At 40.9% G+C, this 144,179-nt stretch overlaps 3 protein-coding genes and 2 non-coding genes across 6 annotated transcripts; all 5 read left to right on the top strand.

Moving 5' to 3' along the window:
- Positions 1-30,050: 30,050 nt before the first annotated feature.
- Positions 30,051-83,542, top strand: LOC149279019 (adenylate cyclase type 6-like). Of its 2 annotated transcripts, XM_089501520.1 has the most exons (21): positions 30,051-30,908; positions 64,103-64,252; positions 65,110-65,231; positions 65,596-65,707; positions 65,924-66,051; positions 67,945-68,103; positions 68,364-68,505; positions 68,978-69,106; positions 71,851-71,876; positions 73,496-73,643; positions 73,722-73,819; positions 73,911-73,998; positions 74,086-74,202; positions 76,409-76,567; positions 76,731-76,906; positions 79,717-79,749; positions 80,317-80,446; positions 80,982-81,245; positions 81,803-82,007; positions 82,981-83,105; positions 83,414-83,542. In XM_089501520.1, exons 1-21 carry the CDS (start codon positions 30,051-30,053, stop codon positions 83,540-83,542), a joined length of 3,498 nt encoding a protein of 1,165 aa, XP_089357646.1. The 2 variants fall into 2 exon arrangements, with proteins under 2 accessions (XP_089357646.1, XP_089357647.1); XM_089501521.1 differs by lacking the exon at positions 76,409-76,567.
- Positions 83,543-99,611: 16,069 nt separating this feature from the next.
- Positions 99,612-112,981, top strand: LOC149279018 (cyclin-T1-like). Its single transcript, XM_089501488.1, has 10 exons — positions 99,612-99,647; positions 105,442-105,572; positions 107,325-107,406; positions 107,750-107,878; positions 108,674-108,734; positions 109,303-109,365; positions 110,032-110,077; positions 110,157-110,320; positions 111,184-111,254; positions 111,863-112,981. Exons 2-10 carry the CDS (start codon positions 105,553-105,555, stop codon positions 112,979-112,981), a joined length of 1,755 nt encoding a protein of 584 aa, XP_089357614.1. The 5' UTR covers positions 99,612-99,647; positions 105,442-105,552.
- A 9,530-nt stretch (positions 112,982-122,511) lies between these two features.
- Positions 122,512-130,662, top strand: LOC149279015 (KAT8 regulatory NSL complex subunit 2-like). Its single transcript, XM_089501505.1, has 9 exons — positions 122,512-122,762; positions 123,832-124,010; positions 125,317-125,431; positions 126,926-127,089; positions 128,726-128,892; positions 129,062-129,158; positions 129,791-130,044; positions 130,143-130,328; positions 130,543-130,662. Exons 1-9 carry the CDS (start codon positions 122,512-122,514, stop codon positions 130,660-130,662), a joined length of 1,533 nt encoding a protein of 510 aa, XP_089357631.1.
- On the top strand, positions 129,400-129,534 carry LOC149279017 (small nucleolar RNA SNORA2/SNORA34 family). The gene has a single exon (XR_016278602.1). It is a non-coding gene; the product is annotated as a small nucleolar RNA SNORA2/SNORA34 family (small nucleolar RNA).
- On the top strand, positions 130,351-130,485 carry LOC149279016 (small nucleolar RNA SNORA2/SNORA34 family). Its single transcript, XR_016278605.1, has one exon. It is a non-coding gene; the product is annotated as a small nucleolar RNA SNORA2/SNORA34 family (small nucleolar RNA).
- Positions 130,663-144,179: the final 13,517 nt, after the last annotated feature.

Below are 144,179 nucleotides of genomic sequence, written 5' to 3'. Positions count from 1 at the left end.
TATGAACTATAATTTCTATGAAGGCATTCCACGGATACAAGTGTTTGTTTACACCGGCGTGTATGTGTTTACAAATAAGATAAAATGTTTGTTCTTGATCACAATCATATTGTCCAATGCCTTTATTATGAAGGATGGTATACCATTACTTTCAAGTATTTCAAGGATTGTATGGCTTTAGTCCGCTGTGGTACACTCAAGCCAAACAAATGTTTTGAGCTCCTAGTGAAGTGGGACAATAGGAGAGGAAAGAGATATTTGACTGAGTTTTTTCTGTGCAAATAGTTCTACATGTAAAAATAATTTTATGGTATGATTTTTATGTTATCGTTTGCAAATTAAAATTTTGCTGTGACAGTTGCCCCCCCCCCCAAAAAAAATTGCATCATTTTTCCAACTCCTCCATCATTTTTGCTCATGTGACATCTTTACAAAGATGAAAGATAGAGGACAATTGCTAAGCAAACAGAAAGACACGTAAGGTATCTGTCTATGCCACTATATGGTTTAAGGATAAGGCAGCATACCATGGGTTCTATAGTCATATAAGCTAATTAAGAAAGTTGGCTCCAGGAATCAAAGGACACTCTCATTAGTGTGAACAGTCGGCAGGCCTGACCTTGTCGTAAATATTTTATCTCCAAGCTATGTTAGTGAGCTAATTTGTCCCCAGCCTACACACTCTTTTTTTCAATGAACTTTCACCCCAATTGGTTGCCATGGAAATTCTGTTTATACAGTAACCTGGATCAATCTTATAGATAGGCGCTTCCAAAAGGGAGAGATATACACACATATAACTGTTGCTAGGCAACTGTTAGAATGAAGAACTTATGTTGCTAAAAAATCAGCTTTACAAAAATAAATATAATTAAATATAAATGTGTCTACATTATATGCATCTTTCAACAATCTATCGTTTTCTAACTTTTTCACTTTTTTACTGGTACCAGTAAGATCCCTTGTTAGAAACCGTGATTGAGAAGCTGCTAATTCTATTTGGTGGGCAATAGGTGAACATGATACATAGAACAACGGCACTTTCAAAGTTATCTACTTGTTTATCAGCAGCTTCCAAAATGCAGGCACAACTGGGGCTCACATCAAGCCATTCCTGGTGACCAAGAGCAGTTGTACAGCAGGGTTCTTATTTATAGAGAAGTATTTGACACATCGTATCACCTATAAATATTTATTTTGTTTCATACAGATACTTCATTTGAGTAACTTTTTAATCTAAATCATTGTGGTCCCCAGTGTTTATTGATGTGTGTGGGTTTGCAGGTGAGGAGCAGATTCAGTTCACTGACCTCCATTTACCTATGTGTTGCCCTTATGCCAAAGCCAGAGCAACGCCACCAGACCCCATCTCTGCTCTGACAGTATATGATATATGGTATACTCACTGTCAGTTGGCACCAGCTATGGCTCAGTGGAGATTCTGGGGTAGGCATCTAACAAGAACCAGGTTAGGCATCAACATTGCCCATGGTGGACATTTACTGGGGTCTGTGGTGGACAATTTAATGTTGTTCACAAACCTTAAAACGGACACTTTGTCTATCCCTGATCAAGACCCCACAGTACGCATGCAGATTACGTGCTGACCTTTATTTCAAAGCAGTTTCCTGCCACTGATTGGCTGTTTCAAGCAGCCAACCAGAAATATAACAGGAACATGGAGGGGTGTTGAGCTGCAGCTCTTGTGTTTGAAGATTGCATATTAAAGTACTTACAAAAGCTGTATGTGATCCTGGAGTCATTTTAAAGGGGATAACAAAAAGTCACTGGTTTTATATCTGGCTGCTTGTTGTGAATTGGGTGACTCCTTCCTTACCAGGATGTTTTCCTTTTTTGAAACATCCCATATTTCATGAAGAAGTGGCATTAAACAAAATAAAACACTCCAAAAGAAGCCAAAAGGAATACCCAGATCTCAAGTCTTTCTCTTCAATGGATAAACCTCCCAAAGGCATATGCAAACCATTCGTTCCATCCCCGACCTAAAGGCCTACAAGAGGTCCAGATTTTGCCCATCTTTAGAAAAAAAAGCAGAACACTTAAGTCTTCAACTGGAAGTGTGAGTCCAAAGGGACTTACAGTGACATTCCTGCAAAGCCATGAGGACGACATTTCTGCAGGGAGAAACAGTTAAGGAGGCAAGTACCTTGTTTATGAAGCTAATTTATGACCCCTTGATGAAAAAAAACTTGTTTTGTTTTAAATAGGAATCTTTTGGAGAAATTTAAAAATCAAGCACAGATGCTATTTGTAGGAACCGATTGACCAACAAACCTTCAAGGCAATCTGATCATGCCAAACCAAGCGAATGCATTTTTTCTTCCAGAGAAGAGATGGTTTGATAACATAGTCCATATAAACAACCAAATGTTTTACATTGTAACACAGGATTGACCCTTTCATGTGGTTGATATTTTTGGCATGATTTTTGTTTCAGTTTTACAAATGAACCATAGGGTCACACTCACCAAGTGGAACAATCTCACCTTTTTTCTCTGTTTCACTTGCCATTTTATTTTAATTCACTGTTTACGTCACTACATTTAATATTTCAATCCTTCAATCACATGTCATGGACCACTCTGCTCTGCAACACTGCAATTTCCATTTAATTTCCCCTATTCCACTCCATTAATTTCTGTTATTCCTTGACACATTCAGTTTTCCTTATTATTAAGCCCCATCTGTCACATTCTTGCTCCATCTCTCCCCTTTACCCTACCTGACGTACCTTTACACTATCCAGATAATTTCAGGGTACGCTCTTCCATCTGACAGTTCTCCACTGGTCAAAAATCCTTGTAGAAAAAGCATCACTGAATCAATCATATACATGTTGTTACTGACTGTACAATAAAATAAAATAAAAATTCAATACTTTAATAGTAGAAATTGTTCTCTACACACAATGGATTATAATGGCTAAAGTGTTACTACAATAATTAATGCTATAGTGTTCTATAGTATATCTACTGCACCACAATGGTTTCATATATGTGAGAAAAGCTCAGCAGTACTGTTTGAACTACTGATTAATCACTCATTCAATAGTTGTCCTTTCTGGAAGTTCTTGCCAACTACTACAAATATTGCATTATAACACTATAAGGTCATTCCCATTGAATGGCACTATGGTAGTTTCTTCTGTCCTGACACTACTGCCCACCTTGAGCAGCAACCTCCACACACCAAGGTGAGAGCTTGTCAGGAAACCTAAAGTAAAACTGTCAAACCTTGTTGAGTATATGGACCCCCACTATTACATATGCTTTTCCCATAGGCCCCTTTCATAACCCACACACAACTAACATACTCACACAAACACAAGATCTTGAGTACAGAATCTTCTGTACCTTATACTTTTCCTGACCTAGAATAGAGGATTAAGGTATAAGGGAGGGTTCAAGGTCTATATCATTTCTAGATGTTGAAACGTGAAAAGTGTAAGGCTCATCTGGCCTGACAAGAGTGCAAGGAGCAAGGATGGATCTAGTTTGTCTTATTGTCCCTATGACAAAAGAGGAACACCTGCTCCAAGTTCAGAAGCGTCTACCTCGATACACCAAGAGAGGAATAGGAGAAGAAATATACTTTTTAGTGAATTAAATGAAGCTTAAGGTGGACAATTATATTTCAGAGCCATGATCATGGACAAGTTCTTAGCCCAGAATTAAAACTGGCTTTTAGATCCAGAGGCTGAAGCGAGCCTACTACTTCAGATACTTTCTTAGGGTCCGTGCAGAGACCAAGGACAAGCAAAATATATCTCAAGAAAGCAATACAATGGTGTTTGAATTCACACTTCTCTACTTTGGCATACAAATTATGTTCAGATTCATTTAAGTACGGCCCTTACATTTAAAGTGTGTGTATACAAATTGCTGGGGAGGAGCCAGTAAACAACAATTATCTGAATTTAATCTGGTTTTAGAAGTAGAATCACTGAATCTCTGTGATAAAGTAATAATTAAGTTTGTTTATGAAACACCATATAAAATAGATGTTATTTTTAAAATGAGATGGTTTGCATAGCAATTAATCTGGATCTTGTACTGGATTTTCTTATTTGTTATGTTTAGGTTTCACAAGTAGATTATCATGTATTTACTATGTCTGCTGTCTTTTCTATCTGCTGCCAAAAACACAGCATGCTGCCTTCAAAAATTGGAGTGAAGGAAATGTACTCACCTGGCTAACCTTTTGTCCACTTTTAGCTTACCCTCCAAGATTTAAGATATGCCATTTAATGACTGTGGCATTTGTGTTAACACCAAACATCTAAAAAACAGGAATCCATGGTATGCAAACACCCTTCGTTTGGACTCAATGTCAACAGATAGCCAGCTAAGAAGAGACCATGTGTGGCTCCAGAACTGAAATAAAACCACATATTGAAAGTTAACTGTCACAGCATAAAACTCTGGCTACAAGACGAGGTGGCATAAGTGATTCAACACTCTTTCTTTCAATCAAGAATCATTGATGGGGAAGGAAGCAGAGCATATACATCATGACCTTTGCCCTGCTACATTCCACAGCTTTACTCAGTTATTATTACCTTTTTATTTATTAAGCACTAACAAATTACATAGTGCTGTACAATTTAAATGGAGCAGCTAACACATGCATAGCAAGTATGCATTAATACATACAGACATAACAGGAGTTGAGAACCCTACCTGTGATCTTGCCATTATGGTACTTTTACACAAAGTTCCTAGCAAGAATGGTGAGCTTTTGAAGGCCTCATTTGTGAGCTTACAATATAATGCAATAGTAAGGGTAGTTGAGACAAAAGGAGGGGTGAAAAGAGGGAGAAGTAGCTCTCTTGTAGCAATAATTAGCGATAAATGGTTTCAGGATGCAAAAGAGAATGTATAAATAAAATGAACATTTGTTGGTGGTTGTTGGGTTAGTGCTTGTCTCAAAATAGTGGTTAACATTGGGCTTGCGGTGTTTGAGGAAAGCTTTGATGGCTTGCAGAGGGCTTGTAGTGTTTCAGGAAATCTTTGATATCTTACAAGGGGCCTCTCTTAAGATGGTGGCTTGCAGAGGACTTGTAGTGTTCCAGGAAAGCGTTGATATGTTCCACGGGGCCTCTATTAAGTTGGTGGCTAGCACATGGCCATACCTGGGAACTTCCCAACTCCGGCTACCCGGAGCCTTCCCTTGCAGGATGCGGCCAGGATTGCCCACTGACATCAGTGGGCGCTCCCGCTGACGTCGATGCGCAGATCCGCTGACGTTGCATAGCGTGATTATTATTATTATATACATTATTCCTAATAGTATTGAATGCTTAAACTCTCCACAAAAATAATTATTAATCAGGAAAAATGTTGTCTAATTCAGAATTTCTGGCCAGAATCACTTAAAAGCAGAATATGACAGACTGATGCCATATAAACTGAGAAAGCTTCCTGTGTTGTTTACTTGTAATTAAAACTTCTGAACAAAGAATAAAATGGCTTGCCAATATTTATTTGCTTAGCATAAACTAGTGCAATTAATGTTTTCACTAAGAGGAAGTCCTTTAAATTTTATGAGCATGCACACTTACACGTTTCAAAAATGTCATGGCTACTTGGAACCTAGAAGTTGTCCATTATAATACAGGTCTGTATTAATAGCAAGTCTGTCCTGTGGATTATACTAGGGGTTTTGCATCATTAGTGAGAGCAAGAATGGTGTCATGTAAACTGAACCCAAGCCAGACCAGTTGGTCTGGTATGCTGAGCCACAAGCAAGACTTGCCTACAGGATATGGAGGGCCTTTCAGAAGATCCAAAGACAGTATGGAATGAGGCAATTTAACCTTGAGCTCTTCTCCTCTTGACAAGCCAGGCCAAACCTTGTTCTAAACCAATGCAGACTGTTCCATTTTTTACTACTTGGCACCAGAATTGGTCTCCATACCTAATACTCATGTTTTTCATAGGCTTAACAAAAGGGAACAGGGTCTCTCTTTAGATCATGTTCCAGTCTTAAGGAACTTGTCGCCACCCTGACAGGACAAAAAGCTAGTTGATGAAAAAGTGAAAACCACTGGAATTAGAATTATGGTTTATTCATCTGAGGCTAGATCACCAGTTATACCACTATAAACCAAAATGGCAAAAATATAAATATCAACTCAAAACATACTCTAGCAAAAGCGGTGTTATTGAGGTTATGCGTATATCACAGTCTCACAGAGAGGGGACTCAAAGCAACTATGGGTTGTCCCTTGCCACCAGGGGCAAATGTCTCTTGCCTACCTGCTAAACTGCTTATTTTTGAATGCACCTTTTAATCTTCCATGAGGAGCAATTTTCTTTGAGGATATGCAACAATCACAGTAGGCTATTTTTTCACAAAGAGTTTTTGTAAACACTGTCGTGGAACAAATCCAGTTCTATCAGACAAGAAGTGCTAGCTTTTGTTTTCTAAAACAACATTAGTTATTTATGTAGCAAGTTTCAGAGCTGTAAAAAATGATCTGCAATGTCCTCAAATCTTATGTTACAGTTTATTACGTAATTTAATCTGTGTAATACAATCTCCTTAACTGGTGTACAAAGGGGTACGGTATGACATAACTCTAAAAAAATACACAAAAGGCATTATTATATCCCAAATGAGAGATCAAGCCTATGTAAGCCATTTAAATGTCTGCTTAGGACTGCAAGACCTGGTAGGGAGACATCTCAGCAAATATGCTTTTGGCTTGTCTTGTTACATCTCTATGATGTATAAAACATTTGAATAATAAAAGTAAATTGGGGCCTAAAAACCTAGATCTGCCCCTGCATGTGTGTTTAAGGTTAAAGAATACTTTAACTTAATCTAGCAATCTTATGAAATGTTTGGCCTGATTATGGAGTCAAATGCCTGGGAAAAACAAACTACCATTTCATACACGTTCTACAGAAAACCGGCAATCACTTATAGGTATTTATATATAATTCCACAAAATGCTGCAGAATTATATTCTCTGAGGTGTCATGTGTAAAAAGCAGCCCATGATCACCAGTTCTTTTAGGAAGGGGGAATTCTTCTTAAGCAATAAATGGCTATATAGCATGACGGAATCCCCGATATTTATGCCTTAGATGGTGTTTTTTGAATGCTGGGTATGCGCTGAATTCTTGCTTTGTTTTGTTATCCCCACTCACCTGCTCAAAGGTGAAATTAAAAGTGCTTATTCCGTAAGGTGCCATACATGAATCTCAAATTTCATTTTAATTTAAGACATAACGTGATTAGTTTTTCAGGTTAGACAGGTTTCAGCTTGGAGTCTATGTTTATTATAAATTAATAGGACAGTTGCATGGCATACGTGGTTAGAGGCTGGCACACCTGCTGCATTTTAAAAAAAAACAACAATTGCAATTTATATGTTTTATTAATTGTCTTTTATTTTCAGAACTTCAAGATGTGTAAACTATATATTTTGGAATCACTATATAAAACTATAAATACATTTGCATTGTTTCAAAAGAAGCATTAAAGACTAGTAATAGATTTTATTCTTATTGCTAAAGTTGCATCTTTATAATGTCCACATTAAGCAGAAGCTCTATGGAATGCTTGTATTAGCCATTATCCCAGAACCAGAGGTCTCCAACAGGTGGCTCTCAGACTGAGTAGCTTGTACTACTCCATTGCCACACCAGGCAGACAGACTGACATCATGTTTGGAGGCAGGACTGACCATATATTTCAGGCTTAATTAAGCAGCTGCCTATGGTACTGAGCTGGTGCACCTCAGCGTTAAGCAAAACCTCTATAGAATGCCAGCCAGACCAGAGGTCTCGAACAGGTAGGTCTCAGGTTGAGATTGAGTAGCTTGTGTTACTCCGTTGCCACCCAAGGCAGACAGACTGACACCATGGTTGGAGGCAGGACTGGCCATGTATTTCAGGCTTAATTAAGCAGCTGCCTATGGTACTGAGCTGGTGCACCTCAGCGTTAAGCAAAACCTCTATAGAATGCCAGCCAGACCAGAGGTCTCCAACAGGTAGCTCTCAGGTTGAGATTGAGTAGCTTGTGCTATGAGGTTGCCACGCCAGATAGACAGACTGGCCTTATAATTCAAGCTGAACTAGGTAGCTGCCTTGGACACTCAGCTGGTACAGCTCCCTAGAAAGTGCAGAAGGGGCTACCAGGACATGGTGTGCTCATACCTGGGAACTTTCTAAATCAGCTGACCCTTAGACTATTGACGTATTAACCCTTTAATAGCCCATCATGAAGATTCTATGTAGTGACTGGCCCAGTAATACTAGTCCTCATGGGAACATTGGCTTGTCACTATTTAAAGATACACTTAATCAGCTGCATTCGATCAGATATATAAACCATAACATACTGGTAGCAGAAGCACCAATTGGAAGTATTATATATGATTAAAGCAGTGTAGAACAGGAAGGTGTCAGTTCCAAACTGGATAACCCTGAGAATTTTCCTCTTCACCTCGAGACCCTAAAATTAGGGCAAAAACCCTTATACTCAGGGTTAAACCCTGAGGGTGCCAAGGTATAGGTATGGCCCTGTATAAGAAAGAAGGGCTGAATTAATTAAAAGTCTAAAATCAATAAAATGCTTATAAGATATATTATTTTTTTCAAATACATTTTGTCTCAGCACTTGACATTTTTCATGAACGATATGTAGCTTCCATTAAATGAAAGACTGAAGTCCCCTTCTCTAGATAATATCTGAATGTGCTCACAACATACAGTTTGACAGCAGATAAGAACCATTAGGCCATCTAGTTTGCCCATTTTTCCTTACGAAGGGACTCCTTTATTAGTCTTTGATCTTGTCTTTGATTCAGGATAGCTTTATGCCTATGCATGTCTAAGTTCCCACACTGTCCAGGGGTGAATATTTATTTCTTCATTTATTTGATATCATTATTTTTTAAATGGCACAAGAAGGCCACATCTTTCACGGCCTGCCGCTAGGGGGCAGAGTTCTGCCAGGACTTTTTGTCTGACTTTGCAATGTTTATATTTCTTTGAGTAAGGAACTCAGAAGAGGACTAATGTATTTTAGTTACATTATTTCATTTTCTCTTTGTTTATATACACATTGAACATCATCTAGGAATCAAAAAAAACATCTGGGGAGGAAAGAGTGATTTAGGTCCCAAAGAGAGACTGTCCTTCCTAAAGAGGGCCAGTTGGGTAGCATGATTAACTTTCCTTAAAATCGAATTATTAATTTTAATTCATTGCAGACTTCATTTGCGAAGTATCGTAAAGCAGATTATCGGATGTTTTGTACTCGTAAATCCCAATTATATATAGAGCCGCCAGCTTTTAAGAAAAATATACCGACCAGACTTGACAAATTGTTTAATGGCCTGCCAGTGACCCTTTAATTCATGTTTATCTATTGAACCCATTACATTTAGTATTTTCAATGTCCTGATGACCAAGCTGCATGTTCCATGGTTACAGTTGACTCTGAATGTGTGTTGTCAAAATAATCAATTAAGCTTTGGGCTGGAGGAGACCAGGTTAGTTCAACTGGAGAGGCTTTTTTTGTGCAGATTGCACTGGTCTGCTTTCTTTATCTAGTGAACATGGGGAAAGTTGGTGTTTGCTCTGCATGGACTGTGTGTACTTTTTAGGAGCTGTGATGAGTGAGTCAGTGTTTGGATGCAAAGGTCTCAGAGAAGGAGCCTGTGCCTTTAAGACTCGCCTGTGAATTACTAGTTATTTTCTGGATCCGGGGTAGAGGGCGTTTTCCCTGGACAACAAGAAAAAAAAAAAAAAAAAAAAAAAGACGAAGGCTGGATGCAAAAGGCTGGAGGGAGAGGAAAAATATTAATAAATAACTAGTAAAGACAGTGGGGCCAACAGCAGCCTCTAGAGGAAGAGATCTGGAGAAGACAAGCCCACAGACACCCCGGGCTTTGCTGTCAGAGGCTGGAAGGAGAGATAGCGGTGGATCGGCTGCCACCCAACCAGCACCATTCAGCGATCACAGGGAAGCCCCAGGTTAGTGCCCCAGCTGGATGCGGACGGACGCTGTTGACATTTGGGGAGCATCGCTTGCGCAGCGAGGTGCTGCATTCAGCCTGGCATTGCCTGGGTCACCGAGCTTGGATCTCGCCTGTCATCTTCCTCCCAGACCCGGTAACCCAGCAGCTCTTCTGCCCCGTGGCAGAGAAATCGTTAATTGCCCTCCCATTTACTCCATTGCACGGTACTATGTTATTGCCATGTCGGTGCTTAGAGAATACGAGCTCTACGGTGCCGCTTATTCCGACACCCCGTCCCTTTAACCATCTTCTCCCGTCTCTGCCACATCTATACCCACGTTGTGCCCGTGGATCCCGTATATGATGAGCCCCTCGCCATTCTCTACTTCCCTCTCTTATCTCATTCTATACTTCTCTGATTCCCCCCCCCCCCTCTCCTGTTGTCTCTCCCTCCTCCCCTCTTTTGCACTTCTTTCTCCCTCCTCTCCCTGTCACTCTCTCCCTTCCCCTCCCTCTCTCCCTTCTCTGTGTCTGTAGCTGGCTGTGCTGTGCGGACCTTCCTCTGGGACAGAGGCATGAGGGGGGGCTGCTCTCTGCCGCCTTGCTCCCTGGGATGGTGGGGGCGGATTGCGGGGGTGTGAGGTAGGTCTGGGGGAGAAGGATTGCGGAGGTTTTTTTGTTTAAGGGAGGGCGCAGGGAGTGCTGGGTTGGTGGAAATTCAGCAATGCAGAAGGGCCAAGCTGTGCGGGAATGTGCTGGAGGCAAGCGCTTGGCGATCTACCGGTAATCACACAGCAGCCTGTCCGCCACAGGACTGACTTTGTGACCCCGAGGTTTTGGCACGTTGTATCCCCCCGCAGTGTTTGTATACGGACTTCTGACCTGCCTTGGTCGGACTTCCTATATGTATACAGTGCAGAGGTGTGATCCACCGTGACCGGACTTCCTTCCTGTACGTGTCCTGTGAATGCACACACCAGCCGGGATCTTGTTAGATGGGGTTACACGGTGTGTACATTCCGCTGTGATCTCTCCAGGGATACTCTGTGATGGGGCTTCCCCCTCTGTGCACTGAGCCTCGATCTTGCAAGGTATCTGCTGTGATTTGGGCTTCCTGTGTGTCCACTGAGTGATCTAGTAGGTTAGACAGTAAATGGCTTCCTATGTGTCCACTGAGGAGTGAGTGATCTAGTAGGTTAGGCAGTGAATGTCTTCCTATGTGTCCACTGAGTGATCTACTAGGTTAGGTGGTGAAGGGCTTCCTATGTGTCCACTGAGGAGTGAGTGATCTAGTAGGTTAGGTGGTGAAGGGCTTCCTGTGTGTCCACTGAGTGATCTAGTAGGTTAGACAGTAAATGGCTTCCTATGTGTCCACTGAGCAGTGAGTGATCTAGTAGGTTAGGTGGTGAAGGGCTTCCTAAGTGTCCACTGAGGAGTGATCTAGTAGGTTAGGTGGTGAAGGGCTTCCTGTGTGTCCACTGAGTGATCTAGTAGGTTAGACAGTAAATGGCTTCCTATGTGTCCACTGAGGAGTGAGTGATCTAGTAGGTTAGGCAGTGAATGTCTTCCTATGTGTCCACTGAGTGATCTAGTAGGTTAGGTGGTGAAGGGCTTCCTGTGTGTCCACTGAGTGATCTAGTAGGTTAGACAGTAAATGGCTTCCTATGTGTCCACTGAGCAGTGAGTGATCTAGTAGGTTAGACAGTGAAGGGCTTCCTATGTGTTCATTGACTTGTGATATATTCCTAGGTTTCTGGTGTGGGCTTCCTGTGTTTATAAACCGTTTTGTATAAAGTATATTCTTCTCGGCTGTGGCTTCCTCTGTGTATATTGGGCTGAGATCTGCCAAAGGATATTCTCACATGAGGCTTCCTCTGTGTGTTTACCTGCGATCTTGCGCAGTATTATCTGAGCAGGTTTAGGGATATGTGGTCTTGGGCTAAATTTGTTGTCATTGGACTTCTTGTATTTATACTAATCATTTTTCGATTAAGACTCCAGGTTTATGTGTGCACGCTAGGGACATATGAACTTCAAGGGCTTGTATGTGAACTGAGCTAACATATGTGTGTGTCTACAGAGCTGGTGCCCTTGTGTATACTCTGAGCTGTGAATTGCGTGTGATCTCTTGTATGTATACTGGCCGGGATATTTCAAGCAATCCAAACTGAACGGATTGGTCATCAAACATTTCTTAATCTGTGTGTAGCTGAGAACAAATGACCATTGGTTTAAGTCAGTTGTGTTCATGTGCAAAAGTAAAATATACCCCCATAGAGATATGAGACACCAGGGGAGTTGTTGGACCTTCTAAACCTGTTTATCTTTAGTGCTTCCGAAGGTTGTTCTTATTGTTGGCAAATGGAGCTAGTTGATGCAGCTTCATTTGTCGTAGAGAAGGTGCCAAAGATTTTTCCACTGGCTTTTTATGCCAGTTTCATTTGTAGCATTTGAGCGTTCTCTAAAACCAGAATGATCGGCATCTGGGGACATTGACCCTGGGGATCCCGACATGTCTTTTTTTTTAATTATTATTATTAATTTATTTTTATAAACCTCTGTAGGCATACCAGGTTAGAATATAACGAGGGGGGTTTCTGTGTAAAAGCTGCAGTGTGACTGTGCAAAGGATCTGCCAAGAGCGCTTCTCTTGTTTATTTATTGAGCTGTGACCTTGCAAAGGATCTTTTGTGAAATGGATTAATGTAGGTCATATATATGGGAAAAAAAGCAATTCTGGTGCAAAATGGGAAAAATGAAGCACTCCTCAAGAAACACCATTGGTTCGTAAGGTGATTGCCCCACTTTGCACCAGAATTGTTCTTTATCCTCTTCTGTATTTACTACTGCAGAACTGTTAATTTAGTTTAGGAGTTCCCAAACCTGTCTTGCAGCCTCAATGCTGTCTTACATTTTAAGACAATATTCTTGCTTGAGCACAGGTGAGACTGCCAGATGTGTGCTAGGTATAATATACTTAAAATGTACTGATTTACATTTTACTGGCTTGACATTGCTTCTTCATATAGTGCTTCTCAAGTCAGAAACGTCCAGGTTGTCCTTAGCCAGCAAATAACTTAGGTCAATTATGTAATATAGGGAAGATTTACTGTACAGAGAGGGTGGTAGATAAATGGAACAGCCTCCCATCAGCAGTAGTACAGACTAATACAGTGTGGGATAGGTATAAAGCTACCCTGACTCTAAGACAAGACCAAGGACTGATTAAGGTCTGAGTCTACATCGGGAAGAATGGGCAGACTAAATGGGCCAAATGGTTCTTATCTGCTGACAAATTCTATGTAATTGTAATGATCAAATGACTGACTGTATTTAAAAATACCTATTTATATATTGTGTTTTGAGAACAGATTATGGAAGAAACTTGGAACGAACCCAAATTTATAAATTAAAATAGTTTTAACAGCATTACTGGAAACACAGGTTTGTGTCACAATCAGCCTTTACAACAGTTTCCAACACCATTTTAGGAGTGTTATTAAAGACATTACACTTTTAATTTAAAAAAACAAAAGTTCTATGTTTTCTGCTAGTGCAGAATAAATCATTTTCCAATTGCTGTGAAAAACGATGGCCTATATCATAATAATAAAAATCTTCAGTTGTCAATTGTCAACATTAGTAGCATAACTGAACTTCAGATACATATACTTCAGATACATGTACTTTAATGATCATAAACACCTTTGTTATAAATAGAGCATGAAAGACTTGTAGTATTGAAACTTTTTGTATTTTTTTTATTATGTGTAATTTATACTTATGCTTTAAGCAGAACACAATTCGTGCCAACGTGCATGCTCAATGTCATTTTATCTTTGTAACATGTTTTATGAATAGGGCAAATACAACACAGTATCATCGTCATACTTGTATTATACCCAAGTTTGAACAGTAAGTAAGAGGGGTTTATCAATGAGTGCTCACTCTGCCCATACAGATTGCAGTCTTTGACAACCATTGCCAATAATGTTAATATATATATGTATTTTTTTGTCAATTTTGAAAATACCTAGCAATTTTTATTCTCAACTAATCACTAGCAATCATTTTTGTTGATGGGGCCACTTTACACCAAGTGTATCATCTCAACTGTTAAAGGAACTGGAACAAACCCTAGATTCTTTGATGCTTTTAGATCTGTCACCCTCGATTACACAGTTTTTGTAAGCCCATCTTACTGTACGCCATCATTATTATGATTCTATCACGAAAGGGTGACCAGTACCTACCCTCTCTGTATTAATCTATGGGAGATCATCAGAAGCATTTAGCTTATTGTATGTAGCACTTCAATAGGGGACTTGCGTATTTACCTGGCCAAATACTCCTTTATACTTAACCGGAACACTGGAATAATTATTGATATTACCTGGACCATTGAGAAGCGTCATATCTGGCAAGGGAAGGGACTTTGGGGCTGTGCTGAGAGATGAGGCGCTCCCTAAAATCCTCACACATGGCTGTGAATTTCAGAGATTCAGAGAATTTTCACAAGGCGCACAGGTAATATTCACTGTACACTTCCAACATGGATAGTACCAACAGTACAAGTTATCTCTTGTTGGAGGGCTGTCATTCATAGTGAGGGAGGGACCTGATGTGATGTCATATTTAATGAGTGTGACTGTTAAATCTACTCCTCTAAATTCTGACATCACTGCCACATTTTATTACAGCAGAATTCTGGCAGTGTGTCAATGCAGAGCCTATAACGTCGGCCGGATGTTGGTAAGGGGGAAAACTGAAAGTTTAATGATTCGTCATGAAGCCTATTCATATCCTTAAAGTACCACTGATGATGCCATTTTCATCTTTTCTTGTATAAGTAACACATATTCAGCAAGTACATATCTTGTGTATTGATTGCAGTTACTGGTTTCAAGTATCTGTTAGTCTATCACTTATGATGCACTCTCCACTTTTAATTATAAACTCATTAAGAAACTACTCAGAAAGTTGTGTTTTTAGCAGATAATGTAAAAAGTTCTTTTCCAGGGAGTGTTAAAATGGCAGCCCCCAGCCATAGAATCCAGACTGTTGCATGATTCATTTCTGACCGTGGCAAGCTTTGGTAACATTGCAGCGTTCTTCAATGAGTTCATAACTAGTCTATAACAAAAGATGTATTGTACGGTTCATCGTATTTGCTGTTGCCATGCATTTAAGAATTTGCTTCCAGAGTGACATCTTACGACTTTTCCGCATGCCGTCTTAGTTGAATTGATTTTATTTAATTACAGGGGGAAATCATGCTAATTTTATTGCAGTTGGTACACATGTTGAACAAACTATAATTTGTTGTAATTTTCATTTATTAGTTAAGAGCATTAAGATGGTGAAACAAATCAAGGTAGTCAAGGCTAAGTAATCAAAGTTGATGAAGGGGACGCCATTTAGATGGTGAGCCATAAGCCCAACAGGTGCTCATAAGCAAACCAAGTAAAGTACCAACGTTATATTTGTTTGTTGAATATCTTGAACAACTTAAAGGAAATTCAATTATTCTGCAATAAATGGCAAAAACTATTTATCCTGATGTCCTTTGTGTCCTGTAAAAAAGCAGCAGCTTATACGTTATTAACCTTTTGCGCGTTTTTAACTTGACACTTATTTGTGTACGAAAACTACCGTACCTTGAAACAAGATCGTTTTCTGTTACTATTAATGTGTTTTGGTAAGATTTGGAAAGCAGCTGACTTTTTACATTGTCTCCTTACTGTCCCAATATGACTGAAGCACAAAATATAATTACAGAAAACATATAGCGGTAGTTTGCAAATTTACAAATTACAGTGAAAAAGGAAGCCTTGAAATTATTGGCAGTGACGCCCTTTTATGTCACCATGAAACAAAATATATTTAGAATGGAGAATCAATTACCTACCAAAGTGAATGATGCAATAAAACTTTAATAAATGTAATTTATTTTTATTTTATTATAGCATTCACTTTGGTAGGTGTTTTTGTTTCAGTATATTTATTATAAATAGTAAAGATTATATATATATATATATATATATATATATATATATATATATATATATATATAAAGCATGTGTGTACTTGGGGCTTGGTGCTCTGGTAATGAGGTGGCCTTTGGGGCCAGGAAGAGGCCACAAGACATTACGGGACGAGTTGGATTGTACAGGATGTTCACCATGTTATAAAGGACAATTGGATAAATCGAATAAAAAGCTCTAATCTATAATGATTGTGTTTTTGTGTCTCAGCAAAGTGAGATGAGATAAGAGAAATTATGCGTGGAGAGGAAAATGGTTTGTATCTGACTAGTGGTAGGAGCTAATTTGTAGGGAGATTTGGAATCGGGTGTGTAAGTAATGGGAAAATGCAAGTGAAGAAGGAATTTTGTATTGGTTATAAATTGTATTATTTGCTTTGACAGTACAGCATGGCTACATTTATATTTATAAATAAGTCCTTCATTAGCCATTCTCCGTGATAGAAAGTAGTGAGCAAAAGCTTGTGTGACCCTTACACAGATCAACATAGATAATTCATGTATGGGAGCTTTCCAAATGAATTATCCCCCAGCAAAAATGAACCTTTACAATCTCATTAGTAAGTTAGATATCATTACTGTACCCAACCCGCGATAAGAGGGTATGACCAAATTTGACACGGTTCATTTATTTGTATATAATATAAATATTATTTTAAACATAATAGGAGAATATTTTTTTCGAGACTTTAAATTGAATTTAATACATAGATCATAGGAAAGTAGAATAGGTTAGATTATGATGATGTCCAAAAGCCTTTCTCTGTGACAACAGGCAGTATAGCTATAGAGCACTACAGATAAGACTAGGGTGTGGAAGGCTATGGAAGAAAAGATGCTGTCCAGTGGGTTCCTACAGATAAGATACAACCGGAAAGGCTGACATAATAAAAAAAGGATTCAAGTAAATGACCCTTTGAGAAGGTTGTGAGTGGGCACCCTGGTACTTACTGTTGCATGGAGTCTCGTGTGGAAATGGGACAGAAAGAGACCATGGGGTGCGATGGTGTGTTTGTGGCTATTTTACTGATGGTGATATATAGTTTGGGGTTTTGTTCTGCATTCAGTTATGATATGGTAAAAACTTAAAGCTCTTCAGCTGAATGCCTCTAACTTAAGTATGGATCATGGTAGAAAATAGTGCACAGAGAATGGCAGCCTCCAGTGCCCATGATCTCCATATTGCACTTGGTTTTATCAGTGATGTTCATAAAGCAAATCAACAAGGCATTTGTCAAGACATGGCTTGATACGAAGTCAGGGCTTGACAAACTTGTTTTGAATCTAGGAGCCAGGATTTTTTTTAAAACTAACAAAGTTTTATTGTCAACGACAAAAGGTAATGATGTCCCAAGGGAATTCCCCTCCTCTCCCTTAAATATGGGTCCACTTTCCTCGAACCCCTAACAATTTTTTTTTATTTTTATTTTTTAAATACTTACATTTTCCCCTTTCATTTTTTCCTGCTCTCCTTCGACGTGAGGATCCTCTCCCCATCACGAGGAACTCTTCTGTGAGCCCCGCCCCCTTGAGCATCACGTCTTGAAAGGGGCGGGACGAAGAGCATCACTGAGGCACTGCCGCTCGGCAGCACGGTGTTACCACCTCACTTCGTGAACGTTGGTCTGCCAGCCCACCCGATGGGTTCTAACTTATGGAAAGAGTCTAAAAACTAATAACACAAAGGTCCATATATTTCTCTGTGCTCAGTAATCGATGTACCTGCAGTCTTCAGCTGTGACTTCCCAATCGAGGAATCGGGTATCTCAAGACCTCGGCAAACAATAACTCCCTTCTGGAAAGAGAAATCATCGATGCTCTACTGCTTTCCATATATGGTCTCCATATCTTTTTTTTATAGCAATCTTCCCAAATTAGATGTGTTTTTCAATTTTTAGAACGCTGACTTCCCGAATGACAAATTCTTGTACTCGTACTGACATATTTTTGTGTGTCTGAGAATAGGGATCCATGCGTAACGACAAATCATTTGCTACAGTGCCATCTGCTAATATTTCCTTGCTGTCTGCATAGATTTGTTGGTCATCCTGTCTAACATACTATGGTTATTCTTAGAATAGTGTACATTTTTTTTTCTAAGAATGGACATCTTTTGTTATCCCCCCTCTAGTATTGCTTCCATTAATTCCAAGAGAGCGAGGTAACTACCGTTACCCTGAGGGTTCTTATATATAACAGCATATCATTGAATGGAATGGAAGGGAAGATGTTGGTCTCCATATCCCATGAATGATCTTTAGTCAATCTGTGCTGGCTGAGGTTTAAGGGAGCTGAATTTCACCAAGAGCTGAAAAGTTACCTGTTGGTAGTAACTGAAGTTGCCAGAACAGTTGGGTTATTATATATTTGGGCCAAGAATTGTCTTCATATAATGTACTGGGTTAATTGAGGGATTGTGTGTGTGGGTAGAATTTATTTTATTGTGTTGGAATGCATTTGGAAAACTTATTGTAAACATTGAGTCTTTCACCTTTTTCTGAACGAGTACTTCATTGTTTGCCTTCATACACCAAACGACTAGGCAGCACCATTATGGCTTCTGCGCTTGTGTGTGCAGAAGTGTAGGGGGCATGCATTCTTCCCTAGCAGAAGAGTTCAGAATTGAACCCTATTGGTATCTGCACAGCACAGTGGCATGCTAGCTTTGCAAGGGGTAGAAACAAGTAGATCAATGAACGATATAGATAACCTAAGTATAGAATTGGCTGAATCGAAAAAATATAATCGATGTTAAAAAGGCTATTTGTCACCTACCCGCTGGTCTGCCGCCAGTTTAGGCCTTCCTCCGTTGCCGAACCACCATCAGGGATGTCCACCCCGAGGGATCCTCCTCCATCTGCTTCCACCGACGGGTCCTGCTCCTCTGGTGTCTTCTTACTACAGTGGCTGATTGTGGCCTTGCGCACACCTATGCGACACACAACATGGCCACTTGTTTTGAATTTTGGCGCCAAATTTAAAATGTCTCCTCCTCAGCCCTAAAACCTCTGGAAGCCGTTACACCTTGCCCTCTGATGGTCGTACCTATTCTAGTCATAGTGTATCCTGTCCTAGCACATTAATTACCATTTGTTCCTGTGTTTAACTTGGTGTGACCTCGACTTTTCTGTTTTCTGGCTCCCTGGCTTTGGTTCTGATACCTCGACTACCCTGAAGCGGCTTCCTGACCTTGGCTCTGATATTTCGGTTACCCAGACCCTCGGATGCCTTTCTACGGCTTGTCTTGACTGTTCACGGTTATGTTTTCTCTCAACAGAATGGTAGCGATATGGTTAGAATCAAATAAAAAAAGGAGCATAAATGACCGACTTAACCTCTTTATCACCTTTTTAACCCCTTAAGGACAATGCGCGTTCCCTTAACCCATTGAAAACAATGCATTTTGAGCTTTGTCATTAAGGGGTTAAACTTATTATTTTTATGCATCGTAATATTACTCTTTGTTTAACTTTTTTTTGAGCATATAATTAACTCCTATATATCTGAAAAAAATACACTGAGAATATCAGGAAAGTAACAGTTTAGTGATCATGCAGACACATACTGATGTCCTATATTTAAAAAGAAACCTGTGTCTATATTTCAGTGGTGAGGTTGCATTGATAATCTCATAGTGCATTTCCATGCTTTCTGAGTCCATATGTTTTGAGGAAAGCAAGCTACTCTACAAATGTGGCTGGGTTTTTCTTGAAGGTTTTGGATTCAGGTACTGTCAAGTCTGCCGTCACCGCAGAGGTTCTTCAGCCCTAAATCACCTAGCAAGGAGTTAAGTCCCAAGGTAGGACAGGGACCATACCAACAGTAACGCGGCTCAGGTGTAGGCAGGTAATATTCTGCAATAGGCAAAGCAGAATTCCTAGGCAGGAGGCCAGGGTTTAATACCGGATGGATGGTCAAAATACATTACTTTTGCAACTTTTTTATTAATTACAATAAAATGTATTGGGTTTTTTGTATGTTCTGGTTTTTTTTTTCTTTACGTCGTTAATAACCTTTGGTGAAATAAACTAGATCTGGTGATGCGAACGTTCTTCAAAATGGCTCAAATGGCCATCATTTACGTGATTAGTTTTAGATATTGCTGGAATGGTCTATATTCCCAGCACACCTCTCCTCTTTCCTGCATACACCAATAACACTATTCACATTCCTCTCCTCCTGTTTGTTTGTGGTCTTATCACTCAAAGGTTGTGTTTGGAGCCTGTGATACACAAGGCTTGTGACAGCCGTTTCCATGGTGACGGCTCATGAGGTCACAGGCATGACGACTGTGCCTTCACTGTTCCCAGGCAGGGCCCTGTGTGGGAGGTTATTACAAATGCAGTTAAGACCTAGAAGCACACAAGGAGAGAAAAACGGCATTTATTAAAGTGAACACTGGCCAGGGGAGGTAGTCACAGTCACTGTATCAAGCAGCTATACTGTACTTTCAACGTGAGAAATAAAGCGCAGAAATCAAGACGGGATGTTTTTTAATAATAATTTGGCTGAAAGACATTTTTCAACATATTGAGGGTGCAAGCTAAATGAACCATTACTCCAGACCTTAGCGGTGGCACCCCACCACCAGCCCAGTGCCCAACATGCTATGTTGTAGGGCCAGCCCTGGGCATACGGGTTTATATAGTCTGTATATAGTGTTATTTCAGTGCCGTCTGTTAAGCAACAGCTGTTTTCCTCATCTTTTTTTTTTTCTTTTCTACCAACTGAAATCACTTACTATAAAAATAAATGTTAAGTGACCTTAATAACTATTATTGAATCCTCTTCACACTCATATATTGATTTCAAGTAGAAACACAAGTTTCAGTTACAGACCAGTGTCATCTTATCACACCGTTGAATCTATAGTTTTTTTACTCTGTAAAACCTAAACAAATGGGTTTGCTTGAGTCTTCGGTTTGAGCTTGGAAAGCTACTGTGTAAATGACTCCGCAGCTAGGGAAAAACACGAGTGACCTACAATAGGCTGTGCATGATGGTGAGTTTGCGGGTGCTTTTTGTTAAGTTATTCTAAAGCTGCCACAATTGTCTAGGAAGTCAACAGCTGTTATAAGTGTGCTGTTCCATAAAACATTATTTGCATTGTAGAGCATTCATTTAGTTTCATATTCCCCGTTGATTGTTTATTCATGTCAAAGCAACAACTTTTATGATGATTAAGGGTTCCCAGCAAAATGATACATTATTAAATTATTTCTGGGAAGCCTTCTAGGGAGTTATGATGTTGGTGCTGCAGCTTTGGTGGAACAGCACCTTTAAAGCTTTTGCACAAGAGATTGGAGCAGCGCCTATTTAACAATTCTTAACATCAGTGTAATTTAATGCATCCGGCAAAGTGCAAAGATACTAGTTTTACTAATAAATCTTTATACAAATGCAGACAGGCACGGTTTAATCCGGAAGAACATGTATAACACATGATTATCTAATCAACCTGCTGAGCCCTAGTTGCTGTTGTACTCCAATTCACACAATTCTCAGCTAGAGATGCTAAGAAGCCGCAAGTACAAAGGTTGCCAGTTTCATGATTGTCTATGAGCTATTTCTGAATTTACAGCTCCAGAGCGTCGGCATCTGCGAGATGATTGGTTCATATAGGTGCCGTGCCATGAATAATTTACAACGCATCTTTACAATACTTGGAAGGACGATATCTATTCGAAGCATTGGTGCTTTGGAAACGTGTCTGAGGCTGTGTGGATTATCCCCTACTTCCCTATGATTTACAAAAAAACCCAACTTTTTTTTCCTCCATCCCTGATTTAAATGTATTGTTCCAATCATGGGAAAGTAGTGCATCTTGCAGTAGGCGTAACTGCTTTTCTGCCTCCGGCACATCAGAGTTTTAGGTATACCTGGTACTGGTGTATCAGACCCAGCCGGGGCCCCTCTACTTGGTTACAGCGGGGACACTGAGGCAGGGGCCGCGTTACATTACCCTGAGAGACCGCAGTGGACAGCTTGCACGCAGCGCAGGCAGGCTTGAAGGAAGAGGGGGAGAGGTTAGCCTATGTATGTATGTATGTATGTATAAGTGTGCGCTATAGTGTTAAGAGTCTGTGTTGTACTGTAGTTTTAATCATTAAGTGTGTGTGTATGTCTAGTGTCAGAGCCGGTGTGTGTGTATTGTTAGCGTAAGTATGTATGTTTTTATACATGTATAGTGTCAGTCAGTGTGTGCAGGTATAGTGTTGGAGTGTGTATATTTTATATATTGTATGTATAGTGCTAGAATCAGTGTGTGTTTAGTGTTAGAGTGTGTGTATTTATGTATCATGCTGGAGTCAGTGTGTGTTGTATGTTGGATAATGTGGTGTTATTGTGTATATATTTAACATTTCTACTATGTATTACATATATTTTGTGAGATCACTGCGTGAAATATGATATTTAGGTATTAAGGGAACCAAATTTTTTGATCCCTGATATAACCCTAAACTCCAACTCGTGGAACAGCTTTGGCATGCTACATAGAAAATATCCTGTGTCCTGACTTCTTTGGAACCACAGGGGCTTATTACAAAGATTAAAGTAGATCCGCCACCTTCATTGCATTTAATATAGTGATGCGTATGGGAAATGTTTACTGCAAGGTTACATTAAACACGTTGCTGCCCTGCAGAACACAATTTTTGTATATGTGGTCCTGGCTAAAGGAGACTTCTGGTAACCTTAATTGAGTGTCTCTTTAACAGTTTTTGGAGATACTTAGTTTCAAAGCAAGCTGCTGTGTGAGAGAACCTCTGCTTTAGACGACAGAGATTTAATTATTTACTACTCAAAAAATATGATGGCACTACATTTGTACACCAGGCAGGCAATTAGCAAAAAATGTATTTTATCCAATAAAAAGGTGAAATAAGGAATTTTGATATTTGCAACAAATATATATAGGGCTGGGTTCTTCTTTAAGGTAATTTTAGTGGTTCAGAGACAATATTCTGTGCCCTTGAGCTCGGTGATCGTAAAGGCACTGCTAATAATCACAATACAACTAAAAAGCACGATAATCGGCGCAATTGTTACCTCTGTATATAAGCTGGTGCTTGGTTCTTATTTTCCTTGGCCTTGGTAAGTTGTAGGGCTGCAACTAACGATTATTTTCATAATCGATTAGTTGGCCGATTATTTTTTCGATTAATCGGATAAAAAAATGAATGTACATTTTTCATTTATGTAAAATAATTTAATAAACAAATGATGTTAAATACAAACGCAGAATAAAAAAAAAAAAACTGATAACCCAATTTATGCACATTTGAGCACAGGCTTGCCACGCTGCCTCCCAGACATGCCACGCTGCCTCCCAGACATGCCACGCTGCCTCCCAGACATGCCACGCTGCCTCCCAGACATGCCACGCTGCCTCCCAGACATGCCACGCTGCCTCCCAGACATGCCACGCTGCCTCCCAGACATGCCACGCTGCCTCCCAGACATGCCACGCTGCCTCCCAGACATGCCACGCTGCCCCCCAGACATGCCACGCTGCCCCCCAGACATGCCACGCTGCCCCCAGACATGCCACGCTGCCCCCCAGACATGCCACGCTGCCCCCCAGACATGCCACGCTGCCCCCCAGACATGCCACGCTGCCTCCCAGACATGCCACGCTGCCTCCCAGACATGCCACGCTGCCTCCCAGACATGCCACGCTGCCTCCCAGACATGCCACGCTGCCTCCCACATATGCCACGCTGCCTCCCAGACATGCCACTCCACGCTGCCTCCCACATATGCCACTCCACGCTGCCTCCCACATATGCCACTCCACGCTGCCTCCCACATATGCCACTCCACGCTGCCTCCCACATATGCCACTCCACGCTGCCTCCCACATATGCCACTCCACGCTGCCTCCCACATATGCCACTCCACGCTGCCTCCCACATATGCCACTCCACGCTGCCTCCCACATATGCCACGCTGCCTCCCACATATGCCACGCTGCCTCCCACATTTGCCACGCTGCCTCCCACATTTGCCACTCCACGCTGCCTCCCACATATACCACTCCACGCTGCCTCCCACATTTGCCACTCCACGCTGCCTCCCACATTTGCCACTCCACGCTGCCTCCCACATTTACCACTCCACGCTGCCTCCCACATTTACCACTCCACGCTGTCTCCCACATTTACCACTCCACGCTGTCTCCCACATTTACCACTCCACGCTGTCTCCCACATTTACCACTCCACGCTGTCTCCCACATTTACCACTCCACGCTGTCTCCCACATTTACCACTCCACGCTGTCTCCCACATATACCACTCCACGCTGCCTCCCACATATGCCACGCTGACTCCCACATATTCCACTCCACGCTGCCTCCCACATATGCCACGCTGCCTCCCACATGTGCCACTCCACGCTGCCTCCCACATGTGCCACTCCACGCTGCCTCCCACATGTGCCACTCCACGCTGCCTCCCACATGTGCCACTCCATGCTGCCTCCCACATGTGCCACTCCACGCTGCCTCTCACATGTGCCACTCCACGCTGCCTCTCACATATTCCACTCCACTCTACCCCCACATATGCCACTGTGCCTGATACGCCTTATACCCCCTGATACACCACTCCATCCTCCCCAGACATGCCACACTGCCTCCCAGACATGCCATGCTGCCCTCCCCACATATGCCTTATATACCGTATATGCCTTATACCCCCAGATATGTCACTCCATCCTCCCCAGATATGCCTTATACCCCCAGATATCTCATAGTCCCCTCAGAGTCACAGACCCGTTCACAGCACACTGACACCATACTTTTATAAATAAGTACTGGGTTAATCTTCACTGCCCCCAGGATTTAGATTCCCCTTAGTCTGCCCCCCTTTACCTCTAACTGCGCCTTAAGTTAACTTTATTAAATTAACCCTCAGTCCTCATCATTAAATTAACACTAAACACCCCATTAACCATAACTACCCCTAAATTAACTCTAAATACCCCATCAAACACAACTACCCTAAATTAACCCTAAACACCCCATTAACCACAGCATCCCCTAAATTAACCCTAAAGACCCCCATCAACCACAACAGCCCCTAAATTAACCCTAAACACCCTATTAACCACAACTGCCTCAAATTAACCCCAAACAGCCCATTAACCACAGCTGCTCCTATATTAACCCTAAACACCCCATTAACCATAACTTCCCCTAAATTAACCCTAAACACCCCATTAACCATAACTGCCCCTAAATTAACCCCCACCTCCCCTAACTTTCAGAAGCCCAAATATTAATTTTATACTTACAGTTAGATGAGTGTCACAGCCATGTGGTTCTGGCCTTCTGGGAGAAGGAAGGGGGCGGGGCCAGTTGTCACAGTGATTACAGGGAGGGACTGGTAAGTAGGAGCTGCTGTGAGTCACTGAAACGGTTTATATAATGAGGGGTATTTTTCAGAGCTCTGAAAAAACCCTCATTTTATAATCGATAAAAATCGATTCAACTAATCGATAATGAAATTCGTTGGTAACGATTTTCATTATCGATTATTATCGATTTTATCGATTAGTTGTTGCAGCCCTAGTAAGTTGTAAACCTCTCTCCCTCAATCACTGAAAGATATACAATCTCAAGAACAAGGGTTGATAGACCAAAACATTTTGGAAGGACAGTCTCGCTTTGGGGCCAACATACCCCTATCCATCTTTCTCCCTGTGATGCCCCTCTTTTTCTAGTAGCACAGAAACATTTTATGTGACTTTGTAACCTCTGAATAGTTTTTTGTGTAACCGAGTAAGGCGTTTGGAATAACAGTAATTTACCCAATTTTACTTACTCCTTTTTTTTTTTTTTATTTTTTTTTTTTTATATATATATTAAGTTGTGTAAAATAGCTAAGTGCACACAGAAAAATTTCAGTAAAGCTGCTTCTAACCCTGTCTCCCAAAACACAACTGTCGCTATTTGGCTATATTAAATGTTGGGAAGTATGGTTTGACTTGGTGCCTGGTTGGACTGTACTCTTTGTACTGTGGGGGCCTGGATTACAGTAAACTGTAAATTTACTGTATTCCGAATCAATTCTTTGCGACTTCGGGGTTTTGACTTTCACTCCCATAAATCTTTTCTGAGAGTTTTGGAAAATAGAATAAAGGCATTTATTTATTTAAATCACATTTTATTCGACTTGACGTTTAAGAATAAAGGAAGGTAGAGAAAAGAAGAAAGAGAATGCAAGAACCAAATCAAGAAAACACTCAAAAGGCAGGAGCCCATCATAAACCCAAAAACTAAATCCAGTGTATCATCCTTTGTACTTTCAGAAAGCTGGGCTGCATTTAATTTCAATGCTGCTCTTCTTAAATTGATAAATGAAGCATGCTTTTTCTATGTGCCGTGTGGGTGTTCCACATACACAGACAAGGGAGACACTGATGTTGGAACAAGATGTCCAATATTTCAAGCAGTTGATTTATGGAACGGGAGGGTATCTTAATGAGAAGAGAAGCCATTAAGGTCCATTTCACAACAAAGACCTCTCTTTATATCCATTCTTGTTACCCGTTTAATCTTTTTGAACATTACTCAAGTACGGAATGATCTGCATCTCTATTTCACATTGTCTGCTGCAGCACTCGGCTAATTGCAGCTAAATTCTGGAGCATGTTCCGACCTTCAAATGTTAAAAACTACTAGACGCATGAATATTACATTGTTTTTTTTTGTTTTTTTTTAAAGAGGTTACTATTTTTGGGCATGATTTTGTACTTTTGATGGACTTGAAAGGCAAATCTTAAGGATTTTGTTATGCTAACCACTGCCAAATATGTAGCCATGATTCTACAAATACAACAGTATGCTTTATACTGTAAAGTGAATGGGAGTACTTTTTCAAGGCAACTGTAATCACCCCATGTTAAATGGAGACTCCGCTATACTGTACTTTTTGGTGGAGACATTTAGTCGAGACGGTAGCTTTACCATCCACCCATTGTTTCCCTTAGTAGATGCTTTTGGTAATATAGTAAGAGCTCAAGAGCAGACGTTTAATTAGCATCCAGTTATTGTCACAAAATCTGTTGCTGACGTTGAGTTTTAACCGCTTAATGACAAAGCCCGTACATGTACGGGCTCAAATGCATTGTTTTCAATGGGTTTAGGGGCCGCCCATTGTCCTTAAGGGGTTAAAACTCTGAATGACAGAGGTGCCCCCCATTGTAAATACACATCTCCATCGTGCAAAGTACTTTTCGGGGTTTCTGGATATCCCTTCTGAATGATAAAACCGGTTAACTAGCGTGTGTTTACTTTCTGAGGATTTTTTTCTTCTGGTTTTGTGTTTCCAATGGTAGATAAATATAAAAACAACATTAATAGATACGATTAATAACCGATTGTTGAAACTATGTTACATTAGTATTGTGGCTGCAGAGTCAACAGGCTTCATCTGTGCGGCTATTTTCCAGGATTCCCTTATCTCCCAGCTACGTGAATGTTTTCTAGTTCATGTTGGCTAGTAGTTGGCTATTTTTTTTATTGTTAATTCTATTTATCTGATGGTACTGCGTGGTCGACAATTTTGTGCGCAAACAGATTACTGATGAACATTGGAGAATTCACATTAAATTAAAAAAAAACATTTGGTTAAACAATCCATGATAGAACTGCCCGCTCCCCCCAAAAAATAATCACATGGGAGACTCACGAAATCCTCTTCTGTTCATGTGGTTTTATATTGCAAATTCAGAGGCATGTTACCAAATGTTGCTGATTCATTCTGGGCAATTAAATGGAACCTATGTGTCTAGACAGCCTGTCTTACTTTCCTGATTTGGGTCACAGGTTAGATCCAGTATTAGCGCCATAGTTTCATCTCTATGTTCTAGAAACACGTTGCATTTATGTATTCAAATGGGCGTAATCCACTAATCGGTCAGGAATAGTAAATATATTGTGCCCCAAAAGTTACAGAAGAGGTGTAGATCTGAGTTTGTCGGTGTCAGGTAGGCCCCCATCCCTGCATGGCATATATATTTAGGATCGTCCCTGAAAAGCAGCTATAGGCTAAACAGTGCCCTATACAGCAGGTTGCTAATTAAATAACCACCTGTGCTCATCTGAGGTATTAAAAAACATTTCCACCACTGGGGGTATTTAATGGTGAAGTTGAGCACTTCAGCTTTGCATCCCCAAACCAGGGCCGGCCCTACAATGGGGCCGACTGGGGCAATTGCCCCAGGCGGCACTTCAGAAGGGGCGGCACTTTGCCGCCCCAAGCGGGTTTTTTTTGTTTTTTTTGAAGCGGAGGAGAGAGAGAGGGGCACCGAGTGGTTTTCGCTTACCCGCTCGGCGCCCCTCTCTCTCTCCTCTGCGGCGAGTTTACCTGTTCGGTCTCGGTGCCGGCTTGTAATGCAGAGCGCCGGAAGTGACGTGAATTTCCGGCGCTCAGCATTACAAGCCGGCACCGTGGCAGCACAGGGAGACTCGCCGCAGGACTGTTTAAGGGTAAGTACCGGGGGGGGGTAGATAATGCCGACGCCCCCCCCCCCATTTTAAACTTCGCCCCAGGCGGCATTAAGTCTCCGGCCGGCCCTGCCCCAAACAATGCATTTTCCTTTTTCTCATTCCCCTTTCAAGGGCAAAGACTGACCTTTTAATTATTTCAGGTTGAACGGCGAACTCTCATTACGCTGTGGATATCCGAGTCGATTTTACCATTCGAACGCAGAAACTGTGGCATAGGGGGTGACGAAAACTTAAAAAAAAAAAAAGACATACATTTTTGGCCTTTATTTTAAGAGATGTTTCGTTGTCCCCGTTTGTGTTAGTTATGTGCGTATATCTGCTCTTATGGAGAAATGGCTGGTGAAAACTTTTGGGCTGATTTTCCTTCTAAGTCCTGCCCTGACTCTTGGGTGCTGTGTTTAAAGGGACGGCCTAATGCACCCTCTCTAAAGAAGAATGCATACTAAAGTGTGACTATATGAATTCTTGTAAAACAAAAACTCAAAAAGTTCTTACTTGACACAGAAGCTGCACTCCTCCTGCAGAGGTAGCGCTCCTCCTTGGTTTGACACTTGTTGCCACTGATATGCATTAAAGTGTACATGATAGCTGGCGTGTCCACTTAAGGAAACAAAGCATTGGCCAATGTTTACAGTAACCAGTAATGTGTAATTTGTTTCTTTCACCCATCTTTTTCAGATGCCCTATTGAGATTTCTCCTAACTCCCCTCCAAATGCCATTGAATTAGCAAGCTCTGAATTAGAGGTCCTGCCTCACCTCTCTACTCGTCGGAATAAATGCCGTGTATCGCCCACCCAGCCAGGAGCTTCTGGGAAGCTGCCGCCTCCCACGCAAGAGGGGTAAGTTCTAGGTGCTTTGGTTTTGTTCCGTTATCTCATATGCAGTTGGAATCCCTTTAGTGAACACACTATATTTCACATTGATACATAAGTGTTTTTTTCCCCCCTAACGTTGTATATGGTGTGAGAAATAAATGTATTCAATCTATCTATGCAATAAAAGTGGGGACAACCATCTTTATTGCATAGATAAATGCATTGAGGACAACCATCTTAACTACAGGAATTACATATTTCATCCTCCCTTTCCATATAAGCCTGAGAAGGACTCGTGAGCTTCGTATAGTATAAAGCAAGGAGCTCTTCATCAGACAATGAACGCAGCTAAAGTAAAATAAAGAGTGAATGCTACAGGAAGGTTTAATAAATATGTGTAAATAATGCTAAAAGCCGAGTAGGTTATGGCTCAGATGTGATATTCAATTTCCTGCTTCCATTCTGTCTGTGGTTTCTAAACCAGGATAGAGTGAAGCACTAGGCTATCAATTATGTATACATCACATCTGTTTTAATGAGAAGTGTTTTATGAAAGAAGAAAAATGGGCATGTTTCTTGCATTTTATTGCTGAAAGACCATCTAATTTTGTTTATTAGCTATGTAGTAGTTTCTATTGGCTCATGCATGTCAAAATTTCATTTTTCTCTCCTGCAGCAGAATGTCATGGTTTAGTGGCATCCTTGTCCCAAAAGTGGACGAGCGCAAGACGGCATGGGGGGAACGCAACGGAAAGAAAGGCAAGCGAAAGAACACCATGTTGTGTGGCCCCCGTTATATGAGTTGTCTTCAGGACCCTGAAATGGAGAGGAACAATCGCAACAACTTTGGCCTCCACTGCACTTGGCAAGAGGACCATTATGGGAAGAAGGGAACAGCAGGTGGTGACCTAGGACTTAAAAGTGTAGCCCTGGGTTTTGAGGATGGGGAGGCCAAGAGTTCCAAAATGGGTTCAACAGAAGCCGTTGGCACTGAGGAAGGAGATAGACATTTGACCCCTCGGGAATGCTGGGCAAGAATTTTGCAAGTGTTTCAATCCAAGAAATTCCAGTCTGCAAAGCTGGAACGACTTTACCAACGATACTTCTTCCAGATGAACCAGAGCAGCCTGACTATGCTTATGGGGGCACTGGTGCTGGTGTGCCTGGTTATGCTGATCTTTCACTGCACTCACGGAGAGCCTGATGTACTATATGTGTCTGTACTTGCTGTGGCCATGGCCCTGTTTCTGTCACTCATGGTGGTCTGCAACCGCAATGGCTTTCACCAAGACTATATGTGGATTGTAAGTTACTTGGTGATTGCAGTGCTTTTCGCGGTACAGATTCTAGGGGTGTTTATGGTCACCCCACGCAGTGCCTCAGAAGGGATTTGGTGGAGCGTTTTCTTCATCTATATCATCTATACCCTGCTTCCCGTTCGCATGAGAGCAGCTGTATTGAGTGGTCTTGTTTTGTCTGCTCTACACCTCATCATCTCCTGGAGGCTAAATGCGGATGATGATTTTCTCTGGAAACAGGTAAGATGTGGCCTTTTCATGTCATTTTAATTGGTTTTGATTTTGTATCTCTTGTACCTTGGCTATATTGTTTGGTTTCCTTTGTGTTTCCACCATTGTATGCAAATTTGCCTTATTTTGTGGTAAGAAATATGGCTTATGCTGTCCTGCTTGGAGGAGAACTTGTATGTACTTGGGCAATACAAGCACACACTCAGAGTGCATCCTGATGACTTCCGTCCATCTGGAAAGCTTTAAGAAAGGAAAAAAAATAAAAGGACTGCATGATATTTATAGTTATTTTTTTAACACAGAGGCCACCAAAATGATTTGGAGGACAAGATTAGCAATGGGTTATATGCATGTTCATAAAGGCGTTCTTAGAAGGTTTTTTTTAAACTCATTTGTAATTGGGAAATTCCTACTTGTCATGAATGTAAATTATAGTCTCAATGTGACAACTTTCTGGAATTGAGGGTGTTATTGTCTCGGAGTTTCTTATTCTCCATGTATTTCTCATCAGTCCCCGAAGCTCTCAGTAATGGCAAAATGCTTATTTTGTCTAGAAACCAATGTTTTATGAAAGTGTGTATTTGCTTGCAGGATAACCTATTATTACATGTGAATGTGCAGTGTAGTTACAGAGAATCTGTGCATAGTATCTTATTTATGATGGTCTACTTTTCTTTACCTAAGTTAGAAACTAAAGTCTTGTATTGTCTCTCTTGCATTGGAAACTTGTCTTCTGCTCATTCATATTTTATTCTGTGATCAATTATCATGTGTCACAAACGCAGACACTTCTTTTGTGATTAAATCTTTAGAGGAAAGCATACAATTAGCAAGGGTTTGCTTAGACTGATGTTTTCTAAGCGTAAGAACAATTTTGCATTTTAACATTCATGAACCGGTATAGTAGCAGAGGAATTAGGATCTCTTATGTACTAGCTTGCAGTGTGAATTTGTAGGTATATTGAGGTGGAACTAAACATTTTGACTCCTTGACTGAGCAATGCTGGCCAGCCCAGTCCTTTTTGCAGGTTCGTAAGAGTTGCCTTTCGAAGCACACAGTGATATTGTTGTGTTAAAATATCTCATGTCACATTAATTCACCCTCACATTTGCATGAATAAACCCCTAAGTGACCGTAATCATGGTACTTTAGTAATAGCTTCTTGCCATAACCCCATTTGGGGTAGATTGTTGGCATGCTTGAGAAGTATCTAGCTCATGCAACATTGCTGCTCGCCTCCTGGTAGTATCTGAATTTTAGGTTGGTCAAAAACTGTGTGTCTGAACTCATTTGTAGCCATTTGGCCATCCATTGCCAGTGGAATCTATTCAATGTGGAGCCCAGCAGAACAGAATCATTCGAACATCTGGCTTTCTCATGAACGGGGTCAAACCAATCTTATTGGGAATGCAACTGCTTCTTTATAGTATTTTTAAGTCCCCGGCATCTACAAAGGTTAGTTTGGCCTCTATATAGAATTGTCCATCTTGTAAATTGTACAAACAATTGTCAACCCCTGTAACGTAGCCAGCGGAATGGCCCTTATTTCATTTCACTTTGACATGTATGCTTTATGCGAGGCCAACGAAAGCTATGATTTCCTGTTTGCATTGACCCTTGTCCCCCCCCCCCTCGTTTCTTATATTACTCTCTGCTGAAAAGGATTGTATTTGTTTGTCTCTCATTTTAGAAACCGTGAGATTTGGCTGGTATGATTTCCTTAGGGCTGGCAGTGATACGGATAATTGTACCAGTGTTTAGCCCAGAGACGGGTGTGCCCTCCTTGGTGTGAATAATAAACGGCATTTTCACAGGGTTCCCTGGAGCCAGTTCCATAAAAAAAAAACCAATCAGTAACAAATGTGAGAAACCAAATAATAATTAACAAAAAGTTAATGGTTATATAATATGCTTATTGTACCCGGTTACTTGAGAATATGAGATTTCCCATGGTAATGCGACATATACAGTTTACAGGGGTGAGTAGAGAAACATGTTTCATAAGTCCCCAATAGTTTGTGCTAGCTTCTAAATGCATCTTTGTATATGAATAAATAACATTTCTTGGTATTAGGTCCAGGATGATCAAAGGAAAATGACTTTGTTGTTTTTTGTAAATATTAGTGCAGATTAATGTATGTCATTCTTGCTATGGTGCATCACCATGCTCTCCTCTTCAAGCTTTTTGTCAATCTCCTTATTTTATACTGGAGGCTCATCCTCCTCAATTTTCAAGGGTCATTCACGTGTAATTAACCAATTACCTCTGGTTCACTAACACAAATGTTCCTGCATCTCTTGAGGAGTGTGCGTAGACAAATTTCCAGCTCGTTTTTCAGCTTCGGTGTGTGATAATCCTACCAAAGAAACAAGGGTGCAATACCATATGCGATAACGTCTACCAGCGCAAAGCTACTACGCTTAACAATTATATATATATACGCTTGTGCTATATAAATCCATAAATAATAACGGTAATATACACTGTGGCCACTGTTAATTGAGTAGATGTAGATTTAGTAGAAGTGCCGTAATGGTCAATGGCACTTTAAAGTGCCATTGACCGTTACGCCCTATAGGACATACTAAAGTGATTCCTGAGCTGCTTGGGCACGGGGAGAAGGCAGACTGTTGGCTGTTGCCCATTGGAGTGAACATTGTAACAACGACATATGTCCCAACTGGGACATCCGCGATGATGTTCCATCCCAGGTTTTGTTTCAATACATCTCAAGGTGTTAAGTAAAGTGAATAGTCCTCCTGACCCACCCCACCTCTAACCATGATCCCCCAAACTAGTTGACATAAATTGTCCTGCAGCATTTTTTTGCTATTGCAAATGTAAAATACATTTAAAGAGAGCCTTTAAAAATAGCTAATGTTATTCTTTTTAAAGTTTACTTGCTCTGTAAGATAAATCAGAATATTTGAACAAGTAGGCATGGAGAGGAGCTTTGTGAGATTCCCTATGGCCGTGTAATTTCTCATGTTTGTTTTTATTACTTTTATTTTAAAAGTGTGAACTTGTTCCAGTGAACTGTGCAAATTATAAAACCATATAAGTAACATTACAGGTTATATATACAGATAAAATGGGAAAGTGATATTATCATTATAAATGTTCCATCAATATGAGCATTTTATCTGTTGCTATGGTTTTAAAGAATACTTTGCTCTAAAATCACTAAATATATATTATCTGGTAACAAATGTTTATATTACCATGGTTGTCCCCTCCCTCCCTGAGATATTGCGACAACTTTACCCTATTCTGCCCATGCCACCTTACTTGGATAGTGCTTGTATTTTGACACCATCCAGAGCCAGAAAAGTTTCTGTGGACACCCATGTAAATTACTTAAACCAAGTATTTGGTTTATGTGTTAAGAACCAATTCTGCTTGTCATCATATCAACCAATCAAATGGAATGACCTGCCACCTTCAGCTTTTCCCAGTATTGCTCCTTACACAGGTAACATCACATGCCCCCCCCTTTTTTTTTTTTTTTAAGTTAATGTCTTTGTTTTTGATTCTTCACCCCTCTTTGCCTCAATTTATATCTACCCTACTTTGCCACTTGCTGTATGATTTTACGATCTTGTTAGTTTTCTGTGGCAAGGTACGTTGGCATTGACCTTCTGTGTCTCAGTGGCACTAGTTCTCTGGTGGTCTTTGGTCACGGTGGCACTGTACAAGTAAAATGCTCCTGCACTTAGTCACTGTGTCTTGTTACTTTATTTGCATTTCATATCTGATGCGAGCAATTCTGTAAGAAGATAACTTTACTGTTGGTGGATAGCAACTCTGAAACTCCTCAGCCAGAAACAGCAGATGAGGGTCACAAATGCCTCTCCGCCATTGGCTCCGTAAAGAGCTCATGAACTGTTGTGTGTTTGTAGCTTCTAGTTCAATGTGCGGCTGATATAAGTAGCAGTGTAATCCCTTTTATTTATATATGTGTGTGTGTATATATATATATATATATATATATTATGTATGTATGTATAACCTGGGCGTCGGGTGGTACAAATTGTGCATCCCTGCGCTAAACCCTGATTATAGGCTGCACCCCCACTTTAAAGACTTAAATTAGGGGGGAAGAGTGTGGCCTATGATCGGGCCAATACGGTATTAATCTGAAGATGGTGGTTTTTAAATAGGATATGCAGCCTAATGGCTGTGTCCTGATTTCTTGTTCCATAACTTCTAGCTGAAATGGACCATGCGTAAGCTGGAGCGCAGTGAGCGGAAAGGGAAGCCGTGTACTAACAGCTCTGCCTTAAATGGGATGTCCGTTGGGGTCTTCAAAACTAGAATTACTATATCTGGCAGATTATATATATATATATATATATATATATGTGTGTGTGTTCTTTAGCAGTTTTGGGGTATTTCTGTAGTAACTGGCATATTGTCTTCATGTGTATTAAAGCAGAGACTGCCATTTGCAGCTGAGATGAGACAGAAGCTGCCAATTTTGCCCCGGGCCTGAAACTCCTTTTTTTGTTTCGAAACTGGAGACAATGAATTATGCTAAAAGAAAATAACCCTTTAGTGGCAAATTCTTTAATATTTTATTTGAGTATTTTTTTATCCCCAAAAGCAGGTGGATCAGCTTAAAGTGTTAACATTGATGTATTTTTGGAGCACATGTGTAGTGCATGGGGGGGTACAGGCTAATATAGTGGGTTAATGTAAACGTGGGTGCGATAGGCATGAAGCTGTCCTGAAGCCAAGAGCAAGGAGCAATTTAGGTTAGAGTCTCTACACCAGGGAAATAGGTGTGGTTCTTATCTGCCACCAAATTCTATGTTTCTGTGTTACTATACTTACTCTTTCCCTGGTGCTAAGCCTTTGGGTTAAATTCTCGACCCGTGAAAGGCTTCACCTGTTGGTTACACGGAAGACGAGTCCCATGACTGCCTGTCACTAAACACCGATGGGTTTCCCAGCTTTGTTGGCGCATCTATATCTTTCCTACCTACCACTGAGAATGCTAGAGAAGAAAAATATTAGCTAGGTTATTACTTATTATCCAATGTTTTATTGTGCCAATGGTAGGTGGCATTTCTAGTTATTTTTTTTTCCTCTGGTACTTTGTCGATCTACTAAACCCCTGCAATGATTTGGCTTTTATTTGAGAAAATGACAGCAATTTCCTCTGCGACATCTTTAGAGATCAGGATATATAACCAGCAAGTGTGAAAATGCCCATCCCCTCAAACATTGGCACCTTGAAGAGATGGGTTTAACATAATAAAATGACTGTGGTACTCCAGATAAACTGCTGAAACATATGCTTTATTTATACATTTCACACTAAAGATAAGCTCTTTTTAAAACAAATTCATTTTTTTCCATTGAGACAAAGAGGTGATTTTCATGCATGTGAAAAATACAGGAAAAAGACCACACACAATGAGTGCTTCTGGTACATTTCTCATTTGTGGTTCATCCTATGCTGTCTTGTGACAAAACAAATTAGGTTTTCTCTCTTCCTTGGCTCACTATTTCACAGAAAGGAAATCCAAAGACATGTAGAAGCCGTCATGTTAATAGTGGCTATACTCGCTAGCAGGAAACAGGAGGCAATTAGATAATGTCATCTGTCAGGAGGCATCCGCATATGAATGTCAAGGAGGTCCAGTTGGGGAAGATATGTTAATAAGATGGTCAAAGCCCTCCTTTGGCCCCAGGAAAAAGTGGCTAATGTAGCGAACTTGCCCGTGGAGCATCGCTAAGAAAAAAAAAAACTGAAGCCAAAAGAGATATCTGGCAGGTTTGGGAAATTATATGTAACAGAACAGGCAGTGATAAGAAACACATGTCCCTAAATGTGAAGCAGAGAGCCCTAGAGCTATAAAGTCTGCATTTCTTCTCTGCCTCATGACACTTCCTCTATTGTATAAAGTCACAGAGGCAGCTTCCTCTGCGTCACTGAGGCCCTATTGCCCCTGCTGCCTCTAAAGATGTGCCCGGGGCTCTGCTGTCACATGCCTTGTCCTCCATGTACAAGACAATGGGGGGACAAGTGGGTGGACATCCTTAAAGAATGGAAAGGTCAATGTCAAGGAGAGACTCTGACTAGTCAGCCCAGGTTAAGAATAACAAATCTCTTTGCGGTTGTGTAGCTGGGAAGCACATAGCAAAAGCTATAGAACCAGTGCTATCACTACTAATGCTTCTTCAAGACCCAAATGGTGAGCTGTCCATATATAATCCTCTATCCCTGTCTGACAGCCCTGGTTCTCCAGTCTACTCTTCATGGTTAGGGCATATGCTTTACCAAATCAGCCGCATTAAATCAATAATGGAAATTTAAAGTGGCTTTGTTATTGAAGTTAGCAAGTTACTGATTACCCAGGCATGTATGGAGTTGTTTAATGTCACTATGAAGTCATGCCACCTTCTGTTAAGGGTCTATAATGTCCCCGATGTAATGTTGTTAAGATATTACAAAATTGATTAACAAATTGAGCAAAGACCTTGAGGGATACCACTGCGACTCCTGCAATGCCAAAGCAAAGGGTGGTTGGTGTAAGTAGTGAATAATGACCTACAGGGGTTTTTTTGGGGGGGGGTTGGAGATGGAACTAACTGGATATTAGACAAACCTGTTGATGCCATGGGACTGAGACATTTGGAATCAGGGCTTCATGTTAGTTTGTATGCTTTAGCAGCTGCTCTGCTTGCCAACTGTAAAATTGTATGTTAAAATGATTTTATATACTGGTATTTGCTTTTAAGTACAGAAGACCTTTTACACTGTTAACCAAGCCAGTTAAACTTACATTCCTGACATTTGCTGCCATAATGGCAGCAGTAAAGGAAAAAAAAAAAACTGGAAAAAAACCTCTATCTTATTCTACACAAGTAAAACAGATCTGGCAAGTCAATGACAGCACTGGAAATTGACAGATGACAGTTGCCAGAGCTAAATGACTTCTTGTACAGGATATAACCCATGTACTGTTTAAAACTCCTCCTAATCCAAACACACTTTCACTGAATCTTAAATACAGTTGGTTGTGTATTTACGCTAAGGTGGACAGTGATGTATACGTACGCATAGAAACACACAGTACATTTTCAGTAAACAAGGTGGTAAGTCAGTGATAAGGCATGCATGTTAATGACAATAGTAAGAACAATGATAAATATCTTAAGGATGGGCATTTATAGCATATGCATGAAAAACTTCAGTTGAATGCCCATGTAGAAATGTAAAGTCAAAAATTAAATTATTTGGAATAATTTATTAACACAATATTATTTTAGGAATGCTTTTTCTGTTGCGTATTATTTTGCTTATTAAGGTTAAATGCCGTTATGATCCTCATACCCAACAAACACTCATAGGAAAGAGGGTCATCGGGGAAGGAAAAGATGGCTTCCAGTTATTGTTCTGAATTAGATTTATTAAAACAATAAGCACATATCTCTCAAGAACCAGTTTCCAAATCCCTCTTTATCTGCTATAGAAAACAACTTCCTGGCTGTAATAGGCACAAGGTATTTGTTGCCATAATAGAACATTTGATAGTCCAGGTAAATAAATGTATGTAGTATTCCGTACTAGAATCCACACTCAAAGGTTTGGAATTGTTTATGGAGAACATCACATAGATAGAGGGTCCGGAGAATGTCATGGTCCCTATTGACGGTAAATAGAATGCCATGTGGATAATTTCTTATTTATTTGGTTTGTGAACATCCATGTGGAAATGTAGAAAACTGTAAGGATTTAACCTTTTAAAGAGCTGGTCTTGAAGCAGATGAGCATGAATAGCTTGGTGTTTTTGTTTCCATCTGCCACCTCATACAGTGATCAACAGATAACAATTATAGGTAATTATATACAGTGATCATGCTTGCTGCCTATCCATTTCAACCTTAATTAGACAGGGAAGGTAGGAGTAGAATGAGAAGATTATTTTACAAAACCAGTAGATAGCAATACTTTAAAGGGACACTTAAGCCATCCTCTGCAATGTAATGGCAACTTTACATAACAAAAATGACATGCAAATGCATAGAGGGATTTTCAGAATAATGTATTTTGTCTATCCCCCAAGCCCCAGTTATCTGCATTGCAGGAGATGTGACTGGCTGAACGTTCTCCTGTGGAGAAGTGCTCATACTCCTCACCAGCCAGCTTCAGTGATGGCTTCAGCAATGACCATCCAGAGAGTGATCTCATTGATTCGAGTGAGAACACTTTACTGCCCCTGCTTGAAGCATCTTCACTGATAAGTTTTATCATTTTTGTTTTTTTTACTCACAAATCCTAAAACCCGGTGGGATTGCTTCTCTCAAGAATACACCTTAAAATGCCATGCGCTCAAAGAATGGATATTTAATGTAGGACATCAATAGCATCGTTTAGAAGAGCATTCTAAATTTCTCCAACTCATTTCTTTTGTGTCAAGAATGCAAAACTACTGTTCCGGAGTATGCGCCATCGTTAGGCTGATCGTTATTCACGCCTAACACCCCATAATTTTCCCTGCCTGCACTCATCAGATCCAACTCTTTATTCCATCAGGCAGCAGCTTAAGATTGTGGAAATTTCAAACATTTACAATAACTTTTTCTAAAAAGAACCTGTAAAAATTGTAAACAAATTAATGAACTCAGACATTTATTTTTCAGGAGAAAAAAATCCCCCATTTTTCTTTGTCACATCTGTATTGACCGTGAGTGGTTTAGGCGTATGTGCGTATAAGTCGGTACTTTTCAGTGCTCACTCGAAGAGGTTAATGTTGTTTATTCAATTATTAATCCTTGTTTATTTAACTAAATTCTCTGCATGTGAGCTGGGACGTACAGAGCCCTCACTTGCACCTTTTGTGCGTTTCTCAGTAAATGAGACTTCCTTCCAGTGGTTTCATGGGAATAGCTTTCTCAGACAGTTAAATTTAGAACACATCCAAGTCTTTGGCATAGTTTATTCTAAGGATTATTAGTACTGTGGAAAGCTTCCCATTGGAGTTGTGATACATGTTAAGACTGAGCTGTGTTGGCTGGGATCCTCTTTGTATTTTCAGATTGTATTGGGTCATCACCCTGGAAAAGATTTATACTTGGAACGCCGCTGTTTCAAGAACAGAGAATAAAAAAAATATATATACGAATACTCACGTATTCCTAAATACTATTCCAATAAAGAAAGCATTGAACAAACAAAAATCCCAAGATAATTTTTGTCCTTTTTTGGCAAGGCCTATCTTTTCTCATTTTTTCCCCCCAATGTTTTCTGTTTGTTTGATAACAAGTTTGTATTTAGTTTTTGGGGTTTTTTTTGTGTTAGGGTTACATTTTATTATGGTTATATAACTTTTATGTGGAATTTGTATCTTACTACTCACGCAGCCTTTGGGGGGCTTCTAGAACAGTGATTCTTAATCTTCTTATATAGTAACATGATTTAGTTGTTTAAGTCCATTAAAGGTTCATTATCACTCAGATAGTTGAGTATCTTTGTATCTACATTTTTTTTTTTCTTCATTTTTGCCACTTAACGACTAGAACACATACAAATGACTAATATACTGCTGTCTGAAAACATTATGTTATGGAAGACTAGAACTGTTTTAATAAAAGAATACTGCCAAATATTTCTGAAAATATGTTTTTAGTGCAATTATATATTGGTGGGAGTTCCCTTTTTAAGCTATGATCATTAACACAATGAAAAAATAGGTTGACAGTTTATCACAATCAACCATCAATTGGGTGTCATTAAAGAAAAATGTAAATCTCGAAGGACTTGGCAAGGTTGTCCTTGTAAGTGGCAGCCTGTGTATCTAATATGACCCCCAGCTTGCCTGACAAAAAATAGGTTCTGTCGACAAATTGGATTAGGGCCTTGGACCCTCCCTATTAAAATATTTGACAGAGTGCCATAGCTGTAAATTCTAGTTTAGTCTGCTTTGTCAGGGCTTAAAAATCAGCAGAGGAGACCTGGATTAGAATAGATCCAAACTATCACTGAAAAGTAAGTGAGTACGTTGGCTAAAGCCTGTAAGACATATGTGCTGAACACAGGCATGGTTCACAGAAACGACATTATATTTTTAAAACGTGGATCTGGCAGCTCAGGTTAAAGGGTTGAGGGGTGCCCTGAGGCAAGGACTTGAGTAGAGCTTTCCGTAGTTTTGTGGTGGGAAAACATTGGAGCACTGGGATGATGGAAACAAGAGCCAGGTTATAATTTAAGACTAGAGCATCAAACCTAGAGGTATTGTGATAGTTCATAGATCATTGTTTGTTTTGATTTTTTTTTTTTATGAGGAGTCTTTCTGTGGAATAGATTTTGCATTGGCTGTTGTGTTCCTTAAAGGGGAACCTCAGCTATATTTTTATACAATTTTCTTTATTAAACAATAACTTTTACATGGAATACTTATGAAATATTAAAAAAACATAAAATGAACTGCATTACGTGCTTTTATGTTTCACACGAGTGCCCACCTTCCCTTGATCCTCTGGTACTTGCGGCGCAAGTCTTCATGCCTTGGATCAGTGCGCCGACTGCATCTCGCTCAGTGAAGTATGTAACCTCATTGCACAAATGTGGATGCTGCAAATGGTGTCTGACATCCTTACACAAATTACATGTTGTTGAAAAGGATTTAGATCATTATTTATGTGGGGAAAGCAGGAACTAAGGGACACCCATGCAAAATTTGACATAAGTGTTGCTTCTCTTCTTCAAAGTAATAACTTTGCAAAAAGTGCTAGGTAACCCACCGACAGCAAAAATATGGCATTTAAAAACTTCTTTAAAACCATATCCTTTGGACAATATGTTAATGTACATATATATGTTACACAGCTTATCTGACATTTCTCCTTTTTATTAAAACTTGAACTGGGAAAAAAACAAAACGTATAGTTAATGTAGGGTCCTTTCCTAGTTGGCAGCAAGCTAACGTCCGCAAATGATTTTTGGTTGTTGGTCTTTGGATTAATTACTGTTTTTTTTGTTTGTTTTTTTTTTGGTGGTTTTTTTTTTGTTTCTTAATTTTCAATACACAAAGCCAATTGGTGTAGCTAAGAGTGAACGGCTCTTACTGAGGTGTTCAAATTATCTGTACATTTTTCTGTGAATTCTAAGGTTACAGATGTCCAGGCTGGTTGATGTGAGCAGATTTGTCTGTACGTCTACCTGCTGGGGTTTTATTTTTGGAACTAGACCATCTGGTGGCAGCTGTAGTTGGATTTCATTTGGTTTAAATTGTTGCTTTCAGCCGTAGACAATATTTTGCGAGCCGAAGGGATATTTTTTTTTGATCGGAAGTGCTTTATCATCATTTTCAGGTCAAACTTCATTAGGAAACCAGTGTGTTTTATAAAGAGTCACCGACCAAGATAGACAAAGGTTATGTTAGTTGAGTTACAGTGTCTGGAGTTAGAATTATTTGTTGCTTTATATAGTGCCTCATATTCCGCAGCTCTGAGTTTTAGCTGTATTTAATGCAGGAAAGACCAATCCATTAAATGCATTTTAGAATACATGGTATAAAAGTTAATGCTGAGGGAATTTTGAGCACTCTTATGTCCACGTCCACCTGCTTTTTTCAGAGATTCTTATAAAAACATAATTCCTGATCTGTTCTAGAAACAAACTTTTTTTTTTAAATTTTTAAATAACATTTTATGTATTTTTTTCATAGTGAAAAACATACTAATTAGAAATGTTTGCGGGGAGTCTGATTTAATTTTAAATAAAAAATGAATTTTGTAAAATATGATTTTTTTTTTCTTTTTTGTAAAGAGTCTGCCTCAACCATGTCTATGAAGGCTTAAGTAACAATAGGCTTGTTATCCTGTGATTGCTAGAGTTTAGTAAATTACTTGTATAATTCCTTTTCAGTTGCATGATAAGGCAGAAATAACTTGTCATAGTTCTTGATACCGCTGCCTAGTAAGACACAAATCCATCAAATGCAAGTTTTCCAAGTTATCATTAATTGTATTGACCCAAGTGACTGCAATCCAGAATGGTTAGAAAATGCTTCATGATTTCACTGGAAGTCACAACAATCCCTGGGTTGACATTTTTTAAATTGAGTTTCAAGGAATCCAGGTCATTCTTTAAAGCCTGGGGGTATTATTAATAATACTCCCATATTGCTTGCATGTATAGTACTGATTTGTATTAATTCACTCTTATTGGATTTTGGGAAGAATTATAACTGCACAGATAAACACAAACTTAGCTTTGTGCTGCTTGTTTTCTTATTGTATGATCTCTACGCTGTAGCTCCCCGTTTTTGTTGAATAACAGGCAGAAGGAAGGAAAAAGTCTCTCGAGCTGTCCAACCAGTGTTTGTGTTCTAGGCTTGTATCTAGCTCATGGCTTTAGGTGACCAGTTTCAGATCAAAGTCACCTTTCGTTCCTCTTTTGCATTTTAGAATATTCTTTCTGCAAGATAAATGTATCCCCACCTATCTCCACAAAATGACAGAGTTGAAGTCCTAGTTGGCCACCAACACTGATAGAGAGTTTTCTCTATTGCTGCAGGTCTCAGAAGGACCCAATGACTCATAGATGGGCTGTTTAAGCAGATCATCTTTGTTCTAGAAGAAAGGCTATATAATTTATAGATCAGCAAATCAATATGGCATCTCTCCATTAAATACTTGTGTGTAGGTTACCTCCTAGCTGATAACTAGCTAAAACGCAACAAATCATTCGCTAGTTTTTTCCACCTTAAGTGTTTTTGTTTTTTTTTTCTTTCTGTGGGTTTCCTTTTAGCCATTTAAGTCTAGAGAAATGATTCAGGCAACATATACACAATTAGTGAGTCCCTCTTGGTGTTGGACATATTTAGATAAGTATTGGGAGCGTTGCTGTGTGTGTGTGTTGTAAATTGTAATATTACTACATAATACAGCTTACCTGAACCACTTAGAGAAGTCTAATCATAATGTCCAAAAGGTAAAACTTCATCACATATACTCAAACAATTAATCTATTTCAGCATAGACCAACGTTGTAAGAGTTGTTTCACTGCTGTAGAGAACGTAGCTCATCTTGATATAGATTTAGCTTTCGCTGATACTACGACGGAAGGACCATATACTGTACATTGAATCTAAAAATGTACATTACTTGCACCTTGTCAATGGCTGTTGTATCACTCACCCAATCATCACATTCCATCCAATTGAAAACACTCATGAGTCTTCACTATATTTATTTCACGCCTGCCATTAATTTTACAATGTTTTCAACCCACACTGTTCTTCACCTCTTTACTCCGTGTACTTGGAATACAATCAGTAATGTAATCGCCAGGGCATGGTAGAAAAGTTAATTGACAAATGATTAGGGGGAGAAACACAAGAAACTGAGTAATCCATTTTAAATGAACCATGAATTCATGTTTTAGGGATGATTAAACGTGTTTAATGGAGCCATATAATTATTTGGCACTCCAGTGTGTGAAGGTGATGGTCAGGTTCTAGCATTTATGCATTAGCCCATCTGGGAGTGATGCCAAACCAATTGGGAAAGGTAATGCACATAAATGCTCAGTATCACCTCCACTTTAGAAAAGTTCTTGGCCAAACATATCTCCTGCCGCCTGATATAGTTACTGCCAGTCAACTCCAGCTCCAGCGCTGGCTTGGTGAGCGATCGGGGGGATCTAATGGGATCAACAGCTGTGGATTTCAGTCAGTCTTGTTTTGTGCTCCAATTATGTATCTGTCTTTCTAGAGGATTCTTCATGAATGTGTTCCAGAAAATATGTTTAACCCATTATTGACTAAATAATCTTTCCAGATTCAAAATGTACAATTTCAGTAGTTTTGCGAATATGTGCTTTGAGATTTTACACAGTATCAAATGTAGTTAGTTTACAATTATTGGTGTTAAAGAGGGTAAACTGATTTTTGGTTGCCACTTTTTATGCATTATGGGTAGAACCAGTATGTTGGTTTGAGGTTTTTTGGACCTATTGGTAAAAATAGCACCTAGTGTAGATGCTTCACGGAGTTTAACTTTCTTGTGGTTATTGGACAATGGCTCTGGTTACTGTCTGTCAGTAAAAGGATGATTATGGTTTGGTCAAAAACCCTGCAAATTCAGTGTGGGATTGTTGACTTTCAAGTCTTTAGCGGAAGTTGATACCTCTGGGGTCGTGAAAACTTATGTAGCTTTACATCCTCTTCTGACCCAATAAAAGGTGTCAACTACAACTCCAATGACTCCATTTTCACTTACCTCGACACTCGTGCCCGGAGACTCTAGGTGAAGCACCGCTTCCCACTAAGGGAACTCCAGGTCACAGAAGCAGCGTTGCTGCACGCTCCACCATGTGCCCGCTTCTCCGTTAAAGATACTGTGTATCCCATCAATGGGATGTCAGTGGGACCCCCAACCTGCATCCCGCAAGGGAAGGCTCCGGGTAGCTAGACCCAGGAAGCTCCCAGGTATGGTAATACAGCTGTAGCCATTGATTTTCTAGGATGCTGGTGAGATTTGTCATAAGAATTGGCAGGCTTTGTCTGCCCAGCACAGGATTAACCTAAAGTCTGGCAAACGTCTGGAGGAAGTAAATACTGATGGGAAGTAATGAGACTGAGATCTGTAAACAATATCAAGTAATGTTTTATACACACATCTTTTGTCATTGAACAGAAACCGTACCAGATGGCTCACGTGGTTATGTATAAGGTTTGCTTTATGTATATTTTTACCTAATCTGGGCTCAGTAGCTGAAACGGCATGTCTTTATGATGGCAGTGCACCCGTTTTTATCAGAGCTTGCAGCTAATCTAGATAGAGGATGTTTTCCCTCTTCCATATGGAGTGAAAACTGACTCGGACCTCCTCTTGCCATGCTTGGAAATGAAGATCGTATTTGGTAAAATCCAAGAAACGCACCCTATGTAGTAGACACCCTCAAAACCTTGCATTCTTTTAAACCTGCTTTAACCCTTTTTCATTTATACTACCGTATGAGGGCCATAAAGTGCAGATTCTTAAGAACCCTCAAATAGGTTAAAGGAATGCCATTTATTCTTAAGTGTATGCTCATTACTTGCCTCAGAAAAAAAAACTAGGAAAATTACAGACGATGTTTAGTTGAGGTGGAAAATTACTGATATAGCGGTGCACTTACTTGTCTACCTTCATATAGACTTAGAAAGTTTTCAGCGTGGATTGGTTTATACATTAATGAGCGGACCTCTTTTCTAGCAGTCTACACCATGAATAAAAATCTGAACACATTTGCGTCACGTGGGTATCCTTATGCCGAGGAGTTTGCATTCGATTTGAGTATAGCTTTCTGAGAGCAGGTTAGCTCAAGGAGCATTGAGAGGGAGTGGGTATGAGTATGCCCACCTCCTCCGGGGCTTTACTAAGGTCCCTATATTGACAATCTTTCCAGGACACATCAAACGTGTGCACGTTCCTCACCACCACCTATAATGTGCTTCCCTGCAATAAAAGTATTATATAAACTTTGATTAAGCGAGTTCCCTCTGTGTACTTTATACCTCTCGCTCTGCAGGGTGGCGATCAGCAATAATTATTGGATCCTGGCAGAACTGCCAGATATGGCAACCCTAGCGTTTCACCCATCGTTGGACAAATGGTTAGTTTTTCATGTTTACATAGCGGACTACGTCATTATTAAATCAAGGCAGAATATGAACATCTTAAATGGTTCATTACAGTTGAAATCCCTCAATAACGGTGACTTAATTCAGAATATCTTTACCTCCTAATCAGTAGTGGCTTTTACACGGATAGTTTATGAGAACCATCAATGCTTATTAATATTTTCCGGCATTAATGTAAGTAAGTTACAACAGGAAAATATTTGTGGTGGCCTCATGATCCGTTTATTTAGAAGTTTCACAGGTTAAAATATAATCAAAAGGGCCATCACCCTCAGCCAGGAGCCGCTTGCAGGCCCAAGGTTATCCTGCTCTGAGACGGCGTCTGCACGGTTTACACATTCTCTTTAAGTGACTGGGTCAGTGGGAGTTGCAGGTGAAAACTCAATTTCTTTATTTGGAATTACTCTATTGAATCTGGCAGTGTTTCTCCCTTGTCTATGTTTGATTTATAAATACCTGTCACTACACCCTAGACACCACTTATGTTTCCATGGAACCCGCATAAACCTAAAACTCAATGTAGGCTTTTGATCATTTATGAAAGGGCCTTCAAAGTTGTCTATCCATAATCAAGTAGTTGATACCTAGAAATATGTAAGGCTTTCTCTATCTTCGGTTGCCATTCATCAGTCCTTACAAAGATAGTTCCTCTAACTGAGAAGACCTTGAATAGCTGGCACTCTTTGAAACATAGGTCTGTGGACTGATTTAAAAAATTAACCGGTCAGTCGGCTATCTGGCCACGTGCCACAACAGAGGCCTTGGTGTGCCATGAGTTCTCCATTGTTGACCCAGAACAAGGGTAAAGAACTTATTAAAGGAAAACATCCTGCTGATATCTGACCATTATGGGATTAATAACACCGCAGCAGATGGAGGACCACAAGCTGGTGGCATCTCATGTGGAAAACAATATTGGATAATAACTTCAAAAACATTGGCCCTTCATAATACTGATTGTTATCAGGGGGTCGGAATGTTGAACTCTCGGCAAACTCCCTGGTTAGTGACACTAGCATTTGCAGCTTTCGGTTGGGCATGTTAGAATAAGCTTGGGAAGGCTTCCTTCTGGGTATGCCCATTTGTAATGTTGTGTATCATTTAGTGTCTGACAACTTAGGTCATGGCAGACATTCTTTTTACCTTGGACGTGCATAAAAATACATGATATATACTGTATGTAATGGGTTTATTCAGTAGAGGGAGAGTTGTGGTTTCAACGTCTTCACATCACTATTCAATATGAGGGGGTCAGTACTGGACAGTTCCTTGAGCAAGAAGAGCAGAGCTGCCTCTGTATAATGCATAAATAAAAATCTCATTTAATTTATCTGTACATCATACAAGGCCAGCCATGCTCTTTGTGCAGCAGAAACTCACTGTGTTTGGACCCCAACAAACTACGGCTCTCCTTCAAACTCTCCTGTTAACTATCGCTTTGAACAGTCAATTAAAAAAAATAATCCTTAGCATGTGCGTTTTGTTCCTCTCTGCCAGAGCACAATGTCCTCACTTGGTTTTTATCACCTGCTCGCTGTGTTTGTTTGTAAAACAAGAGTGTGCCTCCTAGGTGATGCCAGGGGATAGGTTTTTTTTTTTCTGTCTGAGCGTTTCTGGGCATCTGTACGTTCTAACCCGTGTGTAATAAAAATGACAAAATAATGTGTTCATAAAAGTAAAACAGGGCAGCTATATTAATGAGTAGGCAGAATAATTCTAACCAATGAAAGGTTTTGTTATAAAGTTTGGTAACTACCATTAGCAAGGATGGTGGATACATAGAAAACCCTTCCAGGAGAGATGGTAAGGCGAGATAAAGTGTGTTTGGGCTAGACACTCGTATGTATTAGACACAACAGAAAAGAAAAAGCTGCTAAAATACCATTTATTAGCTGTGCATTAAAAGTTATCTCTTAGAAGAATAATCCTAGCACAATTAAAGTAAACAGTTTAACGCATTTAGATAAATAAAAAGGCGTCACGTTCTCTTGTTTTTGTTTTTTAATTTTCTCCTAGATTGACTCACATTCACCCCTCTTTTGATCTGGGCTTCTCATCATTAGGACAGAGAAAAACTCAAATGTCTCTCCCTGTAGGGGTGTATAGGGTTAGTCTTCTAGTATCGAATGCACCTCATAACAGGGAGATAGTATGTTATGTCATGTGTGGAGTTAATGATAGCAAGAATTACTCTAGATGAACTAGTTTCTTTAATCGGACTAGTAGCTCCTTTTTATTAGAACTACCCTATTTAGCTATTTAGGCTTACCCACCTTTCTTTTTTTTTTTTCCCTTTAACTTTTAACGCACAGCTAATAAATGGTATTTTAGCAGTTTTTCTTTTCTGTTGTGTTTCTTTGAGTTGTCTCCGATGTAATTCCCATTTAGTGCCCTCCAATCTATGTGATTATTAAGGGGCAGGTGGCATCTTTGTTTCTTGTTTACTTGGATGTATTAAGTGACAGTATAATCAAGATTAAAAGTGACTTAACAAGTCAGGGTCAGTTGTTTGTGTGTCATTACAATTTATGCTTTTACTTCTAAGTAACATATTAACTTTATCAATTTTATTTATGATGTGATAATTCATGAAGATGTTATTTTGTGTTCTATCAATAATGCCTATTCTGTCTTCTAAGGGATCAGTGAAGTAAGGATCAGGACTGAACCCTGCTGGGGTGACAGTAGCCTGAAAGGGGCAAAGCTATGGGTTCGTCATGGTTCTGTGTGCATGGGGAGACTTTAACACAAAAGGCACAACCATGTAAAAAATGAAAGTGTCTTCAAATGTAAAACATGGTTCTTTTATTTAATTACCACTAATTGAGCCCTTGTTTTTGCTCTAAGCATTTTAGCTGTTGAGACGCCCAACTCTGTGCATCTGTGAAGGAGAGCTATAGATGGAACCCTATTTTCACATTTTATTGAAATTATATTTGATACATTGCTGATATTTACAGTATGAATATAAGTGGCAGTTTTCTACTATTTCTCCACAATCTTTTTTCCCTCAATCTATTTCAGAATAGCCGTTTAATTAGTGCTCTGCAGATGCACACATGTATAAAGGGATCTTATATTGTGTGGGTGGTTGTGTTTTCACAGCATATGCCCTGGCTGATGTTTCTCCAGGAAATGTGAAAATCCTCCACCAGCATACAGACCACCCCTGTTTAACTCGACTGAGGATCTATGGCGTGAAGTGACTTTGTTGGTTTAAAAAAAAAAAAAAAAATCACGCATATACTTCTTTTCAACGCTAGCTTGGTGGAGATCATTACAGAAGACAAATACAACGTTCTTCACCCACCAATTCTGTGTCTTATCTGTATTCTTTGAAAGACTCTTCCAAGTCATAGAAAAGAAAAAAAAATGGTTCTGGACTCAACTCCCAGGAAGCTGGGTGCTAGCAGGAAAAAAAGGGACAGCATAAACCCTCTTGAAGCACACGAACAAAGAAAAGGAATCCCATCACCCATTGTTGAATATACATTTAAGCATCTGTTTTTCGGACCAGGTTCACCCTTCCTGGCCGTGTTTAGCGTCAAGTGAAGTTGTCTCAGCCTCACCCTTTGGAAATCTTTGTGGGTCACCCTATCTAGTAATTAAAATCTGGTTCTCTGATGGGACGTTCCCCTTAGAACCTTATATTATCACTGGGATACACTATAATAGCCCTGCTGTATTATTGCAAGCCTTTATTTTCCGCTGGCAAACACTAAATATAGAGATTTAATTTGCAGTTTGTTTCTGTATATGTGGGATAGTAACAATGAAAGAGAGTGTAACAGTTTAGTGAGCATTTCATCCCAAAATTATGTTGTTCCTTTCTTGGTAGTTTTTGAGCTATACACTGTGCTAACACAATTGGTTTCAAACATAGGTGTTAATTTATTTTTTTGCCATGACCTTCAATCAGAAAAAAAGCCCATTTATGTAGAGTGTAAGAAGCCTGTGATAAAAGTATTGTACTGTAGTTTCATTTTTTATATATATTATTATTACTTTGTTTTTATTTGTGAGTATGAATGTTGTTAGAGATAGAAGTCCAGAGGGAGAGTGAAGATGCCCACACATGTACACACACTCTCACGTTTGCCCAAACTTACACACTAATGCATGCACATACTTACACGCTCATGCTACTGCATAGTCCTACTTACACATTCATGCTCACACACAATCCTACTCTTAAATACATACTTACCCTCTCACTCACTGCCACTCACTGCCTTATTTCACCCGCAGTTTTCGTTCTGTGCTGCAGCCTCACTTTTACCATGGGGTCACGTAAGATTGCATTATGTGACCCGGCGAGCCCACCCCTGATTCTGGCAAACTGGGCAAATGCACTGCAAGTATCCTCCGCTCTCCTACAACCTCACAGGCTAGTGAATACAGTCTACAGTAATAAGGCGTGATGTGGTATGGGGTGACAGCAAGCCAGTATAATGAAAGTAGAAAAAGCATAGATGCAAGATTTTGAGGGGTTAGTGGGTACAAATAACCAGCAAGTGAACTTGAGAAGTTGTAAAGCACTCCAACCTCTCTGAGGCTAATTGCTCTTATCGTTTGTTGTCATGCTCACTGCTGTCGTCACAGTAGACATTTCCACCTGTGTGCTGACGCCACAGAGTTGTAAATAAACAGGTCTATGAATTATAAACTCTGTGTCCCGTTGTGTTCTAGATTACAGGGTTTCAAGGGCAGACTCCAAGTGGATGCCAGGCTGATCTCCTTCAAGATAAACTTGTATTCTTCCTTGCTTTTATCATTTCATTTTCTCCATCAATAATAATTTTCTCTGTCCTTTGTGTCCTTTCATTCCTTTCATTCCCTCTGAGTTTACAATCTGGGTTCAAAGCTGTGCACTGTCTTAACCTGAGTAGGCATTGATTTACATTACTCTGCTGATCCCTCACTTTTTTCCACTAAATATCAGTTGTCAATGCAGAAGCTTCTGGCCCCATGCTCCAGATGTACCAGGGAACATATTCACAGCAACATTGGCTACAGCTACTCCAAAATAAGATGGGACCTCCCAGCATTCTACATTTTTCACTTTAAATTAAAATTAAATTCATGCTTTGGAATAAGTGGGCTCGCAAGACCTCACGTAAACATGTCTGAGACCAGGCAACCAACAACATTGTATGTGGTAACTGGTAAATGTGTGGCAGTGTGATTTTTATTACTGGTTTACATACTTCATCAAGTTTGGTTCACTTTATACTCAGAGACCGTTTACTGTATGTTTATAAGATGGCGGGAGTGTCCCTTTAAAAGAGACCTGGTATTGGTTTGACCCAATATAGAGATGAATATGAAATGTGATTCTCACATATTGTGGTCATACTTGGGAATCTCCCAAGATAGGCTACCCAAAGCTATCCCTCTTCCGGGGGAATGGCTTTAAGAAGGGTTGGGACTAGCTTTAAATAGTGGTGTGGCTAACAACTACTTTATGGTGAGCCAGAGGAAAGTAGGGAGTGAGTGTGGCCAAACCCCTCTCTCCCCTGCCCTGAGAAAGAAGACACGGACTACTACCGAGCGATTTCTCACGTATGAAAATGGGATTTTGGTGCAACGTTCTAAAAGTCTTGGTACTATAGCAACCAATGCAATGGTCTAACCTACACAATCATTCCATTGGTTGCTGTAGCATTATGACTGCTTTTAGAAAGCTGAACCAGAATTCACTTTTGTTTACCTGCAATATGTCAGAAGTTTATGATTTTTTAAATGACGTCAGACTTTTTCCTCTAAAGCCTGCTTATTTTTGCCAGATATTTTCTTTGGTAAGTCATTGCAAGTCCTGCATGTTTACGTCAGCGAGATCAAATAAGGGCTGAAAGGAGGGTCTGACTTCGGTTAAGGGCCTTTTGTCTAATTCCCAATTCATCAGATATTTACAGGTAAAAGCCAGGTTTGTCAATGAACCAATAGCCAAAAAAATAAATATGAGGAAATCCCAACTAGGCATGGACCCCATGCATACCAACCGCACCATCTAACAATAGTCTATTTCCTAAATGCATGTTACTCCCTTGGCAAGATATTCTTGTGTTATGGCAGAGGGTCATCTACTCAATAGACTGCTCTTGCCTCAGTTCTGAAGTTATGTCCCAGATGCACCCACGAATCTGAAAAACGTGTTTCTGGCTGGGTTTTCAGTATGAAGTAGATTCAAATGGTGTTTCTCACGCAGAGATCCTTTGCCGCTTGAGATTGGTTGTGTTCTCCAAAATGTGTTTATATGTACACTTACTTCACGTGTTCCGTACAGCATGTGGAAGGACACTCAACATATTTCAGCCTCATAGGAATCTTCAGTGTCAAAGTACAGTTTCATGCTTGTTTGTCTGTTAGAAAGCAGGTGACTATCCCTTTAACAATGTATCGTATACTGGGACTGTTACAAAAGTTATGCATTGTGAACTATATACAGTCAGCTGTTCTGCACTCGCCCTGTAGCTTTGTTGTATCTTTGAGATCATTCGTTTCAGCATTCATAAAGGCATTGGAGGGACTACCCCTTTTGTATAACTAAGGGGATTATTAGTTTTGTTCCACAAAATACAGTTATGTACCACAAAGAAGTACACAGGGATTCCTTATGCATTAGTAATACCATACGTGTGTTATGTTGAGGATGCTAAGCACTGTCTGGGCGTGAGTTATATATGACCTGTGATGGTTTTTGGGTTTCTTTTTTGTTGTCATATTGCATGCTGAAAGCCTCATGAAGACAGCATGTGAAAAGAACTAACTCAAGTGCATTTCAAGTGCATAGTTAATTATTTCTGGCCTTTTTTAGGTTCACTAAAGGAAGTTTTTGTTTTTCCCCCCTGTACACTCTGCAGAGATGAGTTCATCCCCTTCCTATTCATCACAACATTAAACTGGCTCTGAGATGGCATGAAATAAGTTTCATCCAATGATATTATATCTTTAGAATATATCCATGTGTAACATAAGTTAGGTCTCTACAGAACCTGACTTACAAATCTGCATTTAGTATCGAAAGTGCAATAGTAACCGTAGTAGTGGTACTGCTTCCTTGCTTTACATGTCTAGTACAATGCAATCGAAATCAATACAGCAAGCAGACATTTTCATTTGATATGATATGGACTTGGATATTTTCTGCTGCTGTGTGTTTGTATTAGGCGGAGACAGCTTTTTAAGTCACTAATTGTTTGGACCATGTTGTGAAAGTTATGCGTTCTGTCTTCTGTCCTTTTATCTCCTCCTGGAATCTTCAAAATGCACTGCCCTGTGGAGCCCAGGGCTTGGCTGCGGTTACCATCGGGAGGGGTATTTCAGTGACATCAAGCCTGGCTGCAGCAAATCAAGGCATATGACTTGTTTGAGTGTTCATAATGTTTTCCATGTAATAACTGGGGACACAACCCTGGTGAGATCTCTAGGCTCATTGCCATGTACTGTAGCCAGTCTGTGCAAAGTGCACTTATACTAGGCAAAAACCTGTACATCTCTAGATTTTTTGTGTCCCTGCCAAGATATGCTGCATAGCTGAATGATGGCATAACTTGGCTGCAGGAACTCAGAGGACAGGAAAGTTGCCATGTCATGTATGACCAATGTGAGCTGCCCAGACTTTTAGCTACTCAACACAGGGTTTCATCAAGAGTCACCTTTGACCAACTGACATATGTGCAACCTGCCCTTCAAGTTTAGTCAATTGTATACTTAGGTAGACAACAGACTCCCTGTTGTTTGCTGGATAATGTTGGTTGAAGTTCTGTGCGTGGTGCAAGGTGTATCTTGGATATGGCCAATACTAAAAGGTAAGATGTTAAAATTACCTCCAGATGAGACCAGTGCTTCATGTACTAAAGGCATTGCATGAGAAATATGTTTCTTTCTGTACTTCTCAACATTGAGGAGACCATTAATTGTACCAGAAATGCCGCCCCAAACTTGCAAGGAACCTCCCCAGTGATTCACTGTTGCCTGCAAACACTTATTCTTGTACCTCTATCCAGCCCTTCCACAAACAAACTGCTTTCTGCTAAAGCCAACTATTTAAAATTTTGACTCATTTGTCTCGGGCACTTGCTGCCACTTCTCTGTCCCCCAATTTCTGTGTTTTCATGAATAGTTGAGTTGTTAGCCTTTGTTTCCACGTCAGAAGTATGGCTTTTTGGCCGCAAGTCTTCTATGAAGACCACTTCTTGACAGGCTTCTCCGGACAGTAGATGGGTGTACCAGGGTCCCACATTTTTCTACCGAGCTGAGCTGATGGCGCTGCTGGACATCTTCTGATTGCGAAGGGAAGTAAGCATGATGTGTCTTTCAACTGCTGCAATAAGGTTAAATGGCCGATCACTGTGTCAATAACATTGCCCGTTTCTTTGTGCTTCTTCAAAAGAGCTTGGACAGAACATCTTGAAAACCCTGTCTGCCTTGCAATTTCTGCCTGGGAGAGGCCTTGCTGATCCAGTATAAATACCATGTGTCTTGTTGCTGTGTTCAGTCTTGCCATGGTGTGACTTTTGACATTAAACTGTCTTCAGCAACCTCCCGTTTGTGGGTTTGGCTGTTCCTCACTCAGTTTTATTCCTCCTACGCATCTGTTTCAATTAAAGATTGTGTTTCAACCTACATATTCAATGGATGATCATTAGCACCTGTTTGGTATAATTGTTTATTCATACACCTAACTATATTCCTACAAAATCCCTGACTTTGTGCCAGTGTACATAGAAGAATTGATGCTGTTTTGAAGGCAAAGGGTGGTCGCACCAAATATTGATTTGATTTAGAGTTTTCTTCTATTTACTCATATGTCTATTTTTGAGAGCATTCTTGCATAGTAGTTCTTTTGGTTTTAAGGAATAGTCATCCATGTGTTGAAATCTCCCTGAAAGCAATTGTATGATTGAGAAATAAAAACCAAAGAAAAATGTAAAATGAAGAATACACTCTTTGAATGCACAAGTATATAGCATACCTGTTCCAAGTAGGGCTCTAAAGGGTGGAATTTAGCTCTTCTCTCTGATATTCAGATTTTAAAATAACTTTTTTAAAAACCTAAACCTAGTGACTGCTATTGTACATTTCAGCTTCACTTACTGCTAATATTATTACAATTATTTCTAATGTTTATAACTTGCCATGACATTCTATAGCTCTTTGCCCAGTTTCAGTAAATACACTAGACTTATGACGCCATACACTGTTAGTGTAAATGTAAGAGATTTATCAAGAAGAAAAAAGAAACGGCACTAAAATAGAGTTCCTTGCTCGCATTAGCTTACAATCTAATGATTCGGATGCCCATTTATTGTCAGGTTTGACTGTGTAGGCAGCACTAGATTTGTTCATGAACTGTAAAAGGTGTTGATCCACATAGATGTTTTTCCCCCAACATTCCTAGATTATTTATATTATTATGTACTAATATGGAATGCATCTTAAATTAAGCTTATTCCTTTTTTGAAAAATAACATAGCATTCGGATGGTCTCCGAATCCTGTCTGTCTTCATTGCTAAGCCTGCCCATCTCTAACATCACAGAAGGGGCGTTACCTTTTAGCTCTTCTAGTAACTCTCATCACACCTATCACACAGAACACCTCACTCAATCACAGTCACTGGACATCATTGTGTAAATGTGGATCTGTAAACTTTGTTGTTTTGCATACATGAGTATGAAGTGGCTGCTGCTGGTCAGGCTGCTGCTGGTCAGGCTGCTGCTGGTCAGGCTGCTGCTGGTCAGGCTGCTGCTGGTCAGGCTGCTGCTGGTCAGGCTGCTGCGATGTAATACATAGAGGAGGGCTTTTGCCCGGGCCCGGACTGGGACAAAAAATAGGCCCGGGCATTTAAGACTGAGCAGCCCATTTTTATTTATTTATTTTTAAAGCCCACCCTTCATGTACCATCTTTGCATTTCCCCAAATCACTTAAACATTCATGATAGACACAAACACTTACCCACTCATTCACACAAATCATTAACACATATTCATTAATGCAGTCTCACAAATCATTCAAGCAATTTATCCACACATGAATTCATTAATTCTCATACGCATTCACACAATTCATCCACACATTTATTCATTCATTCTGGTACGCATTCACACTACCCCCTCTCCCCATCCCCTTCTTATCTGCCCCTTCTAACTATGTTCCCCCTTATCACTATGTACCCCTCTATCTCCCCCTTTCTATCTAACCCCTCTCCCCCCTCTCACTGCACCCCCTCCCTTACCCTACTTACCTTGTTGCCGGAGTAAGCAGCAACTGCGACCGGGTCCGCCACTCTAGGAGGCCGGGCAGCCCCCACCAGGGCCGACCTTAGGGGTGCGCGGCCGCACAGGGCTTAAATGAAAACATCGAGGTTTGTTTTTTTTTAACTTTATTTAACATCCTCCATGTTAAATAAAGTTAAACAAACTTTATTTAACATGAAGGATGTTAAATAAAGTAAACAAAAAAAAAAGAACCCCGATGTTTTAATTTAAGCCCTGTGCGGCCGCGCACCCCTAAGGCCGGCCCTGGTGGGGGCTGCCCGGCCTCCTAGAGTGGCGGACCCGGTCGCAGTTGCTGCGGGCTTAAGGGGCAGGTGCCCCTTATGCCCTGCGTTAATGCGGCCGCATAGGCCCAGTCAGTCCGGTCCTGACTGAGCCTATTTTAAGGTAGGTGCCTGGAGCTGCAGCTCCATCAGCCCCTACGTCAATCCGGCCCTGGGCCGCCCGGCCCACCGGGAAAATGCCCGATGGCCAGTCCGGGCCTGCTTTTGACAAAGGATATGACTCTGTTGCTAGGCAACTGTAGTATTTCAATACATTTAAGTTTTTAAGAGACCGTGAGCATTTCTCACTTCTCTCTACAGAACTTATCTGGGGATATTTTAAGAGCCCCCCTAGGTGCACCTTTAAACTGTTTGGGTGTGCAGCATGGTGCAGGGTGTGTGACTACAATCTATACACACTTGCAGATTACCAGGTATGTCATGGGTGTGTCATTTAGGATGTTTACGGTTTGCACACAATCTTTCGCGGCATACAATTGTTAGCCGTATGCGTAAATACTGCATCTGAATGGTGTCTTCTCACCATTTCCACTGCTATTTCTGTTGCTGTACATAAATTGATAATTTTTTTCCTTTTGTTTGACTTTCCTTTCCCCTGCGGTGTTTACATAATTCTAAATGTTTAATCCTGAAGGATCACAACCTCCTGTCTGCAGCGATTAGAGGAAGGACAGATCCTTGGAAAAGAGCAGAGCAAGTGGCTGTAAGAAGCGGAGTTTTTTTCCCCATGTTGCGAACATATGTCTAGCTTAAGCCTCCATAAACCCTCAAAGATGGCCACACATTCGACTGCCATATTTCCCAAAAGCCTTCACTCATCTTGTTTCTGCAGGCTGCCCAGTAACAACAATCTCATTTCTCCCACAATGATCCTTTGGAATGCATGTAGTTATCTGTAATGGCAATCTAGTACACAATAAATGTTTAATGAACTATTAACTTTTAATAGGATTCATTTAGAAAGTAAGAACATACACTGACTCAGGTGCCCTTGCAAGAGAATAGATATAATGCGTACCAGCGTAGATATATCCAAATAAAGATACATTGGTGGTTATTTATAAAGAACATTATTGGTGCTCAAACATCTAATCATTTCTTTTGATCAGAATAGGCTTATAGCTAAGCTTTTTAATTTCTTTTATTGTTTTTGGATAATATGACACGTACCACCAAGAGTACTAATAATTAGAGAGTGCTCACAATTTGTACCAAAAAAAAGTGAAAAAGGGTCATTTTATTGGAAGATGGATCTGTGCATGTCCTGTGTAAACCACATAAAATTTTGGTTCTTCATTTCACACACCGACTTCTGATACGCGTTGTGCACTATTAACGGTCTTTGTTAATTTCACTTAAATGTCTTTGCAACTGTAAACAGAGCTCTAGAATGTTCAGTATTCTCTATGGTTTAAGGAGGACTGGCATAGGCTGCTTGTTTTTGTTTCCACAATGGTTATGTAGACTTGACAATGAGCACTATAAATATGCATTTAAAAGGGAGGCCCTGTGAGAAAAATCTCCTCGAGCATACAATACAGTGCTGTATACAGTAATTATATAGACACGTTAATGCTGACAAAATCTTGGTGATTAAGACTGAAGCTTTCTATTGTTTACCAAGACTGGGCTAAGATAACACAAATGGCCAATATGCAGCTGCCCAAAAACATTATTTAAAAAATAATAAAAAAAAAAAAGATTTAAAAACTATGAAAAGAAGAAATCACAGTACTTTTGAAAACATGTTTTTTTATCCGATGCTCATAATATAGAATTTTGCAGGGTGTTCCTCTTTGAATATATACACTCAGGTTTGTCCAGCGACTGTATGCGTGACTAAGGTGCACTTGACACATTATGCTGTTCCATTGTGGATTACTTGTAGATAGCCTTGCACATCATGCCTACCAGCACGTTTGGTTAACTCCTGTTATTCAAATGACTGTGTAATCCCCTTTAAATTATGTAGCAAGTGATGCCTCATTGTTTGATCTCTATAAATATCCCAGGAGATCCTGGAGACCTTGTAGCCATGGCTCCTATAATGTTATGCTGGCTCCTAAGTGTGCCCGGTATCTATAATTGTCAGAAAAACAATCTAAAGGCTGAATGGGCTTGTTGATATGTTATGTGTGCCCTGTGATTCTAGAGCTGTGTTTGTAAGTCACTGTTGTGTCATTGTTTAACGGGCTTCCCTTAGAAGGCCTCTCCTATACGAGGATGAAGTATGTGTTGGGTAGTTTCGTCTGCCCTTTTTGTCAAACTTACACTCGGCGTTGTTTACTTGGCCTTTTGCTAGTGTTAAATTCCAACTTCAGAGGGGTCTGTGTATCTCCATTGTTCGCCTACTGTATAATAGAAGTTCAAGGTAACCCCTCGCTGGAGCTCAGAAGTGGGAGGGTGACCAATAATTCATTAACTCGGCCAAGGTTCTGTACTGTAAAATGAGATGGGGAGAAATGTGTGTATTTGGCGTTTCTGATCTGCGGTGCCATGTGAAACCTGCCTGCAATGTCATTGCCTTCCTGCCTTCCCCTAAATACAGTGCAGCACCGCTAATTCATCCTTGACCTGTCGTGATTCTCATGGCACGGTTCAACCTGATTGATCTCGCCTCCCTCTGAGTCATGTCTGAACAATACCTTGTGGCTTAATTATGTAATTTTGCTTTAAGGGATTGCATGCATATCAGAATATTTAGAATGTTTCTGTTTCAAATGTTATTACGGTTTGAAAAAGGTGTGTGTTGGGGAGAAATAATTGTTTTTCTTGTTCTAGAGGTACTTTAGACTTATCTGCTAACAAATTCTGCATAAAGCCTTTTAATATGGTGATACCATTTGTGGCCAACTAATTCCTACAGGGGGATGAAGAGCTTTATAGTGGGGGGGCAAGTTAACCCTTTACTTTTTATAACCATTCGGTGTACCTATTTGCCATTGACTTGCTTTCTTTGTTGGCTATCTACCTGACTTGGTAACATCCTTCTGTATCTGCTATAAATATGTTCATTTAGTTTTAAGTTTCCTGGGGTGAAAGTTTGCAAATCCAGAGCGATGTTTTGTTCCTGTTTTTTGTCTGTTGAGTCCTTTCAATGACCCCCTGACCACACCAGCTGAGCAGCCAAGGGGATATTAAAAGGGAATTTGACACCACCGGGTGATCTCTGCTATATAAGAATGACCCTTTTGTGAGGATCTTTTCTCTTCCTAATCACTTTGATTAATCTGGATTCTTGAAGTCTCTTCATGGTGCTTGTGGGAGGTCTAAGTATAGGAAAGCGAGAACAAATAAAGTCGTCTTGTGTTTACGGGAGATATGAAGGGGAAAAGGTTTTCCCGGTTACTACTCTTATTTAAAGATTTGGAGCCAATACTAGAATTGGGGGTATTTTTCTTGCAGTTCCACATGGCCGCCAGGGTATCTAGTTTACAAAACCTTTGGGCCGCATTTACGCCATGACCTTTCTGGGCTCATTTTAATGGCTTCCTGCGCACTCTCTCATTTGGTGAATGTGTGATGAAAAAGACTTGTCAGTTTGTGTGTTGTGCTTTTGTATTACTTGGCACCATGTCACTGGGCTTTCTTCTGCACAAAAAGTTACCAGTCATCCTCTAGACTTTTCTGAAAATACCAGCTTTGTGCCGGGATTTGTCTAGTGGCCTTTAATCCCGCAGTGCACACACACAAGTCTTTCACACGCCTCTCTACCGCTGGATTGTGTCACTCACAACCCTTACGCACACACCCAGTGAGTGACAAACTCCGTCTACCATTTACAGCCAGCTAGTGCAGCTTGCAATAAATGAGTGTCCCACGGCCAGGGAAGTGTTTGCACTTTACCGTGCCTGGTACTGCCGTTATGAGATCTGGCTCTTACTGGTTTAAGTCCCCAGCTCCATTTTGTTCTCTAGCTCGGGGCAAGTGCTTAAATGTGACAGTTGCCCTAGGGTGGCTTGCTTCTGATACTTGGAAGCTCAGTCGGTTTTTCCTGCCTGCAGGATTTTTGAAACACCTATTAGTAATCCACGTTCATCTATTCACTAACAAGTATTCATCAACCAAGCAAGGAGGCCCAAGTCAATGCAGCAAAGTAGGGTTTAACCCCTTCAAGACGGGGGGTTTAATACTTTTTTGTCATTTTTTTTGGTATACCCACACAAATTAGACATCTTTTTTTCAGGAGAAGTAGGATTTTCTTTTGAAACCATAGAAGCAAACAAAATGACATCCCCTGATTACAGACATACCCCATATACATTCTTTTGTCTTCTAGAGGGCCAACTTCAGCCCTAACATATAACCCTATAGTGTACTATATTTAATACTACTGGCTTAAGGGGTTTAGGGGTAGTGAAGGTGGGGAGGGATATACTTTTTTTTTTATATTGGTAGGGCAGTAAGATTGCAGGACACTTCTTATGGACACAAAAAAGTATTGCACATCGCAGTGTGTACATTGAGCCAGTAGTGGGAGCATTCACTTTTTTAGATGAAATCTGTCAGAAGGGACTGTCCAATTGCGTGATTCCTATTATAATTGTGGGATCGGTCATCAGGAAGCCATCATTGATGTCTGATCTTTCTGCAAAAAAAAAAAGGATTGACCTACAGGCCCTTCCTAAGGGACATCTTGGCACACCTTTTTAAGGATGTACCTGCATGTCCATAGGGGCATTAGGATGAATTAAGAGACTACATCACGGAAGATAGACAGCTTTGTCTGTGAAATATTGATCAAATCAGCATTATACTCCTGGGATCCTGGCAAGGCTGTGAATCTGAGGTGTGTTCTAGTCACATTGTTCACCTGGAAGTTTGATATTCTTCCAGTGAGTTTAGTGGCACGAAGACTCCCCCAGTACTGGGCAAGTGTCGCAAATAGCTGTGGTTACCCACTTTTACCACACTGGAAGGTATAACAATGACTAATCTCCAGACCACAAGATCACTTCTCTGTCTGTAGGGCAAAATTCCCTCTACCTTCCACGACTTCTCATTACTATGAATAAGTCTGTTTTTTTATTTTAGATTTATTTTATATTTATCATTTCCCTTAGTTCCCTGGACCCACCAGTCCCACCAGTCATTTCTCTCTGCCTCTGGGCTTTGCATGCAGTGTGTCGAAGCTACAGAACTTTCTATGATACTGAACCGTTTTTGGTAGGGAGTTTGTCCATTGTTGCTCTTGCCGTTACTGTTACAGCGCTGAATCCTGGGCAAAACAGGTGGTCCAGGGTTTTACTTTTCATTTGCACCCTTATCCCCGAGTTGCGAATTAAATGTAGTGGAACAAGCATGGGGCCTTAATTTTTCTCCGAATATCTGGTTGTACCTTAAGCAGGACCGATGTTCCCCAAATACTCCGTAATCTTCCAGGGCACGCGATTCACGGGAATATCGATAAAGGTGAAAAGGAGGGGCACTCGTCCTTCCCATGCTGTTTCCATGCACATGTACTAAAGGCTTCTTGTCCTTATATTTGTCTCCCAGCCGTTTTAAGGTTAGGTTTATTTTTAGCTTTCATTAGTTGTAAAGTGCAGCTCTTCTTATCTGTTAGGTTTTTGGTTAATGCTTAATATGGTGTCTGTTTCCTCTTGTTGCAGATAATGGTTTTGCTGTGTAATCATTACATGTATATTATGCTCATGGAAACCGACAGTGCTGCCCTAGCTGTCTTTTATGTCGGTTTGGGAGACCGCATCCCATGTGCTTGTTGTTGGATACCAACTCCCGTCATGCAAGCCAGCTGCCGGGGGTGATGAGAGTTTAGGTCCAACAGCACATGAGGTTTTGATATGTGCATGCGTGTACGTGAAATGTTATAGAAAACTGGTACTGTAATTTACCGGTACCGGAAATTAAACTTTTGGCCACCGTAAGGGGCCTTTTTTGTTGTGAACACAGACGCAATGACTACAGATTTGTGTAATATTGATACAATGCCTTAAATACATAACATTATGTTTTATTATGGAGTGCCAGCTGATTCAGTAGTGCCATTACAATAGGGGACAGTGAAAATGAACAATAACTAAATAAAAATGACTATAAGATTAACACACAAGATACTGGTACTCATGACTTTTAGCATTCATCTGTCGACTTCAACAAGATGGTAGCCTATTTATACCTGGTCTCCAGATGTTCTTGAACAGCAGTCACTTTATCATGATATACGGTCTTCTCACATAGTAGTTGTGTTGGTGTGATTGATCATTCCGGAGGATGTGTTATGAGTTAAAGGTTTGCCTGTAATATATCTGTTATAATGTGAATCTGGACCAAAGGTAGAGATGGTGATACCACTAACCCTCAAAACTCTTCTCATTCTTAATCTGAGGGTCTATATTGTGTTAAGGAGTAGATACATCTAGCCACTTTCAGTAGGTGCCATAACGTTTTTTTTTTAGTGGAGGGTATAGAAAGAAAACTACACCACATTTCGTTGGCTCACACCTTCCCACCCTATGATCAAGAAAATTATTCTAGTTATTATGATACTGATGAGCAGAAAGAAAAAGTATTGAATTAAAATGATTCTAAAATCTTACCAGAAAATTATGTAAAAACTGTAACAATAAAAGCATAAATATCAGTGTGGTTTTGAGTATGGTTCAGCTTGTTAATGTTAATTCATCATTTGAAGTAAAAAAACAAAAAACAATGTACATTTGGTGTGAAGGTTGTCTACAACATTCAACAATCTCTCGATGGTACATTGTCCGTTTCACGGTGGAGGTTCTTCTCACTTCTGTTTGCACCACAACGTACCACTTCTCCTTTGGAACAAACTGCATTCATGATCATCCAGTTGTGTTTATGAGATGGCGTACGTTGGTGGTGGGGGGGGCGTTTAAAAGCCATTTATTTTCCTGAAGAAGCTATGATTAAACAAAATGAAAGCAATAAATATTGTGTTTTGGGTTAGGAATTCCTGTTTGTCCATGCTGCCCTTTACTGATTATTCTGCGACTACTCTCTTTCTGTAGCTGAGCGCCAATGTGCTGATCTTCCTTTGCACAAACATTATCGGAATTTGCACTCACTACCCAGCAGAGGTATCCCAGAGGCAGGCCTTCCAGGAGACGCGAGGGTATATCCAGGCCAGACTGCACCTTCAAAGAGAGAACCAGCAACAGGTGAGTGTGGCGTGTACCTGCAAACCCATAGCGCAGTCTGCGTTGGGTAGTCAATGGTTGTCTCTCTAGCCACGTTACACAGCAGAACTCCCGCAAAAGGTGTACAATAAAATGATGAAAAGTTAGACATCTAATACTTAACTGGGATAAAAGATTTGCTGGACTCTGACTATAAAGTGTAAACCATTGTGAAGAAATATGTTAGGTGCTTCTCGGGCTAAAGTTTTATTTTGGGGAAACTATAATCACAGTATGAAGTAAAACATGCATTCAAGCTTCTAAAAAGCTAGAGTATTTTCTTCATCCAAAATAAATCCTTCTGAAGCCAGCTTGCAGTAAGTGCAGTAAAGCGTAAAATAAAAAGCTAGTTTGTGTTGTAGCTTATTTTTAGGGATGTTAAACTCCATTTCAAATCTAGACATGGGTATTTTTAGTTTTATTGCTTTATTTTACAGCAGATGGAGGCTGTCACAGTGAGTTTCTTTCCTAGTGACCACAGTTTGAAATGTTGCTGTCTCTTTGTTTGCTGAAAACACAAAAAAACAGCTTTGATCTTAGTTTTTTTTTTCTTTCAATTTAATCTAAAAATACAGTGAATTTTTTTCCCAAGAATGAGTCAGAACAGTGAAATCTTCGAATGATTTCATACCAGACCTTTGTGCCAGTGTGCTAATTTATGTACCTTCCAAACTTGGCTATCATCTGAAACCATAACTGATCGCTTTTACACACTTGCTTTTGTTTGTTTCTGGCTTCGCTTGCAATAAATACCATACTATTAGCAGGACAGAGTTGGTCTTTGGAATATGTTTACCCTGACAGCAGAAGTGAATTGGAGTTTGTGTCTATTTATTCAGGAGCGCCTCCTGCTGTCTGTGTTGCCACGTCACGTAGCTATGGAGATGAAAGAGGACATCAACACCAAAAAGGAAGACATGATGTTTCATAAAATCTACATCCAGAAACATGACAACGTCAGGTAACGGGACCCTCTGAATCCTTCTGTAGGAGTCGTCTATGGTCGCATCCTGCTTTACCAACTTTACTCCCAACCATCCCATACTGACTGCCACACAAAAAGTACAAGTTTTTTTTATTTTTTCAAGATGATCCCCATCTATTTTTTTTATTTAGGGACACTATTGTCCCGTGGTTAAGAGTTAAGGCCTTTTTCTGCGGTAATTTGGGTGCAGCGTATATTCCACTTGTCTCTTTCCGGGATTTTGGGATGGTGGAGGGTGATGTGTACTGCCCTCCATAACAAAGTTATATGAGGTGTGTGACAGGGTTGTAGAAGGTATTATCACGGGTATTGTGAACTTTCAGTCTGTTCTCGTTTGCAGCATTCTGTTTGCAGACATTGAGGGTTTCACCAGCTTGGCGTCCCAATGCACAGCACAGGAACTGGTCATGACTCTGAACGAACTGTTTGCGCGATTCGACAAGTTGGCAGCAGTATGTATTACGAACGCACCTTATTTATTAATGAATTACACTTTGAACCTTGGTCAGCCATCATTCCTTGGTGCCGGCATAACCCCAGTGAGATCTTGTTCGCAGATAATGCAAAAGTTGCATTTTCTCCTGTCTGTTCGTATCTGGTATGGAAGTAAAATAATGCTCTGCCTCGGATCAGGAGGCTTTTTGACAGTTGTGTCATCCTACTTTCAGGAAAACCACTGCTTGCGGATAAAGATCCTGGGGGACTGCTACTATTGTGTTTCTGGTCTGCCTGAGGCCCGAGCTGATCACGCACACTGCTGTGTAGAGATGGGAGTGGACATGATTGAAGCCATCTCGTAAGTACAATTCCATATACTTCTCTTAAGTTGGCTGTCACTGCAATTTTGACTAGGATCATCACAATACTCTTGGAACGTATAACAGAGTCTTCATTATGCCTAGAGAAGTTGCAAATATGTTTTTAGTGCTAGCGTTCAAAGACTTTGTTTACTATGTATTTTAGTTTACATAGTTACATAGACATATGTGATCTTTGTCTAAATATGCCCCTTTTTTGTTTTAAATTCCTTTAGTATAATCTGGTTGCACAACACGACATCCATATTACCATTTATTTTGCCATTTGCCCATTGTACTTGAAGAAAGTGATTTCTAGAACTGCTAGCACACCGAACGTGGAAACATCTGGTACACCAGTCTCATTCCATATTACTCTATCGTGGTCTTTGTCCTCTGCCAAGGAGGATCTTTTTGACTCTTGTTGATCTTAAACAGGGAACTCCCCTTACAATTTTTATCACTGAGGTTAAATACAAATACATTTTAAAAGTATTGTGCTGTTTTGTTTTTTTAAACAACTCTATTTGTTTTTCGGCTGTATGTGTTGTAGCTGTTACATTACACAAATCCGCCAGACAGACATACTCACTCGTTGTCATACTGCCCAGGGTAAACACCCATTCTACTCTCTGACTAATGACTAGTGGACTTCATTAGTATTATCATAAAGAATCCGCTTAGTGTGGTGACTGTGCATGGGAAGTCACCCATAATATTGTATGGCTGACAACATCCAGATAAGCAGATAAAGAACGTTTATTGGAACAAGATGGAAAAAAAAAACCAGTTTTTCTCAAAGCGAACCTATGTTACGGTGTTTTATGCTCAGGAATAAAATATGTTTCCATAGGATGCCCCTATGCATTTTACCAGAAGGGTGTACAATATATGCCTAAAGCTCTGCGCTCAAGGGTTAAACTCAAGTTAGTCTCAACATTCATAGTCTTAATGAATCTAGTAATTTGGTGTCAGGAGCAGCATTCCTGTATAATATGAATAATATACATTTAGTGTCTGGGAATCAGCATGATCTTCTACCTCTTAAGACTGCTACTGTTTTCACAACCTATTGGTCCTGGTTAGACCTCCACACTACATTACATTTATTTATATAGCACCAGCAGATTCTGTAGCGCTGTTATAATCAGAGGAATCATTTAAAATCACGCACAATAACTGGTACAAAAGGAGCTTACAATCTAGTCGGTGATTGAGGGGGAAGTGAAACGGCAAGAGAGGACTGCTTGGATGGGGAATGAGTTGAGTCCAGATAATCTGTAGAGGTTGTTGGTTCTTCAGATGGCTTGATTAGTGTAATGGCTGTTGATTGAATGGGGAGAGGGTCTTGAGGTTCCCTGCAGTGTCCCCTCAATGTAACTTATCTGTCCACTTATGAAGAGTCCACTAGGGATGAGGCCTCTGCAGCTGCATTTCCAAGCAAGCTTGTGAGGCCCAGGAATTTATAGGGCTACCTCACAAGTGGTCAGATAAGGTGATTGCATACAGGAGGCAGATGTTTCACACCTTGTGTTAATAATTGCAATTAAGCTAGAGGGTCCCAAAGTTAACCCTTGAAATCCACAGGGTATGGAGACAGGCAGGGTAGACAAACCAGGTGAAAACTAGGGGTTACAGCAGGAGATGAGGGGTTCATGAGTGGATCAGATGCAATGAGATAACCACGCCTGTAAGAGAGGGAGATGGTTGAGATTAATATAGATTGCCAGGTGAGTAGTTGGATGAATGCATGAAGACCAGGAGAGGATGTCTAGAAGGAGACAGATAAGAGTTACACTGGACTATCCAAAGGTCACAGCAGCTACATTTCCAAGCAACTCTACACCATTATTTTAGCCATCTTGGATTTACTATGTTGTTTCCTCTCTAAGGCTGGTGCGGGAGGTCACCGGTGTGAACGTTAACATGCGCGTAGGCATACACAGTGGACGTGTTCACTGCGGTGTCCTTGGCTTGCGCAAGTGGCAGTTTGATGTGTGGTCCAATGACGTGACTCTGGCCAATCACATGGAAGCAGGAGGCAAAGCCGGGTGAGTGTATAGATCCTGCTGGTTTGCTTGCAGCTCATGATCTTCTTTGTAATTTACAGCCATACTTGGCAGAGGTAGCATGAAATCTTTCCTAAGTTCATTTTAAGTGCCACTACATTACACCAAATTAAACTACAGCCAAGGGAGGAAATATCCATTACTTCCTGAATCCGTCTAGCAGTTTAGTTACGCTCATAACAATAAATTCAGGAAGCGCGTGTCCGTCACTTCATTTATAAATCCAACAAATCCCATTACAGAAGGATACACATTACCAGTGCAACTCTGAAGTACCTGAATGGGGATTACGAGGTGGAACCGGGCAACGGCGGCGAGAGGAACGCATACCTTAAAGAAAATGATATCAAGACCTTTCTGGTGACGGGATGCAGTCAGAAAAGGGTACATGTCTTCTGCCGTCTCTGTCATTACAACAGCCGAGCGCCTGCTTTTCAGTCTCGGTTGCACCTCAGGAATTTAAATAATTACCAACGGTTTCTGTGACAATAAAAAAATAGCAATGACTTGGTTTCAAGTTTGTTGAACTTTATTTCTGGTTGTGCGGATGAAGTGCATGCCAAATTGTAAAGAGTCAAGTTTTAAAGAGCCCTTTTCAGTTTCCTTGTCTTCGTTATCATTAACTATGAATTGATGTAAGCACATCATGGTTTCATTTCTGTAGTTCTAATTTTTTTATCAATCTACACAATAAATAATTTGCTGAGAGAATTTCTGATCACCCTTACTTTAAAGATCCTGTCCCCTGGGCGTCTTAGATCAATCCCTTCTTAGGTCACATAATCACCTAGTGAAGGTTTATTTGGACATCGCGTATCAATGCAATTAATGAAACCTTATTTTTTGGCAATCTCAGAAAGAGGAAAAAGCGATGTTGGCAAAACTTCAGAGGACTCGAACCAACTCTAATGAATGCCTCACCCGTGTCTGGGTACCTGAGAGAACATTTCCACGAAACAAAGGCTCAAAAGCATTCCGTCAGATGGTGAGTACCCTACTAATAGATAATAATAATAGGGTTAGACAGAAAGAAAGTAAACCTGAGCATCAGTAGCGACAAGAAGATGTATCATTCAAGAAGGGTACATGGTGAGAACGAAAAACATAGAATGGGTTATGTTGATGAGACAAGTGTTATAACATTCGGAGAAGATTTATGCAACGACGGATGAGTGTTCTAGCACTGCTTTATGACTGGAGTTGTTTATTCCAGCAGAACTTTAGTAACAAAGATAGTTTCTACCACTTGGCTGGCTGAATTTGATGAGGGCCGCATGACATCAATAACCCAGTTCCAAAAATCCCTAGCTGAGAGCAGATTGTAAACTCTAAATATTTGTACATTCAAATCTTTTCTGGTTAATCGTACGGCTCAGTAAAAAGTACATCTAGTTCCAGAGCTCACTGTGTATTAGTTCTCCCCGTTATGGCACGTTCACTAGTGGCTTATGGGGTCCTAGTACTGCTGCTACGGTCAGACTGAGTGCAGGCAGATTCTTCATCCACTCGCTGACTGCTGCGGTTCCCAGGGGCCGAGCGTGAGAGAGAGGCCTCCCGATGAGGTTACGTGCAGACAACACAGGGACGCCTGGCTCCTCTCTCAGGAACACTTAATTAAATTCTTCTTCAGAGGCCCTCCTTTGGGACCTGACTAATGAGACATGCCAAGGGGCAAACAACTCTCAGCTCGTGTGCCTTTCGCTGCCAAATGCTTCCTAAAGGCAAGCTGCAGCACAACTGAATATGCCCTGTAGAGTGATTATTAAGGATTTTATATGCTTCAGTAGCACAGAACAGATGAGCTAATAATAACAATTAGGATAGTTACCTGGCCTGAAAGTAGTGGGGAGGGGTATTTTGCATAAAGCTGTGCCTTTCTTAAGAAAATAAATGCATGAAATCTTCCAAAGTCCTATTTATAATAATAAAAATAATAATAATAAAAGCCTGACTAGTATGGAAACAGGATATCCATAGTAACTTCCCCTTTGATTGTGAATTCCCGATTGTAGCACGTAATACTCCAGTGCGGACAGCAAACCCATCCGGTTATGTCCAGCTGGAGCTGCAAATGCTGGTTTGGTACGGAGGTGTGGAGCGACAGTATTTTAGGAAGTACCCTCTTTTGCGGGAAAGTGTATAATGCATGTTAAAGTACTTAGTAAGCACGTGATCACGCGTAGAATTGCAGGCTGATGTGTTGGGGCTTCTGAACACCGCGGAGGAAGTGTGTCCGTCTGACTGTACTGAAAAGCGAGTAAACCGGCACTCCAACCACATTGTGACAGCAGCAGCAGAGAGTGCGCTACCAACTTTCTATCCACCGGTTACTGAATACGCTATTTGAGCTGGAACCACCGCGGTGCAAATTGTAGGCAAGAATTCAATTTCACAAACGTAACCCTTCTTGCAGGAGAACTTTTCCGCTATACATTATGCAGGAGCCAGCTCACTCCTTCTTGCAGAAGACTCTTTCTGCTATACATTATGCAGGGCTAGCTCAGTCCATGCAGAAGACTCTTTCTACTATACATTATGCAGGGCCAGCTCAGTCCTTCATTTAGTTAGTGTTAAACCCCCCCCCATCTATCACAATTTAGCAAAGAAGCCCCATTGTGTATGAAGAGACATACAAAAAATTGGATCATTTAAGATGGACCTGTGATATTAAATGATCCAGCTGTTTATAACATATGGACATCCATCTACCTTCCTCCCGATTTAAAAAAAAAAAAAAAAAAGTTTATCAAGCTAATTCTCTCTTGTTTATTCACTTAATTCACTAACTTTTGCTACAACTTTCCACCGGTTGTAAATTGACTGCATTTATTAGACACAAACTACCTACAGCAAAAAGAAAATACAGTCAAGTAATTATGAAACAATTGAGAGCATTTTAAACATGCAGAGAAATGCTTCAGGCCAGATTTTCAAAGATCTGTTAACTATTAACAGTTTGAATAATGGCTCATTTGTAAAAATTGTTCCTATTAAAGCTCGGTTTGAGAAATAGACTGTTTAATTAACAATTAGGTCTAACCTATGAAACAGTTGAAGGCCACAGAAAATAACTAACCATTGTGTAAGTAAATAACCAGCCAGTGTAAAATATATATATATATATGTAATATATCATACTTTCCTTACAGATAGGGTAGAGATAAGTGGAACAGCCTTCCAGCAAAGGTGGTAGCGATTAACACTGAATTGAAATATGCACAGGATAGGCATAAAGCTATCCTTAATCTAAGATGAGACAAAGAACCGAATAAAGTGGGGTTTTCACCGCAAGAAAAAAATTAGTAGACTAAATGGGCCGAGTGGTTCAAATGTTATGTTCTATGAAGTACTGGATGTACTTTTAGCGAGGGCTGATACACAGAGCTGCGAGAATTAATCTAAAGGTAATATATTGTGTACACAAAGGGATGCCAGGTCCATCTTATATCTAAAAAAAAAAAAATAAAGATAACTTTATTTGTTTTTTTTAAGCTTATTTTGAAAGTATTGTTTCATCCTCAACATTTCAGTTGCTACATTCCTGAAAGAGGATTACGACCAACTTGGGAATTTATTGAGATCATCGTAGTCATATTACCCTATATAGCAAAGTGTTAAAAATAGAGCAGTCAGCCGTGTCATTCTGTTGGTTTCCATGGTGATTGCACCACTTTTGTCTTATTTGTTTGGGAAAAGAACCTACTATAATATATTTTTCCCTTTTTTCAGGGCATTGATGAATCAAGCAAAGATAAGTAAGTGGGATTTAGTAAAACTCCTGATTTCTGCTACCACATTTAACATTTTTTTCCGTACTTTACTAATTTCCAAAATAACACATTTGCAAATGATATGTTAGATTAAACCATTCTTAAAATAGCTTCCCTAGCTAGATTATCCTTTTGAGTGGCAGTCAACTGGTTAAATATTCTAGTTGTTTGTTCCAAATACCATGGGCAATGCTGTAAGTTATTAACCTAAGTATGTGTGTGTGTGTGTATATATATATATATATATATATATATATATATATATATATATACCGTATTGGCTCGAATATAGGCCGCACTTTTTTCCCTCACTTTAAGTCTTTAAAGTGGGGGTACGGCCTATATTCGTGGTCTAGCGCCCGACGCCGGGTAGGCAGCAGGGTTAGGATACAGATCCCACGCAGCGGTGCAGGGGACCTGCATCCTACTCTCCGATACGCTCAGACAGCCTTCCCTGCCAGCACTTTCCACGGGGGGAGTGCCGGCACGGGAGATTGTTAAAGCACATCGTGCAGACGTGCCGGCAGCGGAGGTTGTTAACGCTTGCATGGCCGCAGCCGGTGAACGCCTGCGCGATGTACGCTAACAATCTTCCTTGCCAGCACTTCCCACGGCGGAAGTGCCAGCACATGCAAGACCCCGGGGAGTCTGCACCGGTAAGTCTAGGGGGGGGGGGACCTCTTGGGGGCAGAGTGGCAGCATATCTCAGGGGGGGTAGAGTGGCAGCATATCTCGGGGGGGGCATATCTCAGGGGGGGATAGAGTGGCAACATATCTCGGGGGGCAGAGTGGCAGCATATCTGGGGAGGGCAGAGTGGCAGCATGTCTGGGAAGGGCAGAGTGGCAGCATATCTCGGGGGGGGCATATCTCAGGGGGGGATAGAGTGGCAACATATCTTTGGGGGGCAGAGTGGCAGCATATGTGTTTGTTTTTTTTACTAAGAATTTTTTTTCTTTAAAAAAGCACCTAACTTTTAGGGTGCGGCCTATATTCGGGTGCGGCCTATATCCGAGCCAATACGGTATGTGTGTGTGTATATATGTGTATATATGTGTATGTATATATATATATATATATATATATATATATATATATATATATATCGTAAAAATGTCCTATGTGCTTAGAGGACAACAATTATTCCTGTAAACCTCTCCATAAGTAGAAGAATGCTGTTAAGCTGTTGTGACCTGGTGAAAACCTGGAAGCCATTCCCAGTTTCCCCTCTATAAATGACTTGCATTTCTTAATCACCACTGTATAAAAAGGACTCGAGGTTGATCTTCCATTGTGGCTTAGCATTGTGTTGGCTACTAACTTCCTTATCTGCAAATCGCATTTGATTTGGTCTTCTGGTGGCATTTTCCTATTTGACCCATTAATGTTTGTGCTGACCCATTGTGGCTTATGGCCTTAGATTTAAAGTGGTGTTGACCCTACTGCATTATTGCATTCTATTGTAATATACTGAATATTTTTTGCATTTTTCTGCCTTTCTCTCTCTCTTTTTTTTTTTTTTTTGGTTTTATACTAATTCATTGTGTTACACTGTCTTTATACTCCCTATTTCTGTTATTTATATGGTTCAATGGTTTGTATTTAGTCGAAACACACAAGAAGCCCTAAATCCCGAGGATGAGGTGGATGAGTTCCTGGCTCGTGCAATCGATGCTCGGAGTATTGATCAGCTACGAAAAGATCACGTCAAGAAATTCCTGCTCACTTTTCAAACTCCAGACCTAGAAAAAAAGGTAACACACAATGATTTCCAGACGGTATTTACCAGGAAGAATAGTCAGAATTCTTACGATACTACTTGTCTTTTGCAGTATTCCAAGAAGGTGGATGACCGATTTGGGGGCTATGTGGCCTGCACTCTGCTGGTCTTTTGCTTTATCTGTTTTATCCAAATTGTGGTATTCCCTCAGTAAGTAACTGTATTCATACATTATTTTTGTAACACGATGTTGTATAAGCTTGGGGGATCCTGCAAGTAATTCTTCTATCTTTTCCTACAGTTCCCTCGTCATGCTTGGAGTCTACACGTGCATCTTTATTATTCTGGCCAACATTATGTTTGTGTGTGCCGTGTATTCTTGTATAAAGGTAACCTCTGTAAGTGCTGGTAATAAGCTAGGAATTTCTAAGCTATAAGCTTTAACTTTAAAGTTTTTTTTTTCTTTATTTCTGTAGCTCTTTCCATCAGCTTTGCAAAAGATATCACGGAAGATTGTGCAATCACGAACAAACAGCACCTTTATTGGGATATTCACTATATTGTTGGTGTTCATATCTGCCTTTGTCAACATGGTAAGGATATATTACTGACTCCATGTGATGAAAAAAAGAAAGCCATGCGGGTCAACTCATCCTCTCTGACGAGGGAGTATAGCATAAGTTTACTTTAGGGCTGAAACAACTAATCGATAAAATCGATAATAATCGATTATGAAAATCGTTGGCAACGAATTTCATCATCGATTAATCGAATCGATTTTTATCGATTATAAAAAGAGGGTTTTTTTTCCAGAGCAAATGCTCTGAAAAACTCCTCTCCTTATAATAATCCGATCTCAAACTGAGATCGGATTATAACACCAGAATCCAGATCCCCCGCAACGCTGCAGGAGACCTGGATTCCCCTCACTGTCGGCCGGTCTCTCACTTCCGTCTCTCTCTCCCCTCCCATACACCCCTCAGACTCCTCCCCCTCCCATACGTCACTCTGCCTCTCTCCCGGCTCCGTTACTGACAAGGACTTTCACTGCAGCTTCATAGAAGCCACAGTGTAAGTGAAGTGCAGTAACGGAGGCTGTCTGTGCGATGCAGACACTCACAGGCTGACAGAGAATCATCCTCTCTGTCAGCTGGTGGGGGTCTGCATCGCACATACAGCCTCCGTTACTGTCAGTAACGGAGCCGGGTAGAGAGGCAGAGCGGTGTATGGGAGGGGGGAGGAGTCAGAAGGGTGTATGGGAGCCACCCTCCCATACACCACTGTGGCTCCTCCCCCCCAGAGAGGATGATTTTCTGTCAGCCTGTGAGTGTCCGTTACTGCACTTCACTTACACTGTGGCTTCTATGAAGCTGCAGTGAAAGTCCTTGTCTAGTGAAGATCCGTTGCTGACAGGAGGCAGAGTGGAGTATGGGAGGGGGAGGAGGCAGAGTGGAGTATGGGAGGGGGAGGGGCCAGAGTTGTATGGGAGAGGGGAGGAGCCAGAGTGGTGTATGGGAGAGGGGAGGAGGCAGAGTGAAGTGTGGGAGGGGGGAGGAGGCAAAGTGGTGTATGGGAGGGGGAGGAGGCAGAGTGGAGTATGGGAGGGGGAGGAGGCAGAGTGGAGTATGGGAGGGGGAGGAGGCAGAGTGGAGTATGGGAGGGGGAGGAGGCAGAGTAGTGTATGGGAGGGGGAGGCGGCAGAGTGGTGTATGGGAGGGGGAGGCGGCAGAGTGGTGTATGGGAGGGGGAGGCGGCAGAGTGGTGTATGGGAGGGGGAGGCGGCAGAGTGGTGTATGGGAGGGGGAGGCGGCAGAGTGGTGTGTGGGAGGGGGAGGCGGCAGAGTGGTGTATGGGAGGGGGAGGAGCCAGAGTGGTGTATGGGTGAGTTATAGTGGTGTATGGGGGGTATTATGAATTTCAGGGAATATAGGGGGTATAAGGCATATCGATATTAGGCATATCAGGGGGTCATAAAACATCTGGGGGTAAAAGGTATATCAGGGGGCTCAGTTGCATATCACTGGCATATAAGGAGTATAAGGCATATCAGGGGCACAGTGGAATCTGGCATATAAGAGGTATAAGGCATATATGGGGGCAGAGTGGCAAGCTGGGGGTCTGATGTGCATAACCGGGGGCAGTTTGGTAAATAAAAAAAATTTAAATAAGGCTTTTTTTCCTCATAGTTTTTATTAAATATGAAAAAGTTAACATATGAATTAATATTTACTAATAACTTTGTATTAAAACCTAGTTTGAGAAACACCGTGTTTGGGTTCTTGTAGCTTTTATTATGTCAGTAAAATAAGAAGGTGAATAGAGAGAGGCCATTGTGATAAAGAGATGAAAGTGTAAATTGTACATTTTTTATTACATTATTTTAAATTTAAAAAAATTGCATTTTTTTATCCGATTAATCGATTAATCGAAAAAATAATCGGCCAACTAATCGATTATTAAAATAATCGTTAGTTGCAGCCCTAGTTTACTTACATGGCGACATCGGGTATTTGTGGAACCTTGATACATAACATGCCTTTGGAATCTCTAAACCATAACTTGATATATCCGTGATATTGATGTCATACTAAACCATAGACTTATAAACGTGCCTTTCGCGTTCTTTATGATGTTCTGGTCTCTCTCTCTCCGATCCTAATTTTTTTCTGCTGAAAATGGATTCTTATTGCTTTCCTATGAGAAGTTATTTGGGCTGTCATAGGTTCCGTGCATAGACAATATATGTTTTATTGTTGCCTAACTGTTTTTTTTGTTTTTTTATGCTCTTTTGATTTTTAGTTTGCCTGTAATCACCAGAGCCTTGCTGAGTGTGCTGCTCAGGAACTGAACATCAGTTATGGGTCTGTCACTGCCTGCCACCTCCGTATCCTTAACTACAGCCTGAGCATGGACACTGCTCCGTGTGGCTCCCACCAGCCCACGTGCAATTTCCCAGAGGTATGAAACCCAACCGTATGGAGAACATCAAAGAGCGATCCATTTTTATGCCGACCATCTATCAGCTGTTCAACTGTGTAATAATTGGTTTTCTAAGCCCACTCCATTGGTGAATTTTCCTCCTTATGTGTCTTCATTAATCTTTTCTTTTTCCTCCCGACAGTATTTTAACTACAGCATCCTCCTGAGCCTGCTGGCCTGCTCAGTCTTTCTGCAGATCAGCAGCATTGGGAAGCTGGCACTCATGTTATCCATCCAGATCCTCTACATCCTCATTGTAGAGGTGCCGGAGGTCATCCTTTTTGATAACTACGACCTCCTTGTGACAGCAAATTCATTGTAAGTGTATCTTTCTCTTTTATTTTCTGCTTGTTGCCAGCTGCTCATGAGAAACACACAATCTGATTAGGAAAACTTGATCATGGGGGTAACACTGTTGCATATACAAATAGCATAGTGAAGATGTCAGATGAAGGCTTAATTACCACAACGGCACCAATGCTCTATAGATGCCTCTCATGGGCTCAGTACAGTAATTCTACTATACACACTGCTGTATGTGTAGATAGCATGTTGTGGTAAGTGTCATGAGATGCACTTCGAGTGTACAGCTGACATCAGCAGGACTATTATTTGGGCTCTGGTGGACAGGACTATAGTACACTGCCGGATCCCGTTCAGAGTGTTTGCCATGTAGTGCAGATTACAACTTAAAAAAAATAGTGTCATTTACCCCTTGACTTACTGTTTGTTTTCTATTATAACTTTACTTGTTCTCATACTCTGCTTGATACAGAAACCCTCTGGGCACTTTGGAGTAAATTTTATGTAAACTAATCTTTGCACGCATCATTTGAGATATGCCTTGTGAATATTGCATGGCTGTTCAGTAACCCTTCTGTAGCTGCTTTAGCATTCACATCACTGCAACCCAAGTCTCTTTATTTCCCATTCGCCTTGGGCCACCTTGACGTACATGGCTTACCGAGCAGAATATTCCACGGAGGCTCGTGGTGACAGAGTGTTCCATTAAACTTCGGAGTAGCTTTTAAACACATACTTAAAATTGGCTGTTTAAAGATTAATGCATAACATTTACATTCCTGTCTGAATTGGCCAGGATCGGTAATAATATTGTTAAAGTGGCCATGTCAGCTAACTTATTATCATTATATTTGTAATTTCAAATTCAGCAGGTTTAATGTTATTTTTCCATTTTTCCAATTATGCAAAAATAAAAAAACACTGGTTTCTGTGTGCTTTGAGTTTAAAAATGAAGCCTTCCACTATATTTGTATGGTATTTCCTGAAGTTGTGCCAACCAATAGAACCAAACATGTCTAGATTTTTCTAGTATAAAAGTATCAGTATTAAGGAGGTGACCTGTGTATAAAATGAGATACTAGTATTACTAAAATTCAATTTTCTGCTCTTCTCAGTTTGGACAAAATTCGGAGTGATTTTTGCATTCGGAAACAAAATCCGTTGTCACCCCCCCATTGACTGTCATGCACTCTCACGCTCTTTCTCAATGTCTCGCTACCTTCTCTGCCGACCCCTTCCGTGTCCTTGTCTACTTGCCCTGCAACTCTTCTTTTTTCATCCTGGTTCAGTGAACCGGGACTCCCTAGCCACTTCCGCAAATGGTTGAGCCCCTGGGCACAAACTCTGCCCCAGTTGGAGGAATGGGACAGCCGTTATTTTGCCCTCTCGGAGTACTTCCGCAAAAGAGAAAAGCCACTGGGACGTGTACCTCCAGTTGGGGGAGAGAGTTTGCGCAGCCCTTACGAAAAAATTACTGCAGTTTTTCTGAAGCAATACTTCTGAAGTTTTTTGGACATGAAAAAACTGCAATACTGCACTTTTACTGCAGTATTACTGCACATTTACTGCAGTTTTACTGCATTTGTACTTCACTGTACTGCACTTTTACTGCAGTTGTTTTTGTACAGAAGTACAAATGCAATAAAGCTGCAGTACATTGTGGGTTACAACTGTAGGTTTGCAATATAAAAAAAAGCGCAGATTTGTGCAGTAAAACTGCAGTACAGTGAAGTACAAATGCAGTAAAAGTGCAGTATTGCAGTTTTTTCATGTCCAAAAAACTGCAGTATTACTTCAGAAAAACTGCAGTAATTTTTTTCGTAAGGGAGAGGCTCCACCTTTTTGCAGAAGTCCCCGAGGTGGCCTGATTCATGGAGAAGGGTGACAAAAAAAAAGACATGGGGTGAAGAGCAAGAAGAGGCAAGAGAAGCAGCAGAACGGCGGGAATGGAGACAGGGACACGGAAGGGGTCTGTGGATACATTGAGAGAGGGAGTGTGAGGGACTGTGAGTAAGTGTAAATGGGATTTCAGAGCTCTCTGCTTTGTTTTCTTTTGTTTCATTGGGGTCCCTAGTTTTCAGACAAATTAATGAAATAGACAAATCTGAATGCGCAAGTCAATGAGATATGCATAAAGCGATCCTATGGAATATATAAGGGCAGACTAGCTGAGCCATTTTCTGCCATCACAATCTGTTTCTGGGTTACAGGACATGAACTATCCGTAAGCTGAATTTCTTCAGCTAAACCAAACCTTGGTCGCAGGAAACTATTGTCTTGCCGTTTGTGAAATGTAAAAAGAATGTCTGGTTTTGGTTCTTAGAATGTAAACATAACCTAAGCAGCCCTTTCTAGTAAATGTGTTTAGTTGACATCTATAAAGTCATATCATTGGGTAGGAGTCCTGAGGCATATACCAAATCCTTCCTGATACTTCACAATGTAAAAGGAGCCATGGATACACCTAGTCCTGCTAATTGGGAAGCATGGAGTCCGCAAGGGCCAGGTTGGCCAACACAACAATTATCACCATTAGGATTTGAGAAAATTCATTCAGATGTGCCAGCTAAATTTGGCAGGGGCCTTGGCAAAGGCTTTATGAGCTGCTTCAAAACCGCCATGAGGAACAGATTGCTGGTTAAGTGCAGCGAGTGTCCCCAAGTTCACATCACTGTATATATTTGAGCTGACAGGCGCACAGAAACCAAGAATACAGTCTAAAAAACATAACTGTGTAACGAGGAAGGATGTAGACTTCTAGCATTTCTTTGTATTAAGTCTCTGTGTGTTCTTATAGCCACTCATGTGTTTTGTTTTCTCTTTAGAGCCTCCAATCGAACTCTGGAAGCTGACGAATGGTAAGTAAAGGCTAATCAAACCATTGTCACTTCTAAAAAAAACTCTACATTCAGGCCGGGCAACAACAGTCACTAGCTGGTCGACAATTATGAGTTATAGCGTATTAGCAACTGGAGGCCCATAGGCTACCCACCACCAGCTTAAGGAGACCTTCAGATGTAGCTCTGGTAGCTAGCTATTATATAGGTGGAATTGAGCACAAATAAGCTATACGTTCTGAGCAGAGCTGTCATGGATACCGCACAGGGAGCCACTACCTGTCATTTCACCATGATGTTAGGAGGACGTGGGTATATAAGGGTTAACGGGGAAAAACCAGCCCGCAGGCCCACTCGAAGCTCTAGCCACAGGGCACAAGGCAACTACACCCGTGTCCTCCATGTTATTACAAACCTCATCCTCTGTATACCTGTTTGTGAGGTGACCCATTTTTATTTCTCAGGCCCTGTTTAACCCCCTCCTGCCATGTTTCCTATCTTTCTGGAGGGCACATTGAACATCTTCATGCTCTGATGCTGCTACGGGGATAAGCATTTAACCAATAAGTAATTGTTGCCTTTCAGCAGCACGGTGATCAGTAAGATAGCTCTGAAGTATGTGACTCCTGTCATTCTCACTGTGTTTGTGCTGGCGTTATATCTTCATGCGCAGCAAGTGGAATCCACAGCAAGGCTGGACTTTCTTTGGAAGTTGCAGGTATGCAGGGGTGAGAGAATGGTTACCTAAAGTTTGGGGGATATGCATAGGATTTTTTTTTTTCCTCATTTTTCCTGTCTCGATATAAGCTTTTCCTGACTATACAGTAACGTTTCATACCTGAAATCAATGAGCACTCACTCCAAAGTTCACATTTCTCATGGAAGTTTGCTTTAGATTTTTTTGCAGAAACAAAGGATGTTGTTACAAAATAGAACACAAAAGTGAGATTCTGCTCTTACGAGTTTACTGTCCCTTGTATAATGTGTATACAGTAGTCCTACTGTATATATTCTTATTTTAATATGCATACCCCCTATTGTGTTAAATGTCTGCACTTAAATTATTATATTTAAATCTACCCATATTTCCCTGTAGTTCTGTTTTTTCCCTCACAATGACCTTTGCCCCTCCATATTGGGGCATTTGTGCAGAGAAGCTCAGAAAACATGCCAAAGCTTGGTCGTGCGTTCACACTAGAGGAAAAGTTTGGCCTATTCTGGCGTTTTCAGGTTTGTCGTCGTCTTCTATTCAGGCAACAGGAGAGAAGGAAGACATGGAGGAGTTGCAAGCATATAATCGACGTCTGCTCCACAACATCCTTCCGAAAGATGTTGCTGCTCATTTCTTGGCCCGGGAGCACCGGAATGACGAACTGTACTACCAGTCCTGCGAATGCGTGGCGGTTATGTTCGCGTCAATCAGTAATTTCTCAGAGTTTTACGTTGAACTGGAGGCCAACAATGAAGGAGTGGAGTGTCTGCGTTTGCTCAATGAGATCATTGCTGATTTTGATGAGGTAATGTGTGGAATTTGCTGATTTTGATTAAGTAGTGTGCTAAAATTTGGTCACTTCTTCAGGTCCAAAAATGAAAGCTTTAAAGATGCCGAGAGTACCTTTAACACTGAAAAAAGACCACTTCAATGTAAGAACATTTGTCACAGGTTTAGAACAATTCATCCAAAGGAGGGCTGGCTTGTTCTGATTTGAAGAATGCAGGGCAATGTTTTTTAGGGTTTATCTGCTAAAGTGGTATGGTTGCAGTGATATCTTCTTACCTGTCTGGTTACTCTATATGTGTTTTACTCTTCATGTACACCCTGTTAGGTGAGTGTGTTTGGGCTAGAATTGTCCAGTTAATTGTTAACCTCTGTGTAGCAAATCCATCTTTTTGCTCCACGGTCTGTAGGCTTTACTGTATGTGTTGGAATCCTGCTTTGAAACTGGAACCATGAAATTAAACAGACTTTGCCCTAAATCAGAAGGCGACTGATCCTCATTCTGAACTAGTACACGTGCTCTTTCTTTAACAAAACGTCATCCTTCAATAGTGCAACTGGCCTCTCTTACCACAGATTATCAGCGAGGACAGGTTCCGCCAACTTGAAAAGATTAAAACCATCGGTAGCACTTACATGGCAGCTTCTGGTCTGAATGACACCACCTACGACAAGGAAGGGAAGACGCACATTACCGCCCTTGCAGACTACGCAATGAAGCTCATGGAGCAGATGAAATACATTAATGAACACTCCTTCAATAACTTCCAGATGAAGATCGGTGAGTGCCAGTTTGTCATGATAAACTGGGGTATATAACATATTGTCAGAAAGAGCCTTGCAAGGCTTATTGTACAGGGGGACTCTGCCTTCCCAGAAAATCAAGCAACCTGGAATCGAACAGAGAGGATATTTGGGGAAACAGTGACTTTGATGCAAAGGTTTTATAGATATTTTTTTGGTTTGAGGGCCTTTGAGTAAGAGAGATGATTGTTACTATGAATTTATATAGCACCATCATATTCCATAATGCTGTATGCTAGACAAACTTGACATAAGCAGTCACATAGCAGAGTGAATGTATAGAAACAAGGGGCGAGGAGGGCTCTGCTCAAACAGTGCTACAACCTAGAACGTTTTACTACCATCCATTATGATAAACACAATTGTAGGATTGTACGAGTGCTTGATAGACTTGCATGAGGTGCTAGGTTCTTTGGTTATGGTTACTTGGATATCAAAGAGAGTATTCATCGACACAGTTTATTTAATCTTTAAAGCATCATGTATTGTCTGCAGCACAGGGACTTCATTGGTAGAAACTGTGCATGAAGGTATTTTCGAAGAGGCTGCGAGCTGACTTGGAGCCATAGACTTTTCATAGTCTCAGCAATCCAACACTCATTCAAGAGATAAGAGGACAAAATGCTAACTTGTTAATTTCCAAGTGAAGTTATATCCTTCGTCGTGGCTACCGTCATGCACTGTCCGTCAAGGCCAGTGCTCTGTTTCCTCCACAATGTGGCACGGTAACCCCCATTTCCTTGTTTTGGGCCCTAAAGGAGCCCTCTGTTGTTTCTTGCCTCGGAGTAGATGTAAAGTATTAGTTCCATGCATAAGGAAATGTTGATTAAAACTACAAAAGCGCTTAGTATCAAAAGGTTATTTATCACATTATTGGACTCTGAGACGATTTGACAAATAGTTTATCAGCTGGGAAACTAATCAATTATATTTTTCTATTCTTTTGTTAGGGCTTAACATTGGGCCTGTTGTTGCTGGAGTAATCGGAGCACGTAAACCTCAGTATGATATTTGGGGAAACACTGTGAATGTAGCCAGTCGCATGGATAGCACTGGGGTACCAGACCGCATACAGGTGAGTTACCTTCAGGCTTCCACGGGCACTCTTTCAAAGGTGTTACTCTGCCCCCTGCTGGGGATAAACAAAAATGTCCCTTTTTTATTTTATTTTAAATAATAATTATGACCATCTGGAGCTATTCTGTCACAGGCTTTTGAACATTTTCCTTTTTAAAACACTGCCATCGAGTCCCAGGGCATTTCAGCTAAACAGTAAGAAATTTGCATTGACTGGACAAAAATAATACAAAAAAATAGTTTTTTCCTTGAAATTCTCCCTATGTAGTTGCAGGTGGCCCAAGTGTTGTCTTCATTTCTTCACAGGTAACGACTGATCTGTACCAGGTGCTGGCAGCCAAAGGTTACCAAATGGAGTGCAGAGGGGTCGTTAAGGTCAAAGGGAAAGGGGAAATGACCACCTACTTCCTCAATGATGGGCCGGCCAGCAGTTAGCAGGAATCTTTGCTTCCTAAGGATAGAGGATCCAGATGCCTCATCCAAACCCCGTGCAGATGACCCAGAATGATAAGGAAGCTACCTACATCCTCAGCAGCAAATGGGTTGGTGACAGCAGATCCCTGCCCCTGAGATGCAGAGCTTGGCAGCAGCGTGTTTGTGTGGTGCTGTGCTCCGTGACTGTGCTGCCATGAAACCGAGTCAGACTCAGCTATACTATGAAAGAGGAGAGAAGCAGCTTTCACCCTGGCACTTACGGAATACTCACAGGCGGTACTTGCAAGTTATTTATTGTGAATGAGATGTCGAGATTATTTTTTTTCCTTTTTATTATTTTTTTATTATTATTTTAATGTATGGGATAAAACAAAACGAGAGATTTTAAGCGGCATAAAATGAAAATTAAAAAAATTCTCTTAAAACTGACCAAAGAGCCAGAAGTATGGGCCATAGCAGGGATTGAAGGGCATTGCCTTGTACATTTTAAAGCGCTGTATGTTTTCTCTTGTGGATTATGTGACATGTATCCAGCGACAGGTGGAATAAAAGGATGTTTCTTCACAGGAGCCCAGTTGCACCTGCAGGTCGTTGCAAGGGCAACTAAACCTTTTGCTTCTCCGTTTTTACCTCCCCTTCCAAATGTGCCCATTACAGATCATTTCCACCACTTTGGATTCTTTACAGATCATTCTCCAGCAGGAGCAAACCCTTCCTTACATTGGACCCTGACAAGCTCCATAAAAAGTGCATTTTGAGCTGTTCATTTTCCATGTTTTGTTCTCCCAAGGAAGTGCTTTCAATAGACCTCTCTGTTATCCCTTTGCATCCCAGGAGAGTTGCATGGGAACCACAACCTGAAAACAGACTTCAGCAGTCTCTGCCTTTACTGATCTCCTTCCTCAACTGCCTCTAAACACAAGAAATGACTGAAGCAGAAACGGAGGAATGAGGATACTGATGCTTGCGCCTTCTTCGTTTCCTGACTCTTCTGTCTGCATTTTTTTTCTTCACTGTGAAGCTGTTGGAATTTCCATCTCGTTTGCCAAAATCAAATCCAACCTGTGGATTAAAAACAAATCTTTGGTTTGGATAGGAGGGATTTATGCCTCGTCTTGTAGGGGGGCAGCACATAGACAGCATTAGGTACTAGCTGACATTTTACTTTCTCAGGCTGCAAGTAGAGCTAGCACCTTCATTTGAAGTTGTAGCCTTGGTTCACTGTAGGAGCTGTGTAAGCATCAGGTGGTTTAACCAAACAGTAGCTCTAACTATGGGGAAATATGCTTTACTTGAGGTGAGCTTTGGCTTTTCATTTTTACATTTCTATTCCCAACCTCATCGGTTGTCAGAGCAGCTTGCATGTGGTTAACAGAAGATTCAATTGAATTTCAAGCCAGCCCCACTTCAATGGGGGTCTTGAAGTGGGCACTACTCCCTTTTTAAGAGGTAGATATTTTGTGATTCCTCCTCATTTGTCCCACCGTACAGGACAAACGAGAGCAGAATACAGATGTAGGCAGACTCTGGCTCCCGTGGCTGGCCTACTGTTATGACTGATCTAGTCCACAGAAGCTGGAGTGCCAGCTGTATTCTGCGTTGTGGCCTTTTCTGGTTCCCATGCCCACCATTTAGATGATCCAGTTGCTCTAACGTTTAATCATGGAAGGTCTTGCATAAAAGTACGAGGGAGTGCAATTCTGTCCCTGGTGCCAAAGAATAGTTAAACCTTGTGTGTGATTTGTATGTATAATACATAGTTATATGCATGATACATACAAATAACACAGTCATATTATGTGTGTTTGGTATTATGCTGTTATACTTGAGTTGCTTATTTTGTAAAGGTCACATATTACATTTAATCTGTTGACATACTAGAGCAACATAAGCTTTTTTGGTATTTGTGGGGGGGAATCTGTAGTGGAGATAAGGAATCGAAACAGATTTTCTTGTTTAATTTCACTAACTTAACACTAAAAAGTCCATGTATTGAGGAGTTAAACACTCCCTCCTCCCACCCCCTCCACTATAGTGATGGGATCCAGATAAAATGCCTTGTTCATTCAAAGGGATATATTTTATACACAGTCGTTAAGTACATATTGGATGGGGTCTAGTTGGTAAAAGATTTTACTCCGTCTTTGGCCATCCCCGAAATAAAGTATACCCCACTGCACCTCCCTGAATGTGGGTGTTGCATGTAAGATGGTGACCAAGGAAAGCATTTGGCCTTCCACTGTGTGACATAGAGATAGGGAGGACAAAAGTGCCTTGGAGAGTTTTGCTGAACTTGAGTATGTGTTGGTCATGGAGATACCATGTTAACTTCTCAGTCAAAGTCCGAGTCCCCCAACTGGTTGTTGGAATGTCACCTCCATGCCCTGTAATGTCATTACACATAATGTTTCATTGCCTTGCTTTAAAGGAATAGCTCTTGATTCCTTGAAGTTGGCATATTGCATGGTGGGACTCTCCTTTCAGGTCCAACATTACATTGAGGTTGAGTAACATGTAGCTCTCAAACATGTTTTGGTTTGGAACTCTCACAACTACAGGCTAGTTGGGCAGCATAAACTGAAGCCTACTACCAGTGGGGTCTGCGGCACATTGGAGGGCGAAGTATAGCAGACCCCTCAGATTGGAAACGTGTTAGTTTAGACCAGGGCTAGGCGACATGTGGCTTTCAGCTGTGCCTCAATCTTCCCACAAACTATTAGATCATTTAAAAAGATCATGGGAACTGTAGTTCAACAGCTTACCAGCCACAGGTAGTCCATCCCCTGCTTTAGACTTCCATGGACAGCCTTAGGGCTGTGACTGCCAACAATACGTGCCATATTTTTCTTATAGAATAAAGAGGGTTTATTGGTTTCTGGACAAAAAAAAAAAAGAAAAATGGTTTATTTTTTTAAAACAGTTTGGTACATTATACAGGAACTATGTTAGAGTTTAATGACGGATTCATATGTCTAGAGATGTTCGCACAGCATACTGCAAGCTTATTGTCAATGCATCTGTATTTCCGCCCCCTCCGTTCTGCACTTTAAAAAAAACCAAACAAACAAACAAAAAAACCCATATATTTCTAGATGTATAAGGTATGTATATGTTGTGTGTACAGATATGTATCTTTGTGTGTCTGTGTGTGCATATATGTAGGAAATAGGAAAACAGTAGCCCCCTAAGATTTACAATCTAATTGGGAAAAACACATATACCAAAGCTATGGAAATGTATAATTGTGTGACTTGTTTTAATATAATTAAGAATATGGAACTGGTAACATTGGGACAGCTTTTTTCGGGAGACAAAGTGAGTTTTACTCTACTGCATAAAACAAACGTAAATGACAATAAATTAATCCAGGCCCACTTAAAAAAGGTCAAAAGTAAGACATTTGCCAATAATTTCACAATAGGTCATCTGCTGCTGAAAAGAATAGATTTATTTCACACATAGTGTGCACATAGTAACAAATGTAACATTACAGGCCACGCTTGACCTCTTAGCAAAGTATTTATTGTTAAATTATTGGTAAAATCTTGTTTATGTAAGTGAAATGTAAATAGCTGTAAAAATTTAACATTTTAGGTAGTTCCTCTCAACAAATTTCAAAGATGGTTTGCTTCGTCCATTTCATTCTTCAGTAATTTACTTTAAATATCAGTACAGAAGGTGTGTGTGTGTGTGTGTGTGTATGAATATATATATATATATATAATATAAAATCAAATAGAGTGTACTATCTATGTTTTGGGCACCTGTATATCTGTAAACACAATTATTCATGGAGTATGTAAATTTGCAGAGAAAAGACACTGGCTAAAGGTGCGATCTGTGTGTGTTACATACGGTGTATACCCACATTGTGTGCATTCTGTGAGAGCAGCCATTCATTTCCTGTCCTGGAATTAGCATTATTATTCCTTCCCATTCCTCACAAATACTAGAGGCCATTTTTATACAGATGACGGTTTTTATTCGTATTAACAATTTTATTGAACGGCTGTTTCCTTAGTTTTCCTTTTAGACTTTTGTGTGCGATGGAATCCCTCAACCCATGTCACTCTTCTTATTAATAACTCGTATTTGTCTTCTGAATACCTCACTTTGCTACACGGGCATCTATTGATTGGTCAGAAAGTCACAAATAAATACTTTGTCCAGCAGACCAGCAGCAGGATCGCTCACTTACAGAGATTTCAAAATGAAACATCCCTGATTAACCATTTTGATGGTAAGAGAGTTCCATAAGTATTACAAATATACATGGACGTGGACATATAATGTGGGATATAAATATAATTCTGGCAAACAGGGGTGTTAGAGATAAAGCGCCCAGAATAGATTGTAGACTTACTTGAACAAGGATGAAACATTTCTCCTAAAGGTTTAAAAACAAAAAGTGCTGCCCAGGGAACCTCACCAGTTCCATGTAGATTTTCAGATTTTAGCCAGCTAAATCCAGCAAAAAAACAAAACGCTTCCCTTATCCATATAATTATTGGTGATGAACATAACAAAGGGTTAACGTGTTAAAGAAAATTGTTATTGAATGCTACTGACACTGGACTTTTCTTGACTGTTTAGTTACTTGAGCCAATATCACGTGCTTTTCTAATTACTTTTCTCATGGCGCTTCCCTGAGATGTTGACCTCGGAGATTAAATGTTGTGAGATTTTGATGAATAGGACCAAATATAGCAGTTTATTGGGAAACAAGTTCGTCTTGAGATTCCAGAGGAACATGTGAATGCGGGAATTTATATTAAACTCGTGCCAAATGCCGTATGTGGCTAGCAGAACACGCATTCTGTACAAGAAGCTAGTTGCTCTGTATGTTTTGATCGATGCCAGCAAATACATGATACTCTCCCATCACCCTCCACGGGTCCCACCTAGAAGAATGGCACGAATTTCTCTATGAAATCTTCATGGGTTATTTATATATTTTAAATCCTGTGAATATGTGTATCTATGTTTTTATTTTCCTTAACAATCCCATATCCTTCAGCTTGAAGTTTAACAAGATTCTCTTTTTGGTAAAATTGCTCAATCTACTCACCACAAACTCATAGTAGTTGACAGGACAGTTGTGGTTTCAAACTCCTTGACATCACTCTTATCAAGGTCAGACCTCGGTGAGCTTCTGCTGCAGGAAGAGCTTGTCTGGCCCTTTATGATGCATAGACAAATCAGTGAGCTTTCTTACTCTGCTCACTCATTGAATTATGCATTACAAGGGGCTATCCCATTGCTTCCTGATGGAGAAACGTACCAGTGTTGGCTCTTTATAATGAATAGTGAAGTAGGGAGTCGAAGACTGATTACCCACAAGGTAATGGATTTGGAATGGCAAAGAAACTGTAACAGGATTTGGAAATGGCAACCATGGTCCTTTTCTCCCTCACACTCATGGTCCCTGTATCACTATTATCTAGCGGAGTGTTAAGATATGATGTCATAGCCCTTCACTGAAACCTGGAAAGACCGTGAGCATGAGGAAGAGTGCAACAGCACTCCAAAATGTGAGGTCCCAAAGCAGGAGCCTCGCTTGTCCCAGCATAAGGGAGACCATGGTACAAGAACACTAGTTTCTATGGCAAGGCTTGGGTAATCAGCGGACATATCTATGCATTTACTGAAATATCCATCACAAAGCCTGGTGCTTCCATAGCCTTTATCAGTTTAAACTCTAGAGGTAGTGTATAAACATGGCATACATGGATTTTCTGCTGTTTGCAAATACAAGACCAGTCCACTATACTATATTACACTATGAAATCTCTTAAAAATGTACAGAGAATATTTGGCGTGGTGTTATATGAGGTTCCGTGAGAGAAGATCCCTCTTGATTCGAAGTGCTAGTGTTTTAATTTTTCATTTTAGTGATAGCTGTCTTAATTTTTTTGTATTTTTCTTATTTATTTCTTATTTCAGAAAGAAAGAAAACAAATCTATACTTTATATGCAAATATTTGTGCACACCACTGTACCATGCATGTGATGTTAGAATGCTCCAGTAATGTGTTTGTGTGTGTATATACAAATATATTTGTACAGGATAAAAATATATGTACACACAGCCGAGTAATCATGTGAATATTGTATGGAGGCAAAAAATAATATTTTGAACTTATTTATTTTCCTGAAATGTGTAGATATTTATTAAGTCATATATGTTAAGAATGTAAGCTCTTTAGGTTAGGGATTTGGTTCCGCATTTATGATAAGATATAAAAAACAGAATATATTATTGGTGCCATAAGATAAAAAGTCACGTATATAAAACCAAAAACATTCATGCAGAATATCTGGCACATGGTATAAATTTATTTTTCTAAAATCACATTTGTATTTTAAGATATATATATAAGAAAATATGAATTCATTAGAGGCCAGTTATATTCGGGGATAAATGCTGTTAGATGTGGTTCTTGGAACTTGGCTGGTTGTTAGACTAGTATGTTGTGGTGTTAGGATGATAATGGATATTTGAGAACGGCCAGCCACTTGGAGTGGAGTCTGCAGCAGTGAGTTTGTTCTTCAGCTGGGCCAACCAAATATTAGCACTGGGAAAGAATTAGTGATGCCTGCTTGTTGGTCTCTAGATGTTAATTCAGATTACTTTGAATGTTATAACAGCCCCGTATCCCCTAGAATACTGCCTCACTTCTGGCTGTCAAATTTTACCTCTCATCATCCTCATCACCAGTTCTTGTGCCTGTCGGTTAGGATAGGAAACATCTGGTAGCTGTAGGAGTGTCTTAGTCAGCCACTACCATTCTGTTCTCTGCAGGGCTATGCGGGGTCTCACTAACCATGAGCCAGGGCTGGCTAAATTTTAAGATATAGTGTACTCAGTGCAAGAGGTATGTTGTCAGTGATATATACCTTGACTATGCATGGTGCAGCCATGAAAGCAAGATGAATTGTAGTCCACTGTTCTGACGGTGTGTTACCCTTCTGATAGTTCCACGCTAGGCCAGGGCCAAGTAAACATGGCACTGCTGTTATCTTGCCAGCCAGGTTATGTCCAAAGCTGGGTCCCTTGCAGCACCTAATTTAGTTGCATCTTTTCATTTTGATACAGTATTTTTTGTGTTCAAGGTTAAATCAGCTTCTGTTTTTACATTATATACAAATAAATAAAGCACATTCACTATCTACACCCCCCCCCCCCCCCCCCGAGAATAATTACCGGTACAGTTCAGAGCTTGAAAAAAATGTCTATGGAGTCCTTTTTCTCTGCTGAGCCAATTTGAGTCTTCTCCCAAAAATGTATTTGTTGTTCTATTTTCTTTTGTTAACACACACATATACACACACACACACACACACTACTGTTTTTGGCATTACCAAGACACCATGAGTGCATCTAATAAAGTAATAAAGTACATCTTATACTGTCATCCAGCTTCTCTCATCGCTAAGTGCCCACCAAGCATAAAGCTGTTACATAGTCCCATGACAGCCAGCATATCGTGATGAAACAATAACCATAGGTCGTTGGTGCCGGGATGTGTCTGGTTCAGTTATATATACAGACGCATTATCTCAGTGTCTCAGGAACCCACCCTCTAAGAGGTCAGCGCAACGCTACATCACTATAATGAGGCATATAGCATAAGCATGAATGTACCAATGTTGAATGCCTGGTATCGGTAGACAAGTCGATGGGAGAAATGAACGCCATTGGCATGAGAGGTGTCAACCATTTTGATTTTTGCCAAATATACATTTATTGATGGTTCACCTTATAAGCTGCCAGTAGTTCGAAGTCAAACAAATGTGTGTATGTATGTATTTGTATGCAAGTATCATCCACACAGTTTTCCTTTTAACCTGTACATGGTCATTTAAGCCATGCAATACTGCTACTGACCTGAAAAAGTTTAAATATTATTTTATGACAAGAGAATCATTGGCATTTTAAGCTGGTGTTGTATTTTATAGTATGCTAGGTTATAAGGTTATAGTACGTCTGGGTTACCCTCCATTGTTTTCCACGTGTGTGCTTGGTTTGCTGTGTGGCAGTAAAGGGTCAGTCGCTGTAGGGGAATGTTGTATTTAATATTCTATCGCATTGTTTTATACTAGTACTGTATGGGGAAGTAAGAGCATAGGAGAAGTGTCCCCTTGCATTTAGGTACAAGTGCAGGAAATTGCCCATTTTGTGCATCTGTGTCTGCTTTTTGCTCTGCAAACTCCGATGTACAGAGGTACTTTGCTTTTTTCACGGGGGTATATGGCAGCATTAATGTCACAATGCAGAGGAAGAAATATGTTAAGTATAGTTGTCTCTACAATATGGTGGACCTAATTCCAAGAATTGTGAATGTAACCTTTTTAGGTAATTTATTTTCATATATATATATATATATATATATATATATATATATATATATATATATATATATATAATACACTAAAGCTAGCGTGTAGATAGTATGCGTGTGTGTCTGGTCACCCTATTTTCGGTATTTCCTAAATTGCAGAAATCTCTGGGTGACCCACAAAGAGTCTAATTGGCCTCTTGATATGCAGAACCCTGGGGGGAGAAATCCATAGATGCACTGACCGTCTGATATACCTGTATTCTTCATAAATGGTTCTATGTCTGTCCTTGAAAAAGACTTGGGGCCGTATTTATTAGTGAAATTGGATAATTTCCATGCCACACTGCTAGATGTTGAGCAATCTCTTAGATCCTAGGGAGACTGCACCACAGAACTGCATCGATTTGGCCTTGGAAAATATGCCTAAACTTGTGTATCTCCTTAACTTCATCGGCTATCAGAGCTTTCACAGTGGGGCTGAATGGCGATTGTTCTTTTTCTACTTGTGTACAATATGTTCTCAAATGCCATACTGTATGTATTTTGAAACCAACAACACTGTATGCAAAATCTTCTTGGAAGACTTTGTCCTTTGGTTTTGCACAGGAGGTTTCTTAGCCTGGACTTTATTTTCGTAAAGTTAAAAATGATGTGTTAGCGATAGTCTGTCTCTGGAAATGTGGGAATATTTAAATATAAATGAAAGAAAATGTTTAAATATAAGAGAAACACAATGAAGGAGGGGGTTGGGGACTAACAACGTGCAAAAAAAAAAAATCTTTCTGCGCCTGTGATGTCAGTGTGCGAATTTTAACACCAGCCCAATATATCTGCTATATTTCACAAGAGTATAAGTATTAATTCTGGGTTTGGCTTCCTGTCTTCTCAGAACAATCTGGGCTCACTTTTGTCACCTGTCAATCGAACAGGGTAAAAAAAAAATTAAAAAAAAATCTGCTCTTGTGTGGTTTTTTGCGATAAAATTAAAAAAGAAAATAAAAAATAAAAACTTTATATGAAATCTGAATTTTTTTGTAATATAACCACTAAAAGAAAAAAAAACATAGAAATCACCATGTATTTCATTGAAATATTTAATATATTTAAATATCAATAAAAATCGATTTATTTGTAATAACCATACTCCATGCTTTTTATTGGTGATGCTAAATGTTTTTTTTATGCAATAGTTACTAGAGGTTTTTCATGGTATGGGAGAAATTCTGTTGCAGAGAAAGCAAATGGTGTGACACAGCAATTTCTAAAATTACACAAATATGCCATATATATATTTTGGAATTAATGTAAACTTACCATTGAACTATATAGAACTATATTTGTTATAAAATTTTAAGTGGCTAAACTATGTTACGCAACACATTAACACATTGTGTCTTTGCTTAAGTATAAAATATGTCCCAGGATGCACCCAAAGTCGGCTTCCTAAAGGTCTGCTAAATTTGAATCTTCTTAATCTTTGCAGCATATTTTATAACTGTTACAGATGTTTGGGGGGGGGGGCGTTGGTTGTATGCCCTAAATCCAGGGTATGTCCACTGGTGGTAAATTGCATGGGGTACTTCTAATAGGGTTAAGGGCTACAGCTATGACGTTTAATTTCAAAAGGCTGAAGTTCAAATGAAGAAAATACTCATACTGGAGATCTCGCCTTCCATCATCATGCCAATTGGTAGGGAGCCGAGTCAAGCCACAGGAGACGAGAGGATAGCTGCATTCAGGTAGGACAGAGAGCCAAGAGAAACCTAGGGCTGGGATGTAGCCATTTTTTGTGGCAATCCAATTCTTACACCACAGCTAAAAATTCCCAATTATGAAGTGTGACAGGGCCAGGCTAGCTGGCTCATGTGTCATATGAAGTTTAGCCGGGTCACGGAGCACTTTTGTGTCCGGTTCTGTATACTGTGACCCGGTAATATATTATATTGTGTATTATTGTGTAACCGGCCCAGAGACCGATGTGGCTTCAGCTCCAGCCTTCAAAGAGACGATCCTATAATCTGGCTGGGGCTCTTAATCAGCCAGCACAGCCCTATCTGCCCAGACGGCACCCGCACTACAGGGGGGATAACACAGGTGGGGGAAACCATTGTATCCCTTAATCCCCTCACCTGATACATCCCCTGTATACTGATGGGATGTGGCTGATGGGATTGGGGGTTGGGTTCGGTGCACATTGAATTGAGATTGTATATAAATTCTGTGTGTTTGTAATAAAGAGAGTTCTTCTTGGTTTACTACGAATGGTGGTCTGGATGATCCGTGGATAGCTGAGTGCTATCCGTATGAGGGACTGACTGGTGATTCCTCAGCCCTCAAACAGGGGTACCCAGCCTTGGGTACGGTGACCCTGTAACATGAAGGAGCTGGAACCTGGTTGTATTCTAGAGATATAACCCATTTGGTGCTGTATATCCTTCATGCTTAACTTCAGCATTAATTACAAGTTTAAAAGTGAGTCGGGGTTAAAACAGAAATGTCGCTCATTATTAAAAACTAACCAAATATTAGCTCAACAAACATGATCCTCATCATCCAACCCCTGTCTCACATACAAGAATCAAGCCGTTCGCCAACAGGGTGGTGGTAAATATCTCTGCTGCATTGGGTTAATTGTTAGAGCAGCCTGTAATTTGCTGCAGCGTAAATACATTTTAATCTCACTAATCTGAATCATGAAAACATCCGTATAAAAATTAGCAATTTACAGATACATAATCCAATTAACCTGTGTGCTGCAGATGGACCTATCCCAGCTTTTAGCTCATTGTCGGTCTGGAAAGGCTGACACTAACCTGGAATCTATCATGCGCCAATGAACGCGCTCTTTGAGATGGATAAACGCTAGAAAACGCAATTTCATGGTTTGGGTGCACACTGCCTAATAAAAGCCACATCTGATTTAATACTATGTTACATATAACACCACCTAACACCCTGCCAGGAGCTCCACAGGGCAGAGAGTGTGGATTGGTAGCTCGGCCAGTTCTCACGCGTTCAAAATCCTAAAAAAAAACCCCACCAATATGGGAACGGGAATCATTTCTATGCATATCTGAAAAAAAGTTCAAAAGGTTGGGATGGCAAAAGTTAACCAATTTACTATTTCTTTATGAATAATTTAAGTTAATTCGCCTTTTATATACAAGTGATTTCATGTGCTCTCTAAAACATGTTTTGCATAAATAAAAAGTTATGGGCTAAACACAGCAAACCATTATAATATTTATATGCAAGTAAAATATAATTGTATGAAAGAGGCGAACGCGCAGCTGCAATTTGTTTAAGTGCGTCAGCCAAGAGCTTTTTCAATGCCGTCTTTGTTTTAGCTGCACACAATATGGTTTATTTTTAGCATCTAATCATTATTAACACGTGTACAGCGGCTGTGTGATTAGATTACTGAACGTCATTCTGGTCAACACCACTGACCTTATTATGTTAAAAACAATTTATGTGCAAGCCAGTGATTAGCAGGCAGGGATAGGCACTCAAGATGCCGAGCATTACAACTCCCATTATCCTCAGTACAGCACCAGTTGTGATCATTCGTTTGCTAATAATGACCCACGCGGTACATCATGTTTCCAGATATCCTTGAACTGAAATTGAGTGCCCACCTAAACTTATTCTAGATACAGAGTTGGGGTCTTAATACATATGTATTTTCTTTTAAGTGTGTGCCCTTTGAAGAAACATTATGTGATAATAAATAATTCAACAAATATACACGTACCCGTCCACTTTTACTACTGCACATAATACGTTTCTACATGGGTTAGCCGAAAGTTTCTCTAAATAGTATAAATGAGCTTTTTTTTTCTTTTTTTCTTTTTGGGAGATTCCAACTCAAGTAGGGGATTCCTTCGGGATGGAGCAAAAACATTATTATTTGTTTTATATAGCGCTGTCATGTTCAGCAGCGCTGTACAATGGCTAAACAGAACATAACAAGTAGTGCATAACATAACGGTTTGAGTTACAGAAACAAGGAGGTAGGGAGAGCCCTGCACGAAGCTCACAATGCCGGCGCCTTTTGCAGGCTAGGCTGCTTGCTTGGTCAAGAAAATCATGGAAGAGAGAGAAGGCTACAGCTCTACGGAGTATTTCACACCGTAACACTCTAAGGGGGCCGGGGGTATCAAGTTATAGAAAACCAAAAGCGTAAACATCCCTGGCATGTGCCTTTTCTGCGACACGCCTGTGCTAACATAAACAGGCCACTTAGGACCTAACTGTCAGCTCTGTGTTTAGTAGATCAACCCCAACAGAGACAGAGATTCAACAACTAGGACATGATGATAAGGAAACAGTCTTACAGAGTATCATCAAATCCATGGCAAACATGCCTTAATGGACCCGGAAACCTTCCCAATCCACATGACAAAAAGGAACATTATGCCTTTTTCTACACAGTGTTCAGTTAGCCAAATAGTGTTTTCCTAACCGATAACCTTCTTTTAGGTAAATAAGAAATGTTTTGCTTAACACAGTACATACATTTTTTTTTATTACTTTTAAAATTAAAAAATAAAAATGTTAAAATCTAGCATTTCTGGCACACTTATACAAATTATGTTCAAGGTCAAATTCACGTTTTCTGCTCTTATTTGGCAAGGTACACATACAACATTAAACCCATAACATAACCCCAGACTGATAGACTGAAAAGACTACGATAGAGACAAGGGCGTCGTGCGTCGTCTTGAGGTCAATTGAGTAGAATCTCCTAAAGCGACCAGTGATCAGAATAAGCTGAACTCTTTGTTTGTGACGGCCATCTTGTCCACAAACCTGTAAAGAGACAAAATGGGAATGTGTCTGTGAGTGGAAGGGACAGTAAAGCAAGCAGTGTTTGCCACATGAATGCATTTAGCTAAGTGAACAGTGTTTCACGCTTACTCTCTTAAATATAGTGCTCTGCTTCTCCTTAAGGTTTAAGTAGATTTAGAAAACAATGACATTGGAACTCAAAGGCCCCATCAATGTGTTAACCAATTACTTTCAATCAGGAAGTATCCTTTCAAAATATTTAGAACCCAAAACCACTTTATTTGCATTCTTCGCGGCTATCAGCAAAATGCTTCCTTATTCCTGTTACAAACTGCAGTTCTTAATGGATCTGGATTAATTTATTTTATACAAGTGTCAGTCGATTGACGTCATTGGATTTCACAATGATTTGCTCTGCAGTGTGATACAAGCCACAGAATTTGGTAAGCTACTCTAAAAAGCATATTGATTTCATTCGATACGGAAACAATATGCCTGCTCCAGCATAACAGTATGCAAAATGGGGAAATCCCTTACTCTTTTTCCATTTGTAGTTCGCTGGGAAAAAAATGAGATTGGACACCTTTAATCAAGTTCCTTTTAATCTAGGAGTGTGGGGTGACTGGGCCCTCCAGACCCAAGATGACCCAGATACGCTCCTATCTCCCCATGCTGATTCAAATTAGTTTAGAAAGGGCCCTTCTGACCTGTAGCGGTGCGGTGTAGGTCTGAAGGGCCCTTTCCAAAATGTTTAATCCGTATGAGGAGAGGAACAAGGGGTTGTAGTTACGCTAGTGTGCACAAACCCCAGCGGCTTTGCGTTTGTACACTATAGGACCAAACGCATGTGGACACCTGTCCATCACACCTATATGAGCTTGTTAGGCATTCCATTTCAAAACCATGGGACTCTGTCACTAAACAAACTAGAAATAGGCAATCAATAATAGAAATACGGTTATGAATGAATCCGGTGCATTTTCATATTTATAAATACTGTAAAAATCATCTATTCCCATCGAAGATTAACAAGATGACATCATAAAATATTGTACCTGTAGCCACCAAGCCAGAAACGGAATGTCTAAACGCCGAGCACCAGCTCTAACATCTCAGATATGGCTGATGAGGAGGTAATATTTGGATTACATATGTCAATCACTGTTTTCATGGGTTTTACATTGGGGATTGACAGAATAGATACTTGGGTACATTTGGGTTCATACACAGTTGTATTTCTAATGAGCATTTGTGGGGTCAGGCACTGATGTTGGACGAGAAGGCCTGGCTCGCAATATCTGTTCCAATTGGGTTTAGGTCGGGGTTCTGTGCGGCCCAGTCAAGTTCTTTCACATCAAATATGTCTTTATGGACCTTGCTTTGTGCGCTGGGGGAAGCATGCGATGGTTTAAAAAGTCTTTATATGCTGTAGAATTAACATTACACTTAACTACACGATTATCCCTCCACCTCCAAACTTTACAGGAGGCACTATGTCCTGGCATTGGTCAAGCCCAGATTCGTCCATTGTACTTACTTCCAGATAGTGAAGCATGATTCATCACTACAGAGAACACGTTTCCACCACTCCAGAGTGCAGTGGCGATGTGCTTTACACCAGTCCAGCTGATGCTTGCCATTGTGCCTAGTGATTTTTGACTTGGGCACCGCTTGTCCATAGAAACACATTTCATGAAGCTCCCGTCATAGAGTGCTTGTGCTGATGTTGCTTTCAGAGACAGTCACTCTGTAGTGAATGATGCTGCAGGACAGGCAATGTTTCCTCTCCGCGTGCTTCATCACTCAGCAGCCCCACTCAGTGAGTGTGCATGGTCTACTGTTTTGTGGCTGAGCTGCTGCTATCCCTAGACGATTCTACTTCACAATAATAGTACTTACAGTAGACCAGGGCAGATCAAGCAGGGCAAATATTTCACTTAGATTTCAATTGTGGCATCCTATGAGATTGCAACGTTTAAAATCACTGAGTTCTTCAGTACCACCCATTCTGCTGCCAATGTTTGTGTATGGAGATGGCTGCCTATGAGCTGGATGTCACACACCTGTTAGCAATGTGTGTGGTTGAAAAGCCTAAACGCCACATACATTTGGTCACATAGTATATAACTCCATGTCACCAGCTCTTCTGGATCTGAGTTGGCCAGTTTAAAGCCAAACAAATATGAATCTTCTGGCAGGCAAACCTCCAGGTTTATGAAGCATGTGGACAAGGCTGCACATATGTCCATGGTCATTGGGGAAACTAGGGAGGGTTACAAGACTTCAGTTGAAGAAACAATCCTGTGAAAAGAATCTACAGGAATGTTCCTTTAAACCAAGCAATTAGAACAGTGGTTGAGACAGTGGCAGCTGCAGTTTAAAGTTGGTAAATGTAAAATGCACTTGGGACATAAAAATCCACAGGCACTGAGGACACTGTTCTGTCAGCGACAACAAAAAAGAATTACATGGGACTAATTATTTATGGGGTAAGCAGGTAATGCTTCATCCACAGCCTCTACTCCCATGTGTTTAAAATGGTTTCAGACTTTACAGTCTATCTAAAATATTCACAGGAGTGCAGTGTCTGCGCTCACTTCAATAAACACTAGTGAAATGTGTTGAGTCCATTTTCTGTAGCTTTGTGTTTAGTGTTGCATTTCTATAGTATTTTCTGGAGGACATGATAAATTAAAAACATAGTTGGAACTTTTTCTTACATAAACCCTCAACCATATAGAGAAAAGGTTAGCAGATGGAGATCACTGACTTTAACCCGGAGGCTCAGACTGTCGCGGTCCCGGGTCCTTGTGGACGACGATCTGCTCGCGGGTCACGAAGACCCGAGCTGGAGAGCTCGGGCTCCGTCTCCGGCGGGCGAACGTCGGCACGTAAGTGCGGTGGGGTCCGGAGTTCCCGATCTCCCTGCACTGGCGATTTGCAACCCGATCGCCGGTGCAGGAAGCGGGAAGGCAGATCTGGGGATTCGGCAGCGATCAGAATGAAAACTGCTCGCTGCCTAAGGAATCCCCAGAGAGGTTTACTTACCGGTTCGCCGGTCTCCACTGGGGGCGCAGCCAATTCTCACGGCTGGAGCCGTGAGTCAGAGGGACGTCTCAGGGCACGCCCCTGACGCTCTGTTGGGGGCGTGGCTTTCTGTGGCGCCAGATTTAAAAACCCTGCAGATCTGTCCACAGGCACCCTGTTGTGGTCTTTCCTCCGTTTTGAGTTTGAGTTTGCTTTGTTGCTATTTGGTTGACCATTGGATTTCCTGACTACCCACTTGCCTGCTGATTTTGTACCTCTGCCTGTGACCATCGTTACCGAACCCTGGCTTGGCTGACTATCTGCATCGTGTACCTGACCCTGGCTTGGCTGACTATCCGCATCGTGTATCCGACCCCTGGCTTGGCTGACTATCCGCATCGTGTATCCGACCCCTGGCTTGGCTGACTATCCGCATCGTGTTTCTGACCTCTGGCTTGGCTGACTATCCGTATCGTGTTTCTGACCCCTGGCTTGTCTGACGTCCGGCATCGTATATCTGATCCTGGGCTGCTCCCATATCTGCTACTTCTGCACCTCGCTGCTTCAGCTCAGTATCCACCATTTTCAGCTATCACTGCAGCTTCCTCACTGTTGGGATCATCCTGAGTTCCTGTTGATTTCCTGCGGTGAGTGCTTTTGGTGTTAGCAAACGTGACACAGACAACCTAGCCGGTATGAGAGTACTGGCGTTGTCCATCAAGTAGTCTCATAGTGATATAGAGAACACGTATGAAGCAAGCAGGAAAGGCAGTGACACTCAAATACGCTAAAGAAACACAGAATATAATACGATACAGAGTTTTCCTGTGATTTCACTTAATAGACTGCATTACACTGAGAGCTGTGCAGCAACAACACAGACAACCATATCCGGGTCAGTAAAAGAAAGAAAGAAATCTAAAGCTCATTAAAATGTATTAGAGTTCCATTAATTAATAAACATTAATACATTTAATATTAGATTAAATTAACCAATATTGGGGGGAAATGGTAAGGAGAGACTTCAGTGATTAATCATTGGTCCATTTCATCGCAATATAAATCGCACTCACCTGGTGAGAGGACTGTTGCTCATGGGGTGTCGGGGGGCTTGAATCCAGGGATGAACACTTTCGGTTTTGACTTTGGGATCCTGTGGCAGCCACCAACCATATTGCTGGTTTGTAGTGAGGGGCATTTGCTGAGTCTGCTTGGGAGCTGAAATGTTAAAATAAAATAAAAAAACCCCAATGTATGAAATCATCATCTAGATCTTTTTTATACACCATTATGTTATACAACAGTGCTGACAAACGAAGGGATTTCCAGGACATTGGAGGTGATACTGGAGGAACACTTTAGCCATCATACGCATTTCAATGAATATAATAGTCGAGTGTCCTATTAACCTTTTATGGTGCCCCCTTGCAAATGCATGCAAGTATTCTGCAGATTCCCCCCATAGATATTTGCCTCTTTCCCTACCCCCAAACGTTTGAACATATCCCCTGCCGCCTGCGTCCTCGTGATCTACTGGCTGCCAGTCACCTCCAGTGCTGTCTCAGCGAGAGTTCTGGGGGTCTCACAAGAACCCCGTGCACATCGCACAGAAAGCTCTCCTGCTGATGTTTCTAGCACGGATTGGCTGCTTCAACAGGACCACGGAGGGGGATTTATTTACTATTTTAACAGGTTAAAGAACACATATTAATGTTGTTACAAAGTACTTTTATATGCATTCTTATTGGTGATGATGCTAAGTTGGGACACTACAGCGTGACACTAGTGGGGCATTTTAGAGTTAAATAAGTTAACCGAAAAGAGAACTGCAAATTTTTATTCTGGACATATCCTCAATCCTTACATTGTATTCGGATAGCCCTAGGTACAGACAGACCTCTAAAATAAGTAGATTGTCCGCAACAATGGAAGAAGAAGAATATATACAAATAGCAATTCTGATGTAAAGTGCTAAATGTGGAGCAATGAGTGGAAACAGCCCATTGGTTTCCATGGTGATAAGTTCAGATTTAGATCAATGTTCTCAGTATGTTACACACGGCACCCGATGAGTTTGGTGATGATGTATAGGATTATGACACGTAGCGATGTGAAAATTAAGCACAAAAAACCTGTACTCTTTAAACTAAATGTGATGGGATGTTTTTTTTTTTATTCAGATGATACCCTGGATGTGAGAGAAGGCGCCCTAAATGAACAATCGTTTGGCAATTACACCGCCAACTCTCTGTCTCCAGATCCCCAAACAATCCACTTACTCCTCAGCGCCTGTTGTCGCGTCACGGTCTCCCGATACCGTCCATGGCTGACATAGGGAGATGAGGAAACAAGCGCAGGAAACTTTGCTGGGTCAGATTCGCCTTCTCCTAAAGTACAAAAGTTAATCATCCAGAACCCTAAAGCTCAATCACAGACTATCCAGAGCAAAATAATCCATCAGTTTTATAATAAATTAGGATTTTCAGATACATCGAGATAGTTAAGAGTTATTGGGAAATGTGAGGAACATTACTGTGTATAAAACGTATGCCACGGTGCAAGTGGAGACACACAGATCAGTAATGAGGATCTGCCGGTATAATCAATAACTGGAGTAAACGAACCGGCAGTGAGATCACTGCTAGAGATAGATCACATGGATCAGCAGCGTTGTACATCTAATTCACTTGACAGTAGGGTGGTATTTGCCGGTGGTGACTGGTGATGAAAGTGTTATCAATTACCCCCGGTGTCGCCATTCCGGTAGATCTCCTTAATCCGTGCAGCTCGAAAAGGATCTTGGTAGCCAAGAAGGGTGATCCCGAAAAACGCCATGAGAGAAGCGTTTTGACAGAGCTCGACGGTTACTGTTGTGAAGATGAAACTTTCCATAAGCAGCCAGTAGGAGATCCGTTGCCATGGCGATGGTTCGTTAGAAGCGTCTATGATACGCAACGCGTCTACACGTTGTACTAGTGGGCGGGTCTCTATCCATGACGTAAGACTGCGCTGCGCGGTGGCTGGGTGGGAGTGCATGCGAAGAGGAGCTGGTGGAGGGTAATGACTTTCTGACGGTTACATAAAATAAAACCTATTCGGATGAAGCTTTCCATCAGGCCACCAGCTCCTTAGTCAGGGTACAAAATCTCCTCCTCCTCCTTCTCAGTCCATGTGCCATAACTGGGCCCTGACTTCTCCAGTGTAGTAACCCGGGCAACAGAGGTCTGGGAGCTGTTATGAGGTCCTGGGCTTAGCTTTGCTAAATGTATGAGTGCAACCCCTCTTTGTAAATATGGTCATACCTCGTAAATCACGGGAGTGGTGTTACGGCGCGCCCCGCTTCCCGCCCACTTACCCATTAAAAACAGTGTGTCGCCTCTTTTCTTCTCATTTACTGATCCCACAAAAGTTATATATTGTTTTTTTTCCAGAACAAGAAGGGCTTTCTTCAGATACCATTTTTTTGAAATAATAAAATATGGTGAACATTTTTTAAAAATATATTTTTCTCACTTTTATTTGAAAATTCTTTTACTCATCTACAAAAGATTAAAAAAAACTGTTAAATAGATCCTACTATTTGTCTTGAGTTTAGAAATGCCCAATGTTTTTATGGATTTTTTTGCACTTTATAGGGCAATAAGTACAATTAGCGGTTTGCTATTTCAGTACTATTTTTTTGCCTAGTCAGATAATTCTGCCCCATGTGCTATTTGGGCCATCTTTGAAGCCGGTCAGTTTAATTTACTCCATCAAACCATATATTTCTGAAAACTAGACACCCCAAGGTATTTCAAATGCTGGTATTTTGGACCCTTTCCATTCAATTTTTTGTAATTTTAACATTTGGTCATCCTGCGCCATGTCCTATTTGGTACATCTTTGAAGCTGGCCAATTCAATTTACCCTGATATATTTTTGACAACTAGACACAAACAGGGTATTTCTAATTATGGTATTTTAACACTTTCCTTGCACTAACTCTACCACCAGAATTTGGGGATTTGATCATAAAAATGGACACTTTCTGGATTTTTTTCTACATTGTCTTGCAGCTGGATTGTTCATCTTACGGTACCATGGTGTCATCACTGGGGTCTTTTTTACTTGTTAAATTGTATTACTTTTTTAACTATTTTTGTTACTTATCACCATACCTGGGAACTTCTGGGCTCCAGCTACACGGAGCCTTCCCTCGCGGGACACAACCAGGCCTGCACCCTGACATCGGCGGGCAGTCCCGCTGATGGCAGTGGGAAACACCCCCCATTTAAAGGAAAAAATGGGTGGGGAGTGGGGTGTGTCAAGACCCCGCTCCCGCGACCCGGAGGATTTGGGTCTTGAACCAGAGGAGCAGCACTCACCCGGCAATCTCCGGGTCAAACCCGGAGAGTTCCCAGGTATGCTTATCACATAATGATTAGTAAGCTTGGCTTTCCTGCAGCTCTATTTTTTTTGCTTGCTACTTCTTCATCTGTTTTCCTCCTTCTGCCCTATTCTCCTTGGATCTGTTCAGCAGCGGTGGCCCTCTGACAAGCTTTACTGAGTTTCCATGGCTCACTTAAGAGAGAAGCATAAGCCGGAACACACGCTGGATAGTGCCTCAAAAATCCGGACGTTCCTGACAACATTGGAACAGTTAGCAAGAACGCATTTGTTTCCTTGCAGAAAACTTTACAGGCCCAAGATAATCCACAATATTTTTAAAGTTTGTACGTTGCAGAAGAAGCACACCCTCTGAAGTTATTTTGAGAGAGGGGGGAAGATTTATGGCACCCGTCCTGGGTGCCATAAATCTTCCCCCCTCTGTCTGGTGCATTTTGAAGCTACTCTGCTTGGTTGCTCTAACAATAAAACATGGTTTCTAAAAAAAACTTTAGGTGAGGATCTGTCACTTTTAAGATGTTTAGATATGTTAATGGAAAAGCAAGATACTTTAACCCTTCCTTTACCACATAGTCACATGACTATGACTCGATATACCACTCTTAAGTCCACCAGGTGGAGTGCACCAAGGAAAAGAGAATGCTGCTGGTCGGCCAGTCAATAAATTCAGTGTCTGCAAGGGGTCAGTGCATGGAGTCAGCAGCTGTGTGTAGCTCCCACTGGCCAAGATGTTGGCAGCAGTTAGATCAGCTTGTAAGCATGCGGCATGCGCTTAATAGCCTTAATTGATGATGTCGCCTAAATTTTAACACACAGCTGCAAAACCTTATCTGGCCTCCAGGGGGAGACAGAAAGGGTTACATTTTATGCAAATTGACGTTTTTGTTCCTCCTCTACTTGCACAGCTTCCTTTATTGATCAGAAGTAACAGAATAATTCTCAAAACACAACACGGTGACCAAATGCTCGCTTCCTTCAGGCATAATCTGAGATTCGGTCCCCACTCGAAAGATGCAGACGTTTAGGGGTAACTGTGGTAATTCTAAAATAATATCCTCATTGAGAGAAGGCGGTTAACACTGTACACGGATGGGGTTGCTTAAAAACTTTTTGGTTCGCTACTGACTAATTTTGGTCCCATAATTGTCCACTCGTTTTTAATTAAACGTGGTCCCTACAGCCACCGTGTAACGCGTCACTTAGCGCAGTATGTGACGTAACTTCCCCTACAACATCTCCCGCTCCCAGCATTCTAAAAACCCTGCACGCGCTTTCCTACGTGAGCACGTCAGACGTCATTGCGTTTTTTCGTACGAGCGCGCCCCTGTGTGTTCAGTCATGGCGCCATCGAGCCGCTGGTACTTTACCCGGGAGCAGCTAGATCGTAGCCCTTCCCGCCGCGCTGGCCTGGACGCGGACAAAGAGCTCTTGTACCGGCAGCAGGCAGCCAACCTCCTGCAAGATATGGGCCAACGGCTCAACGTGTATCCTTCCCCAGCCCTCAGCCCCGGTCTGAGCAGGCCTCGGACTGGGCTGTATGTGCGATTCGAGGGAGGAAATAACCGCGGTTAAGGCCCAAAGCATTACTGTTTGGGGCGTCTTGCTAGTTAATAATTAGTATGAGCTGGCGTTGGACACCCCACGGCCCACAGAAAAAAATATAATATCACCAAATGTCTCTTTCCTGTGTGTGCTTTCCTTATAGTCCGCTAGCTGCGCGCCCATGTTACGTGATCCCCGTACTCACACCCGTGCTGCGAACATTACCAGTTGTTATTTATTTCGGAGTTAGGGAGCGGTCGTGAGGAGATTTTAAAGGCAACACGCTCGCTAGAAAAGACCTAATGTAAAGAAGTTAAACGTTTTCGTAGGCCTTGTTTTCAACGCAATAATAACTATATGCTGTAACATTATCTGGTTCAGAGTACAAGGCACACAGAATAAATGTATCTTGCCCTAATAAAAGTGGCACACTAGTGCATGGTGTCTGTTGATAAATAATATTTAAATCAATAAATCTAGAACTATTATTTTGTGTGCTCTGTGTTTGAAGGAATGGTTTGTTCCGCTTCCAAATACACAGATTGATCAATAGGATGTGGAATGTAACTCAGTACATACTGTAGTATTAAATAGTATATGTAGAGAGAATATTCTAGCATTTAATGTTTTAAAAACATTTATTGCTACCTATTGTACAGCGCTGCAGAATATGATGGCGCTATATTCATCAAAAAACGACAAATCTTTGGAAATTCATAAAAATAGCAATAAAATACATTTGTTAATTATAAGCTGAGCGCTGTGAAATCACACAGGAGTTGTATGTAAAAGTGATTCTGGTACGAAGTTTGAACTGTAGTCTTATCGCCATAGCAACTAATGAAATGATCCATACAGGAGGATTCCATTGGTTGCTATAGTGGTAAAAAAAAATAATATATATATATATGTAGTGTGTCAGTGCAAAAAAGTAACGTTTTTAGTCCAAGGTAATGCCTTTTATTTAGACAATATAGTTATACAGTTACATAAGTTTTAAGGACCGCAGAGGCCTCTTATTTAGATGGGATTCTATTCTTTCATTACATTTGTAGAAGAGGCCGCTGGGGTCCCAAAAGCTTATTTGACCGGACGTCTATAAATATGTTAGCCCAGTGAGAGGGATTACCTATGGTGATAAGACAAATGTTAACTCCGAGCACCAGATACATTTTTTTAAAAACCCTGATATTTTCACAATGCCATTGCTTAACATGCTTATTATTTTTTCACTGATATATGTACATGTAAGATACTTTTATAATAAAAAAGGGGCTGCAAATTCAACATTGCTAGAATTGTAAAAAGTTATGGCTGGTTAGATGCTTCTATTTATATGTTTTATATTGGGAAAGAGATAAAGAACATCAGTGATTTGTCAATGTGTTGCAATTTGTCATCTATATTATATATGTACGTTAATATTTGTTTCGATGTTGCTTGTCATTTACTTGGATAACAAACTCATTTCTTGTTACTGTTGCTATAAACATAATGCATTCAATAGCAGCTGAGGGCATATGGGTACAGAAAGCTTTAATTTGGCACGTTCAGGTTTATGTGTACTTCAATGCTGCATTAATGTATTGCTGTCCTGCAAGATGGATTTGTGTCTTCTCTACTGAAAGCACTGCAGTGTTTTAAAGACTGCAGAGTTTTGGATTGTTTCTTTCTCCTTAACTTCAGTACTGCAGATCTCAGTTGACCATTAACACATCTATTGTTTATATGCATCGCTTCTACATGGTCCAATCCTTCACTCGATTCCCTTGTAACGTAAGTAAGAACATGCACTGTGCTCATTTTAGGGTTGTCATATCAACCATGTTTACAGGACATGTTTCATTTTTACTTGTGGACACAGTAATACCTCTCATAATTTATGTATACACTCGATTAAGTCATTCATTTTGACACACCAAAAATTGATTTGATTCAGATTTGTCTTCTGTTCACTCACTTTAAATTTTGTTAAATGATTAAAATAAACTATTAACAGGTCTACTTGTACACGCATGCCTACTTTACAGCATTACTGTACAACTGTATTCCATCAACTATAATTTTTTATAATCTGTCCCTTGGAAGTGCTTAGTCTTATGTTTTATGTCCCCCTCAGTCTGTTGCACCGGCTGCACTCTTCTTGGCAGCTAAAGTAGAGGAACAGCCTCGGAAGCTGGAGCATGTAATCAAGGTAGCCCATGCCTGTCTGAACCCGCAGGATGCAGCTCCTGACACCCGGAGTGAGGTAGGTGCCAGCAGAGGGGCTCATTCAATTCTTTTTTTTGTTTTTGGAAAATCATTATGAGGGTATTGTAAAGATTTAATTTCCATCTAACAAACTGATTCATAATATCATGTATAAACTCCCTTAGGTATAATTTGAAACACAGACGCTTGACTTTCACCTTCAGTATCATACAATTTAAATTGAATTTGTCTGAAAATTTCTGTAGGTTAGGATTGTAAACTAATAAATTAGTTTATTTTGGCTGTCTATTTGTAGTTCAGAAGATTACAGTTTACTAAAGCCAGTGATGCATGAAAATGTTGTCTAGGTGCCACTCAGCTGCCAAGTTCTACATACCTACTAATGTCTCCAAAGCCAAAGCTGTTTTGATCCTATTAGGTGCAGATTTTAGGTGCTAATTAGGCTGCAGGATTCTAATAACCGTGTAAGTCATGCTGTGTATATGAAATCAGTTCCTTACATTTTGAATGACTTGGAATGTTTTGATATTTTTTTCGCACAGAAGACTGCTACCCCTCTGGCTTGAGCAGAACCTCCACAAGTTAACTGACTGGATTTGGTTCTGTGCTTAGTGGTATCAGGGTCCTCCCATAGAAATTGCTATACCAGCTTTTTGCAGAAGTGGATATTACAGTCAATCTACTTGAGTAGCAATAAAATACCACATATACATAGCTAACAAGCTTTGCAGAACCTTGACCAGTTGGTGGCCTTGTGCATAGGCTCTGGTTGTATTAGGACTTTGTACAGAGTTCTTCACAGTAAGTAATGTGCCTGTCCTCTCAACAATAGGCATACCTGCAACAAGCCCAAGACCTGGTCATTCTAGAGAGCATTATACTGCAGACCCTGGGTAAGTCTTCCAGAGCGGCAGGATATGTGGAACCTTGAAAATCCTTAACAAAACCTTGTCCACAGCTGTAGAGCAAGACTGACCTGGAGAAAGAGTCTGCAAAGTTAGATTTCACTGTTGATGAACGATACGGCTACCACTGGCATTTATAATTATATTGTGCTGCCAAGTATGATCTTTTGATTCCCAAATGTATTAGCTCTGTGTCAATGCCTTACCCCCAGGCATACTCTTTTGGAGAACAGAGAGTTCCTAAAAGGGTAGACTGACGGTAATGTCAATCTGAACAGATTATCATACGATATGACATTAGGTGAAACGAGTAACATTCATATTTGGGAATAAATAAATGTTGCTTGACTCTATGCTAGAATATAGGAAAGGAATGGAGAGGTTCTGCTTGTGTGATTTAGGATTTAGGAGGATCTCCTCCTATTACCATTATTTACTTCACAGCTACTTAAAATCAATGTATTTCAATTATATTTTTTCCATAATAGTAAATTTTGGTTTTATAGGACATGTATGTGTAGCATTCTGTGATCATTAATTCCATCTTTTATTTCAGGCTTTGAGATTACCATAGACCACCCTCACACTCATGTGGTGAAGTGCACACAGCTAGTCAGAGGTAAAATGTCTACACACAGACCTGTTGTTTATTACAGACCCATTTTTTATTTCTATAGTTTCACTGAACAGTAGAAATACACACTTGGCATTACTTACAGTTTATATCGAGAGTTGTGTCTTGTATCGAGATCTGATGTATAAAAAAACCCTGCTACTTAACAAATATGCTAATAATGGTTGGTATGTAATGCTACTAATAGCCATTTAGTGGTCTGTACTGAGGCACTCCACTGAATATGTTCAGCTCTTTCTTGTTTTTGTTTTTTGTTCTTTTACTACGTTATATTTGGCTTACAGCATGGTCTTCAATATTACGTTTTTTCAGCCTGTTGTGTTTGTATGTGACAGGATACTTCAGTTTTGTACATCAGACTTTGCTGCTTCCTAACGTGTTTTTTACTATTAATACATCAGCATGTTCAGCTGTCACTCTCACCTGAAGAGAACATCAGAACAAGCTACATCATTGCAGGAAATCACAAAGGCTTATTCAGCCTTGTGTTTTGTTATTATTCTAATATGTACACATTCTTATTGTAATTTAAACTCAAGTGTTATTTCTCCATCAAATAAATTATTTATCTACTGTATAATGAGGTATCGCCTAATAATATTTCAAAAATATATTGCCATGTTTGTGTAATCCCATTTTTTTTCTTTTCAGCAAGCAAGGACTTAGCCCAGACCTCCTACTTCATGGCAACAAATAGGTTAGTACCCTAACCATTCCCCTCATATAGGCATATATAGGATGAAGCCGCTGCTAACCCTTATTCTTACTTCACACAGCCTGCATTTAACAACTTTCAGCCTTCAATACACCCCTCCAGTGGTTGCATGTGTCTGCATTCATCTAGCCTGTAAGTGGTCTAACTGGGAGATCCCTGTATCAACTGATGGAAAACCATGGTGGGAATATGTGGATGTAACAGTCACATTGAAACTATTGGATGGTTAGTATATGAGTGTCTGTAACCTCATCTCCTAGGCTGTGAAACATTTGGTTAAGTGGAGTCTAAATTTATTGTAGGGGATTCCTACTCATGTTGAATTGTTTATATATACTCTATTTTCTTTCCCTAATTAATGAAACATTTTACTTTTTAGTAATTTGTGAACTTACACAAGATATGTTTTTTGAGGACGTATAGGCTTTTTCATTAGTATAGCCTTCAACTTAAATATATTATATTATTTATTTTCTACAGAAATATGTACTAATGTACCACTAGGCTCCTTTACATGCTACATTAGTATACCACACTTACTTTCTTTTTCAATTTTATTCTTTAACTATTTAAACTTTTTTTCTATGGGGTCTTTATACACCACTCTTCTGTAAAAACAAAAAACAACAAACAAACAGTACTCCCGGGGGCCTAATGGTGATATCACCGGGGTTCCAAATATTTTTTTTTTGTTTTTATTTAATCACAATCTAGCTAATCACACTGTGTAGCCCTGCATTATGTGTGCTCAGACAGCAAGGTGGTCATCAGAGATCCCAACAGGGTCTCTACTATTAAGATTCTGTGTTTCCTGCGAAGTCAGCATTGACAGTCATGGAAAGAGAAAGTCTGAATATATGAACGGGCATTTAAACATTGCAGGTGTACACCAGCTGCCGTCCAAAAGAGCTCTTGGTCCCTCATGTACATGCAGAAGCTTGTAAGTCAGTAATTAAGTTCTATAGACCGAAGACTACGTAAGATGCACCAATTCTGGTTTGAAATGCACTGTTAAATGTTTTAATAACATTTAGTTAAGTTAAAAGCTGTGATGATGACATTATGTTTTACTTTATTTTGTTTTGCAGAACTGACTGATGAGTTTCTTCAGATTCTGGAAAAAACCCCTAACCGTCTGAAGCGCATCCGAAATTGGAGGGTAAGCCATAAGATACAATAAACAATTCTTTCTCTCAGTATTGGAGTGTTGTACATGGTTAATGCTCACTGAGATAGCATCTCTGACAAGGAACTATATAGTGAGGTACAGGGAGAGAATAAAACACTTAATGAATGACAAAAGAATGTCATATACTGGGAGTCAGTTGTCAGGAGAGTGTTAGTCACTGTAAATATGTCATCAAAACTGCAGTTTCTTAAGGATTTGTTGCTTTATTACCGCAAAACCACTTGCTTTCATTCACTAAAATTACTCAGGTGATGTGTTTTAAGGTTTTCCTTTTATATTAATATATTTGCTTTATCAATATGATAGTTAGTGGTAGGGTGCAAACCAAAAATAACAAGTTTTTAGTATTCATGGCTCATGTTTATAGGCCTAGCAGGCTATGCAACTGAAGTAGGGGAATTCCCCCAAAAAGTTGTATATGTAATACCGTACTAACAATAAGTTAAATAAAGCCTTGGGCGGAGAGTGCTGCTGCTCCCCTTCTCTCCGAAGTGAGGGAGGCTTATAACTACAAGTGAAACGTGGAAGAACATTGTTTCTTTGGACATTGCCAACAGTGATCTTCTTTTTATTCACAGATCAGTCAGGCAGCCAAGAAGTCAAAAGAGAGTGATGATGAAAGTATCTCTGAACAGACCATTCTCAAGATGATATCTCGCAGTGGTGCCATGAACACATCACCTTTTTCTGATTCACAGCCGTTCTCAGCAACCAAACTGGATGCTGGGATGTCAGGACAGTGGACTATCCCACTACATAATCAGCGGGAGCAGCACAGGACTAGTGAGCACTCAGCATCCCAATTATCCAACACCAAACCAACTCCCCTAGCAAAAGTTTCACTGAAAGAGTACAGAGCAAAGCATGCAGAGGAGTTGGCAGCACAAAAGCGGCAGCTGGAGCACATGGGAGCCAGTCTGAAGGAACAGTATGCCTGTGCTGCTCAGAACTTATTAATACAGCAACAAAGGGACCGAGAGAAGGAGACCCACACCTCCCCTATCATCCTGAAGATTCCTTTGCATGAGGTAAGTCAAGATCGACCAGAGAAATCAACAAGCTTGAAGGTGCGTCTTCCTTTGTCCAGCCGAGAAAAAACAGAGGATGGAAAGATTCGTATTAAAGTGCCAAATGAGGAAAGTGTGAGCGGCAAGAGCCGAGACAAACATCGGAGTAGCTCTTCATCATCTCATCACCACCATCACCACCACAACAACCAATCTGTCCGGCAGAACCATCAGGAGCCATCAACCAGCACAAGCAGTAAGAAGTCTTCTGCAGCTCTGGGGGGTTCCTCTCATAAAACATCTGTCCCTTCTCGAAAAAGGCCTCCATCAGAGGATGTCACTGTACATGAACCTCCTTCTCACAAAGTGAGCAGAACTACCAGAGCTCCTGCACAAGACTCCCCTTTGGCACATGCTACTCACAGGCCGCGAGCAAATCATGGAAAAGCAGACAGGGAGTCATCCGGTTCCAATGGCCACGGTGCCCCGAAAACAATTGATTACCAGGACACGGTAAACATGTTACATTCACTGCTTAGTGCACAGGGAGTGCAACCCATGCTGCCTCCTCAGTATTTGAATCAGTATGGAGAGTACCGTAGGGCTAGGCCCAGCAGCACGGAAAAGCCCAGACCACCACCGCCACTTCCTGCTGAACCACCACCTCCTCTCCCACCGCTTCCTAAGTGATATCTGCCGTCTGCAGGCTCTACTTATTTGTCTGTCCCGGAGGATATATTTTTCCATCAACTAAGCACTATCTTACCAGCATACCTTTTCTCTGTCCTTGTTCTTCCATGTTTTTTTCATCACCGGATCTCTCGTGTTCAAAATCTATTCTAAAGATGTGCTTACTTGTTTAGGGTTCAGACGGAATCAGTGAAACAATTTCTCTTTTGTGTTGTATGATCCTACATTCTTTGCAGAATTATCTCTTACTTATGCTGCCTGTCCAATTGTGATTGTTGTCTTGGTTGCAGTCTTTGTCTTTTTAAAACGGGTCACTGATTATAAAAGTAGATATTGGAAGGAATGATAAATGGAATCTTGAAAAAAGGTGTTGCTCCTACTTCTGATTGAGGTTTTCTAAGCATTAAGCTGCAGGTACCGTATGTCTGCATAGAGTGTCAGCAGTTTCATCTCAGGTCTTATTTATGGAAAGATGTAATTGTGAAGTAGAATTATTAATGTGTTATGTTGGTTGCATGTTTACATATTACAACTAATTTATCCACAGAGCCATTCAGTGAAAAGATATTGTAGATCCAGTATGCAGATCACATAAACTGCTACTATGTTTATGTTTGTTTGTTTTTTGGTGTTCAAAATATTTGATTTTGCTACAATTTGGACATGAATGATTGTGTTCATAAATAGTAGTCTGTGATGCCACCTGTATAATATGGTTTTAATATCTATCGGGAGAGTTGTGGTTTCAACTCCCTGCCTTCACTGTCAATTATGAAGGGCCAACACGGGCATGTTTATCCCACACAAGGGCTGCTCCCTGCATAATGTATAGCTCAATGGGTGAGGAGATTGAAGAAATCTAATTTAACTATACATTATACAGGGCCAGTTGAGCTGTTCCTGAAGCAGAAGCTCAGTGATAATGTATAGTAAAGTCTTGGGGTGGAAAGCACAACTCTCACTTTAGTGAACAGACCCTGTGGTTAGGGCAGTCATACTCCACGTCAGCTGGGAGGCTTGTTCTTTATGTCCGTTCGTGATCCTGGTGCTAAGTATGAAAGTGGTCTTATCACATAGGAACCAAAGGGATGGCCCAGCTAGCAGGACCATTGCAGGATTTTAACACTGAATTGCAACTTTAAGGGTTAAACCATGTTTTCCCATAAACTGGGAGTTTGCAGGGGAGTTAGAACGCGGTGTGTTAAGCTTAGATAATGTAGAGTGTTCTTTCACTCGGGTTTGTCGTTATGGTATGCTGTAAAGTTGTTGAACTCACCTGGAAAACTATAGGTTTAGTGATCGCCTGTCTTTGTAAATAGCCCTCAGTCTCATATTCTTCTTTAGCTGAAGTCTTAATTGTTGTTCTGGTACATACAAATGGTTGGGTGATTGTATCTTGCATGTTACTGTGGCCTCGGCATGCTGTGGTTAAATGATGGTTTTTTAATGTGTTTCTAGTACCAGATATTTTAACATGGGATAATCTGGAGGATTATTTACTGCTTCGAGTCTTTTGGATCGTGAAGATCAGGGGAGGAAATGTATAGCTGGATTTTGCAGTTCACAACTTGCGAGAAACTGAGTGTGTGAATTTGCAGAATGTGGCCTTTTTTTTTGTTGCATTAACAAAAAATTGTATGTTCTCTGTGAGCATCCCTTGGGGTTTAGTGAATGCTAACCTTGGCATTAGTGAACATCCCATATTTTATTTTTTATTTTTTTGCTGGTGGTGTCATTCTACTAAAGGGAAAATGCAGCTGTATTTAGTCGGACTGAATGTGAGGTATCGGGAGCGCTTCTTCATACTTAATGTGCCATGAACTCCTCTGCTTACACAAAATGAATAACATACCATTTACTGATCCATTTATTTTATTGCTTTTTAAAATGAATTATTGACGCGGAGTCTTTTTTTAAAAAGAGCACTGTTTTACCCAAATACTAAAGATCTTCTTAAAACAGAAAAAAATGGATATAAATTATGAGTACTTTATATTTTCAATATTTATTGTTAATGTTAACTAAAGTTTGGTAAACACATATATATATATAGCTATTCCTACAGAATCCGTTGGATTATATAAATGACTTAATGTTGAATGCGCCAACACAGGCCTTGCTTGTAACAAAAACATTATACGGCGCTGGTTCGGATACGTTTGTTCATGAAAACACAAAGCTGGCTTGGGTTGTATGTGTAGCCAAGGACCCGAAAAATCTTCTTGCTTCAATGAAACGGAATCTTTGCTGAGATCTGATTTCTGTTTCAGTCTAGTGATAGACCTTTGTGTGTATGTTCAACAAAGTTTCCGAATCTCAGTAGTCGCTTTAAACGTTTACCATTTTAGGTATTTCGTTGTCAACTGATTTTGCATTATTGCTTCTTGCATTTGTCTATGGTGATAAGTTTATAACAAACATAGCAGAAGCAGTAATATATATATATATATATATATATATATATATACATACTGTCCATATACTATATATTTGTCCACACTGTGCACAGTAAGAAAATCATACTTCTAAAAATTGAAGTATATTTATTGTAAAATAGTTCATAACACTATGCAATGTGTGAGCAGAAGATGTGACTTCTACGAGGGGGAAAAAATAAAAGAAAGGTATATTGCGAATATTTTTGGGTCGTTTTTGCACCCAATACTTGAAAATATTGGATTCAATAACAGCAGCTTCTTCTGTGTTGTGTTAATGGCACTGTACAACTAGGAAGACATCCTAGTAGCCAGCATTCACTGGACCTATAACAAGTGCATAGGTTACAATCCAGATGCCACTTCCGTGTAGTGACTGAGTTGGATCCTGGCACATATGGATTCCCTGGCGGACACAAGCTGGGCTTTCCTGGGTATGTCTTGTGATGCAGTGTCAGATTAGCGGTGTTGAAGGTCCTGGATTTTGTGGCTTCTGTGTGGAGCGCATTTGTTGATCCCCGGGTTGCTTTCTAGAAGACACTAGCCACCAAAGCACAAAGAATATAGTGTCTTGGTGTTACAAGCCTGCAGTATTACTGTCATTTTCAGATGCTATGTTTATTGCAAAACAATGGAAAGTATCATGTTAAAGTGATGTTAAACTGGATTTTGGAGTTTAAGGGCTGTAAGTACCGGAAAAAAATGTATAATGTCACATGGAAATTATCTTCATTATTTCAATCTATAGGGCAGTAATCTGTGATATAACCGTGTGTGAATGTCTACTAGAGGAGGTAATGAAACGTAATTTTCTTCAAAAAAATACTATGTGGTTTTAGATACTTTAAATGGAAATCACCAATACACCTCATTTTCTGTCCAGCAGTTTATGGGCTGCAGATGCGAGCTGATGATGTCAGAACCCATCTTACCCAATCAGCTGAGGCCAGGGGCAGACAGCGTGATCTCCTCTCGTTGCTTGTGCAGTGAGGATGGCTTTTTTGGCTCACAAACAGCAGAGGGGTTAAGATTCTCAATAGATCTGGGTAAAAATTGCTTTGCTCACTGCAAGACCGGCAAGTGGCTGTTAGCAAGTGGATCACCGTCTGTAAGCAGGCAATGCGGGTCGCTTTGAGAAAACAGCTTGTAACTTCAAAAGTACAAGCTGCCTTCTCTGCGTTTTGGGGGGGACTTTGAGTTCTTTTGGAGAAGCCAGTTGTTTTGACGTATAATTTTGTGTTCCCTGTATAGCTGAGCATTCAATATCTGCTGCCCTACTTAGTGCATGTTGTACATAATCGCTTTCCTGTTACTGAAAACAATGCTACTCGGTGATCAGTTTCGAGTGGCAGTGAGGAGGTAGAGACTCTTCCAAATGCAGGTCATAACTAAAGTCAAGCAAATATTATGTAAATAAATAAAAAAAAAATGTAGGAATTTCCAGTCCGTAAAATATTTAGAGTGCTGAAGTGTATACTTTTTTTATGATAAATCAAGTAAGAATGTCTTTTGAGTTGATGTCTTTTGTGTAAGGCCAAGTACCATGTGTCAGAAATTAGCTGTTGGGTTTGTGTTCCAGTAACCAATCCCACAAAAGAAAAGTTTGATTTTAACAGATCAAGTCAATAACTATCTGCCTACAAAATCCCAGACTTTGTGCAAGTGTACCCAGAAGAATGGATGCTGTTTTGAAGGCAAAGTGTGTTTTTTTCTTCTGTTCACTCACTTTGCATTTTGTTCAACGATAACAAATAAACTATTCACATGTCTATTTTTAAGGCATCCTTGCTTTACGGCAATTTTTTTTCACACCTGCCTAAAATGTGTGCACAGTACTGTGTGTGCGTGTGTGTATAAATTATGTGTGTGTAAATAAATGTGAATGCTTCGCATACCAAAAGAGAACGGGCCCATACTTTATTCCTTCTACCCACCATGGGATGCGCTCACATATAATAAAATATTTATGGGAACACCGTTACTGCGAAAGGGATGTAAAGAGTTACAGCTGTGTAGTGTTTTGTGTTATCATCTCATGCTGCTTCGAAACCGCGGCAAGCATGGGATGTTATTATAGAATGCATAGATATCCATATTTATACCTACCTAGTACCTGATCCCATGGGTATTTATTTTATTTTTAAAATCTATTTATCCAGTATTTGGGGGGGGGGGCATTTGTACCTGTGGAATAGGTGTTTTGTGACACTGGTCAAATCACTCTTATGTATTGGTCATGAACAGGTTGCCAGCAGAGTTAGACCTATTACAGCATGTCAAATTATCTGTGCGTGTGTTAGAGATCATGATCAGAGATTTGTTTGCCCCACAAACCGCTACAGCAAAGTGTTTGACCCTTCTTCGCGGGGTTTAAGGATTTCTAAATGTTCTATACTTTTTTTCCCCTCACTTTTTGACTGTAAGCAGTGCAATACTTTTCCATGAAATTATAAAAAGTAAATATGATTACAGATACTCACTAGGTCCTTAAAAGCTGTAAATGATGGATTATGCTTTGATTATGAATATAATAACTCATAGAGTCTGCACACAGCTACAGGATCGGACATGCAGATCGCAGTGATGTCCATCTCAGTCCTGCTTTAGTTTTACAGTATGTGCAAAGTATTTAGAAAGACAGACAACCCTCGTGTATCGGCATCTTTTGTTGAACAGTAAGTGTCTATTTTGTGTGTTAAAATAATGCTAAAAATAAAAAGTTATTTTTACTGTGAGAAATGGTTCTGGGGTGTGTTTTTTTTTTTTTACAGAGCGGTTTTTAAGCCGTCTAAGTGTGATAGGTTTCTTTAGAGCTTTGTTTACCAGTCGCAGGGATGTGCCATATATATCTGTGCTTTTTGGGCCCTGCTCACTAAATGGGCAGTTTACAGGAGAGTTGCGTTTTAGTTCCTTGACTTTATAGATTGCTAACCTCCGACCCCAGTAAGCTTCTGCTTCCCTGTACAATGTATATTTAAATCCGTGAGATTTCAACAAAACTCTTTCAGGTATACATTAGGCAGGTCCAGCTAAGTCCTGCCAGCCTTGGCCCTTCATAATGAATCGTGAAGTGAAGTGAAGTGAAAACCACAGCTCCCCTGACAATTCTCCCTTTAGTGAATAGACCCATTTGACTTTGAAGTAGAAGTGCTGGCATTTTGGGGACATAGCAGATCATTACTGGGATTCCACCTTTATTTTTTACAGAACAGCACAGAATCCCAAGCTTTATGCCATTTTAGGCTGACATAAATAGTAAGGTAAACCTTCCATAGACCAGAGCAACATCATGGCGTTCGTACAGACCTGTTTTGTTGTCTGTTAAAAGTCTGTTTGACAATAAACGAATTCTGTTCAAGTTCATATATTAGACATTGCTTATTGTTTAATAGTGCCTGCCTATTCCGTATCGCTATTAAATAGTGGAGAATCCAAATGTAACATTTAAACTGACAATATTTAAAATGAACAATAACATGAACACACACTATGGCTGGAGCAGGGGGAGAAGAGAACAGATGTTTAAAAAAATATTAAGGACGATATTAAATCTTGTCATAATCCTAGTGAACCATTTATTTTTTTCATCAGACCAAAGAGCAAAAACATGTATTGCCAGAAGGCAGTGGCGATTGTCTCAGGAATAGATTTATATTACCGATGAGAAGCCTGTCAACCTGTCCTTGGACTACAACCCTTAATCTTCTATAGCAAGCTTCTTGGCAGTGATTCATGGGAGTTGCAGTCCAGCAAAGTAATTAAAGCCACAAACTTCCGATCTTTGGGGTGTATGGTGCTAAGCGGTATAGCGGGGCCGTTATCTGTTAAAAGCGTTCTATGCTGTGGACGTTCAGAGCCCCTATAAAAGTCTCCGTCATTTGATGCATCTAGAATGACAAACGTCGAAGAGTAATTGGAGCCGAGGGCTTTCTACTACAGCTTGAATGTTTCAATGTATATTCCTGCCGAGAGATGTTTGATATCATGCTATGGCTACATTAATGTGTCCGTTACATTAAATAAATGGTAAAATCTGAACAAGGAAGCTGTCTCTCTTGTATGTCTTTCCATGCTTTATGTTCAAAATGTCAATGTGATTACAGCCTCTCCAGTTTGGATTGTGTTCCAGGCGTTCCCTTCCACAAAATATTGTGGGTTTTTTTGTGTTTGTGAAAGGCGTGTTTCTTTGATACTTAAATTGCCACAATGCTGCTAAATGATGTTTAATGGTATGAATAATTGTACCCACATGAAGCTTTCCACAGTTGTATTACTGATCTATACATCAACTAATTGTAAAATATCTACAAGCTTGTAGCAAAAATCTTGAAATCCTCATAGATAATCACATTGACTTTTTCTTGTTCTTAAACATTTTCCAGTGGCGCTGTAGACAAGGGTGGGCTTCCCTATTCCTTACTCTGGCTACTCAGAGGTCTTTGACTAGAAACGCACTTTCATTATTTCCAAGCATGTATGAATTGGAATTGTTTTGATTTTTGATTAATGAAAAATTGTTTATCTCATTAAAGTTTGGGAAATTTCTTCCGGTTTGTAATAAAATAATGGTTGATGGAACATTGTGAGGGATAGGGGACTAGGGGTGCTGAGGCACAGCGGGGGAAGGGGCATCTCAGGATCCTTTCCTAACGTTTTGAATTATTATATTTTCCAGCAGCACCTAGCAATCTAATGAAACTGGAATTACAAAAACACAGTAATGCAGTCCACGATTAGCAAGGAAACAAGCCAAAGGTGGCCCTCTGTATCACAGGTAGGTATTGTGGATAGCATTGTTATGGGCTTGGGGGCTAGAAGTTTACCATCTAACGCCAAAGAAATGATCGGTAGTATGTTCTGTCATATTTAATGTAATTATTTGGTTGATATCAATCTTTTCCAGGTCAGATACAAAAAAGTAATGGGAATCTCTGGATTCAGGGAAGATTTCTCTTTTTGCCTGTGCCATATTTCCTGCTTGCATTCAGGTGCATCTAGTAAGTATTCCACCATTTGGGATTGACGGCTCTCCCTTTGAGAACAGTGATGAGACTCTGCAAAATAGTCAACCCAGGAGCTCGTTTAATAACTATTGTTACTACGTGTGTCACTCTTGTATCAGGACTTTCTGTAACACTTTACTAGCTCAAGGAGAGTGATGATATCTGATTTAAAAGGGAAGCTGTTCCCAGATGTTTTTCCCATAAATCCTTCGCTGTTTGCATTAGTAGTATTGTATATAAAATCACTAGTTACTCCCCGGCATGGGATTCCTGTGTCCTTTGCATGTATGTCCAGCCTTGCATTCATGCACACAGGTATTGGAGATGCTCCCAAATTCACGAATGATCCATCAAACTGAAAAGGAATGGCCTTTTGTATGCTTCTGGCTGTGTGTCTCACACGGTATACACTGCATGACAGAAGAAACAACTAAGCAGATGGGACGATAGTCATGTTTTGCCTTTTTTCATTGGGTTATTTAAGCTCATCCATACATAATGGCGTTTTAACTATAACCAAGTTATATTTTATGCCTTTTTAATGCAAATCAGTGTCGTTTCTGAGTTTTCTTGTTTAACTGTTTGCTATGTGTGCTGTCATCCATGACATCTATCCATCCTCCATGACATCATGATGAGCAGAGTGCTCGAGTGTTCGGGACAAGAAGATAAAGAACTTAAGGATGGAAAATTGATTAGGTACTGCTGATCCTGCCACACTGAGCTTTGATAGGTAAAAATGTCCCTTTTAAACTAAACAGCCGAAGCCCCTGATGTATCGTTTTTATTGAGTTATGCTGAATGCCCGTGATGGTGACGGATCCATTTTAAACAGTTACGTAATGGTTTAGAGGCATGGCTACTGCGAGAGGGGATTTCTTCAGCAGCTATTAATGCTGTGGCTGGAATGGGGTTCCATATGCCTCGTGACATCCTGGAGCAGGCCTCTGGGAAACGGCTGGCCCTTTCAGTGCATGCGCCTCACAGAGACGTAAAAAAAACAAGTGCTGTTGACAATCCCCGGCATATTGATGAAAGTCCCTCAGATGGAGTGACAATGATAAAGCACGCTTCCATGCATGCACTTTAAATGCTACCGGGAGGTTACGTGCACAAATCAAACGCTTGCTTTACTCTTATATCGCCACCAAACATGGCCGCCATGCACTTTCACATATTTCGTTCCTAAGCAGGACTTTGGGGAGCGACTGGCGTCGCTGACTGATTGGTGAAAAAGGCTCTCGCGGTAACTGCCCGGCGACACCAAACCAGTAAAGTAGCGCTGGTGTGACGTCGCTGGTCTCCAAAGAATGTGGTGATAGCCAATGAGAACGCCGATGTAAGCAGGCGGGGTGTGGCAAAGCGGGGAGACGGAGCATCTTCGTGTGTGTTATGTCTCAGTGTGAGAGGAGAGGCCAGGCAGGTAAAATGGCGGCTCCGGGGAGGTTATTGCTGAGTCACTCGAGGACACGCGGTGCCGCTATTTCTCGGGTTTCTGTTAAAGTAGCTTATGGGGTAAAAGTGTATTTGAATAGGATTGTGTATTTTAGCTGTTTTTGGCGGAGGGATAATAGTTACCACATGCTTTTGTCTGTGATTGTGTATTTATGACAATAGGTTTAAAAACTTCTATATCCGTTACCCGCCAATTATAATCCGGCTTCCTCTTTTTTATCGTTGTGTGGAAGGGATCGTATATAATAAGAGCTCGCAGTACCATAGTGTGTACATAGGAGCTCGCGCTCTAAATGCTTACGTCCCCTGAGTTTAGTATCTCTCCTGACCCGGTCTGCAAAGCAAATGTAAACCTCTTAGTGTTTTCTCTTAAGAGATTCATGGCCACCTTGTGATCTACTCTTTATCTATGTTTTGCCAGTGAGTAACTTTTTATATATTGAGCTGAAATACCCCATGATGAGCGTGCAGAATATAGATGCCCCTGTTGATTTGCCTTTGCATATCCCGCGGTGCTGCGTAGCATTCTATGCCTTTAATGGAATTGATCGTTTAAGCGGTGACGGTGCTATAAACGTGCCCGCGTCTTATTTTACAATGTGACTCTTTTGTCTTCTTCAGAGCAGGTCTTCCCGACATGAATAGGATTCGGATCCATGTGTTGCCTACAAGCAGGGGCCGCTTGACTCCCGTGCCCAGGGCTCAGGAGGCTTTGTCCTGCTCGTTCACGCACCGCCCATGCTCTCAGCCCCGCATGGAGGGCTACGAGTACTGCATCAAGCACATCCTGGAAGACCGGCAAGCTCCCTTCAAGCAGTGCAGCTACGTGTCCACCAAGAACGGCAGACGCTGCACCAGTGCGGCACCCAAGCCCGAGAAAAAGGATGGGTGAGGAAACCTGCTTAACTGCCGGAAATGATCATTTGTGTTATCGCTGAAATAAACGTATTAAAGTGGATCCGCCATCCACAAATAAGTGGGTAATATGACATTCTGTCCGGTATACTTTCTGTGAAATATCCATATTCCTCTCTTGCGGTGATATTGGCCAGTATAGTCCTTTGCTATATGCGAAGCAGCTCTGGTACAATGTAGCGCACCTAGCGGGCACATTGTGTTGATTGCGCAACCTCAAGAGCTTCCTACCAGCTTTGTATTTACAAAAAAACCCCAATTGAAGTCGTTCTAGCAAGTTATTGTGTCTCAAAAGCACACTATGAAAGAAGGTGACTGCCATGTTTGTAGTTAACCTGTTAAATATCCAAATAGAACAGGACCATATATCCTAATTTTCCCGTGGGACTCTGTAGATCAATATGATGACGTTGAATTTAAACATTTTATTTCAGTGAAGCCGGCAGGTTGTTTTAGTAATATGCAGGCGGCATGTCCTTTAGCAATATTGTTAGGTTAGTCATTCAGCGTCTGTCTGCTGATCTCTATATGTCAGCATCATCGGGTACCCAAGTGTATGGTGCTCTGCACCCACACATGTGTCTAGGCATTTGGGGCAGTTCACTCTTCAGTTGCGCCAGGATTGAGTCCACGCTGCCACTATGCTAGATTGCATAAATGTAGGAGAATGGAGAGGAGTGAGGTTAAGCAGCCCTGCTTAGAAAGAATGCAAGGCTCGCAGAGGCTGGGGAACTTTAAAGTGCTGCAGTCGTTGAAAAATGACAAGGTGTCACTTTGTAGAGGGTATCTTTTCACCTATACATTGTGCTAACCAAAAAAAAAATGTAATTATAAACCTCCATCATTATCTCCAAGCCGGCATGGCATTCTGGGATCGAACAGAAGGCTGGGTGAGAGCGCAGAACCGGCAGAACAAAAGTTGTCATTGAGAAGTTTGAATTAGTATTACCTTAAGTATTCAAACTCTATTGTAGCCCAGGCTTTTACCTAGTGTTACCCGTTGCCTTCTGTCTGAGAACTGTATTTTCTCTTTTTCTGCCAGGGTTTCGTTCTGCGCAGAGCATGCCCGCAGGAATGCACTAGCACTTCAGGCTCAGATGAAGAAGTCAAACCCTGGCCCAACCAGTGAGTCTCTGCTCTTCCAGTTGAGCTCCTATGCCCGTAATGATCTTGGCTCTCAAGCTCAGGAAAACAACAGAAGCGAAGCCAGCAGGATTCTTGGTATGTAACTGTTGTGCTTAAAATTGATAAATTCTAGTTATTAACCTTCAGTCACTATCTACTTTCTATGTATCTCCAAAATGTCCTTATTGAAGAGCATTTTAATGTGTTATTTTGATGAACTATTCTGGCAAAGAATCCTGTCTGAAAGTGTACCTTTTGATGGCACACGAATAAACAACTTGGAAACTTAAAAACTGCTTCAGTATTGATGCCTCTCATCTGTAAGATGAAATAAACAAAAAGCCAACCACACATAGGCTTGGGTTAAAGTCCTTAAAACCCTTGGCAAAAAGCCCACTAGGACGTAATGGTACGTCCTGATTTTGTTGACGCAGCAGGGACTTGTCGCTGCTTCCACACGTGAGATCAGGCTGCTTCCTGCCGACTGATTGTGTGTAACGGGGCTTGCTGTGAGCGCTGGTACGCAGTACCCCAAGGAATGACCGATTGAGCATTCCCTTCCGGTTTGTGTCACTGCTGACGCCAACCGGAAGTTTACTTGAGGACAGGAGAGAACCTCAGCAGTGTGTTTCTTGACCTTGTAGGGCCCACCATTGTGGCCCCTGCTGGCTGATCACACATATTGCAGCCGGCAATGTTGGACTTTGGATCCCTCCTTGCTAATCAGTGTGCAGACAGATCAGAAGGTGGAGAGAGAACCTGAATAAAATTGATAGCAGCCCAATCATATGATCGTGACATCACTGGCGTAAAATATAAATTTATATTCTATCTTGACCGACACTGCATTGGGAAAATAAAGTACCCCTTAGAACTTCCACTAGAAGTGAAAAAAAAAAATAAATCACTACGCCACTAGTGTTAAGAAAGATATGTAAAGCGTGGGCCACATAAAATGTACGTGTGATATAACTGTAATCGGGAGATGTTGAGCTGTGGTACCTACAGCATAGGTTTAAACATGAGGAAAAAATTTTATTTTTTTAAATCTATTTTTCACAAACTTGTCTCTTTTAAAAGTCCCTTCTACTTCTCCTGAACAAAATGATATATAGTTTGTGCAGGTTTATCAAACAGGCCAAGGAAATCAAGTTTTAACAAACATGGTAAAAATGCTGTCCCGTTAGAACCTAGCAGATCTCTGCTCTGAGAAGTCCCATGTGTTGTCCAGCTCTGGATAAACTCCAAATTGCACAGTTCCCACTGGAAATGTAGTTACCCATCTTGTCTATAGATGTTATATATATTTCTTAAATAAAAATCTGTTGTTCCTAAAGCATATATATATTTCATACACACACGTAGAACCCTTCCTATAAGATTTTTCCCCCCCCTCTATCAGATGAGGACAGTCTCAGTGATAGTGACCAGGACACTTTAACAGTGGATCAGACATGGAGAGGTGATCTTGACAGTGAAGCTGACAGCCTAGACAGTGACCAGGAGGACCCTTTGAAGTAAGTAGTACTTTCTAAGTAGTATTGCAATATATTGCATTTCTTTACAGACTGCCTGCAGATGCTATTACAATAATGGGACAGTGCACATTAACAATATACCGTATTTGCTCGATTATAAGACGAGGTTTTTTTCAGAGCAAATGCTCTGAAAAATACCCCTCGTCTTCTAATCGGGGTCGTCTTCTAATCAGACCTCAAATAGAGTCTGATTAGGAGACTAAGATCCAGATCCCCCGCACCGCTGCAGGGGACCTGGATCCTCCTGTCTCACCCCCCCCCCCATCATACACACACTTACCGGTGCTTCCTGCTGTATTGCCGGGGCAGCGGGTTGACGTCTACGCGATCCGCGTAGACAACGTCCGCTGCAGCCGGAAGGAGGTGTGGCTAGCAGCGGGGGTTGTCTGCGTCCGTCGCGCAAACCTTCCCCGACTGTCAGAGATCAGAGTTCCCCGCACCGGTGCGGGGAACTCTGATCTCTGACAGCCGGGGAAAGTATACGCGACGGACGGATACAAACCCCCGCTGCCAACTCCACCTCCTTCCGGCTGCAGCAGAAGGCGACGTCAACCCGCTGCCCCGGCTGGAAGCACCGGTAAGAGAGGGCTGAGAGGGGAGGGGAGAGTGTGTGTGTGTGTTAGTTAAATGGGGGTATAGGGTGTGTGTGTGTGTGTGTGTGTGTGTGTGTGTGTGTGTGTGTTAAATGGGGGCATAGGGCATTTCTGGAGTGGCGTTAAGGGGGCATTTAATAGAGCACTCTGCCTCCTGAAATGCCTTATACACCTATATGCCACTCTGCCCCATAATATGCATTTTAACCCCCTAAATGCCAGAGTGGCATATAGGGGTATAAGGCATTTCTGGAGGCAGAGTGCTCTATACAATGCCTTTTAACTCCCTTAATGCCACTCTGCCTCCTGAAATGCCTTATACCTCCCTATATGCCAAAAAGGCATATCATGGGCCACAGTGCCATATTGGAGTGGCAAGCCTGGGGGCAGATGTGCGTAACTGGGGGACAGGTTGGAAAATACAAGAAATAAAAACAAAAAAAATATTTTTCTCAATCATAGCTTTTATTAAAAAAAATAGTTTACATGAATTAACATTTACTGGTAAAACTTTTTTCCTTTAGGGTCGTCTTATATTCAGGCTTTTTCTTTTTTTCCTAAGTTAATATTCAGATTTTGGGGGGTCGTCTTATAATCAGGGTCGTCTTATAATCGAGCAAATACGGTACTGAAGAGAATGTATGTACTGAAGTAGATAGCCCTGATCATGCAAGCTGACAATCTATTGGGTGTCTATTAAATCACTCATTAGAGCATTAATTTCACTTGTCAGGAGATTATAATGAATGTCATCTTCCTTAACCTAAACACTTGAACATGTGGTCTCCAGAAGGGCAGGCACTCTTTTTCTTCTTCTTTAGTTAAAGCAAAAGGTTGCTAAAGATCTGTTTTGTTTTTCCTTTTTTATTTTATCCCCTAGGCATGCTGGAGTGTACACAGCGGAGGAGGTGACTCTAATAATGCGAGAGAAGCTGATTCGTCTGCAGTCTCTCTATATTGATCAGTTCAAGCGATTGCAACATTTACTGAAAGAAAAGAGAAGGAATTATTTACACAGTCTGAAGGCAGAACAGGAAACAATTGGTATGTATCTGATCTACAGTTTATATGTATGTCATAACTTGATCTTTATCAAGCTGTAATCTCGGGCATGATAAGAGTTCTAATCCAGGGCTTGACAAATTTGTTGTGAATCTAGGCGCCAGCTAAAAAAGTTAGGAGCCAGGATTTTTTCTTAAACTAACAGTTGGTTAGGAGTGATCTGATCATCATCAGCCCACTTACTAAACTCACAGCGTTTGACCTGGAAGCACCCTGGACTTTCAGGTCAGTGCTGGTTTTTTTTTTGGTTTTTTTTTAACTCTTTCAATGCTGATGTTCCATTGGAGCACAGCATTGACTGATATTTAGTGGGGACAAATGTTAACCCCTGCAATGCCACAAATGTGTTATACACAATTGTGGCATTGAAGGGGTTAACGCTGCACTGTCGCTCTCATGGAGAGATCAGGCAGCAGGGGGGTGTTGGGGCTGGTGTCCACACTCATGTGGAGACCGAAGAACCCTCTCCCCCTGTCCCTGAAGCTGCCTCTGGCCATTGCAGGGGGAGTCTCTGATGACTGCTGTAGGCTTCCATGCCTACAGGAATCATCAAAGGGCTTGTGGGGGGCTCGTTTTTGCTGTTGCTGGTCTGCTTGGGCTTCCAGGCAGACCACCAGCAGCAGAGCCCCTTACAAAACGGGAATTAACCCCTAAATGCCGCGATCGCGGCATTGTAGGGGTTAACGCTGCACTGTCGCTCTCATGGAGCGATCAGGCAGCAGGGGGGTGGGGACCCAATCAACACTCAACCCCCTTTCCTGAAGCTGCCTGTGGCAGCTGAAAACGCGATTTCAGGTTTTCCTGCAGTCGCGGTTTCAGCCTACAGGATCACTCCGTGGGAGTGACCTCGGGCTCGGGGGCGGGCTCTGAGTGGCTGGGCTGTCTGCACAGACTCCTGGGCAGACAGCAGCAGCAGCGCCCCCCGCGATCACAGGCTGACAAACACCTAGGCGCCAGGACAAAATTCTGAGGCGACCTGGTGCCCGGGATTTGTCGAGCCCTGTTCTAATCGTTGCCTGGCTGTCTCGCACACATCTACTCTGTGATCTAGTGTCATACCCGTAAGGATTTAAAGGGAAATGTTGGCACAATTGGGACATATGCGCTTTTTTTTTTAAGCCAGTTTCATTAAAGATGCACCATATTAAAGGGACACTCCACTGTCTCAAGGTGCACCCTGAAGGCTAGTGGTTGGCAATATAAAGCTGAAATTTAATGCCACGGGTAGCAGAAATGAATAGAAATACATTTGTGTCTTTGAATATTCCCAGTTTAGTTTCAGATATTGCTACGCTCTAATCTGCCCGCAGTAGTCTTACAAATGTAAATGATCACAATTTATGTCCTGTTCTTGCAATTCCTCTATATATCATTATGTGGCTACTCCTTCAATAAAGCCATTTATCATGCTTATCCCGATTTGTTTGGTTGCACTTTATTTCAATCATGGATGCACATGGACTGAATTGATCTCTAGTAACCTTCCATGTTGCGCTTTTAAAATATAAATCCTCAGCAGGAATAATTGCTAAACATTAAACCTTAACTTTTGAGGTGATTCATAATAACTCTGACCTATTCTGCTGCTTTCAGCACCGTTGTCTGTTCCTCATTCTAGGGAACAATCTTCTCACGGGCCCAGAAGGCCTTTCTCCCAAGGAGCGTGATAGCCTTAAGAGGCTGAAAGCATTGCGACGATACAGAAGGCGCTTTGGTGTAGAAGCACTACTTCATCGACAGCTGAAGGAGCGCCGCATACTCGCCACTGAAGGTGCATCACAGCAGGTGTGGACTCGGGCAAATACTCTCTCAAACTTGCTAGCGTTAACCGCTTGAGGATTGGGGATTAAATCCTTTTTTTATAAAATATATATAATATATAATTTCTCACAAATTGACAAAGTGAATATCCCATTTTGTTTTTGTTGTAAAATCTTATTTTTCTCTTGTGCAGGCTCACACAACACGGTCTAGTCAGCGTTGCCTGGCCTTTGTTGATGATGTACGCTGCTCTAATCCAAGCCTCCCCATGGCCAGGCACTGTTTGTCCCGTATCCTTTTTTCGTTTGATTGAGCTGGGTGTGTGCTTTTTCTTTTGTGTCCTACTGAATGCAGTGGAGTTGAGTACTACTGATCTAGATTTTCAAACTTAAATGTGTGTTGCAAACAGGCTAAGAATTGTTTGATTACCTGCATAAAAAGTAATGTTTAAGTGGGGTGCCAGGCCAAACATTTGGCCTGTTTGTCCCTAAAGGCTGGGCACTTCTGATCGAGAATCCACTGAAAATGAAAGAGGCCCTAAATCAAGGCTGACAGCTTGTTGTAGCTGTGGGTTTCAAACAGGAGCCCAAAGAACTCTCTTCCTATGGTCTGTTGGCTGTGCCATTTCGCGTAAGGGCCCAACCAATTCAGTTGGAAGGAACAATTTGTCCAAAAAGTGATCCTGAAATTAAATTAACATGGGAAGAGAAAATTGAGCAGTAGTGTAACACAAAGCATGTGTACCTCCTAATAAACATCCGCGCATTAACCTTTGTGTGTCTGAAACTGACCAGCCGATATTGAGCACTTGGTGCGGTCGGTGCGTAACTTCGTGTATGTATGAGTCTGGCAACATTTAAATTGGTAGTATTGTATGAAATGTTCTTTGCAGGGCACTTTCCCCTTAACTGCTTGTGACTAGATATCTGCCAAGACAGCAATCAGGTCTTGTTTAAGCTGTGTGCGGGCTCAGAAGAGGTTCCTTGTAACAAACCTCAACCTGTCAGCCTTTCTGAGGATCCCCGCTGTCCTCTACATTACCCGTTACCATCGCCTATGTACAAGTCGGAACCAGCATTAACAGTCCCAGTGCCGATGGATGTGGCTCCAATAGAGCTTTATTTGAGCACTGCTGAGTTGCAGCCTACTGAAAACTTGCCACTTGAATTCAGTGATGTGAGTCCTGGTTAGGTTTACTACGTGGTTTGTTAAAACTGCTCATTAATTACTTATTTTGAGGACTTGAGCCTTGCTAATTTGACTTTCTCTGATAGGACCTTGATGTTGTTGGGGATGGAATGCAGTGTCCCCCATCTCCGTTGCTTTTTGACCCTTCTGCTGAACAACCTTTCAAGGACATTTCAAGGACACCACTTGATGTAGCTGCTGATGAATCCCAAAGGGCCACTGGGAGCCAACCTCTGTTGACAGCAGAGTCCTTAGTAGGAGCGGCAGGCCAGGTATATATTGCATCATAAACAGCTGGCACTGAATCAAGGCTGGTTGCTTGCTGTAGCTACTGGTTTCAAACAGAGGCCTAAATCATACTCTTTCTATGGTCTGTTGGCTGTCCAAGCTTGATATGTGATCCAGCCAATTCAGTTGAAAGAAACATTTGCATTTTTTAAGCATATTTCAAGATGTTTTCTAAACTACTACTGCTTCTTCTTTTAGAGTCAGTTGCAAGCCGTGGGGTTGTCCTCTTCTGTGCTTACAGACCCTTCAGATGAAAGCCTGGTGTCACCGGCAGTGTCTACACCCAATGGCAACATAGATTCCCAGTCTTTCACCTGAGTCAGATACATCAATGAAACCATACCCTATACTGTTCCTTTCCTAACATCATTTGGAATAAATCCCAAGGTCTGTCAAATGTACCGGCTTTAAAACGTCATCTAAAGCCTCTGTGAATTCTAGCAGCTATAACTTACAAGCTTTTGTAATGATCTAATGATAGGCTGCAGTCGTATTTGCATGTGTTACTGAATTTTAGGTAACTGTTACCTAATGTCAATTTGTTACAAAATCTATTAAAAGCTACGTGTAAAAAGTCTTAAGTCTAATATGGTTTCTCAAAAGGTGAAGTGTGAGCAGTCTCATGTTTTGCCGTGGCATTGCATATAGCTGCTAAACAATTTAAACAAATGGTAGCAAAGAAAAGTTACATTTTCATGCATTTTTATCCAAGTATAATAAAACTACTTCTAAATATTTGGAAGCAGTTTTTTTTTTGTTTTTTTTTTTTACCCTGTTGGCAGCATGGCTGGCTGGGTGCATTATACACGTATTTGGCACAATTTGTTTTCCAAAAATGAAAAAGTATAGTTCAGAAAAGAGACAGAGCATCAGTTTTCCTTATAAGGGTCTTGTATTAAATGGTCGATATAGCATCGTAAAAATGAATATAAAATATAGCAATATACACTTCCCTGCTAACTATGCCATTATCCATGCATATCCCTTTTTTAAATGCCTCAATATTTGGATGCGCTCTGTAAAAGAAATGAAATGCAAGCTATTTAATCAGAGGGGCAGTCGGAGAACGTAGGCTTAAAGGGAGCAGCTGGAGTAGATATACCCTAACTATAAGTGGTATATCGGCTCAATTAAACTAATCTTAACCCTATCCACTCTAAGAATTTACAGTATTTACAACTATTGCTAAGCAAGTAATCAGAAACCGCTGGGCGATAAAATGGTGGGAGACGTTCTCAAATCATGCAGGTTGGATTCATTATCAATCTAAGGAACAATATGGTAAGAGATGAGATTCCCTAAAATCTGAGTCTTTATAACAAAATATTTGATTATTTTATTCATAAGGCAATTTTTTACAGTAGGTATTCCACTTTTTTAGTAGAAACGTAATATGCAGTCTTATTATTTGTAATGCTTTATGGCATTGTCGTTTACAGAGCATCTACAGATTCCACAGCACTGTACACTACAATGTCCTACCCAAAGAATACTTCTGCTTCTAACGCACCAATAGAGAAGCTTATAAGGGTAGTCCAAATATAACCAAAATATTTAACTAATCAGTGATTCGTATTTATATAGTTTGTTTTAATTTATTTATAGTGCCATCATGTTATGGAGTGCTGTACAAAGGATTTTTGTTTGTTTTCCTCTGAGTCCTGGCTATGTATGTATTTGCGAGGCCCCATATATAGTGAGATACAATTTCTGGCAAATGCACAGCTTGATACTTAGTTTTGTTTTAGGACATTGGAAGCAAAATATGTTCCAAATAGTGCATTTATTAAGTCACTTCTCAGTCCCCAGCTGTGCTCACTCGTAATGCAGAATTATTTGATTTCGAGTTACCTGGAGTTTTTCGGGGTTTCCCTCACAGCAGCTGCCTTGGCACGGAGCCACAGCCCGAGTCTAGACGCTGTCATTTTTATGCACGAGTGTCTGTGTGAACATCTGCAAGGTCTGACAAAAGGAGCATTGCTTAGAACCTTGTGTAGTAGATCAGGTTTTGACAGCCACCAACAAATGTTCGTTTTGTTTCAGAAGGTTTTCAGTGATGGACCATGAGCTCTGATTCCTAGCATAGTTTAGTTGAGAGCTTTATAATAAAAAGCATCCCAAGAATTCCACTGTGAGCGTCACATCGGAGGGTCCTGCATTATCAGAGTAACGCTTACCTTGTCTATTAGTTCACGGAACATCTTTGTGTGATCTGTATCTTATTTGAACACAATTGTGCTGCGTAGGGTCAGTCCTGTGTAAGTGGCACCCCAAGCAATTTTTCCTGGATGCAGTCACATTATAGATAGACAGACACAACAGGCATTGCCTCTACCCACATAACCTTATTTCCCTAATGCTATAACAGTCTTGAAGAGTGCCTAGAAGTCCACCCTGCCGCAATATGCAAAATGATCACATTACCTGTAAACGAATAATTAGGGGGAAGGTATGTCTGGCACCGTAATTAGCAGGCACTCCTGTATTCCTCCTGGCTTTCCGCAGCGCAAGCAGTGGTGGTCCAAGCTGCTGGTTTCCTTTCACTGTATAGGTCGCATGCGCTCACCTCCTCTGTTTTAATATAAAGAAATTCAGGGGGCAAAGTAAATGCCCAACGTCAAATAAGAGTGCTGTAACTTCAAGGGGTTTTCCTAGCAAGCAACCCAAAATGACATTTGGTGAACAGCATACCCCAAAAATGCTATAAAAATATGTAATTCAAGGCAATTGTAACCATTCATGTATTGAGTCATAAGTTAGTGTATTTGCACAGCACCATAAATGGATTTACATATATGTTTCTGCAGTAAAACGCCTTTGTCGAGGGTAAAGAACAGACAAATTGCGGGACAAGTCAAAAATGAAAAAGGGACTTTCATGTTTAACACTGTGCTGTTTTGAAAGGGGTGAAAATGGTTTAAGAAGGCAAGTTCATTTTAAAAATAATTTTGGGGTATTTTGCCATAGCTTGTGCACTGCAATCCGTAGCAGATCCGTACAGTAGAGCTAGCGCTCCAGCCGTGGGTTTTATTGTCCTCTGTTGCCACTCTTGTAGCATGGGCCTCCAGTTGAAGTGACCAGCAGATACTGCACTCCAGAGGCACTTTACATCATGTGTGAGTGCTATCCCCCCTCCAGCTGTATAGAGCATTAGAATTCTCTATACATTATTTTAAATTCCTTGCCGCCCCCCCCCCCCCCCCCCCGCACATTTGCTTTACAGGAAATGCATTCAGTGTAACACATCGGTTTCTGAGCATTGCACAGGGCTAAGGAATCTACCACCATCCAGCTCCGGTGCCAACGTAGACAAGATTTCTAGATGATCTTAACAAGACCCTGAAACGTAGGGACAGACTGGGGATTACAATCACCCATAGCACTTTAAGGCCAGCAGTCAATAAATTATGTACATGAGTGCCCACCAGATACGTAAAGGACAGGATCTTTGGCATGAATGTCAGGGAAGCCATTGGCAACAGCCTTACGGGCCATAGGTTCTTTTCTACTGGTGGCTGGCTTCTTTACACAGCCAAAACCGACAATGCAGCGGCTCTGGAGCTTACAAAGTACTTTTATGCATTCCCTTTAAGAGACTAAATCGGATCACCATGGGGTTTTGCAGCTAGACCCTAGTAAGTGACAAATGTGTACTCCTATGAGGCAAAATGGCACAGCTGGAAGTGTTTTAAGGACCTTTGAAGACCATGGGAGAGAAGAGCAAAGCATTAAGTTATTAAGCCATGGCCTAAAGCATGGAAACGGGATAGCTGAGCAAAGTGCAGAGGGATTAACAAAATGAGTTACAGAGGGATGGACACAGAAGAGAGCAGAATATTATTATTAACTTTTATTTATATAGATCCAATAATTTCTTACAGTACATACATTCAAAGGGTACAACAAAAATATAGTTGACAGACTAAGATGAACAGATACATTAGGTGAAGGGGGTGCCCTGCTGCAGGCCTACAATCTAGAGGAATTAAAATGTTTAAAATATTAATGTTCGTATTTTTTTCCAGCCTGCATTACTTATCAAACAAGGATGCCAAAACTGACATCATCATCATTCCTGTTAAACAGGAGGTCTTGAGAATGTTAAAAGCTCTAGGAATGGTTCAGGCACACCGATGGACAGGACCTAGAATTGTGTGCTGGACAGAGGAGAAACTGACAGTTGTAATACAGCTATGGAATCTGCTGGTGCTCTATACATGAAATTAATTATACAACCATATAATACAAGAGCTAATCTTGGAGTAACGTGCTTGAAGTTGTGCAGTTACCATAGAAACAAATACACTATCCCTGTTGGCTCCAGTAGAGGAGTATCTGCTTCACTTTAGAATATACTGACAAGTCCCAAGAGAGACAAGTGGACATTTTTTGTTGGCCTTCCGCATTACGCTTTCATACCATATAAAGGAAGGAGAGCCTGTTAGCCATTTAATAACAACAACACATTATTCTTCTAAAGGCATGGACACCCTAATATACACGCTGGTGACCCATACAGGATACTCAAAATACTACGGTCTAAAGCTGTGAATCTGGGAGAGTCATCTGTGCATGCCAGCTAAGCTGTGGTATGGAAAAGCTTAGGTGTAATATAATTTAATTGCTGTCATGGGAGTTTGGCTCCTGTGAAAGCTCTTTCCTTTCCTAGGGCAGCAGACCATATCCTCACAGTTCTCCCTTTCATGGTTTAGGACTGAAGGTAAATACAAACACTAAGGTGTGAGGGGAGAAGTCATGCCGGCATTCAGTGGCTCCAGTGTTCCCCTTACAGCTCTGTTGCTTCTAGTAGAGAACGGCATTCATGGCCCTATCTGAAGATCTTGTTGAAAACACAGATAAGAATCAATGAAGCCTTTAACAACACGGATGTTTTTTTTAAAAAAATTATTATTATTAACATTATTTTTCCTGTAACCCCTATCCAGTGCTGCTGAAAACTGTACTGTAAGTCAGAAGCCGTGTCATTGCATTTATGGAAAATTTCTTTTTAAAATTTCTATATTGGGATCGGCCAAAATGATGAACTATGGGGCTCTGTATGTAAAGGTCATTCTAACTAATAAGTAAAAGTTCTTTTGGTTGCTATAGTGACCACTTTTTACACTTCAAACCCTCTTTATGACCATTATCAAGTCATATCTTTGTTAATCTTACAATGCTACAGAGCCTTTAATCACACATCAAAGTGGCATACAGTTTAATGGGTAGCATGTTGGACATCTACTGTAGAATGAATTAAACTGCATGTATCACACATGGGCAGAGAGTCGGGTAAGCTTGCGAAGAGGCAAAAAGGGAAGGAGACAAAAAAAACCAGAAGAGATGAAAGGAAACGCGCTGAAGTTGCACACTTACAGTCTTGTGGTTGCTTCCTTGATGTGTCAGGAGGAAGTAAACCATGAATATCACCAGTAGCTCATCCTTGCATAAGGTGTTAAGTCTACATATAGCGGTCAAGTAAGGGCACCCTGAACGCCAGCTGTTCTTACGAAAACCACATGAATTTTCTTTCAAGAGTCTCAGGGTCAGCTCATTTATGGTGATCAGTTTAGATGGAGCTTGCATTTTTTTCCCTTTCTCGCTTTTTCACTATAAACAAATAGAGTGACTTTTGAAATGATGATGGATATCTGTGTACTGTATATTTCCTGTCTCTAACAGCTCTAGTCGCCCCAGACTAAATAACGTTATAACATCCATAGCCAGGGCCGGCCCAAGGCAAAATGCCGCCTGGGGCGAATTTTAAAATGCCGCCCCCCCCCTTATCTACCCTTCCTCTCCCTCCGTCCCTGCCGCCCCCCCCCATTATCTACCCTTCCTCTCCCTCCGCCCCCCCCCCTTGTACTTACCTTTCAGCAGTCCTGCGTCGAGTCTCCCTGTTCGGTCTCGGTGCCGGCTTGTAATGCTGAGCGCCGGAAATCTTCCGGCACTCAGCATTACAAGCCGGCACCAAGACCGAACAAGGAGACTCGCCGCAGAGGAGAGAGAGAGGGGCGCCGAGCGGGTACTGACAGCTTGGTAAGCGAAAACCACTCGGCGCCCCTTTCTCTCTTTCGCTTTTTAAAAAAAAAAAAAGGGCTTGGGGCGACAAAGCCCTTCAAAAGTGCCGCCTGGAGCGGTTGCCCCACTTGGCTCCATTGTCGGGCCGGCCCTGTCCATAGCTAGCTAGCCCAAAAACTAGCCAGCCATTTTTTTTGTCAAGGCAACTTCAACAATCACCATCTACAGCTGTTTGTGGCCCACACAGGTATACTCACCCCCCCCAACACACACACACACACACACCTATGTCTAATTCTGATGCACCGTTTTTTTAAACATGGAGAGTACCTGTGGGGAGTAACATGATGAGCATAACAGGAAAATTCAAAGGGGTGGCCACATATATCTCTCCGTCTTCTGCTTCTTAAATGCTAAAGTGGACATGGCAGCATTAAGGGGGACATGCTAACTATGTCTTGGGATTAGGCTAGTCCAAATAGACTTGAAAAGGGCAGGGAGTGGGAAGAACAGGGACATGACCAAATACTTTTACCCAAACCCAAAGGTTAAACACTGGCCCTGTAGACAGTTGTTATTTCTTTGGCCTCTGGGTAAAATTGGGAGCATTCCTAGGTATGATGATGGCTAGTGGTAGATGGAGCCTGGCCCTAAGCTGATATATTTTTTGCACAAAGATGATTTTTTTGGTCACAAAGCATAGGTAAGATAGGAAGGGCGTGCTGTGAGTACAAGTGAGAAGGTGTCCCTGGGATTGGCATCAGGCATCACGCATACAATAAAGGTTAGAATAACAAGGAGAAGGCACTTGCTTCTCTCATTACTTGTCCTTCCTCATTGCACAGCATGGAGAATTGGCCTCTGTGGAAAGTAGGTGCTTCACCCATTGGACACCTGATCCCCAACATTATACGTGAAAGCATGTTGTCTATTGAATAGTTTGTCTAGATACCGAGTTTTAACTTTTATTCTGATCTCCTCTTGATTTGTACAGCAAATCTTGTAAAGCTGTGTCCTTCCAATGATAAAGAGTTCATTGCCTGGTAGTTGTCTGCACTGCTGAGTAGGAACAACAGTCCACAACCAGAGCTATAATGCTTTTGAAAAAGGAGAGTCAGCTGTTCCAGAGACCATGTTTCTAGTGTCATTTTCAGAAGGCACTCCTTGGAGGACCTGAGATGGGTACCAGTGACAATGACCAGGGGATCTCTACTACAGACCCCTGGTTCCTGTTACATATCTAACGCCAAAACTGTATCTATCTACAATTATCCATATTTTTATATGCATTCTTCATTTGAGGGTCTGTATGGGAAAAAGGTTCCTTACTTTGATTCCACGGACTTGACCATATTGACATAATTGCATTTTATTGTGTTTGCTGTAGTCTGTATGTATAGCGGTGGGTTTTCTCACATTTACTCCCCATAAACATACTACATGTTATTTATTATTTAACACAGAGATACTCTGCAAATGTGGCTGGAATGTGTTTTATGTTCCAAACCAAAACCTTCCAAACCAAAACCTTCAGTCCCTCTTCCTTCCCTGATGTGCCTCTTTTTTAAAAGCTCGGATTGTTTGGTGGGTATGAATATGTCAGTGTTCTGCAGCCCGAAAGGTGGATGAATGACCTGCAGTTCACCCCTTACCCCTTCTAACTGCTTAGTAATATGGTGGCAGGAACAGGGGTTGGTGTTCTTAAAAGTTTGCCCATGTGTGTGATTCCATTAGTTCTTATTCTTCTCATGTAATAAATGGAGCGAAACTAATACCTCCCTAGTGTCCCTATTTAGTAGGGACAGTCCTTCTTTGTAACCCAAGTCTCTTTGGCTTTCTTTCCTACCCCAATGTCCCTTTTTCCTATAAGCTCCAAACATTTAGTCGATTTAAGTGTACTGTAGTCCTAAGAGAAGCAATACTGCTTATAAATATCGGAAAATGTAGTTAGAAATGAAATATATTATTCTCTATATTTATCTCATTAAGTTACAAACTCACATAAAAAGTTGTGGTAAAGCTATGTTCCTTAATCACATTTCTAACAACCCACCAAAGGAAAAGTGCACCATTGGCTACACTGGACAAGTCAGCGTGGACTTGAGACCAAGATTTGGTTCAAACCTGGCTTCAGAAGATTGAATAAGTGAAAGAACTTCACAAACCCCCCCCTCTATAAAGTTGTAGTATTCAAGAGTGTTCCACATGGATGCACGAATGAAAAGGGCATCTAGAACCACCCCAACCAAGTTTTAGGTATATAGTTCTGTAACTAATCCTAAAATTGGGTTATCAAGTAAAGTACTGCCATCTGTCAGAATGCCATAACAGTGTATAAATTAAAAGAAGTCTGTATGAAGTGCATATACTGTAGTAAATCAAGACACATATAGTAGGTACGGGTGCTGTCGGCCAGCCGGCCACCTGTCATTTGCCCGGTATGTCAAATGGCCAGCCCAGGCCTGCTACCAGGGCCGGCCCAAGGCAAAATGCCACCTGGGGCGAATTTTAAAATGCCGCCCCCCCCCCCTGTTTTACCCTTCCTCTCCCTCCGACCCTGCTGCCCCCCCATATTATCTACCCCCCCCCCCCCCTTGTACTTACCTTTCAGCAGTCCTGCGGTGAATCTCCCTGTTCAGTCTCGGTGCCGGCTTGTAATGAGGAGAGAGAGAGGGGCACCGAGCGGGTAGTGACAGCTTGGTAAGCGAAAACCACTCGGCGCCCCTTTCTCTCTCTTTCGCTTTAGAAAGAAAGAAAGAAAGAAAAAAAAGGGCTTGGGGCGGCGAAGTGCCGCCCCTTCAAAAGTGCCGCCTGGAGCGGCTGCCCCACTCGGCTCCATTGTCAGGCCGGCCCTGCCTGCTACCCTAGGTCTTCAGCTCAGTTTCTTCCTTCTCTGGGCAGGATGGCCTTGCCTACTCCCCGCCCACTAAAGGATAACTTAGGCAGATACCCCTTCCACCATGAAGCCTCTGGTTTAACCCCTTAAGGACAATGGGTGGTCCCTAAACTCATTGAAAACAATGCATTTTGTACATGTATGGGCTTTGTCATTAAGGGGTTAACTACAGGTGTCCCCTGCGACCCCTTCTTCCTGTCTCCTCGTACCGGTTCCAAATTGTTTAGAAAGGGCCCTTCCCACCTGGACCACACCAATCCAGAAGGGCCCTTTCTAAACTATTTTCAACCGGCACGGGGAAACAGGAACATATCTGGGTCACGCAATGAAACCGAGACTGCTCGCACAGTGTTCAGCCAGAGGGAAAGCTGCCGGAGCGGTGAGAGGTAAGCGGGGGCAAGAGGTGTGACATATGGATATGTATTTGCATATATATATAAATATATATACAGTATCTCAAAAAGTGAGTACACCCCTCACATTCTTGTTAATATTTTATTATATCTTTTCATGTCACAACACTGAAGAAATGACACTCTGCTGCAATGTAAAGTAGTGAGAGTATAGCCTGTATAACAGTGTAAATTTGCTGTCCCCTCAAAATAACACAGCCATTAATGTCTAAACCTTGGCAACAAAAGTGTCAGGATCCCCAGCCGAGACCCCTACGGAGTGACTCACCTGAGTACCCGCTACCCGCAGGTGCAAGTGCGCTTCATTGGTTGATAGCAGACGAGCCCCCTGCTGGCGACAAATAGAGTGGCTCATATGGACCTTTAACTCTTGGAGCGGGGAGACCATGGTCACCTCCGGCCAAGTTCCGCCGTCAGGAGTGAAATGGCCGTGCGGGCGACTCTGGCATCAACCAATTGGTGATGCTGCGTAGATAAGGTAGGCTAGATGGGGAAGGGACCAGGGAGATTAGTAGACGAAGACAAACACGCAGATTCTTCGTGTTGTGTGTCTTCGTCTACATTTTGCTGCCGACATGTTCGTATGTTTGGTATTCTGGCTGAACGAAGATATATATATATAGTACAACATATATAGTAGTGTACCTAAAGGGGGGTGAGGGCGGCGGGAGGTGCCGCGACGGCCGCCTAACACGGGCCTGCAGCTCACTGGTGTGATGTCTGCACACTTTGTGAGGAAACTCTTTCCCCGCCCAGGGGAGCAGGAACGTGGGCGGGGAAAGAGTTTGCACGGCGCCAGTGATGATCGACCTGCCCCTGGACCAGTGGTCTGCAAGAGAGGTAAGGGGGTGCAGGTGACTGAATGGGTGAATGAATGAAGTGAGTAAGTGTTTAGGGGCAGAAATGGGACAGGTTTTAGGGGCAAAACAGGATCTTAAGATAAAATCTCAATTTATTGTGCACAAAAATATTGCAAACATGCATACCTGGAAACTGTCAGGGTTTTTCCCCCCTCTCAGGGTTTCATTGTGAAGGGGCAGGTTCTCAGGGTCACACAGGTTGATATCCCTGCTTAAATGCAGGTAACAAGTCAAAGTTTCCATGAGGACCAGTGTTAAAGCCATTTGGTTTGCTGAATCACTACATAGAATATTCAGGGGAATCTGAAGATCAGCTAATTCAGAAAGTTCCCATGTGTGCATACATGAGGCCGCACAAAATTGGCATTACTGATGATCTATAGAGTCAGAAGATGCAAGAAGAATACAGAAACACAATAAATAATGTTCACCAACCACACCTTTACTCCAGATTAACTATAACTGGCTCCCAGAACATGGCTGTAGGACTCAATGTCAGATGCCAATAGGTATTTTATGGAGGCTTCGGGTATCAGCAGTCCTAAGTTAATAGAGCTTTTATGAAGGAATGCAACCATCCAAAGATAAGTGAAAATATTTTCCACAGGAAATAAGTAAGTCAAATTGTTATTTTAGTGATCCTAAGGAGATACTGTGCAATGATATACAGCGGGAAAACAAAATAAACAACTTTGCGTGAGCACTCAAAACAATAGAGATGCTATATCCTTACTGCAGAAAACATTTGTAAATTAAAACATAAAAAATTACCAAAATATTAATTGAGTTTCACGTTAACACTAGCCAGCATCAACAAAATTCTTTAAAGATCGCCAAGAAGCGTTGTGTTTCCAGCTGTGTCCTGCCAATTTAAATTAAATTAAAGACACATTTAAATTGAAATTAAGACACATTTAGTGTGAATTGTTCTGTGTCTTTGGATAGTCATTATAGAATTCCAGAACATAGGGATAGATTAGATAGATAGATAGATAGATAGATAGATGATAGATAGATAAACCTACCAACACACTGGTTTCTGATGGTTGGTTACAAATGTAGATCGACTCCGAATACATTAGTGGCATTGTGATGTCATGACATATTCCTCCTCTGTCACATGGGAGATAGTGATATCACAAAGTGCTCTACCCACAGAATGCATTTCCTGCATGTGCCAGTCTCAGGGCATTCCCTAAAATACTTTACCCCTCTTCTGGCTTCCCTACCCAACACTGCCACCGGTAATAGCAAAATACTGAAGTTACACAAAAAGCTAAGTGATCCCTGCACAAAAATTTACTAATCGCACATTCAGTAAAATAATAAATTGAGATAATGAGATCGGCTGTATTTTTGCTAATCATTAATTAGTTAATTATTGTTCAGCTCTTTATAGTGTTATAATTCTCTGTTATGAGAAATATAGTGTTTTCTGAAATGTGTACAAAAAACCACCTTGAAGAGTAAAATGGTTCATTTTTATATACAAGACCCACTCTCACATTTTTATAAATACTTTCAAGAGCAGATATAAAAAAAGAATGCTACGGGTTAGAAATGGTGTCTACTTATAAAGCTCTCTGTGCTTTTACAGTTCTGCATTCCCGTGATACCGACAGGAAGTTAGTAGAAAGATCTGGGCATACATCATAATCATGAAGTTAAATTAGTAAATGCACATGCACACAAAGAACTAGCTGTACTCGGGAAGACTGTCATAAAGGCCCTTAAAGAACCACCCGTGAGCTCTAATTAAGCCCGCAGTGAAAAACAATTTACCCCAACACTCTCTTAAAAGAAGGAAGCCAACGGTCTGTTCAGCAGTACATTTTTGTTGAATTGCTCTCAAAGAAAACATCAGGTTGGCAACTCCCAATAACATTACATTTCAGACTGCCGCTGGTAAAATCTCACACAGTTTCTTTCTCGTTTGTGGTTTTCTGTAGTGTTATGATTTTACAGTATTGACCAGCTGGGATAGAAATGGCTCTTCTCTTTTTCACTTCCATCAAAATTTCTCTCTTTATAGTCTTATGATAAACTCTCTTGTACTTCGGGCATGTCAATAGTTCCTACACCTGCAAATAAAACTTTGTATGCCCTTCTGGCCTGTATAAAGGCATCACATGCGGTTTTATTACATATGGTTCAGTGTTTATTCAGACTTTTTAACTACTAGGCTACTAACTTCTGATGCAGCATTTACCATTAATGAGTATTCACCCTTACAAGATTGTTTTTGTGCAATAGTTATTGTTTTATGTCAGTAATGGTACCTCCTTACTTACCATCTGCAGGCCTCCCGTCAGCTGGTTGGTTATTTATAATCAGAGGTCTATTTAAAAACTTTTCTGTATCATTACTGTATGGTTGCTGGCACAGTTTCTGTCTGTTTTAAATGAGTTTGCTCGGCCCTAATGCTCAGAGATGGCTGTTCCAATACTTATATGTCCTCCTATTTTCACCCGACTCAAAAGCCTCAAAGTCTTATCCATGTGATCTCTTTACCGTGTCCTTGATCCACATTTGAGTCTCTTAGAGTTCTCTTTCACTGATCATAAATCGGATACTTGTGGTTTGAGCAGACATTGACAGTTGCTACTTGTCGTGGAACAAGACAACAAATGTCCTTCATTGCTCATTTATCAATGGATCTGACTCAATGCTCCTAGCAGCCTCGGCTGAAAATGGCTGCCTAGTTTGTTCTTTTCTGCATTTCCTGGTGAGTTAGTTCCAAATGTAACATTCATAGTTTTTGGAAAATTACCTCCTTGCTCCTGTTGGACATTATAAGTTCCCCTTGTGCCATATTTATCTGATGATCTTTACTTCAATTCAATCTAGAAGTAATCCTCATATATTTGAAACATAGATTCAAGAACAAAACCCAAGACTTCTGAAGTGTGTTGATCCCGAGCCATTTTTTCCAATGAACACAGCATTGTGGTATTAGGTTGAGGTTTGCCCCAATGGCTTTTACCACAATAGTGTGAAATTCCAAAAATATACCAGTTTTTTTATATAGGGGCTGGTCCAAAGTCCTGAGAAACACCTCTTGAAGCCCACATATTACTTGATGATGCCTACTTCCCTACCCAATACTGCTACTGGTAATATATTTTCACCTGATTTAAAACCCCAGCCTCAAGCACTAGCATCGTCAGTTAACAACATTAGAAGAAAGGATGGCTATATATATATACAGTGGGGCAAAAAAGTATTTAGTCAGCCACCAATTGTGCAAGTTCTCCCACTTACAAAGATGAGAGGCCTGTAATTTTCACCATAGGCACACTTCAACTATGAGAGACAGAATGAGACAACAAAGTCCATAAATCACATTGTCTGATTTTTAAAGAATTTATTTGCAAATTATCGTGGAAAATAAGTATTTGGTCAATAACAAAAGTTCATATCAATACTTTGTTATATACCCTTTGTTGGCAATGACAGAGGTCAAACGTTTTCTGTAAGTCTTCACAAGGTTTTCACACACTGTTGCTGGTATTTCGGACCATTCCTCCATGCAGATCTCCTCTAGAGCAGTGATGTTTTGGGGCTGTCGCTGGGCAACACAGACTTTCAACTCCCTCCAAAGGTTTTCTATGGGGTTGAGATCTGGAGACTGGCTAGGCCACTCCA

The sequence above is a fragment of the Sceloporus occidentalis genome, unplaced genomic scaffold (assembly GCF_023333645.1).
Source record: "Sceloporus occidentalis isolate IW3139 unplaced genomic scaffold, rSceOcc1.0.p SCAF_175, whole genome shotgun sequence".
In the NCBI taxonomy this organism is placed as follows: domain Eukaryota; kingdom Metazoa; phylum Chordata; class Lepidosauria; order Squamata; family Phrynosomatidae; genus Sceloporus; species Sceloporus occidentalis.
The sequence above is the reverse complement of the archived record's forward strand: the minus strand, read 5'-3'. Positions and strand labels throughout refer to the sequence as shown.

Bases quoted from the DNA above. Each gene is read 5' to 3' on its own strand.
- LOC149279019 (XM_089501520.1), top strand. From the start codon at position 30,051: ATGTCATGGTTTAGTGGCATCCTTGTCCCAAAAGTGGACGAGCGCAAG. The intron at 74,203-76,408 runs GTAAGGATATAT...TTTGATTTTTAG, and splicing joins TATCTGCCTTTGTCAACATG to TTTGCCTGTAATCACCAGAG. The intron at 79,750-80,316 runs GTAAGTAAAGGC...GCCTTTCAGCAG, and splicing joins ACTCTGGAAGCTGACGAATG to CACGGTGATCAGTAAGATAG.
- LOC149279018 (XM_089501488.1), top strand. From the start codon at position 105,553: ATGGGCCAACGGCTCAACGT. The intron at 110,078-110,156 runs GTTAGTACCCTA...TACTTCACACAG, and splicing joins TACTTCATGGCAACAAATAG to CCTGCATTTAACAACTTTCA. The intron at 110,321-111,183 runs GTTAGTATATGA...TTTGTTTTGCAG, and splicing joins CACATTGAAACTATTGGATG to AACTGACTGATGAGTTTCTT.
- LOC149279015 (XM_089501505.1), top strand. From the start codon at position 122,512: ATGAATAGGATTCGGATCCATGTGTTGCCTACAAGCAGGGGCCGCTTG. The intron at 128,893-129,061 runs GTGTGGACTCGG...TCTCTTGTGCAG, and splicing joins CTGAAGGTGCATCACAGCAG to GCTCACACAACACGGTCTAG. The intron at 130,329-130,542 runs GTATATATTGCA...TTCTTCTTTTAG, and splicing joins TAGTAGGAGCGGCAGGCCAG to AGTCAGTTGCAAGCCGTGGG.